At 53.2% G+C, this 135400-nt stretch overlaps 9 protein-coding genes and 1 long non-coding RNA gene across 30 annotated transcripts in view; 3 read left to right on the top strand and 7 right to left on the bottom strand.

Moving 5' to 3' along the window:
• The window catches only part of Clcn6 (chloride voltage-gated channel 6), a 31047-nt gene extending 23042 nt beyond the window's left edge, over nucleotides 1-8005 (bottom strand). Inside the window, exons 1-4 of one of the 2 annotated variants that reach the window (XR_002476845.2) lie at nucleotides 7771-8005; nucleotides 6988-7047; nucleotides 2342-2407; nucleotides 1778-1843 (exon numbers count right to left, since the gene is read on the bottom strand). Coding sequence is in view for 1 of the 2 variants with exons in the window: in XM_021649142.2 (XP_021504817.1) it covers nucleotides 1778-1843; nucleotides 2342-2407; nucleotides 6988-7047; nucleotides 7771-7857 (279 nt within the window). In the remaining variant the exon portion in view is untranslated. The remainder of the gene's footprint in view (nucleotides 1-1777; nucleotides 1844-2341; nucleotides 2408-6987; nucleotides 7048-7770) is intronic. The other variant, XM_021649142.2, reaches the window with a different exon arrangement.
• Nucleotides 8006-8076: 71 nt separating this feature from the next.
• Nucleotides 8077-25845, top strand: Mthfr (methylenetetrahydrofolate reductase). Of its 9 annotated transcripts, none has more exons than XM_021649151.2 (12): nucleotides 8077-8213; nucleotides 10839-11078; nucleotides 12646-12884; nucleotides 13658-13768; nucleotides 16875-17068; nucleotides 17835-18085; nucleotides 18288-18422; nucleotides 18523-18703; nucleotides 18932-19114; nucleotides 20016-20117; nucleotides 21434-21553; nucleotides 21762-25845. In XM_021649151.2, exons 2-12 carry the CDS (start codon nucleotides 10849-10851, stop codon nucleotides 21966-21968), a joined length of 1953 nt encoding a protein of 650 aa, XP_021504826.1. In that variant the 5' UTR covers nucleotides 8077-8213; nucleotides 10839-10848; the 3' UTR covers nucleotides 21969-25845. The 9 variants fall into 9 exon arrangements, with proteins under 9 accessions (XP_021504826.1, XP_021504824.1, XP_060235083.1 ...); XM_021649149.2 differs by having other exon boundaries at nucleotides 8082-8213; nucleotides 10836-11078; XM_060379100.1 differs by lacking the exon at nucleotides 8077-8213 and adding an exon at nucleotides 8292-8488.
• Nucleotides 25846-27498: 1653 nt separating this feature from the next.
• On the bottom strand, nucleotides 27499-39013 carry C3H1orf167 (chromosome 3 C1orf167 homolog). The gene is made up of 13 exons (XM_060378646.1): nucleotides 38944-39013; nucleotides 37077-37819; nucleotides 36538-36584; nucleotides 36318-36461; nucleotides 35875-36082; nucleotides 35299-35426; nucleotides 33895-34070; nucleotides 33230-33416; nucleotides 32051-32234; nucleotides 31842-31900; nucleotides 31031-31239; nucleotides 28501-28618; nucleotides 27499-27913 (listed from the first exon to the last, which is right to left on the bottom strand). The coding sequence occupies exons 1-13, from the start codon at nucleotides 39011-39013 to the stop codon at nucleotides 27499-27501; spliced, it is 2688 nt and encodes an 895-aa protein (XP_060234629.1).
• Nucleotides 39014-45113: 6100 nt separating this feature from the next.
• Nucleotides 45114-53967, bottom strand: Agtrap (angiotensin II receptor associated protein). Its single transcript, XM_021649136.2, has 5 exons — nucleotides 53819-53967; nucleotides 49401-49435; nucleotides 47705-47810; nucleotides 46843-47038; nucleotides 45114-45747 (listed from the first exon to the last, which is right to left on the bottom strand). Exons 1-5 carry the CDS (start codon nucleotides 53843-53845, stop codon nucleotides 45629-45631), a joined length of 483 nt encoding a protein of 160 aa, XP_021504811.1. The 5' UTR covers nucleotides 53846-53967; the 3' UTR covers nucleotides 45114-45628.
• A 6506-nt stretch (nucleotides 53968-60473) lies between these two features.
• Nucleotides 60474-89956, bottom strand: Draxin (dorsal inhibitory axon guidance protein). Its single transcript, XM_021649167.2, has 7 exons — nucleotides 89541-89956; nucleotides 75878-76307; nucleotides 73552-73745; nucleotides 70993-71104; nucleotides 70570-70659; nucleotides 68821-68910; nucleotides 60474-64414 (listed from the first exon to the last, which is right to left on the bottom strand). The coding sequence occupies exons 2-7, from the start codon at nucleotides 76296-76298 to the stop codon at nucleotides 64302-64304; spliced, it is 1020 nt and encodes a 339-aa protein (XP_021504842.1). The 5' UTR covers nucleotides 76299-76307; nucleotides 89541-89956; the 3' UTR covers nucleotides 60474-64301.
• Nucleotides 89957-95229: 5273 nt separating this feature from the next.
• Nucleotides 95230-98614, bottom strand: LOC132652939 (uncharacterized). The gene is made up of 2 exons (XR_009590487.1): nucleotides 98484-98614; nucleotides 95230-97352 (listed from the first exon to the last, which is right to left on the bottom strand). It is a non-coding gene; the product is annotated as an uncharacterized LOC132652939 (long non-coding RNA).
• On the top strand, nucleotides 98381-104353 carry Mad2l2 (mitotic arrest deficient 2 like 2). 3 transcript variants are annotated; one of them, XM_060379099.1, is made up of 9 exons: nucleotides 98381-98540; nucleotides 99228-99346; nucleotides 99426-99544; nucleotides 101673-101744; nucleotides 102157-102287; nucleotides 102929-103023; nucleotides 103308-103381; nucleotides 103734-103826; nucleotides 104012-104353. In XM_060379099.1, exons 2-9 carry the CDS (start codon nucleotides 99307-99309, stop codon nucleotides 104051-104053), a joined length of 666 nt encoding a protein of 221 aa, XP_060235082.1. In that variant the 5' UTR covers nucleotides 98381-98540; nucleotides 99228-99306; the 3' UTR covers nucleotides 104054-104353. The 3 variants fall into 3 exon arrangements, with proteins under 3 accessions (XP_060235082.1, XP_021504838.1, XP_060235081.1); XM_021649163.2 differs by lacking the exon at nucleotides 98381-98540 and having other exon boundaries at nucleotides 99012-99346; nucleotides 102187-102287; XM_060379098.1 differs by lacking the exon at nucleotides 98381-98540 and having other exon boundaries at nucleotides 99056-99346.
• Nucleotides 104354-104473: 120 nt separating this feature from the next.
• On the bottom strand, nucleotides 104474-111193 carry Fbxo6 (F-box protein 6). 8 transcript variants are annotated; one of them, XM_021649161.2, is made up of 6 exons: nucleotides 110910-111193; nucleotides 108561-108848; nucleotides 106550-106676; nucleotides 106053-106148; nucleotides 105023-105158; nucleotides 104474-104885 (listed from the first exon to the last, which is right to left on the bottom strand). In XM_021649161.2, the coding sequence occupies exons 2-6, from the start codon at nucleotides 108817-108819 to the stop codon at nucleotides 104646-104648; spliced, it is 858 nt and encodes a 285-aa protein (XP_021504836.1). In that variant the 5' UTR covers nucleotides 108820-108848; nucleotides 110910-111193; the 3' UTR covers nucleotides 104474-104645. The 8 variants fall into 8 exon arrangements, with proteins under 8 accessions (XP_021504836.1, XP_021504834.1, XP_021504835.1 ...); XM_021649159.2 differs by having other exon boundaries at nucleotides 111012-111192; XM_021649160.2 differs by having other exon boundaries at nucleotides 110902-111017.
• A 756-nt stretch (nucleotides 111194-111949) lies between these two features.
• Fbxo44 (F-box protein 44) lies at nucleotides 111950-120414 on the bottom strand. 3 transcript variants are annotated; one of them, XM_060379096.1, is made up of 7 exons: nucleotides 120174-120414; nucleotides 119288-119578; nucleotides 117210-117336; nucleotides 117024-117119; nucleotides 116780-116915; nucleotides 112643-112822; nucleotides 111950-112558 (listed from the first exon to the last, which is right to left on the bottom strand). In XM_060379096.1, exons 1-6 carry the CDS (start codon nucleotides 120292-120294, stop codon nucleotides 112679-112681), a joined length of 915 nt encoding a protein of 304 aa, XP_060235079.1. In that variant the 5' UTR covers nucleotides 120295-120414; the 3' UTR covers nucleotides 111950-112558; nucleotides 112643-112678. The 3 variants fall into 3 exon arrangements, with proteins under 3 accessions (XP_060235079.1, XP_060235078.1, XP_060235080.1); XM_060379095.1 differs by having other exon boundaries at nucleotides 111950-112822; XM_060379097.1 differs by lacking the exon at nucleotides 117024-117119 and having other exon boundaries at nucleotides 111950-112822; nucleotides 117239-117336; nucleotides 120174-120401.
• Nucleotides 120415-121047: 633 nt separating this feature from the next.
• Fbxo2 (F-box protein 2) lies at nucleotides 121048-126736 on the top strand. The gene is made up of 6 exons (XM_021636206.2): nucleotides 121048-121497; nucleotides 124394-124756; nucleotides 125008-125137; nucleotides 125204-125299; nucleotides 125937-126066; nucleotides 126251-126736. The coding sequence occupies exons 1-6, from the start codon at nucleotides 121476-121478 to the stop codon at nucleotides 126383-126385; spliced, it is 876 nt and encodes a 291-aa protein (XP_021491881.2). The 5' UTR covers nucleotides 121048-121475; the 3' UTR covers nucleotides 126386-126736.
• The last annotated feature ends 8664 nt before the right edge of the window (nucleotides 126737-135400 follow it).

The following is a 135400-nucleotide window of genomic DNA, read 5'->3' as shown; positions in this document are numbered from 1 at the left end:
TGGCACCAGCAGCAGCAGAGTGAACCTCTGCTAGTCACGATGGCTTTTGAGAGGTCCTGCTCCAGACTGACCCCACTGCCTCTCCAAAGAAAAGAAATACAGCAGAGTAAAGGAAGAAGGCACAGAAAAGATGGGAGAGTCTTATAGTTAGAAAGGGCAAGACTGAGCTGGGCGTGGTGGCCCATACCTGTAATACCAGCAGTCAGAGGGGCAGAGGCAGAGGAATCTTTGTGAGCGCAAGGCCAGCCTGGCCTACAGAGCAAGTCCAGGACAGCCAAGGCTACACAGAGAAACCCTGTCTTAAAAAAAAGAAGAAGAGGAGGAGGAAGAAGAAAAGAAACTGCAAGACTGAGTCATGTGAGAGTCACTCAGCAATTTCCAAAAGATTCAAGAGAATAGTGTTGCTAGTCGTGCCCAGCTGGACAAGCACGTGGCTTGGAATGCTGCTCTAAAGGACATTTACATGGACATAAGTAATCTCTGTGTTTGGTATTAGCCCTTTTTAATAACTGAGAACCATTCTATCAGTTGCTGGCTACCTGTGGCCACTGTTCCACTGCAGAGTTTAAGGGAGATCCAGGAGTCTAGAGTGGGGAGTGAGGATCAAAGGCGTCTTGCTCTAACTCTAGCCACTCTAGCCACTCTCTAGCTAGTGCCTAGAAGCCTTTTAACTAAAGCAGAAGGTAGAGACAGAGCAAAGAGTGAAAGAAGGGCAGCTACGTAACAGAGGAGGCTGCCTTCTCAGCACTGACAGGGATGAAGCTATTGATGAGGAAGGCAGTTAAAATGCTACAACACTCAAAGAAAAATTAACAATTATATGCAAATGACACTTCCTACAGGGAGGACCACAACCAGAAATATATATATATATATAGTACAGGTGCTTTTTCGTCCCCAGCCCCACCATGGACACTAAAATTATACAGAACACTTAAACCAACCCAATTTCATCCCTGTCCTGCTCTCCAAATATTAGCAAACAGGCCTCCTGACTGCCTTACTGCCACTATATTTTCCTTGTGAATTTACAATAGTAAGACTATCCTGAGTACAACATCAATGAAAACTGGCTGTCACTGAGGCTGTGTGACATGAAACATATATACACACTTCTAGATATGCCACAGAGTTAAGCCCAAGACTTGTGTCCAAGTTCTGAGAAAGGCGGTAAGAAGGCTAAGCCCCTCGTCTTTTGACAACAGGAATCAGACTTGGCATGTGTCTTCTGGCTGGGTGCTGACTTTTCCAGCCTCTCTTCTTTCGGTTTAGTGATGTTAAGTCCGTAGTTATGGCCCCAGACACAAACTGCTACCATAATCTTTGGTGATGTGTCCAGCTTTCCTTGTCTGCGATCCATCTGTGAACCAGCGGAATCCGGGAGCCCTGCTCATTCTGGCATACCCCTTCACCTTCCACTGCCAACTCAATGTGAGCAGCATAGTGTGACCTCAACATCCACTGGGCTCTAACCGCTGTGTGGTACCTGCCGCCAGAAACAAGGGCTGCCTCACGTATTAGAGTTCTGACCAAGCAAGCCTTGAGTGCTGGGAGAGGCCAGAGCCTATGATTCACTTTTGTGGAATAAAGCAAAAGCAAAAGTAATGTGAAAAACCAGGCCACAGAGAAGAAAAGAGGAAGGGCAGTCTTAACAGAGCAACAACTACCCCAGTGCTACAAATGTTCCAGCAACAAGTCACAAAGGTCATTCACCAGAAAGGCTTTCCCTCCTCCCGACCCATGCATGCACCGTGTCATCTCAGGTTCTCCTACTCACCAGCCCAGTGCAGACGCCAATGGCGAACACCACCATCCACTTCACCGCCTCGTATCTTCGCCCTTTCTGTTCACAGGGAAAGAATGTGTCCGTTTGTGACAGGGAAAGGATGCATCTTGGCTAACTGACCCTGGACTAGGTCTACAGGGACAGCAAGCACGGTGAGCAGGCACAGTCTCGGAGCCGAGCCCTACAGGGCTGAGCTGGGTCTACTGACTGGGGGTACAGTGGACGGCAGGAGGATGTCGGGCAATTTTGTGTGTTTGGGTGGAAGCTGCACATGCCAACATTGTGAGAGTGAGTGCATATGTGTGTGTGTGTGGACCAGAGAATAACTTTTGAAGTCAGGTCTCTCCCTTCCCCATCTGGGTCCTGGGGATCATATTCAGGTTGCCATGCCTGGCAGCAGGTTCCTTTTCCTGCTGAGACATCTCAGTAGCAGGGTCTAGGGATTTAAATGTCACTCTTTCACCAAAGTGTTTACAGAACAAAGAGAAAGGACATTTACTGAGTCACATGAAAATTAGTTGTTGAGACTTCTTCAGTCACGAGCTGTGGGCTCACCTTATTATCCATTGTCTCCAACACTTCCAGGTAAGGGTCATTGATGCAGCGGTCATAGTCCAGGCTCTGAAAGAACACAAGAGTGATAACGGCACACATGGAATCATGTCAAAACCTAACCCAAGGAAAGCTCATTTCCTCCTGTTCAGCAGGAGGTGGGCACTGGCAGTGCCAGGGAGGGCAAATGCAGACTCCAACCCTGTGGCTGTGGTTCTGAACCTGTGCATGGAACTCACCCGAGGGGAGTCACATATGCAGCGAGACCCAGCAGCACTGCTTCTGAGGAGCCTCACGCTCAGGACAAAGCTTTTAGTGACAAACTTTCAGGGTCTGAGAAGTGGTACTCAGTGGTAGGGTAGCATACCTGAGGCCCTGTGCCACCAGTCTTGCCCAACTTATTCCCTTACATGTGAGCAAACCTTCAATTAACCAGAACCAAGCTAACCCAGGTCAACTAATTGTAATTCTCTTTATAGGTGTCCCCTATGAAAATGAGAGTAGCTACAGACCCCAGGCTTCTTTCTAAAAAGCAACTTCTCATGTCTGTAGGAAGTGGCACAGAATGAGCCCAGTTCATCCAGTTTCTACGCCTCAGGCAGCATCCTTTCAGCCAGGCTGCAGAGGTCACAACCCCTCCAGGCTGTGTGCAGGTACACCGAAGACAGCTGCAGCACCAGCCAAAAGAAACCACTGAATTTCTACGTCTTGTGAGAGAAAGTCCGGTCTGTATTCTCCCCTCCCCATAACCAGCTCCACTGCCACATCAGCTAATAAGCAAGCTGGACATTGGCCTGTGGCCTTATTCTCAGGCACGAGTTTTAAGTCAGCCAAATATAGGTGTGATGTGTGACAATTTAATCCATCCATGACTGCTGGGAGCAAGTCCAAATTCCTTTTTCATAAGAGTCCTGGAGTAACAACAGCTGACTGGTAAATCAATTATCATATATCTCAACACAAGACTAGGTAGCAATCAAACCATTATAGCAAAGTCTTTATCACCAGATATGGAAAATGTTCAGCCTCATTAAGTGGTGGGGGTGGGGGGAGTGATTTAAAAAGGCAAGAAAGGTAGTAGGGGTAGAGATGGCTCAGCAGTTAAGAGCTCCAGCTGCTCTTGAAGAGGAGCTGAGTTCAACTCCCAGTGCCAGAATCGGGTAGCTCACAAGAGCCTCAAGCACTAGTAAATTCACTGTACACAAATCCATACTTAACAGACATACAGATACTTTTATGTAAAATTTTTTACATTTATTTTGTGTGTGTGTGTGTGTTCTGCTTGAATGAATGCATGTGTACCATGTGTGAACCTGGTGTCTGTGGACGTAAGAAGACTGTTTAATACCCCTGAACTCAAGTTTCAGATGGTTGTGAACCATCATGAGGGTGCTGACTAGAACTCATGTCCTCTGCAAGAGCAACAAGTGCTGTTAACCACTGAGCTATCTCTTCAGCTATGTAGCTCTGGATGGTCTAAAACTCACTACATAGACCAGAGGCTGGCCTCAAACTCAGAGATCTACCTGCCTCTGCCTCCCAAGTGCTGGGATTAAAGGCATGTGCCACCACCCCTGGCTTCCTTCCACTTTCAACAGTCAAGTGCACCCCTTGACTGTGGGATCTGCTGCTACCTCCAGAAAACCAGCCAGTGTCTGCTAGACAACTCCTTGGTGTGAGGGTAAGTAAGCCTCCCGTATGTGGTGTCAAAAACGGGGTACACGGTGGGGTGAATGTGACAGGAAGTGGTCAACCCTTTCTAACCTAAGGGCAAGATGTGCCCACAAGACAGACAAAGGCTGGGAATCCCTCTCCAGATCTCTTGTCAACAGAGGCAGACAATGGGAGATTGTATTAAGACAGCCAAACTGTCTCTGGCAACTGTCTGTTCTTTAAACTCATTTGTCTACCCCCCCAGAGTAAAATCCATGTAAAATCCAATAAAGCTGCCTCTATTTTTAAAATTTTATTTATTTATTGTGTATACAATATCTTCACGTATGCCTTCACATGAGAGGAGGGCACCAGATCTTATTAAAGATGGCTGTGAGCCACTCTGTGGTTGCTGGGAATTGAACTCAGGACCTCTGCAAGAGCAGACAGTGCTCTTAACCTCTGAGCCATCTCACCAGCCCCAAGATGCCTCTATTTTAAATGACAAATTTTTAAATTATAAAGCCAAGTACTCTCTTCCGAAGCTGCCTCTACCCACCTTCCCTCTCCCCGGAGAAGATGACCATCTTATCTATCTCTCCTGCTGTGCCTGCCTCACACTATGTACCTGTCCTTCTTCTCTTAATCCAACCATGGCTACTTTATTTCATTCTAGGGAGGAAAGGCAATGAATGGTCTTTGTCCCACACCAGAGCTCCACAAACAAGTTGATCTATATTGGCAGAAAAATAAAAGGCTGCTTAAGCTGGGTGTGGTGATAGTACAAATAGAATGCAGGGTTGAAGGCCATCTAGGGCTACTAAGAGTGACCCTGTCTTAAAAAAAAAAAAGCCGGCACAATGTCCCACACTTTTGATCCCAGTGCGCAGGGAGGCAGAGGCAGGTGTGTCGATGTGAACTTGAGGCTATCCGGATCTATAAATCAAGTCTAGGACAGCCAGGGCTACAGAGAGAAACCCTGTCTCGAAATAAAAACCAAAAAAAGAAAAAAAAGTTGACTAGATGGCTCAGTAAAGACACATGCCCACAACCTGAGCCCCATCCCCAGAATCAGAACTAACTCCACAAAGCTGTACTCTGACCTCCATATATGGACCTCAGAACACAACACCATGACCTCTCAATCATAAGAACAGATTTCATTTTTTATGTGTAGTGAGTATTTTGCCTACATGCATGTATTTGTGCCACATGTATGCCTATTTCCCACAGAAGCCAGAAGGGGGACATTGAATACCCTGGAACTAGAGTCACAGACGGTTGCGAGCCACCATGTTGGTGCTGGGAATTGAACCCAGGACCCCTAAAAAAGCAACCAGTGCTCTTAACTACTGATCTATTTCTCCACCCCCTAACAACTTTTTCTTTTAAAAAAAGTGTGATTCCTCCCCATCCCCAAATACATAAAAAACCTACTCAGAGGGCCAGACAGTGGTGGTACCTGCCTTGATGCCAGCACTTGGGAGATAGAGGCAGGCAGATCTCTGAGTCTGAGGCCAGCCTGGTCTACAGAGTTCTGGGACAGCCATGATTACATAGAAAAACCCTGTCTCAAAAATAAATAAATAAATAAATAAATAAATAAATAGGAGAGTCAGGAGCAGGAGGAATGATGCTCAGTGATTGTTACTGAGTATGGGTTTTCTGGAATGAAGAAATGTTCTAAAATTGACTGGCGATGGTGGTACACTTCTGTGGCTGCACTAAAAACCGGGTGGAATGATCTGCTTTAACTGGACGGACGGCACAGCCTGTGTCTTAACACCTCAGTCAGGCTGCGGAGGGAGGTTAGAGACACCAGCACCAGGGACCCTCATCTGGCACACATGTGCCAGGGAATCTACCACCTTGCCAGCCAGACGCTTTCTCTCTTCCAGTAGGACTGAGCCTTTATTTCTGCTATGTATGTTGTTCTTTGGTTTGGTGAAGGAGCCTCCAACCCTACCTTCACTGTTGAAATCTTTAGTATTTTAATTATTTTCATTCATGTATATAGTGTACATTAATGATATACATATTCACCCCTTATTATCTTCTCTTGTTCCCTCGCAAATTTTTCCAATAAGCTTTGAATAGGCGTCTTGCTGTTCATGGTTATGAATAAAAAGTCTGAGGCCAGACTGCGCTATATAAATCTGTCTCAAATTAAAAACAAAATTTTTTTTTCAACAGAGGTTTTTTTTTTTTTCCTTTTTCCTTTCTTTTCTGGGTTTATAGAACTGTGCCACCATATCCAACATTTCAACAGAAGAGTTTTCTAGTTGCTCCTTAGATACAAGCTGAGCAGACTTTCCTGATTAAGTGTCTGAGTGAATTTGCTTGTATGAACATAAACCAAACTACTCTCCACAAGCTCATGTGGAGACGGTTAAGTGGGAAATATTAAAGATTCCCATGGAAAACATTTCCCCTAAAGTTCACATGAACCTGCTAATCAGCCTATGGCAAGTGGGCTACAAAAAGGAATGACAGGGTTACTCAAAAGGTTGGGTGGGATTGATGGGGTTAGTTCCCAGAAGGAGTCTTCCCAGCTCAGCTTCCCAAGCCCAGTGCTGGATTAATGGGGCTCCACAACACATGGCCCCACACTCTTAAAGAGCCCCATACCTGAAACTGGGAACTATAAATCAAGACTGGGTCAGAGCGGAGAGAGCAGCAAGCCCCCTAGCAGCTCATGAGCATGACTCTGTTATGAGCACACACGATAAAGAACTTCAGCCCTGGGACTCTGTAGGTATAAAAGTTTAATGGCAAACGTGCTCTATATCCAGGCGGAAAAGTAATGCGTCAACACCGGACCTTGTGTGAGGAGATAAGGTGCGTAAAGGACTTGCCAGGCAGCATTTCCCAGGTCATTTATCTCTTTCCCCCTCACTCCCTGGGGCAGAAGGTCAAAGAGCATCTCTGGTTGAGGGTCTTAATCAGCCAGGCCTCTCACTACTTCAGTTACCAAAGACAGCATCCGAATTCCTCACCTCATAGTCTTTCCTTGGAAGGATCTCATCCTCCTCTTCCTGTGTCTCCCCAAGGATGGTCTAGAAAAAGATTCACAGAATAGACCTTTTCACTGGTTAAGAGTGGAAGGAGGGGAGTATTACTAAAATCTAAATCAGCTGGCGCCATTATGAAAGAGAAACACAATTTCAAAAACACGTTTGGGATGGGTATTTAGTCACCAGCTAAGCTCTCCATTTCTACTGACTGACACATTCTCCCAATCATAATGCTCACCTTCAGGACACCTGAAAGATGTCTGATGGCAGCTCAGTGAGGAGAAAAATTCTGGTTTCATTTGACAATAGACCGAATATGAAATAAGGGAACGTATCAACTCTGAGAACACAATTCAAGTTTTCCCAGGTTGCCTTGCAGGGGGAAGCTGGATCATCAGTGACCCAGAAAGAGTGAAGGATACAATAAAAGGCTGGAGAAACTAAACCAGCTGCACGAGCATCAAGCACTGCGAAAGGGCACATTCTAAAATGCTGGCTTCATTCAAAACTCCTTTCCGGCAGAAATAAAACACGGACGGCATGAATGCAAGCTGGCCGAGATCCACCCTCGGACTCCAGAGAGAGGTCATGAGAAAAGAACTCTGACTTGGGCACGCGAAGAAAGGTGGAGGCTTTCAGAGCCCAGGCAGCGGTCCCCGGGCCCCACCCGCAGCCACCTGCAGGCGCAGTTCGGCTCGGCCCCACCCCCGGCAACGCCTCTAGCCATCCCTTAGCAACTGCCCCCTCCCCAGCCCGGCCGCTCACCAGCTCCTCGGGGGTGCGGCTCTCGCGTTCACCGCAGCAGCAGCACCACCTGCAGCAGCAGCACATAGACCCCCTGCACCCCGCCATCTTCTTCCTTTCCTGGCACTCCGGACCCCCTAGGCCAACCCCCCTCCCACCCAGGATCCACGCCTCACGTGACTGGCCCCCGGAGGGTCACGTGGCCCTCTCGAGCGCCGGGTCCGCAGACAGGGAGTGGCTGCAGACGGGTGGGGCGAGAACCCGCGTCACATGACGCAGTACTTGGTTGGCTTCCCAAGAGACCTCCGGGCGCGGCCATGTTAGAGGCGGGACTTCCGGTACCCCTCTTTTGTGGCCTCCGCCTGCTGCTCCTTCTGTCTCCCTTAGCAACCGGCAGCTGCACCCCGCCTCCTCCGCAAGTGCTAGGGAGGTGGCACCGCAGCCGCCAGCATTCTGACAGCAGGGTGAGTAGCACGGAGGCTTGGGACGCCGCGGAGGGACTCGCCGAGTCCGGAGCACACACCGCAGGCGAGGCCTCCCTGTGGGCGGGCAGTTGGGGGCCGGCCCGCCCTCCGCAAGTGAAGGCTCGGCCCCCTCCTCGAGCCTTGCGGCTGTCACCCCAGCCCCACTACCTGCAAAAGTATCCTAAGGTTAAAGGAGTCCTGGATCTGGGGCAGATCCAGCCCCCGGAGCCGTGCGGGACCCGCATCCCCGCCCCGGCCTGTGACCCATTGACCAGGTGACCTGATTTCCATCCCTCAGGCCACACAGCTGCCAGCCATAGTCATAGTTGTCTGTCTTTCTAGCTCTCTCGCTTGCTCGCTCTGTATCCAGCAATCTGGGGTTTTATTTGCTTTGTCTTTCGAGACAGTTTTTCTTTGTATCCCTGGATGTTCCGGAACTCACTCTGTAGATCAGGCCTCGGAGCTCAGAGATCCACTTTCTCCCGAGAGCTGGAGTTAAATGTGTGTCCGATCACAACTAGCTGCCATGGTCTTTAAACCTGCCTCCCTGATAGCATCTGGAAAGGAAAGGTGGGCCGCTGGCCTTGTCGCCCAGGTGCCCACAGCGTCCTCCTGTGCACGTACGTTTATCACACCGCTTCTGGGAGTGGTGGGCCCAGTGTTTGTTACAGTCTAAGTAAGTGATCAGTGGATGGCAGAGGGGCATTTTGAGACCAGTGTGGAGGCACTGGCAGTTTGTGCCCAGTAAGTTCTCGCTGTTGCTACTCTGCCAGGCACAGGGGGTGCCACGAACAGGATCCCTGGTCCCAGTTACAGGAAGGGGACCCCACAGACGAAGGTTAAACGTTAGCCCACAGCCTCAACCTTGTGTGTTGTGGGAGCCCAACTAATAAGGGATAATTGGTGGGTGTTGGTTGAAATGTAGCACAAATTAGAAATGCTTAAACCAGGCTGGAGAGATGGCTCAGAAGTTAAGAGCACTGGTTGCTTTTCCAGAAGTCTTGAGTTCCATTCCCAGCCACCATATGGTGGCTCACAATCATCTATAATCAGATCTGGTGCTCTCTTCTGGCCTGCAGGCATACATCCTGACATAATACTGTACACATAATAAATAAATAAATAAATAAATAAATAAATAAATAAATCTTTTTAAAAAAAATTCTGTAAGAAATGCTTAAGCCTTAGAGTGGTTTGCCACACGTGAGTCAGCTCCTCAGGTTTTGTTTCAGCGGTGAAAATGAGGCATCTCCCTTGGATGGAAGAAGGTCTTGGCTGACATGCAAGGTTACTGTTTTTCTCAGCCTCCATGAGAACCTGTCAGCTTTAGGTCGGAACAAAACCGGCATAGATGGATTGAGAAGAGCGTTGTCACTAAGTAGGGACAGGGTTTTTAGTCTGGAATCTAAAAGAGGAAGGAGCAGAGGATTTCTTCCAACTCTTGAGGCTGAGACTCACAATGGCCCATTGACTTAGAGGTGGAAGTTTCTGGAAAGGAATGAACCTAACGAGGCTTGGCCGTTCCTCTGTTGCTCCACGTCACCACAGAGATATACACTACTGTGTGTTTGCTCATTACCGTGCAGTAGTAGTATTTGTTTTGCTTTCAGGTGTTTGTCATTTCCTGACCAGACTGCATTATGGGCCTATGCCCTGTTATCCAGGCTATGACCGCTGTGACCAGGACCGTGTATGTGGTATCGCTGTGGTCACTGATGCTTCCAACTTCATTGTTGTGTTTAGGGAGAACTGCCGGCAGGGCAGGCACAGATGGGACAGCCTTTGTTCAGAGTTGGACATAAATCCCTACCCTCAGTGACTTCAGCCCGCCTGCTTTTACAACCCAGCCCCTGCCAAATTCTAGCTTATAAAACAATGATGTTTTGGAGTAGTGTGATCTGGGGAAATAAGGCTGCCTAGCCCTGCTGCAGAAAACCTAGAATATGTTTAGAGGCTGAGGTGGGGGTGGGATAGCCGCAGTGAGCTGTTCTTTCTTTGGAGGGGAAAATTCAGTGAGCCTGAATGGCTGATAATCTAATCTCCACTAACCCCTGCAGTCCCTGCCTGCCCTCCCCCCCCCTTCCTTCGCCTTCTTTGACTTGCGCCTGAGCCCTGTCTTCAGTCTGGAAATCTTACTCCCGCCCCTTTGCGTGGCCCCAGCTTCTGCTCAGGGCTCTTTGTCACAGCTCCGCCCAGCTGGGCACACCCTCCAGGAAAGGTTCCCTCTGTTCTTTCCCCAATCACTCTGGGTCTAAGCTGACTGAGATGAGCCATCGAGAAGCCAGGGTCCTCCCAGCTGGGCACTGCTCCCCATCTCTGGGAATGTGGGCCTCAGAGGCTGGCTGCACGAGTCTTTCTGTGCCACCCTCTATCAGGTAGCTAGCGTCACCAAGGATCCCTGAGCTGAAGGATCTGTGTGCGACTCAGTGCTTAATGGGAGGTCGTCATACAAAGAGCCAGACGACAGCAGCAGGGCAAAGCTTGTGGAGCCTCTGGGCAGATGCTGCATGAGCCTCACCCTTGCTGGCTGCCTTTCTACCCGAAGCAGCGTCCACTCAGGTGTTGGGTGTGCATGGGGTTTGGCTACAGCCCTCTAATGCCCCCGGCCCCCACCCTGTACAGCAGGAATGCCGCCATGGTGAACGAGGCCAGAGGAAGTGGCAGCCCCAGCCCCCAATCCGAGGGCAGCAGCGGCAGTGAGAGCTCCAAGGACAGCTCAAGATGTTCCACCCCCACCCTGGACCCGGAGCGGCGCGAGAGACTCCGGGAGAAGATGAGGCGCAGGATGGACTCTGGTGACAAGTGGTTCTCTCTGGAGTTCTTCCCTCCTCGGACTGCTGAAGGAGCTGTTAACCTCATCGCGAGGTGAGTAGGGAGGTTAAGTAATGGGGGTCAGCAGAGGGGAACATGAGCTTCCCTTTAACCCGGCAGGAAAAGGCAATGGGGAGGGGAGGCAGGAAGAAGCAGAAGAGAGACAGGAGGGAGTTTGGCCTGCAGCTATCAACTGCTTGTCTGAAAGTCCCTCCGAAGCAGCATTAGCTATGTTTGGACGCACTCTTCAGTAAGCCAAAAATGTTCGTTCTCAGGCTGCATTCTTTGGCAGTGCTTAGGGCTGGCTCATGAGGAGCTTAGGAAGTCAACAAACCACAACTCAGGGAATGTGTTGCGCTAGCTGGATGTTAGGAGTGTCCTTTTCCAAATCAGGAACCGCTTGCTCTGGGATAGCACTTCTAAATTCCGTTCCTTTTCTTCAAGTCAGAGTACTTTTCTAGACCAAGAGAGCCCTGTGCATCACATAGAAAAGAGAAGGAAAGTCAGTCATAATTAAGGCCTTAAACCCAACACTCAGATACAGAAGCAGGAGGATGACTGGGAGTTCAAAGCCAGCAGGCTACCTAGAGTCTAGGCTAGCCAGCCAGGGTTACATAATGGCATCCTCTCTTTTAAAAAAAAGTGGCCGCGGAGATACAGCTAAGTAGATGGAGTGAATGTGTAGCTTCCAGGAAACCCTAAGTTTGATCCCTAGCACTACATAAACAGGATGTGGAAGCATGCCATTACCCCAGCACTCCGGAGGCAGAGCAAGCAGAGCCTGGTTGGGAGCCCTGCATGGTGGTGCACACTTTTATTCCCAGTGCCTGGGAGTCAGAGGCAGGCCAATCTCTGTGAGTTTGAAGCCAGCCTGGTCAACATAGCGAGTTCTAGGGCTACACAGTGAGACCCTATCTTGAAAACAAACAACAAACAAAAAACTATCCTCAGCCACATAGGGACTTTGAGGTCAGTCTGGGCTACAGAGACCCTGTCTCAGAAACAGCCACAAAAGTTGATGCCTGTTAATCTATACTTGTGAGGTGCTGGTCCCTAGGCCCTGAAATGTCAAAGCCCGGGTTGTTTAAACACAACGCTGCTGGTGCCACGAAGGCTTTTGAATCTAGTTCAGAAACTCAGCCTTGCTCTGTGGGACTGTTGACTGATGCAGGGAGGCCATGGTGGCAACTTGTGTCTGCCGATCTCTCTGCCTTTCCTGAAGTGAGGCTCTCTGTCCACCACTGCTGAGGTTCTCAAACTCTCACTGTGAAGACTCCAAACTCACCCCAAACCTGTGTGTTTGCACTCTGAGAAGCAGAACGCTGTTCACACACAATAGTGACATTGTTTGTGGCAGCATGATAATCATATCGGCACTCACTGAGCCCAGAGGCTCTGCTCTGAGGGCTGCGCAGGCACCTGACCCAGAATCTTGATGGATGTGGAGCAGGTGCTGTTATCTGCCATATCTCTGAGGCTCAGAAAGATGCTTAGGTAATGGGCCTGGCAGTAAACACACCAACCTGGGTTCTCTGCTGCTCCAGCTCACTCTGCCCCAGGGAGGATGAATGAGCATGCTGTTTCCCCCAGGAGCCGGAGATAAGAAAGAAATCCCCTACAGGTTTGACCGGATGGCAGCAGGGGGCCCCCTCTTCGTGGATGTTACCTGGCACCCAGCTGGAGACCCTGGCTCCGACAAGGAGACCTCGTCCATGATGATTGCCAGCACAGCGGTGAACTACTGTGGCTTGGAAACCATCCTGCACATGACCTGCTGCCAGCAGCGCCAGGAGGAGATTACAGGCCATCTGCACAGAGCCAAGCAGCTTGGCCTGAAGAACATAATGGCACTGAGGGGAGGTGTGGTGCCTGCACCCCTCCACTCGGGGGTTCTTGCTTTCCTGAAGGCTTCCCCTGTCCCTGGAAAAGTCCTTTCCTTTCCCTGGGTCTCACACTAAACGCATTCAGGGTCCCTTGCTGCAGGAGGATCAGTGAGCACTGTGGGTAATGAGTCCACGTGGACTTCACATAGGTGGTATGGCCTGTTCTACCTCTTGATGCAGTTCAGTTGGGACGGGGCTGATACCTGGTAACCCTCGACCCCAGCTATGCAGTGTGATCAGTCAGCACTGTCTGGGCTAGTCCTAGAGTGCTGTGCTGGCATTTCCCAGGAACACCCGGTGCTTGCTGTCCTCCGGCCACTCAAGAGTGGGAAGTGGGAGCCTGATAGGTGGGAGGGCTCTGTGGCCTCTGCCCCTCAGTACAGGATCCCTTCTCATGACGAGTAGAAGTTCCACCATGAATTTAGGAGCTTTGAGAGAGCAGAGGGGTGGGAGAGGGTTCCTGAGCACACCTAGGGCATCAGGCGAAGCCTTAATACTCCAGCCTCCGTGGAGAGCCATGCCTTTCCTGGTCCCACCACCAACATGGGCACCTGCGGAGTTAGCCTTAGTAGGCATTTGACAGCTGGCCACTGCCCTCACCTCCTGCTTGCCAGGTGTCGGGCTAGACTTGCCCAGTAGGAAGCCTCTGCCTTTGAGGAGCCCACAGCCAAGTAGAGGTAGCTAGAGGGAACAAGAAGACTGTGGAGGTCAGGGGACATCCAGTGACCGTGACCTCCAGCAACCCTGCAGACCCTGTAGGTGACCACTGGGAAGCGGCGGAAGGAGGCTTCAACTTTGCCACAGACCTGGTGAAACACATCCGGAGCGAGTTTGGCGACTACTTTGACATCTGTGTGGCAGGTGAGTGGCGACAGAAGGGACAGGGTGAGAGGATAGACAACCGGTTCAAGGCGTGTTGATCGGCTAGAAACAGAGTGGGGGACACATGTGAACTGAATGTCACCCTTCTTGTGCCCATCCTGCCATCTTCTGCCCCCAGGCCGAGAGAGACAGACAGATAGAGGTGGGGGGGAGACTCCAGGGACAGGGGTTTCATCGGGCCCTGAAAGGAGTCAAGAACTGAGGCCCTTGGTCATTCCCTCTGTGCGCACAGGGTCCCAGGGCTGGCTTTTCACTGTGCACCTGCTGTGTGAGAGGCCCTCGTGGACACAGTCACTCGCTGAGTTCCGCTTCTGAGTGTGCATAGTGTCAGCTCTGCAGCCCCCACAACAAGCATTCTCAGTGCTGGCTCTCAGCTCTAGGAAATGAGACTCCCGCTGCCTAGGTCCAATCCTTGCTGGAGATGATGGGGTGGGGAAGGGATGAGAGGCAGGTAGGGGAGGAGGACACAAGCCTGAACTTGTCTTAGACATCCAGAGCTGGAGCCAGGTGGTAGTGGTACACACCTTTAATCCAGCAGAGGCAGGCGAAGGTCTATGAGTTCGAGGCCAGCCTAGTCTACAGAGCTAGTTCCAGAACAGCCATGGCTACACAGAGAAACCCTGTCTTGAAAAAACAAAAAAGAAAGAAAAAAGAAATCCAGAGCTGGAGTTTGATGCCAGAACAAGGTCTCTAGCACTGAAAAAACATAAATGAATAAGTACCTATATTATGGAATATTTATTATATGTGTGAATATGCACATGACTGGAGATCAGAAGCCAGCTTTCCACCCTGTTAAGTCCTGGGATTCACACTCAGATGGTCAAGCTTGAAGCAAGCACCATTACCTACAGAGCCAACTCATGGACCCTCAAGTAATGTATTTTTTTAAAAAGTTTTCAGCTTCAAGAGAGTTGTCATGCGTGGCTCTGGGCTTTCTCTAGACCCCATGTCCACATTACTCCTCTCAGCAGGCTGCTCAACTGGCTAAGACTGGGAAACTGAAGGATTGGGGATGCTGGGGAGCAGGCATTGTCGGCTCTTCTGATTGTCACCACTCCTACTGACCCCCATGCATCAACTCGGGGGCTGTGCACACGTGCACCAGCTGTGGGTGTGAGGTGGAAATGTGGGAGACCTGTGCACACATGCACTAGCTCTTGGTGTGAGCTGCTAGTGAGGGGAACCTGTGCACATGTGTACTAGCTGTGGGTGTGAGGTGGAGATGTGGGGAACCTGTGCACATGTGTACTAGCTGTGGGTGTGAGGTGGTGGTGAGGGGTCTTGTGAGCTCACAGCTGTCAAGTGGTTCTGTGCTTTGCCTGTTGGAAAGTGAGTAGTTCAGTGGCTAAGAGTGCTTGCTGCTCCTGCAGAGAACCATTCAGCTCCTATACCATTCGGCTTACGAATCTGTCACCAGCTCCAGGGAATCTGATGCCCTGGCCTGATCTCCATGGGCACTTGTATACACATGGCCTACACACACACACAAAAGTAAACAAATAAAATGTTATAAAACTACTGAGCTGGTCACAACAGAAAAAAAATAGAGAAAAGTGAGCAAAGCCTGGCTGTGAGCCAGTATGGATTTGCCTGGCTGTGCTCAAACTACCTAGCTGTGTGGTTTCAGAGTTTCCCACTGGAAAGATAGTTTTGCTGTTCAAAGCTGAAGTTCTGGAGTCTGATTGCCAAACAATAGTTTTTATAGCTATCCTTGGTGACTGTGGTTTCTTAAGAGCCAAATGTCCTCCCAGTAAAGCAGCTTCCAGACAGCTCTGGCTTCAGGTCAGCTTTCTGCTGAGCTCTCTCCTGGTGGAGGTCAGGCAGAGGAAGCTCGCGCTCTCTCTCTCTCTCTCTTGTCCCCTCTGGCTCCGCCCCTTCCTCTTTCTCTTCCCCCAACTCTTCCTTTCCCCCCTCCCTCTCTCTTTCTCTCCCATCTCTTCTCTCCCCTTCCTACATCCGCCTCCTCAATATGCCTCAACGCTGTGTCTTTCTGCCTATGTAAATCTTCTAGTGAGTTTTGCTTATTGACAGGAGGAGTCATAGAGTTCACAAAGCTGCCAATGAGCTTATAGAGAGCCTCTGGTTCCATCTTCTGCATGCTCGGCTTATGATCACCCATTGTCCCATCCCTCATCCCCCTGGTGTAATCAGACTGCAGGGAAATGTTTTGCCTGCATGCATGTCTGTATGAAAATGTCAGATCCCCAGGAACTAGAGTTACAGAGTGTTGTGAGCTGCCATGTGGGTGCAGGGAATTTATCCCACATCCTCTGGAGAACATTCAGTGCTCTTAACCTCTGAGCCATCTCTCCAGCCCTTCTGTTGATTTCTTGAAGCGAAAGTTCACTTTCTATAACTATTCCCATAGTGTGATTTTTTTAACTATTGTGTTATATGTGTGTTTGTCCTGCCTGCATGTATGTCTGTGAACCATGTACATTCCTGGTGCCCACAGAGGCCAGAAGGGGGTTCTCTATAGGAGTAGTGAGTACAGCCAGGCGGTGGTGGTACACGCCTTTAATCCTAGCACTTGTGAGGCAGAGGCAGGGAGATCTCCAGTGAGTTTGAAGCCAGACATAGTTGTGGAACAGCCAAGGCTACACAGAGAAACCCTATCTCAAAAAACAACAACAACAAAGTAGTGAGTGCTTCTAACTCCTCTCTAGCTCTAACCTTTCAGGATCCTGGATTCAGAGGGATTTTAGTGTTATATGCACTTAAAATAAAAGTTAAAAAAAGACTGTTAGGGCTGGGTTGTGGCGTACACCTTCAACAACACCGTTTGGGATGCAGAGGCAGGCAGTCTCTTTTAATTGATGTCAGCTTGGTCTACAGAGTTCCAAGCCAATCAAGGGTACATAGCTATATTGTGAGACTCTGACACACACACACACACACACTTGCCTAACATGCATAAGATGTAGGGTTCAATCCTCAACCTAAAACCAAAACCAAAAAAGTGAACCAATTCTGACCCTCTAGAAACAGCCTAATTAGTGATGTCTTTACTCTTCGGCAGTTGTCTTCACACTGTGAGCAGGTAGGTTGGGGCCAGCCTTCCCACTGTCTTCTCTGCTGGTAGGATACCCCAGAGGCCACCCCGAGGCAGTGTGCTTTGAGGAGGACCTGAAGCACTTGAAGGAGAAGGTATCTGCAGGCGCTGACTTCATCATCACCCAGCTCTTCTTTGAGGCCAGTGCCTTCCTCAGTTTCGTGAAGGCCTGCACGGAGATAGGCATCTCCTGCCCTATCCTGCCTGGGATCTTCCCTATCCAGGTGAGGGCCTCAAAAGGCCTGATTCCCTCCGTCCTGCCGACTCTCCTGGGCCAGGGCTCTGGGCTCCAGGTCATGCTGAAGCTCTTCCTCAGTGGTACGCGATGCCCATCAGGTATTGTCCACGTGCTGCATTCATTTGGTTACCTCAGTTTTTACCCCTAAGAAAGCGATGGTGTCTGTGAAGAGCTTGTGCTTTGCCTGCTGACAGTCACTGAAAGTGATTATAACTCTCATCAGAAATTTTGGCTAAACTGAAATTGATGGCATGCACTTGTAATCCCAGCATTCCGGAGGCAGAGGGAGGAGGAACAGGCCAGCCTTAGCACCATGAGACCTTATCTCAAAAACAAATAAAAAGATTAACTTAGTGCTTTCCAGTCTTGACTCTCATCAGATATATTTGATAAGCTGGTGCCACAGTTGAGTCTCCAAACCCCATCTCTAGGCATTCTGACTTGACAACTTGAGTGGGATCTATAATCTAAACCTTAAGTTTGGCAGAGACTGGCCATTGAGGCTTGGGAACAGCTGAGTTAGGTGACTGCTGCATTGGGCTCAAGGGTGGGCATAAGCTGTTGGCAGGAATGAAGCAGGCAGCTCCCACACTCCACAAATGAGGGAGAAAGCAGGACAGGCCAAGCATTGCCCTGCAATACCACCTGGCTGCCCAGGTTTCTCTCCGTGAAACTAATTAGTCAGAAACGGGGAAGAGAGTAAAGGAGAGCATAGGCCAGAGATGACCCCAAGCTCCTTGTGTCTTGGACAGGGCTACACCTCCCTTCGGCAGCTTGTGAAACTGTCTAAGCTGGAGGTACCACAGAAGATCAAGGATGTAATTGAGCCAATTAAAGACAACGATGCTGCCATCCGCAACTATGGCATCGAGCTGGCTGTGAGCTTGTGCCGGGAGCTGCTGGACAGTGGCCTGGTGCCAGGCCTCCACTTCTACACCCTCAACCGTGAGGTGGCCACCATGGAGGTGCTGAAGCAACTGGGCATGTGGACTGAGGACCCCAGGTGAGAAATGGAAGCTGGGGGAGAATTGCGTGGGAGTCAGGGCAGCAAAGGCACAGTACCCACCCTGCACTGGTAAGGAGGCCCACCTCAGGAGAGCTTCCACATGCAGCGCAAGGTCGGGGTGCAGTCCCCGTGGCCAGGCTTGGTGACCCCCTCGAGCTTACTCCAGCTAAGCGCTTGGCTAACTCTTCCTTCTCACCAGGCGTCCCCTGCCCTGGGCTGTCAGTGCGCACCCCAAGCGCCGAGAGGAAGATGTGCGTCCCATCTTCTGGGCTTCCAGACCAAAAAGCTATATCTACCGCACACAGGGCTGGGATGAGTTTCCCAATGGCCGCTGGTGAGGACAGAAGTTGCTCCTTGTTGGGAATTGCTGGTGCCTGGAGGGAATTAGGGGCAGGATTCACAGGAAAGTGTTCTGACCCCTATACTCCTGCCAGGGGTAATTCCTCCTCACCGGCCTTTGGGGAGCTGAAGGACTACTACCTCTTCTACCTGAAAAGCAAGTCCCCCAGAGAGGAGCTGCTGAAGATGTGGGGCGAGGAGCTCACCAGCGAAGAGAGTGTCTTTGAAGTCTTTGAGCATTACCTCTCGGGAGAGCCAAACCGGCATGGCTACAGAGTGAGTGGGGTGGGATCGGGGGAGCCGCCCAGTCCTGGGCTCTGAGCCTTGCGCTGGACATGGGGCTGAGCTCTCTCCTCTCTTGTGGATGTGTACCTCAGTTAAGGGTAGGGGTAAGAAATCTCACAAGGAGCCCCTGGAGGCAGAGACAGACCAGGTCTCTACAGAGACTGTACAACCGGGAAACAACCCAGGCCCAAATAACGAGGCACCTCTCCTTGCCTGCAGGTAACATGCCTGCCCTGGAACGATGATCCCCTGGCAGCGGAGACCAGCCTGATGAAGGAGGAGCTGCTGCGCGTGAACAGGCTGGGCATCCTCACCGTCAACTCACAGCCCAACATCAATGGGAAGCCGTCCTCAGACCCTGTGGTGGGCTGGGGCCCCAGCGGGGGGTATGTCTTCCAGAAGGTATGCCAGGGTGCTTGAAGCCACTCACCCTGAGCGATGCTTGGGATACCCCCGACTGCAGTGGAGCCCTGGCCTGTCCTCCTGGGCCCTGCATATTGAATAACTATGGAGGAGAGCAAGTTAACAGGTCACTGGGCTCAGCAAGCACCAGTTTGTCCAGCAGAATGAGGGACGGGTTATTTTATGTTCTGGGCACAAAATATAATCAAGCGTATGAAGTGTCCTGTCTGGAGGAAGAACAAGGAAAGTCAGCTCTCAGGAGCTCCGGTAATGAGCTCGACTTTAATCGCAGGCCTGCTGGGGCTAAGTTGCACTCTGGAGCAAGGCCTTGAGCATAAACTCAAAAAGCCTGGATTAGGTGCCAGCTCTGCTGTTTCCCTTGGTGCAGCCCCAAACCTGGCTTCCTCTCTGGATAAATGTGCCCACCTTGCAGTATTCTGAACATTCTAGAAAATGAAGGTAAAGAGACCTTCTGCAGACGCAAGTGTCTCGCGCAACCTTGTTGGTGTCATTGTCATCCAGTAGCTGGGGAGGTTGTCCTGCACCAGGTTCCTCCCTTATCCTAAGCTTGTCAGAGTGGCACCTCTGTTCAGCTCCTAACAGGCTTTCCAGTGGCTGGGGGAGGTGGCTGACACCTCAGACACTCCAGAAGAAGAAGCCTCTTTCCTTCTTCATTCACCAGCTCCACAGTTCGTCCTCGTCCACAGCACCTCTAATCCCGAAGCCTCAGACCCCACACTTGTACTGATGGGGTCCTCTCCCTGGCTGGCTCAGGCGTCTGCCTGAGGGATGGAGTAGGCCAGTCTAGTCAGACATGGAGGTGGTCTGGAGCAGGGTAAGGAGAAAGGACAGGGAATCTGCCGAGGAATGGGGTCGACATGGTGGGCGTCTTCTTCCTCAGGCCTACCTAGAGTTCTTCACCTCCCGGGAGACAGTGAAAGCACTTCTGCAAGTGCTGAAGAAGTACGAGCTCCGAGTTAACTACCACATTGTGGATGTGAAGGTAGGCCAGCCCCCGGCTTAGACGGCAGCAAGGCTTAAGACACCCACATTTATTCTGACAGTCCCCAAATGGCCAGGCCAGGCCAGGCACGGCACATGGTACAAGACAGACCAGAGGGAGGCAGGTTCCCAGACTCTGAGGAATATATGCAATGACAAGTCTGTGTAAGGAGGAAAGGCAGATTCAGCGGAGGCTGCAGAGGAGCGAGGCCACGCTGCAGGGTTTCTAGAAGGACCCGTGCGGGCTGAATGTCTGCAAGGGCATACATGTGCGCATTCAAGTGCTCGCACCCGGAGGCCAAAGGCAGATGCCCGCTGTTCTGCTCTATCTCTGCTTCATTCCTTTGAGATAGCATCTCACTGGACCTGGAGCTATGCTGACAGCCAGCCTGTCTTGACAGTCCTTCTGTCTAACCCCCATACAGTGCTGGGGTGGCAAGAACCATGCCCAGCTTCTTAGGTGGGTGCTGGGATCCAAACTTGTGCAGCCAGGACTCTTAGCCATTGAGCCATTTCCCCAGACACTGTCCCAAATCTTTTTAAGGACAAAGACTAAAGGGCATTCTGGGGAAAGGGCAGAAGGGTAGGCTCTCCACTGTACTGCTACGGAGGAACTGCAAATAGGAGGACATGGTAGCATTGAACCAGGGCCAGGAGTCCTGATGTCCTGCCTGAGGCCTGGAGATACCTAGAAGCAAAGAGAGCCTTTTTCCTGTGGCAGAGTGCCTTGCCTCCATTTCTTCTTTCTTTTCTTTCTTTTTCTTTCTTTCTCTCTCTCTTTCTCTCTCTTTTTTCTTTTTTCTTTGTAGCCTTTGCTGTCCTGGAACTCACTCTGTAGACCAGGCTGGCCTTAAACTCAGAGATTCACCTGTTTCTGCCCCCCAAGTTCTAGCTGGGACTAAAGGTATGCACCACCACTGCCCAGAGCCTCCATTTCTTTTTACAGGATTCATAGCAGTTTACTGAGGGTGGCGAAGAGCAGGGAACCTAGTGGGGGCCCTTGTGGCCCAGGTAGAAAGCAGGGCTGCTACTGTAGGCCTGGATGATCAGCAGCAGAAGAGCCAAGTGTGGCAGGACACACGTGTAACCCCAGCACTTGGGCAGCTTTTTTTTTTTGCTGGAGGATCTGGAGTTCAAGGCCAGCCTGGATTATAAGGAAAAAAAAATGGTGTCTGGCAGAATAGAAGTCCAGTCAGGATGGACTCTGGTTCTCTGGTTCAAGTAGAGGGTAATGCTTTTTGTGATGGCAGGCCAGCTTGTGTACAGTGGGGTGAGGAATGCCAGCAGTGGGTTGCAGCTGCCCTGCCTCTGTTCCAGGGAGAGAACATCACTAATGCCCCTGAGCTGCAGCCCAACGCTGTCACGTGGGGCATCTTCCCTGGTCGAGAGATCATCCAGCCTACTGTGGTGGATCCCATAAGCTTCATGTTCTGGAAGGTAAGTGAGAGAAGGTGTGTGCCCTGGCTACCGTGAGAGCCCTGGGCATACAGTCGTCCCAAACACGAGGTTCAAAACGATAGCCCAGGCACTTCAGACTTGGCCTGGGAGGCTCCATGTTAGCACATGGTGCTTATTTCTGGGCTAGCGAGAGCTGGGGGAACTAGTCCTGTTGACCCTGCTCATGTGTGTCCTTGTCCACATGTAGGATGAGGCCTTTGCCCTGTGGATCGAGCAGTGGGGTAAGCTGTATGAGGAGGAATCCCCATCCCGCATGGTCATCCAGTACATCCATGACAACTACTTCCTGGTCAATCTGGTGGACAACGAGTTCCCGCTAGACAACTGCCTGTGGCAGGTGGTGGAAGAGACATTTGGGCTGCTCAACAGGGACACAGAGGCACAGGCCCCATAAGCTGGCATCTTCCTCTCCTGGAGCCCCTCTCACCCATCTCTCCACGTGATAATGGCAGCTAGACTGGCAGGAAGCATCCAGACTCTGGCTGGCTCTGAGATGCCCCATTTAGAAGGCTGGTACTGTCTGCTAAGCCAAGAGCCCGTGTTCTTGTGGCAAGCACCTCCATCCTCCAGGGGAGGAGCCTGGGGATTGCAGCCGAGCCATTGCACCAGGGCAGCCTCTGGGAGCCAGCTCGGGAACCTGGTGAACTGGTACCTGGGGTCTGTGTGAGGCAGGCCACAGGTACTTGTGGTACTAACGTGGGTAGGAAGAGATGTGGCAAAAGAGGGCACAGAAACCTCCTCCCTACTTAGCTGGCTATGCACCAGGTCCCTGGGACCCAACAATAAGCCTTTCTTGCCACTGAGGCCTGAGAGCAGAGCTGCTTTCTCTCCCTTCTGCTTCAGAGGGGTGTGTGTATACTGTGGCTCGGAAGAATGTGCTCCTTGAGGGTGAAAGGCAGCCCCAGTGGAGGCTTGCTCTTGGCCTTATTATACACCTGTCCTTTAACTGTCACAGAGCAAGACGAGATTCACCTGAGCAGGCCCAGCTCTGTCCTTAGTTCCTTATGACTGGCTGTCTTCTTGGTTCAGCCTAGGAGCTGCCCTTGGCGCTCCTCCCCCATCAGCCCTCAGGTCTGGCTGCCTGGGGCAGTGACTGGCAGGTACAGATGGCTGCTCCTGAGGTCTGGCTCCCAGCCTGCTGCTCTGAGGGATAGGGAGGAAGTCACCCAGAGAACAATTTAGGTAGATACAGGGATTCCTGTCCCCTTGCCTCCCAGGCCCAGGTGACCGCAGTGGAAAGCAGCCTTGGAGAGACTGAGCAGGAACAGCCAGGATGAGGTGGTCCTTTTATTGTCCCCCAGAGCTGACTCCTCCAGCCGTGGGCCTGTTCCTTCCCTCAGGAGGCTGGGCTTGTATGTATTGATTCCTCAGGAACGTTTCATAGCTGCTGCTGGGTCCTGCTCACCCCACGCCTGCTACATTTGGGCCACTGTTGGCTGTTTCCAGGGGCACAGGCTACTGCTAGTTCCTCTCGTGGGTTCCTGGATACCAGGCGCTGGTGCCACTTTTCAAAGGCCTGGAGGCAAGGGAGCAGGAAGAGGAAATGCCATTTGTCTCAGGCTCCCTCCAGGGCCTATAGTGGGCCTGTCAGACTGACACGTGAACCATGCTCTGCGTGTCTCCACCAGAGGCCCTTTCCTCTGTCCTGGCAGCCAACCACGCTGTCTCTGTCCAAATATCCAGGCTCAGAATAGACTGGACTTGTAACCTTGGAAGCTATTCCCAGTGACCTGCAAATGAGAAGCCTGTGTGTGATCCAGGCCCTACAGGGACCAGCACGGGTGGCCACTGCCACAAACAGCCTGGTTCTCAGACTGAGTAACAGTGGCTGGGCTTAAGGCCCCTCGTCCAGGCTGTGTGCTCTGTGACCAGTGACTAACTCACTGAGTGAGGAGACCTCAGGGTGGTAGTCAGGGACACCCCTCCCTCTCCCTGGCTCAGCCCAGAGGTGGGCTCTGGTTTTGGAAGGCTGGCTAGGTGAAGTAAGGTAGAGCTACCTGGGAAAGGACCCAGCTGTCTTCTTGCTGGTGTAGTCGCTGAGCCACCCGCAGCTGGAGGACCTTTTTCCGCCATGTCCTCCAGGCCTGCTCCAGGTGCCATTGTCTGAGCTACAGGGAGAGTTGACAGAAAAGACCCTTTGTCATCCTGCCAGCCCTGGCCCTTCTACTTCCACCACCCCAGGATGAAAGAGGTGTGACGATATCAAAGAAATTTTAGCAGATGAGGACCCTGTCCCTAAGGATTTGGACAGAGATCTCAATGGCATGCAGTTAGTTAGACAAGGGATGGGATGAAGATGAGAGAAGTCGTTCCCAGGGCGTCTGCAGGGTGAAGAGGAGTTAAGCCTGCCTACCAGACTCCGTGACAGCTGCTCCACCCAGTGAGCATCTACCCAGCGCTGCCATGCCCGTGCCAGACACCTAGCCTGCAGGGAAGCCTGGCCGTGCCCACACTGCAGATGCCTATTCCTGTGGGCCGAGAACATCATGACCTCTTCAAGGTGAAGAGCAAGAGCCAGGGCCATCCTGCCAGCAAGGGTAGCACAGTCAGAAGCTTGGGAGGACCACCCTCCCCATGTACTAGCACAGCCACCTTTGAGGGGCCTCTCCTTGGCCCTGGAGAGCCCTGGTCTCAGAGCCGCAGAGCTCAACTGTAGGGGGCTGACTGAGTGCCCATGCGGTCAGTGGCAGCCAGAACTGGAAGGTCCGGCAGAGGGGCCTCACTTTGTCACCTAGAGAGGAAAATTGAGTCAGGAAGACGGTAATGCCTTGGTTTGGGAGAGCTGTAGCCCAGCTCAGGTCTCCAGGCTGTGGCTGGCCCAAGGAGCTAATGGAAGTAGAAGGGAATTGTTCAAACAACTAGGACTCTTAAGAAAAGGAGGAAGGGGCTGGAGAAATGACTCAGAAGTTAAGAGCACTGTCTCAAAAGTCTGAGTTCAAGTCCCAGTGACCACAAGGTGACTCGTAACCATCTATAGTGAGATCTGGTGTCCTCTTCTGGTGTGCAAGCTCATGTGCAGGCAGAACACTGTAAATAATAAAACTTGAGAAGAGGAGGAGGTAGACAGGGGCAGTGTTTCACAGGGCTTGGCCTGTGGGCTGAGACCCACAGACCCAGCTCCTTACTTAAAGCCCAGGATGTGGTCCTCTGTGTGCCGCCTCCAAGCTGCCATGCCAGGCTGGGCAGCACATCCTCTGTGACAGGTGTCCAGCAGCCGTGGGTCTGAGGGGACAGCAGGGAAGCAAGGATTGAGCGCAGTGGCTGCTGACTGGGAGGGATTCCTGCCTGACCCCTGCCTGAGCAGGCTCCTACATATGTGTATAATAGGGTGCTTCACCTGTCACCCAGGAGTCCCAAGGACCCCCTCCCCCAGAGGAGGCAAGCCACCAGTACATGGGACTACTCCCATCTGGCGGAAGATACCTAAGCAGAGGCTGGCCCAATAATAGTGCCCCATGGTAGAGCTCAGACCAGCCCTGAGATCCAGGTCTCCTGACTTAAGCTTTAGGGCATTGCTGAGCCTTGCCTCTCAGATGTGGCCTGTCTCCAAAGCCTGACTTCCCAACCAACACAGCATACAGAGGTGACTCCCTGCCACCACCCCATGGCTCATGTGACCTGCACATGCTACCTGTGATAAAGAACAGGACCCTGAAGACCATTCTCAGTGTCTGCTTTGTTTCTAGAAACCTCAGTTTCTCCATCTGTGTTTGGGAGCCTTGCCTTCACTAACAAGAGCAGAATGAAAGTATATGTACTTTCATAGGGTGGTCCTGTACTCACAATATTTCGCTACTCATGAGGCTAAGGCAAGAGGACCGGAGGTTGCCTTATGAGCTTGAAGCAGCCTGAGCTATACAAGCTGGGTCTACAAAGCCCTGAAATATCCACAAGCAAAGCAGCAGGAAACCCCCATAATGTGCTGCCGCCCTAAGCCCATACATGGAATTCTGAAACCCTGCAACGCCAGTCATCTAAAAGGCAAAGCCGCTTGGGTGGTCTCCTTAGGCTCTCTAAAGTCAGTTCCGTTCTTTCTGGAAATCGGAAACAGGATTCTAGTCCTTAACTCTGCCTGACCTGTCAGGGTCGTGGGGCTGGGTCTTTCAGCTATACCTCCAGATTGCTAGGCCATCAGCCTCTCACTTTTTTTTTTTTTTTCAGAGAAAAGGACTTCTGGTCTGAAGGTAACATTTTGATACAAAAACAACAACAACAAAAAACTACTTTCTACTTTATTTTCATATTTCCAATAAAAATAAAATTGGCCTCCATGTATCGTTTTAAAGACTTAGCATGATTTATTTGTGTGTGTGCGCTCCTGAGTCATCTGATTCCCTGGAGCTGGAGCTTCACAGGGTTGTAAGCAGCTAGTGTGGGTGTTGGGAACCGAACTCGGGTCCTCTAGAAGAGCAGCCAGTTACCACGGAACCATCTCTCCAGCCCCCAGATTGTGCTATAACTGAATTTAAGATCCAGGGACATACTTAGTGGTGTGGTATCTGCCAAACATGCATAAGACCCCAAGTTCTCTGCATAGCTCGCCCCCACTCTCTCTTAAAAAGATTAGTGTGTGTGTTATGTGTGGGAAAGGGGCATACATGCTTTGGTACACATGGTGGAAGCCAGAGGACAGCTGTGTGGGGTTTACTCTCTCCTTCCACCTTTACATCAGTCCTGAGGGTCAAAACAAGTCACTGGGCTGGCATGACAAGCCCTTTCCCACCCCGCCACCCTGCGGGCCCACAAATAACTTGTGTGGTGGTGTTGAGACAGAGTTTCACTCTGCAGCCCTTTAGCTTCACACCCACAGGGATCTGTCTGCCTCTGCCTTCCTAGGGCTGGGATTAAAGGGAGCACGGTGCCCAGCCACAAACACTTTCTTTAAAAATGTGTCACTCTTCTTAGTAGACAAAGACCCTTTGTAACCAGACCTTCACAGACCTGCACTCAAGAGGCTTGCTGATGGCTCCTCCCTGTCTCTGTCACGTTCTCGGCCACCCAGAGCTAGGCCATGATGTCTGTGCATCCCTTTACCTCTAGAGAAGTATCTGGCCACAATTCCATCATGGGCAGAAAACAGCTGATTTTAGGACTGGGAAAGTGGCTCCTCCACCAACACACACACCTACACGCACCAACATACACACATCAACACACACACACACACACACACACACCACGCACAGCCTGGGCCCACCTTACCTGCATCCAAGGGTTTGGGGTGTCCAGCAGCAGCAGGAGGCGCCCTCTGCTGGCTAGCTGCCTGAAGTCCATGCCCAGCGCCTGGGTCTGCAGCTCCAGCCTCTGTTTTAACAGAGTTGACCACGACTGAGCCCATTGGATCCTAAGGAAACGCTGAAACCTCTGCCAGCACTGGATAATATCAGCTCGTTGGATATGAACCTGGACCGCTGATTGCATCCAGACCTCTGGGACCCTGGAGAAGAAGGAGCCCATTAGAACCAGGGTTCTCCTAAAGACACATGCTCAAGCCTGGGCCCTTACCATCTCTATCCTGGATAATCCACCAAAGGTGCTTAGAAAGTACCAGAAAGGGGTAGGATATCACACATCAGGGGCAAGCCTCCTGCTGAAAGGGACAGAAGGGCAGTCCTCACAGCTACATTCTGTTACCGTCCCCTGCCATACTGGCATATATATTGCCAAAAGTTCTTGTGTTGAGTGCATGCATACACTTGGCCAGGCTGCAAGGCAAGGCAGGTAAAATCAGGAGCTTTTCCAAGGATGGGTCACACGAGAAAGTGACTGAACGGGGATCCACCCCAAAGGTCAGGATGTCTCTGTATCCCCAATACCCAGATACTCAAGCAGGCACCACTGTGCCACCCTTACCAAAACCAAGTTCAAAACCTAGACTGGAAGCATGGTGTGAGGGTGTGGGGTTGCCCTCCAGCCTTGGGGACTCACTGAGCTGTCAGCTGCTGGGCAGCATGAGCTTGGTGGGCTTGGCCTATGTAGGCCCCGTGTGTCCACAGGATCCAACACAGGACCTCCTGGACTGGGGTCAGGACTTGAGCTCTCCTTCCTGCCTGTTGCCGGGCCTCACGGCACAGCCCCAGGGTGACTCGCAGCACCACAAAAGCCTGCTGGGCCTGGGCCCTCCTCAGCTGCCTGACAGCTCCACTCTGCTGAGGAAAGCTTCTCCAGGCCAGGACGGAGGCCTCAGGCCGGTCCCGTGCCAGAGTCTCTGCTCTGCAGACCTCATGCGAGTTAGCAATCACAGACCCCAGGTCTCCTCTCAGGCCATCCGGGAAGGCTTGGTGCCGGTCCTGGAACATTCGTGTGCCCCTCACACACTCACGCCAGGCCTGGAAATAGCTGCAAAAGAGAGAGGGTGTGGCACAGCTCAGCTCTCAGTTGGATAACATTCAGACATGCCTGTGATCCCTGTAAAGCAGGGGGATCTCTAGGGCTAGCCTGGGCTTGAAAACCCAGGGGCTGGGGATTGAGCTCAACTGGTAAAGTGCTTTCCTGATGTGCACAAAGCCTGGGGTTCAATCGCTAGGCATGGCAGCATGTGCCTGTAAGCCCAGCATTCCTGATACAGAGGCAGAAGGCTCAAGATTCCAAGTTATCCTTGGCTGTATAATGAGTCGGAGGCCTGCCTGGGCTATACCATTTCACCCTCTTCTGGCCACTGTAAGAAGATCTGAGGGTCTGGACCTCCTCAAGCTGAAGAAAACACCTGTTACCTTCACTAGCCTGTAAAGTCAGGGGCCTGGTTCTGTCAGTAAGTGGACCTTGAGGCTTGTCACTGCTGGCCACTGCCTCTGGTTCAGCTCTTCAGGTTCCCACCTCACCTAAGTCCCAGTGCTCCAGCTGGGATCCCAGAGCTTTTCATGCCCTGGGCTCCCTGCCTTTCCCAGGTGGTAAGGACAGACCCCCACTACCCCAGAGGCCCCCACCTTCGGAGGCACCTCCGTCGAGCTGCCGCCTGCTGCCATCCCTCGAACAGGGCCTTCTGCAGGACCTGGAGGTGGACTTGTCCCCACTTCTGGTACTGCTCGCAGAGGAACTGCTGTCCTAGGGCCAGAGAGACCAAGAACCACTGGGGACTCCCCACAGCCTCTCCCTTGCACCCTGCTCAGCCAGCCCTCTGCCCCGTTCTACCTGCTGGGCTAAACTGCTCTTGGTCACCGGGCACTGTATTCAGGTAGTTGAGGTACTTTTTGTTGTTCTTGTTTTGGATTTGCTTTGTTTTTCTTGGGGCTGGGGACTGAGCCCAGAATATCACCCAGGCTAAACACATCCTCCCCAGTGGATGCCATTCCCACCTAGGGATATCTCTGTCTCAAGAGTGCTTTGTTGCATGTGTGTGAAGGTCTGGGTTCAATCCCCAGTATTGTACAATCCAGGCATATAATCAGGACTATAATCTTAGCACTTGAAAGGTAGATGTAGGAGGATCAAGAGTTCAAGGTTATTCTCAGTCACCTCTATGGCAAATTGGAGGTAAATCGTAGTCATAAGAGGTCCTGTCTTCAAATCAACAATAATAAAATAAACTTGAAAATCTAGATTTCCGGGCTGGAGAGATGGCTCAGAGGTTAAGAACACTCACTGTTCTTCCATAGGTCCTGAGTTCAGTTCCCAGCAGCCACATGGTGGCTCACAACCATCTATAGTGAGATCTGGTGCGCAGGCAGGATGCCCTATAAATAATAAATAAATCTTAAAGAAAATCTCAATTTCCAGGAGCTGGAGCGATGGCTCAGCAGTAAAAGCATTTTACTTTTCCTGAGGCCTGAGTTCCACTCCCAGCACCTATATCAGGTGGCCCACGACTGCCTCTAACCCCAGCTTCAGGAGATGCCAGGCCTCTGGCCTCTGAGGCACCAGCATGCATGTGGCATACACTCCACAAACACCCATATGCACACATGAATGAAAATAAATATTTAAAAAAAAAATCTAGATTCCGGTTTCTCTTTAACATTCATTCCTGATAGACAAGTATTGAGCTGGAGAAGCAGCTGGCCCCAGTGGGCAGGGCACCAGCTTTCTAAGACAATCAAATCTTGCTTAACAGGCTTAACAGTTCGTTACTACAGCTGGTGAGCGCAGAGGACATTGAAAATGGCTGCCAACAGGCCAGCAAGATGAGCCAGTAAGTAAAAGCACTTGCTGCAGAGGCTGACTCCCTGAGTTCTGTCCCCAGGACCCATATGGTAGATGGTGAGAACCAACTCCCTCTGACCACACACTTGGGGCCGGGCCGGGACGACACAACTGCCGTTCCTGGGATTAGGGTGTAAACAGATGAGAGCTTCTGGCTGGGGCACACACCCTCACTGCCTCTTGGGTTGCTCACCTTGCCTGAGCAGGTTCTGCAGAGACTTACCCCACAAGGGAGCTCAGAAGTGGGTGCCTGGCCCCCACAGAGCTCTCAGAGGTAGCTGCAGCCCTGGGTGACCCCTCCCTGCAGCCCCGTGGGAGACAAGAAAGCAGAGGGGCACCTTAACCCATCGGACTCCCTCTTGCTTTCATGACACCGTGAGATGCTAAATGTCTGTGGCTTAGAACTACAAGCAAGGGACAAGCAAAATGTCTCAGTGGGTAAGGGCGTTTGCCACCGACCCTGACAACCTGCCTTTAGTCACTTGGATTCACAATACATGATGAAGAGAACTGACTCCTATATGCTCTTAGATGCCTTGCGCACAAGAACCGTGGCGCGCGAGCACACACACCCAGTTAATCAACTAACTAATTAAAACTGTATTAGAGGCTGGGAGTGTGGCTCAGTGGGACGCTGAAGCGCTTGCTCAGGGTGCCAAGACTGCGCCAGAACTGAAGTTAACTAGTTACATAAAATGTTCAAGTGTTGGGGATATTTGTTGCTCAGGAAGGGGTGGGAGCCTCCTAGGGATGTGACCATGGTTTGGCTGGGGTCAAACTAGGGACAAAGAGAAGGTCTTTTTGTGCTGAGCCAGGATCCTGGCATGCTAGGGAAGATTCATGCCCTTACTTCCCCACGCAGGCTCCTCTCCCAGGCTGCTTATTCAGCCAGTGCATTTCTTCTATCCCTGCTGCCTAACTAACAGCATGGCCCCGAGAGCCCCAGGACTGTCTTCCTCAACCTTAGAGCTCGGGCCAGCAACTTCTGGAGGCCAGGCAAGGCAAAGGTGACAGAGGCGGAGGGGGAGGTGCTAAGATTCTGGTCGGGAGTTTGCTGTGGACAGTCTCATAGGATCCCCACAGGCATCCTGTGAAGTGTGTGTGGCATTATCCCTGTCTCACAGAGACTCGAGAGCACTTATGTGGCTTGTTCAAGATCCACACAGCAGAAGATGGAAGAAGAGAGCAGAGACCCAGTCCCGGGCGCACCCTCCACGGTCCAACCCCTGGGCTCTGAGAAGGCTGTGGAACTCAGTGTCACCAGGGGACCCTGGCCTTTTCCCCTCCTAGGATGCCCCCACCCAGACCTTGGCTCACTCTGCCAGCAGGAGAGCCAGCGGCTCAGGGCCGTTCGCACCAGGCCCCGGCCCCGCTCCTGGACTCTCTTCTGCACTGCCTGGCACTGTGCCAGCCGCTGCCGCCATAGGCCCATCACAGCCCTGCAGTGCAGAGCCCAGGCCCAGTGAGCAGCTTGCTCTCTCCAGGCCCCTTGAGCTGCAGTCCAGTGGCTCCAGCTGAGGAGGACACTGGGAAGGAAGGGAAATAACCATTCTGAGCGCAGCCCCTGGGCTGGCCTCACACTCCTCTGTCCTCCATCCCACCTAAATAACAGGCATCGCCTGGGTGCTTCTTTCCCCAATTCTGATGAACGAGAGGATTGGTTGCTGGGATTAGAGGGGTCTGGGGCCCCTCCAAAAGAAACGATGACAGGTAATGGGACTAGAAAAGGGTCCTCAACCTCCAGTGCTCAGCGGTTGTCCTCATTTTAGAGATAGGGAAGCAGAAGCACAGAGAAGTCAGGTAACTTGCCCCAAGTCACACAGCCAGATGCAAAGAGCAAGGCTTAGGATGTAGGCAGTTCCCTTCTCAAGCCCTGCACTGTGAGAGCTTCTGGAGAGAAACAAAGGCACTACAGGGTGCCTAGTCTGACCACCGGACCCTCACAGCAGGGTAGAGCAGGAGATTGTGGGGATCATGGTCCCTGGGCAGTGAGCAGGGAGGCCCCTGAGATGCAGACTCCACAGGCTGCTGCTGGGAAGGCCGAGGATGGGTGAGAGGAGCAATCAGGAAGCAATGACTCCACGCACAGTGGACCACGGGGCTCCCGCTTCCGGGGAGGGGTTCCTACCGCCTCTGGAGACTACGCCAGTACAGCCTCGCTGCACCCGGAGTCTGCTGCACCCGCACCTGCCAGGGAGTAAGGCACAGTCCCTGCTCTGCTACCTGGCTGCCCTCAGGACACCCACCAGGCAGGTCTCCAGGAGGGTGGAGGCCCTGGGAAGCTGAGGAGAAGGGGTGAGTCCTGGGTCTCCCCACCTCCTCACCCCGGCCCCTCACCTTCTCCAGTGACCCTCCTGTTCTGCAGCCCAGCTGGGCCTCCCCACCTGGGCTGCTGCCCCAGGGCTCCAGGGCTAACGTGGTCTTCATGCTGCTTGGGAGAGGGTCCAGACCCCAGACCCTCAAATGCCACTGGCTCAGGATATCCCGCAGAGCTCGCTTCCGCGTGCCCTGAAAGAAGGAGCTAGGGGAGGGAGGCAGATGACTCTGTGGGACTCCCAGCACCATGGCTGGAGGAGCCTGACTGTGAGATAGCCCAGCCGGAAGGAAGGCTGTAGCCAGCTGAAACCAACGGAGCACTCGGAGCTTCCAGAAATAGAGATGTCACAGCTCAGCGGTGGACACTTAGTGTGGCTGAGTCTGAGAATTTGAGGCCCAGCTCCACAAAAGGCACAAGCAAGCCCCTCCAGTGACTGCCCAGCCTAGTGCCCTCTTGTGGAGGAACTCTGTTAAAACAAAATGTGTTTTGAAAACAAACCAAAGCAAGACCAGAAACAATCAAAACCATAAGCCAGGCATGGTAGCTCAAGATTGTAATCTCGCCACTCAGGAAACTGAGGCAAGAGGATTGCCAATAGTCTGTAGTCACCCTGAACTAGGTGCCACGATGCTTGCTAGAACAGACTTTTTAAAAATACATATTTATATATTTGAGTGCTCTATTTGCATGTATGCCTACATGACAGAAGAGGGCGCCAGATCCCATTATAGATGGTTGTGAACGGGGTGCTAGGAATTGAACTCAGTATCTCTGGAAGAGCAGTCAGTGCTCTTAACCACTGAGCCATCTCTCCAGCCCTAAAACAGGCTTCTTAACTCTGCAACTGCTGCCTTACTCTCCCAGAGAGCCTAGTTTAGAGGCTGACCCGTGATGACCTCAGCTTCCCTTCCCCACAGCCATCAATCCTCCTGGGTTCGGAATTCCGGGGGGCAGGGGGGAGGAGGTCACCTATCCTTGTAAAGGCAACTGGGACAAAGTGGCCCCAGAAGCTTTCTGCTTGGTCACTGTCTCAGGGCCCCATGGCCACTTCCCATGTTCTGATATCTGCTGGGCCATACAATATCATATCAGGCCTCCTGTCAAGGCCACGGGAAGGCTGGGGATGTTGACCAGACTCTGAGGACACGGACCAGCCATGCCTCAGGCTGACCCTGGGTCGTCAGCCTCTGGACACTTACATGGCTTGCTGGTGCTGGTAGAGTCGCATCCTCCAGAGCAGCAGGACACGGTGCAGGCCCAACTTTCGGCAGGCTTCCCACAGGGAGCACCAGTCTGGCCCCCTGGGCAGCGGCTGGGCCTGGGCCACTGTCGCAAGACAACAGGCCATGGCAGTTCGTGGGGCTAAGCTGCTGAGAACCTCCTTCCCTGGGAAGAAGGCGGGAAGTGGTTAAGTTCCTGGCCACAAACGTGCAGCTGCAGCCTCAGGCCTCCTGGGCCTCCCTTCATGGCACTGCCCTCCTGTGTCCTCCACACGCTCCCCACAAGGATGCCTCAAGACCTCATCTTCCCCAGCTGGGGAAAGAACTACATCTCCTGCCTCAGACTGGGGCTTCCTGGAGCGGGGGCCATGTGCTTACTGGACAGAATTCGGGATGACCTAGCACTAAGCCAAAATAGTCCCCTGGCCAGAACAGCTTACGTGGGGGCAGGGATGCAGCCCAGGCCAGACTTGTCTCCTCTGGGAATCCCTCCCTGACCTCTAGTACTGGCAAGCCCCACCCTCTGCAAAAAATGGGGGCCTAGCTCAACAAAGTCTTCTTCTTGTGTAGTACTTCCTGGGTTTCACTGGGTTAACGGGCTCTGGTTGGAGGGCTGGGCCTCCCTGTGTTTGCCACTGGCTCACCTGCCTTCTGCCGGCAGAGGGCCAGCTGAGTCACCTTTGCCACATCTGAGGCCTGGAGCTGCTTCATCTCCATCCATTGTCCCAGGCATGTCCTCAAGGTCCTCGCTCTTTGGTGGGCCAGCTGCCTCCTGTACCGGGCCCCTCTTTGCATGAACCGTTGCCAGGCCCTAAAGCATCTAGAGAGGGGAGGGAAGCAGTTCTCGGCAGCAGCTGCTGCCACCTGCCTCCCGCCACACACGCACTTCAAGGGGCCGGCCTTCTGAGCCTGTTTCTCATCTATAAAATGGAAGGCTGTGAGCAAGTGAGTATGACAGCTGCTCGGCCCACAGACACCATCCCCGAGTGCCTGGACCCATATCCTCCCGCCTGGCCTCCCACACCCACCCTTGCTTCACTCATTCTGCTGGTTCTGACTCAGTGATGTTTCTCTCATCTCGAGCCCAGTCCGCTTAAGTACCTGCCCAGCCTCCCTTTGCTCTAAAACTCAACCTCTCCTTGTGGCCCCCAAGGCTAGGTGGGGCCTGAACCCAAACACGTTTCCCACCCATCTCAGAACATCACAGGCCCCTGAGATGCTCATTATTGCTGCTTTTCTCCTCGATGTATTTGGTCTTCCTGTATTGCCTAAGATGACCTTGAATTCCTGGACTCAAGCAATCCCCCTGCCTCCGCCTCCTGAGTAGCTGGGACTATGAGCTTTTACTACTACTCTGGCCTTTGGAGTCTTTCCGCTCCTGTTAGGGCTTTTGCACACTGTTAACTTTGTGTGGTACCCAGGTCCTTTCATCCATCCACCAGTTACGTTCATCCTTCATGTCTAGGGCACTAGGTCACTTCCGATATTAAACACTCTTGCTTGGGGGTGGGGATCAACATGAAGGTATGGAATAAAAAAATAAAATAAAAAGGCCCACAGATTAAAAAGAAGTTATAGGGGCTGGAGAGATGGCTCAGTGGTTAATAGCTGTGGCTGCACTTATGGAGGACCTAGATTCAGTTCCCAGCACCTACATCTGCAGGCACACAAACCACCTGTAACTCCATTTCCAGGGGATCCACTGCCTTCTTCTGGCCTTTGTGGGAACCTACATACATGTGGTGTACATACAGCCATTCAAGCGCGCACACATACACACACACACAAGCATAAAACATAAATAAATAAATAAACAAACATTATATTGGCTGGTGACTCAACAGCTTACCACATGGTTAGGTGGTAAGTAGGCCCTCACTGTCCCTTTTTTATAATGATAAATGGTGTCCTGATTGGCATGTTTTTGCCCAAATCTTTGCCGCCCTCATCCTGGATCTCTGTGGGAAAAGTTGGCGGCCAAGGGTGGGGCAGAGGGCAGGCCACCAGCTGCCTAGGCCACATTGCCCAGTCTTGTCCTCCAAGCTCACCTGCATCTCCAGGCAAGGTCTGTGGCTGCTTTTCCTCCCAAGGAAGGGCTTCTCCTAGAAGCAAGGAACATTGGCGCAGCCTGGATGTGAGGTTGCTTCTGTTTCTGCTGCAAAGCAACACATCTCCACTGCAAAGACAATGGGCAAAAGGACGTTGTCTGGGGCCTGGAATGAAGCTCCCAAGAGAGCAACAGGGAGGGACAGTTGGGAGTGGGAGGGGCACTTGGGAGTCCCATCATCCTGTCAGATGACCAAGCTCTGGCCCTAACCATAAAGCCACCCCATTTCCTTGGGAATGAAGAATGGGTGGATGAATGAATCCCAAGAGACAGAGCTTTCCTTTGGAGGCAAACCTTCCACCCCGGCTCAGTACCCAAGGAGGAAGAACACCCAAACTCCCTCCCAAGCCAAGCTAGCAAATCACTAACAAAAGCAGGCAGACAAGGGCTGGAGAGATCAGCCATGAGCTGCTACCTGGGCCCAGCAGGCGGCTCCTCTCAGTAGAAATGGCTTCCTCTCAAATATGCCAGAGCCATGTCCTCCCCATTCCCGAGCCCCAGCCTAGAGAACCCAGACCTCTTGGAAGCTCCAGGCAAGCAGAGCCTTTGCATGCTGCCCCCATGCCGCTTCCAGCTGGGCCTCTCGGAGCCACAAGATCCAACGCAGTCCTCTGAGCCTCTCTCGAATCATCTGCCTGTGGCTCAGAGCCGTGGCCTTAGCCACTGCCTGGCGCCTCTGTGACAAGTGCCTCCAGGCTCTGAAACTTTTGGACAGCAGCTTCCGGCTAGGGACAGAGCAGAACGGAGCAGATGAGGGGGTTAGACACAACTCTTAGCTCCCCAGGGCACCATGCGACTTTTCCAGTGGCCATGAGTGCAGTGTCCCTTTCACAGCAGAAGTCCGCTACACACCCAAAGAACTCTTGCCGACGACCTGGTCTTCATGCCCTCTAAGCAACAGGCTCCTGGAGAGAGAGTTGCCTTACTACACGGATACCTATAACCCCCAAGGATCCAAACCCAGGGGCATAGGACATGGGCCCGTGGTTCTTTGGCCCTGGAGGTTCCTGATATTCCATGAGGGACAGTGTGAAGACAGTTCTGCCCCCTTGAAGTCCTGCCAAGGTTCTGCTGTTAGATGCTGATGCTAACTCGGTCAAGTCCCTATGATACAGGCAGCTGGGTCAGAAGCTGAAGTGGCCCCAACTCTAACCCACGTTCCCACACAGCAGGGCCTTACCAAGTCGCCTGGGGATCTGGGGTCACAATGCTTTGAGCCTTGTTCTGCTGAAACAAAATCCACGACAGTTCTCAGGCCAAAGAGTAGGAGTGACAACTGTAGCTAAGTCCATCTTCTGTGAGTGCCTCCCCCACCGTACACTCAGGGGTCTGTACCTGCACAGTACTCTGAGCTGGGTCTGTATTTGATGGACGGGAGGTCATCCTCTTCCCATCCCTGCCTGCTTTGGCCTGTAGGGCCTTTGCTCTTCCTTCCTGCCCAGGCAGGACACTGAAGACAGCTGGCGATTCAAGTTTGGTCTCTCTGATGCCTGTTTCTCGTGTGACACTGAAGTGTCCTCTGTTCCTCTTGTTATATAGGTGGCCTGGGGGACCAAGCTCTCTCGCCTCATGGTGCTGGGTAAAAAGAACCTCCTGGTCTGAGTCAGAGAAATCCCCAGCCAACCTTCCCAGAGTGAACTCACGTGACAGAGGCTTGCATACAGGGGACTCTGAGAGTCTAGCTTGGACCCCCAGAGTGTCCAGGAGGCTTATGCTTGCCCTGGGGTGGCTGGACCAAGGTTGAGCAGGGGTTGACTGGCTATCACGGGTGTGGGCCCCCCTCTGTTTAGGACTCGGGTACTCCTGGGATGCCTGGCTCCCTGAACGGGTGGCCTCAGGCTCTAGGTGTTGGATGGAATCCAGGAGCCAGTGGACAGTGCTGCAGGAGGAAGGGGGTGGAGCCTGAAACTGGCTGTGGGCAGGGATAGACAGGTCCTTCAAGGTGAGGGGCTTCCCCACAAGCCTGGGTACCCAGCTCCCTGAACTACCCCAGGGCCTGGGGTCAGTATATATGCACCCATCCAGATGTGCCAAATCCCCAGAGAGTCTCAAGTCCAGACAGGAGGTATCTGTGACCTGGAGTGTCTGCTTCCGGTGGGAGGACGGGCCAGTTGGTGGCAGGCAGCTGTTCTGCAGGCGGGGGCTAGGGGTCCCTCGGAAGCACAGGTTACTATGCTGTACAAAGGGTTCTCGGGTCCTCCTTCGAGACCTCCCTGCTGGCAGCTGTAGGTTACTCTGTTGCAAGAGCCCCGTGTCACCTACTCGGCCAGCTCTGTCCTTCAGGGCAAGGGCCAGGCGGGGTTGTGGGCTGGCCAGGTTACTTTGGACTTGGTAGGGCTTCTGGCAAAGCACGGAGCCTTGGGAGGGTGTGGTGGCCTGGCACATGAGCATCCTCCGGTCTCTTCCACTCCCCAGGCTGCTGTCCAGGCTGCTGTCCAGGTTTCTCCAGGGTCTCTTCAGCTCTATAAGGAACAGAGACAGCCACACCGTGGGGCAGGAACCAGGGGATGGCTTTTCAGGTAAGACAAGTGGGTATCCTGGCAGAAGGAATCAGGGCCTCAGCTCGACATCCCTGAGGGTGCCAATGTGCAGGCCCCAGGAGCCAGGGGGTGACATGGTTTGACATGAGGCCTGGCTAGATAGAGCATAAAAGGGGAGGGGACAGAGAGGGGAACCTGAGGGAAGCTTATCTGTGGCTGGGACCAGGGTGTGTAGAGGTCTGTGGAAATGGGGGCAACCAGATGAGATAAAGGGTAAAGGGAGAAAAGGAGAGAATGAAGGATAACCAACTTACAATTTACTCAAGGTTTCAGACCCCTCCCACCCCTTAGTAGCACCCCCAGCTGCCTTCCAGTGACCCCAACTGTTTCAGACATAAGAATCAGAATCCAGGGGCTGGAGAGATGGCTCAGAGTTTAAGAGCACTGACTGCTCTTCCAGAGGTCTTGAGTTCAATTCCCAGCAACCACATGGTGGCTCACAACTATCTATAATGATCTGGTGACACACAGGTGTACGTGCAGACAGAACATTGTAAACTTAATAAATAAATATTCAAAAAGAAAAGAAAGAAAGAAAAAAAAAAGAATCAGAGTCTGAATTTGTTCTTGGGCTGCTTGCATCCTCGGCTCTACCAGCTCTATAGCCTGAGAACCTCACCCTCACTCCCAGAACCTCACCCTCCAGAGACTCTGGCTCAGACACTTATATTGCTAAGGCCCTACCCTACACGAACTCCACCCTTCAGAGGTGGGTGCCTTCCCAAGACCCTTCCCTTTTGGATACCTCCCTCCTGAGGCCTCCCCTTTGACTGGGAACAACCCTCCCAGTTAGGTGAAAGGTGCAGTGGTGCATGCCTGTGATCCCAGCACTCTGGGAGGCAGAGGCAGGCGGATCTCTGCGAGTCTGAGGCCAGCCTGGTGTATAAAGTGAGTCCAGGACAGCCAAGGACTAGAAGAGAGAGAGAGAGAGAGAGAGAGAGAGCCCTCCCTGAGGGGGAAGAAATCCCCAGAGCTAGGAAGGCGCTTGGCAGGTCACTGGAGAGGACCCACTGCCACCACCTTACCAGGCCTAGTGAGCTCCTTACCTGGCCTCAGGACAGCCACAGGCTTTGGGGGTACGTTCTCCTTGTATCTGGTGGCAGGTCTCGGCTCCATGGGTTTGGGACAGCTGTGCATTCAATTAGATGGGCTGAGGGTGGAGCACTGGCCTGCCGTATATGAGGCCCTGGGTTAGACTCTCAGCATAGGGACCCGGAAAGGGACAGTCGGGCTCTGGGGAAAAGGAGCAAGAAGCGCTGGCCACAGGCCCTGTTCCCTGTGTTACCCCTGGGCCACATCCTCAGCTGTTCTGGCTGTGCTCCCTCTCTGCATAGTGTCCCACATAGCTTCTCTCCTTTCAGTTGTAATATTTTCTTCTTTTTTGATTTTTGGTTTGTTTTTTGAGGCAGGGTTTAACTGACCCTCACTGTCGTGAAATTCACTGTAGACCAGGCTGGCCTCGACCTCACAAAAGTTCACCTCCCTCTGCCTCCCAAGTGCTGAGATTAAAGGTGTGCTCCACCATGGCCATCTAAGGCTATCAGATCCTAGGAACTGAAGTTACAGATAGTTATGGATGTGGACGCTGGGACCCAAACCCGGTCCTCCGGAAAAGCAATGAGTGCTCTTAACCAGGGAACCATCTCTGCAGTCTTCTTCTGTTTTAAGAGTTTCTCCTGTAGATCAGGCTGGCCCCAAACTTGCCATGTCCAGCCAAGGACGACACTGAACGCCCCTTCCCAAGCGCTGGGACTACAAGCTTGTGCCAACACGCCTACTTTGTGCAGTGCTGGTGCTCGACCCGAAGGGTGTGCTGTGTGCTGGGCAGGCACGCTCCAAACATCACATCACCAGTCTGTTTCCTCCCTTCCCTCCCCCCTCGGGATTTAAGTCCTGCCTCAGACAGCACAGGGAGCTCTTCTAACATCCACCGCGCGTGCTGCCCACCCCCCTACTCCGTGTGCCCTGCGTGTACTCCTCCTGGCATGTACCATCACCACACGCAGCATACAGAACACCGTGGCCCATGGCTGGACCTTATGAACGTGTTAAGCGACTGAACCATGCCAAACGGCTGCTCAGCCATATTAGAAGCTTTCGGCACCGCAGTCGGGCCCAAGATTTAGTTTCCCGGTTCTAGAAATGAGGCTGCTGGGGCCTGGGAAGGCCAATACGCCCTATGCGCAGCCCTTCAGCTGGGCAGCTCTGATGAGAAGCCGCTTTGTAAGCATGGGTGCCCTCTCTTGACACTACGGGGTCTTGCCCTTCCGTCCCCACCTAAGGACGCTCAGACCTCCCTTTTCCCATCACAGGGGCCTGGGGCCAGTTTCCTGCCCTTCTGGACCTGCTCTCGTAGGCGTCAATCTTCCTTGGGACTTTTCCTTTGACCAATCAGGCTTGAACTGGGCGGGGCTCTCCGCAGGGGCTGCTAACGATCGCCGCAAGTGTGAGGAGGTAGAACTTCAAACACAAGGCACGCGCCTAGCCCCGCCCCTGCTTGGCGCGTTCCCAGAAAAAGGTGCAGACGCCTGCGCATGCGTAGTGCTCCGTGCTGAGGTTCTGCCCCAGAACCTGCGTTTCAGTTACAAGGCATATGGCTACAAGCAGGCTTCCCTCCAAATCGCGCAGTTTTTGACTCTTGAAGGCTGCTCCCTAGTGCACCCTGCAATATGTGCTTTCCTGTGAGGAAAGAACTTGGAAGTCAACAAGGCTTGTGCTGATGGGTGGCCTTACACAAATCCCAAACCTGTGACACCCCCACCCCATTTTTACGAAGTGGTGCTGGGGATTGAACCTCTACCTCTGCCCGCTAGGCGAGAGCTTTTCCACTGAGTTAGATCCCGGCCTTCTTCCTACCTCTTAAGTCTGTGTCCAGCCAGGTGTGTGGCAGCCCTCGGGGGCCAGGGGCAGGCAGATCCGCGTGAATTCCAGGCTGGCCAGCGCTACAGAAAGGGCCCTGTCTCAAAAGCAAGTAAGTTGTTTGTTGCTGTTGTTTTAACAAATAAGTTCTTAAAAATCTGTGTCAGATATCGTCCTAAACCTGATGGATGGAACCTTTTGGCCAACTTTCGCCCAACTTTGGCTTGTAAACCTCACTGAACCTCTTTCTTAAAAAAAAAAAAAAAAAAAGGTTTATTTATTCACTACTCTGCCTGCATGTTCACCTACACACCAGGAGAGGGCACCAGATCTCATTGTAGATGGTTGTGAGCCACCAAGTGGTTGCTGGGAATTGAACTCAGGACCTTTAGGAAGAACAGCCAGTGCTCTTACTCCGAGCCGTCTCTCCAGTCCTCTGAACCTCTTTCTATGTCGTTCCTTGGCTGCTTTTCGGAGGCTCCTAATCGGTCTTCCAGGCTGCCAGCCCTCAGGTCTGTCTGCTGCATTGAGTGTGTGCTGTCACCTGTAGAAGTGGCTGCCCTCTTTTTAAGCTCCCAGTCACCCCAGCTTCCATAAGGCACATGCAGACCCTGGGGTCAGCCCTACGGGTTGCCTTGTCCAAGGTTCCTCTAAGTCTGCATGTACCAGATCAGTTTCTCTTTTGGGAGCTGGGAACCCTGGGTTCCCTCGCAGCGGGGGGATTCGAGTGTGCTAACAGACTAGACTGGCTCTTTCACATTCTGGATCACAGGTCATTCTGTTATGTACAGAATTTAAAATGAAGTCCATTTTCAAGCGTTTGGGGTAGGAAAGCACTTAGCTCTCTCCAGGCTCGAATCTGGGAATCTGGGTTCCAGCCTCAGAGATGACACGCTGGAACCACTCATTGACTTTGCAGATGGTCTGGCCCTCACATGTGCTTCACAGAACAGAGCCTTGGAGGATCCTCCCAGCCTTCTGAAATCAGGTAAAGGCACCCCACAGGATTTACTCAGTTGGTAAATGATACTGTTTGGATGGGCAGACTGGCCACCCTCCCCTTGTGAGTAATCATTCACACAGCAACATGTTCAACAAGCTTTAACGTTTATTGAACATTAAGGTTAACGCTCTTCTCAACCATCACTAGTCTGAGTTGCGCATGACTCTTATCCTCACTTTATTTTAATTTCCATTTTTACTGTGTATACACACACACACACACACACACACGCATGTGCCCAGCTGTCATGGTCGTCACAGGGAGTGAGAAGACAGCTTTCAGGAGCAGCTTTCAGTAGTACCACGCAGGTTCTACGAATCAAACCCAGACCAACACACTTGGCAGCATGTACCCTTACCCACTGAGCTATGTCAACAGCCCATCTTTTTCTTAAAAAAGATTTATATGTACAATGTTCTGTCTGCATGTACACATGCAGGCCAAAAGAAGGCATTAGATCTCATTAAAGGTGGCTGTGAGCCACCACATGGTTGCTGGGAGTTGAACTCAGGACCTGTGGAAGAGCAGCCGGTGCTCTTAACCTCTGAGCCATCTCTCCAGCCCCACAGCCCATCTTATCCCCACTTTTCAAATCAGCAAACTGAGGCATGGTGAGATTGTCTCTTGTACAGAGGTCTGGGGTACCTTTAGGCTTTAATGACATTTGTGGAGGGAGTGTGTGCACAGTACAAACAGAGAGGTCAGAGGAGGACTTGCCGGAGTCTGTTCTCTCCCTTCACCTGGGACCCAGATTTGGTGGCAAAGAGCTTCCCCATGGGGCCACCTCACTGCTCTGCCTTTTGCAGTTTAAAGCCTGGTTCTCTAGCTACAGAGTGTGCTACAGGCAGGCTTTGGGAACTGGACTTGCTGGGCTCTTCCAGAGACCAATGGCAGCCCTGAGCGGGGCAAACCGGCAGTTTGGCAGAAAACATTAAGTGATGACCCCTGAGGCAGTTTCTCTGACTTCATCCTCTAAACACTCAACTTGATACAACCAATAGATGTGCAAACTGGACAAGAGACTCCAGCTCTGCAGACCACAAGTAAGAGAAGGCCCTAGGATGGCTGACTCTAGATTAAAATCTGGGGGCTGGCCTGTTTCCAAATCACCAAGAGGACTTGGGGCACAAAAGGCAGATGGTGGTGAGAGCAGCCAGCTGAAGAGCCCTATCCCACAAGCACAGCCCTTTTGGGCCTTGCTGGCCTGTGCTCCTCCCCTCCAGTCAGTAGCAACTCCAGCCCACGCCTGCTGTGAGTGAGTCCTGGCTTCTCTCTCCAGCGCACCTGCAGATCCTGCTGGCCCACAGGCGTCCAGGAGTTGACACTTTGTCACACCCCCACAGCTCACAAAGGCAAACTCTCCTTTTAGGGTGTATCAGCCAATCAAATTCAGATCTGGATTCCAACGCACACTCTTTGGCGCTGTCACTCAGTGAAAGCCAGTCCCCAGGGTGGCTCCTGACTTCCTCTGCTGCTGTCTGACCCTCAGCGCTCCAGCTGCACCTGCTTCCTGAGCACAAGCAGCCAGCGCTCCTACTCAGGCTTCCTGAGGGCAGGCCCTCTACTTGGACCCTTCTTGTCCACTGTTGCGTGTAGGGTATGTCTCTTCTCTTCCCTCATCTATCCCGGGCCAGATGTTCCCTTTGCATGGGGCTCCTCTGTAAGGTGGCCGCCAGCACTGGTACCCTCCATGCTTCCGCCTGCCTCAGGGCCTCCTCTCCATCAGCTGGAAACTTGTCACCCAGCGTGGTACAGCCCTTGACCAATGAGCAAGTCCGGCTCCCCTGCTCTAGTCTCACCGTGCTGTTGGGAGCTCTTCCAGAGACAGCCCTCCTCTACCCTTCCCTAAAGTCAGTCAGATTTGGGGGCCTGGAAGCAGGAGGAGAACGCAGGGTCTGTGACCCATCCTGGCTGCTTAGGCCAAGCTCCTTGCTCATTTTATCAGTCTCTGTAAGCCTGACCTATTCCAAGGGGCCCAGGCAGCGTCCCCAGGCCTTCGTTCTGCTAAGGAGCCTTACAGAAACATGAGGAGACAACATGCCTCTTCCTCCTCCTCCAAGGCCTAAGTATGAGTCCCAGAACATGCTTTCTTTCTGTTTGTTTGTTCTGAGACAAGGTTTCTCTGTGCAGCCTTGGCTGTCCTGAAACTCTCCATAAACCAGGCTAGCCTCGAGCTCAGAGATCCACCTACTCTGCCTCCAGAGTGCCGAGATTATTAAAAACACTGTCCAGCAAGAGGGATTTTAATAATAGAGGGTCATTTGTTTTTTTTTTACATTTATATAATTTTGGGGGGGGTGTGTAACCCCCCATGGCCAGAGTGTGGAAGTTGGAGGATAATTTCCAGGAGTGGGTTCCAGGGACCAAACGCAGATCTTGAGGCTCAGTAGTAGATGTCTTTTACTGGCTGAGCTGCTGAGTCATTTCTGGGTCCCAGCTCATGTTTCATGCTTCACACACACACACACACACACACACACACACACACACACACACGAGGCTAAGGATTGGTGAGAGGCTGAGTCACAGGTGCTGCCCTCTAGTGGTGCATGCTGCTCTTCACCCTGTTTGCTCACGCTGGGCTCAGGTCTGGGTTATCCGCTGATGACATGGGATGGTGTTCCACACAGCAGACTGACCACAGTGACCCCCCAACACAGCGGATGGACCACAAGTGACAGACACCCCAACACAGCGGATGGACCACAAGTGACAGACACTCCAACAGAGCCGATGGACCACAACCCCTCCCACCCGCACCCCAGGCTGTTTCACTTTTCACAATTGTGTCACTCAGCCTCCCTGTTTCTTTCAGGACCCTCGCCTCAGTCTGTGGCTCCCCATAAGTCTTCAACTGTTTGTCCCCAGAGATCTAGCATTTGAGCAAGAGTGGGAGTCCTGGCCCTGCCACCTCAGGAGGCAGTGGGCTGAGGTGAGACACAGGGACTAGAGGAAGCCACCCGTGCCTTGCCTCATGGTCCAGTCTCAGGGGCAGTGCAGCGGCCACTCAGGGCTTCCACACGCAGACCCTGATGACCACGTCTTTTCTGGAAGACATGGGAAGAGCTTCACACAGCTGCCAGGGCAGAGCAGAATCTGAACCAGTGCTGGGTCATCTGGGTCAGAGGACAGATGTCTGCATGCCACGCTGACCAGCACTGTCTCTGCCTCCCGAGTTTGGCTGGAGCCAGGCTCCTCCAGGCAGACCCATAGGGAAGCCCTTCCTTCCACCAGGCCCGATATAATGAGTGGCTTAGACCAAGTTTCACCTGCAACTGATTCAAAGGAGAAATCATCTCAAGAGGGCAAGACAGGCCCCACCCCAGCTGGGAGATCAACATGGCTCCAACAGTCCAGCCACAGAACCTCTGAATTTTAATGGCAGGCTCAGAGAGGGGCCTCTGCAGACCTACTGTGTCCAGGCCTGGGATCCCCAGGCACCAAGGCACGAGGCAGTGACAGGCACAGGGTCTTAGCTCCCAGGTAGGGCAGGCTGAGGACCAGAAGTTCCCAGAGCTTCTAGGAAGGGCTGAGCCATCTTGGGGCAGCCCAAGAGGCAGCAACCATAGCCTTTAAGGCCTGGCTGGCCCTGCAGCACTCTGCAGAGCTTGGCAGCAGTGTGTTGTTGTGGGGTAGGAGGTGAAGAAAGCAACCACAGGTCTAGCCCAGGGTTAGCAGGTCTTAAAGGGAGGAGCAGCCTGGAGAGTTAGGACTGGGCTCTTCTCAGCTGGGAAGCTAGGGGCTCTTGACCTCCAAGGGCATATGACTCAGGTCATCTCTGTGGTAGGGAATGGAGATGCTCCATTGTATGTCCAGGAAATGGAGGTGACAAGCATCCTGCTGGGCACCAGGAAGGCCAGGGAATAGCTTCAGTACCCCCGGGGAGCAGCTAGGCCTTTGTTCTCCAGGTTTGCCAAGGGGTCTGCAGGCGAGTCTGGTGAGTCAATTGTCTGGTAGGCACTATGCTCCTGAGAAGATCCGAAGAAATCTAGAGGACAGGGAACATGTGAAGAAAGAAAATGAGCCCATGGGGCCTTCCGCTAAGCACAGCCGGACACACCCGCAATGTGGCTAGTGTTCTGATACCAAAGACAATGGGCAGTAGCAGAGGCCTAGACACCAGCCTGTAGCATCCGATCCTTGGATCTGTATGGGGCACAGATTTGCAGATGAGGAATGTAAAGGTCAAAGAGACAGGCTGACTTGATATTATGCAGCTTGAAGCAGACGACAGTGGGTTCAAACCCAAGCAGCAGGTCCTGTGGTGGATGGCTACTGGCCGCTGTGCCACATCTGCCTCCAGCAGCACGTGCTCAGGGATCTGATGAGAGGGGGCCTAGTCCTGGGCCTACAGACTTCTCTCCTGCTCTCCGCCAGGCCCAAGGACCCATATATATCTCTGTCTCTAGAAGCTGCAGAGCCTGGTACAGTTGCTGTAATCAGAAGGCTGGGGCTGATGGTACAGGGCAGGATGGAAGGCATCCCACGTCGCTCATTCCTCCCTCATACATTTATCCTAGGACCATGAACAAGTCCCAAGGATGATGGACCTTCCTTCTCTCATCTGATCCCTTCAGACCTAGGTCTGAAGGGCAGACCTAGGGCAGGTCTAGGTAGCACTGAGACAAACCAGAGCAGGGCAGCCACAGGCCACTCTCGCTCTGGCTCAGTACTCTCTCATGGGATCCCCAGGTCACCTGGGGTTTCCATACCACCAAAGAGAAAACTTTGTTCTAAGCTAGACACTAGAAGGCTGGCACACAGGGCTCCCTGTCCTGCCTGCCCAGAAGGGGTACATCCGATAGGGCAGGAGGGCACAGCTCCAGAGCCAGGGCTATGTGGAAATGAAAGGAAGGAGCTGTCCCTACAGCCATCTGCAGGCCTGAACCAGAGGCTCCCTGCTGCCTCTGGGAGCTCAACACCTGCATGGCTTCATGTGCTCTGGGCTGAGGGACGGCCACCAAGTCTGCCCACAGTCTGACAACAGGCAAAGTCACACCAGATTGGTAGCAGGGCCAAGGCCTTTGAAACAGTGCCTAGGAGCTTCCCAGGGCAGGGGGAGCCGGAGCAGAGCAGGACTTACCCGGGCGGAGTGGGAGTTCACCCCCTCGTTCACGGTGCATGTGGTACACAAGGCAGCAAGAGAAGGGCTTGAGCAGCAAACTGAGGATGGCCATGCCGGCACTGAAGCGGCCAGTGTCCCCAATGGTGACACTGGAGTAGAAGATGCTGATGTAGATAATGTCCAGGAAGATGGTGACAACCAAGCCACCAAGAAACTGCAAGAAACACCATCACAGGGTCACAGGCACTGACGCCCCACCAGCCCGAAAGCTTCCCTCACGCTCACCGGCCTGGAATACGCCTTGAGACTGATACCTGCATGGCCTGGGAGCAGGAGTCTGACTCCAGCCTGTTGCCCCAGAACTCCCCAACCCCACCTCCTGCCACTGAGGTCATAATGGGGCCCAACACCTGGCTCCAAAATTTCTGAGAGGGACAGTCCCTTGGAGTCCAGAAAACTAGGAAAGTTCCCTTTACAATTCTCCTAAGGAGCCATGGCCTCAGTGTGAAGAACTAGGTACTTCCCACCTCAGGCCAGTATCCGCTCTGACTCCATAAAGCAGGGGTGCTCCCTTTTAGCCAGGCCTTCCAGTCACATCCTTTCTCCCCAAGAGACGACCCTGAAGCAGGTCAGACTGCTGGGAGGATAGCCAATCTTGGGGTTCTGTGATCTCTACCCTATGTCTGTCTTGGAGAAGACAACAGCAGAGGTGGGGAGCTTTGCTATCCCATCTAGAGGCTCTCCATCCTGGGAGGCTGTGTATAAGGCTTTAGAAGAGAAAAAGGTGGGACATGAGGAGGAGAAAATACTGGCACAGACAAGGGAGCACACGGATGGAGCCAGTTCCCTGCCCTCTCTCCTACCACCCCTCCCCACTCACCATGCCTATGGCATCAACAGAGTCCCGCTGGGCCACAGCCCACAAGCCCAGGGCCAGGATAGTGAAGTTGCTCCAGGCATAGGAGCCTGAGAACACCAAGCAGCCCCTGCATAGAGAGACACTATCAATCAGCCAGTGACCACCCTGAGCTGTCCTCCCCTCCTCCCACAGTTCCTTCCTCCTGCCCCAGGAGTCTGCCTTTTTGCGAACAGACCATCTGGCTTCCTGAACCTGGGCTCATCCATCCTCTCCCACAAGCATAGGGCCCACAGCTTCTCTGTACAGGTCTTGCTGTCACTCCTGCCCCCTGCAGGCAGTTCTTGAAATAGCAAGCAGTGTGTGAGTCAGATCACGTGACTCCACACCTACCTTTCAGTTTTCTGACATGTGTAGAATAAGAGACCTTCTAAGAATTGTAGTCTATAGGGGTTCTCATGAGCCCCATCCTTACCTCCTGGCTGCTGACCATCGAGGCTTCATTTTCCTTAACATACAGCCATGTCTTGTCATCTTAGAGCTCAAACGTTGCCTGAGGGGATCCACTCCCCTGTTGACTTGACCCAGTGCCCTCCCTGCTGTAGTTTTCAGGGTATCACCATAAACTGACATCACTTACTACTTCGCTTGCAGAGCGGAGCTTTCCACGGTTAACCCAGGGCACTTCCTGGGACCTGGCACTGTCCTACACACTCTAAATCCATCTTTCACAGCTGCTCTTGGGAGAGGTGGTACTAGGAGCCTCATTTTACAGACTCAGAGGCACAGGCCTAACAGGTGACTAACCAGGTCACACAGCTGCTTGGTGAATGAAGATGAGGACTGACTGCTCTGAGGCATGGCTGTGCAGATACGAGGGAGAGAACAGCCAGAGGCTGAACAGGCAGGGTCCAGACTGAACATAGCCAGCAGACTGAACCAGGACATGAGAGGAGAGGTGTAGGGGAGAGCAAGAGAGGAAGGGAAAGAGAGAGGAAAGAAGAGAAGAGAAAGGGCAAACAAAGTGAGATCCAGAAGAGGAGCCAAGAGCAGAACCAAGACGGCGTGTAGCCAAAACGACTGAGTTATATAGGATTCAGAAGCTGGGGAAAGGGAAGGGAGGGGAAGCCCAGACCCTGGGCTGGAAAGGTTTACGGGAGGTAGAGGGGTGGAGCCACAGGTTCTGAGTGAGACTTTCTGGGTTCCTTTGGGCCCTGACACTCAGCAAGCCTGGGACTGGATTGGCAATTAGGCCAAGAGGCCTGTTTTCCAGTCCTCCTATCTACTGTCTCGGGAAAGCAGGTGTGAGCGCTGCCCAGCCACCAGTGTGGAACCAAACCTCAGGGAAAGTGACCCCTGCTTCCGCTGTTGGTGTCACTCACAGCTGTTGGCATGCTCACTGCCCTTCAAAGCCTGCAAAACGCATGGTCTCAGTGGTTTTTTGACCTGTTTTTTGGACAGAAGTGACAGCGGAGACCAAGCCGCGTCCTGAAGCCCCACTTGGGGGCTTGGTTGGCAAGCACTGCCGCAGGAGCCAATCCTTATCCCACCGTAAAGAGGTGAAAGCCACCCAGCCCTCGGCAGAATGGACTGCTAATGTGGCAGGCTGAGACACTGCTGAATGCTAACTGACCCCAGGGAAGTGTGGACATAGACCGCAGGTGACACAGCAGACAGCCAGGAGACATGTGGATACAGCCAGATCCCCAGAGCCACTCACCAGGTCGTCAGCAGCCAGTGAACCAGGAGAATAACCTGTAACACAAGGACAGGCTTGGTAAGTCTGTGAATGCAATGTCACAGGCAGCGCAAGGCCTGTGGAGCCAGGACACATAGGAGGCCCTGCCTGGCACCTACAAGGCTCTCACAAACATCTTAAAAAAATCCCAGCAGCACTGAGGCATCTGTGGTAAAGAGGGAGACGCCTGGTGGAGACAGGCACCTCTGCCCCTTCCTGTTTCCAAGGGCTAGGAGCTTCTTACAGGGGCTGATAACAGGCTTGAGCCCTGGAATCAGAAGTCTGAATGGAGAGTGGGAGGGGCCTCCAACAAGGAGTTCTTAGGACCTGGAGCCAGAGCTATGGGCTCCAGAGGGGAAGGCAGCCACAGCAGCTGCAGGGGAGGAGCAAGGAGATGGGGCTAGGGCTCAGTGTCTGCCTAACATGCTTGAAGCCCAGAGTTCAATCCCCACATTGAATAAACTGCATCATAAGTTAGGCACAGTTATGCATGCCTGTAATCTCAGCACTTGGGAGGATCAGAAGTTCAGGATCATCCTCAGCAACATAATGAATTCAAGACTAACCTAGGCCTGTTTCAAAACAAACAGTAAGGGAAAAGGCAGGAGACAGTAGAGGAGGTGGTCCAAAAGCAGTGGCTGGCAGCTCAGATTTCAAGTTTAATGACCTGGGGAGCTTGACACTTCTCTGCAGGAGACACTGCAATTTGTCTCATTAAGGACAAAATCCCTCCCGCCAGCCTGGATTTCCACACTACCCTTTTACTGCTTTTGGTGTCCTTGAAATCATAGCCCTGGTCTTGGACTGGCCTCTTCTGGTAATCCAGACGGCACTGCCTGGAGCGCTAAAACAGGAGGGGCTGAGGCCATGAGAAGAACAGGGTACTGTCAGCTAGAGTGGGTTCCAGGCTTCCTGGCTGAGTGTTGAGGCTAAGCTAAGCATGCTCTCGGGCAGGCTGAGGCAGGGAGCCAGGACCAGCCCTCTGAGTGGGTGGAGGGCATGACCAAGGCAGAGGTGATAGTAGGGCAGAAAGTTCCTGGGACGCCAGGAGCTTTGCTGTGGCAGATGGCAGGGTTAGACTGAGGGCAAAGCTGTGTGCTCGACCAGGGCAGACAGGCAGGGAAAGGCCCAGGTGCTGTCACTCCTGCCTACAGGAAGGAACTTTACTGCAGGAGGATCCCTGAGCTCACTGACCAGCTAGTCTAGCCAAGTCAGTGAGCTCCATGTTCAGTGCGAGACGACATCTCAAGGGAATATGGCAGAGAGTGCAGAATACTCATGGAAAGCAAACCTATCAAGAGACTGAGTCTCAAGCTGGACATGGTGGCACACACCTTTGATCCTAGCACTTGGGAGGCAGAGGCAGGTGGACCTCTAAGTTTTAGGACAGCCTGGTCTATAAAGTGAGTTCCTGAATAGCCAGGGCTGTTACACAGAGAAACTTGCAAATGTAGACCTGTTTTCTGGACTGAGTTTTTTTTGTTTTTGTTTTTGGTGCTTCAAGACAGGGTTTCTCTGTGTAGCTCTGGCTGTCCTGGAACTCGCTTTACAGACCAGGCTGGCCTCAAACTCACGGGGATCTGCCTGCCTCTGTGTACACCATCACTGCCCTACATCTGGTCTGAGTTTTTAATCCCTCACACCCTAGAAGGCACAGCTTGTTTTGCACCTCTTTTTAGAATGAGCAAACTGATGCTCAGAGAGGCCAAGAAACCTCCTTAATGTCACACAGATAACTCAATGTCAATGCCTGGCCTTAAAGCCTGGCCCCAAAGCCTGTCCACTGTCAGGATCTGCAAGGAAGAAAACAGGGCAGAAGAGAGTGAAGTTTAACTTAGAAAAGGGTGGGTCAGCAGAAGCCAAGGGGCCACAATTATTAACCCTCTGTTTGGGGCTGTGGACTGTGGCTCAGTGATAGAGAACTCACCAACCATGAGAAGACAAAGTAAGCCTTTGTTTGCCACTCCCAAAGAAGGAGGGCATGGGGACCTCCCAGACCACAACTTAAATACATACATTCCAGTGTGTCCTGTTCGAACAATTGGTGGCCTGTTAGATAAGACAGTAGGATGCCCCAAGGACAGCTGAGTTCAAGGTCCTGCCCTGGTCATCTGGCAGACTTTGGAGTCAGACCCATGGAGCAGCTCCTAGCTCCACACACAGACTTGGGCAAGCCTCATACAACTGCCACCTGCTCTTCAGCCCTGCTCTGGAGGGCAGGGGGATGGAGGTGTGTGGCCTCCAACACAGCAGGCCTTATTACCCCTGTCAGATTCCCCACTGCTCCTTCTCCCAACACTTCAAAAGTCTAGTCCACCCTGAGCTGCTGCAGCTCGGCTCCCGCTTCTAGAGGAGCGTGGGTGAGGTCCAGGAAGGGACCAGCTTCTTACACAGAGCCTGGGGCAACTGCTTCTTTTCACCTGGCCACTCCAGCTGAGCTGGGCAGAGCAGGCAGGCCTTTAAAGGACAGAGGGCGGAGTCACGAGGGGCGACCACGGTGTCCCAGCTATCCTGCATAGGGTTACAGATCTAGCAGACAAAGCAACAGAACACTGAGCCTCACTCTGAATTTCAGATTATGGATAATTCAGTATGTCCCCAATACTGAGGCACACAGTAAGACTTCGTCACTGATGTGAAGCCCAAAAGTGACTGCATGTCCTTCCTATGCGTTACTTCACAACCTCTAGCGCTCACTTGCTTCTGACTGGCTCCTGCTAAGATCCATGGAGACAAAGGGCTTGTCAATCAGGTCAAGGGAGGGTCTTTACATCCTGGGCCCAAAAGCCCATCTACCTCACAGTTGTGCTAGATGCTCTGTCAGGCTCTAAAAGTTGACATAGGTCATTAAAACCAATGTTAGCCCTAAGCAACCAGATACCAGGAAATGGCAAGCAGTGGAGATGCACCTCTTATTTCTTGGGGTCCCTGGCAATTTACTTGCATGATCTAAACTGAAGTTTTCCCCTCTATAAAGGAATATAACGTCTCTGGCCAGCAATCGTGGTGCACGCCTTTAATCCCAGCACGCAGGAGGCAGGAACAAGCAGATATTTGTGAGTTCAAAGACAGCCTGCTTTACAAAGTGAGTTCCGGCCTGCCAGAGCTAGATAGCAAAAGCCTGTCTCAAAAGCTGGAGCACAGCTTCAGCTTTCTCACTGGAGGAGATTAATAAGCAACACAGGCTGTGAGATATGGCTTGGTTGGCAGAGTGTTTCCTTAGCGTGCAAGAAGCGCTGTGTTTCATGCCCGGTACTGCATTACAGGCCTGCAATCTCAGAACTGGAGAGGTGGAGGCAGCAGGGTCTGAAGTTTGGGGTCATCCTCAGCTATACATAAGTTCAAGGCTAGCCTGTACCACACAAGACCCTAAACAAATGAATAAAACATATCAGCCCATAAACACCAGCTCTTTCCTCACCTGTTGCTATATTTTGCCATTATTATTTCTATTATTTGCTTGTTTGTTTGTGGTACTGGGATCAAACCCCAGGCCTGGCGGTGGGCTACTCAAATGCCATACTGTTGCTACTCAAGCTGTCCTCTTAATTATTTGAGGGCAGGCTATCTACCAGCCCTGCGGCAGCCTGTAAACCCCTCCCCAGCTAAGGGATCCGCCCAAGCCTATTCCCTTGCTCCAATCATGTTTCCCTCCAGCTGCTGACCAGGAACTTAGGAATGGTGAAACCAGCTAGAGCAAGTCACAGCCCATCTCAACTCCCGAGTTGCACGGCCGGCCGCTCCAAAGCCACCTATCTCTTCCGTCCCTTTGGCCTCTAGACACCAACGCGTGCTAAATGCTCTAACACCCAGGAGTCTAAGGGTTTCAAGGCGCCTGCAACCAAGGCCCAAGATGGCCGGTTTAGTTCCAGGTCCACAACCCTCTGGCCGAGGCTAAGTGGCCAAACCCTCTTTTGCAAACCAGGAGGGCTGGGAGAGAAATGGAACTCAGGAAATGAAGACACTCGTAGGCAGCCGCGCTGCCTGGGGCCAGGCACAGGCTCTGGGGTTTTTGCTTTTATGAAACTTCTGCAGTTCCCGCTTCTTAATTATGAAATAAGGACGCTACAAGAGGGAATTAGGGAGAAGCAATTGTTTGGGGACACCGGATTTCTCCTAACCGGAGAAACACAGAGGGACCCACCGAGACTGCACTGGAGGGGTCTGACCTCTTAGGAGGAGAGGTGTCCCTATCCTGCTGCTGGGGGACACCAGGAGCGCAGGCCCGGGCAGTCGGGGACCCGTAGGTCTGTCCGGGAGGGGCGGCCCTGTCCGTCTCTGTCCCCAGGTGTCCCTCTCGGTGTCCGCTGCCTCCTCCCCTGGACTCCGCGCCTTCCCTTCCGCTCCGACTCCGTTTCCCCAGCTTCCTGGACTCCCGCCCGCCCCGGCCGCGCGGCCACCTTCAAGTTCACGGCGGGCAGCTCCATCCTGACCCCGGCGGAGGGCACCTGCGCGACGGCCGCGGGGACTCCTGGGCTCCGAACTCAGGAACAAACTTCCCGGCCCCGCCCGTCCCGTTGCGCTAGCTCCAACGGTAGCTCAGCCCTGAGCCACGTGAGGCCAACCCGCGCGGGCACGTGACCGCAGCTGGTTGCTAGGAGACAGCGTCTAGCCGCGGGCTCCTGCTGCAAGGCTCAGGCCCCTGCCACGGCCTAGGCCTCAAGCGGCGGCTGCTTTTGAAGCAGAAGGTCTGCATTTCTGGGCCCCAGGACCCAACGGGCTGCTTAAGTGGGATCCAGGTGAGGTGGTGGAACCATCTGCAACCTGGAGAGCCTGCAGGAGTCAGGCAGAAAGTGCTGACGTGGAAACAGCCCTTGTCTGCCGCACATCTCTCCCCTCCCTTCCTTCCCTTGTACAAAGGGTTAGTCCAGCCCCTACCTCAGCATCCTTGTGAGGGCCAGTGAATTATTCTCTGTAATGGAAAAGGCGAGGTCTGGAGAGCTGATTCCGTGGTTAAGAGCACTTGTTGCTCTTCCAGAAGACCTGGGTTTGATTCCCACGTGGCAGCTCACAAACCATGTACATGCGATCCAACCACCCTTTTCTGTCCTCTGAAGTAACCAGACATGCAGTGCACATACACACGTGCAGGCAAAACATGCATACACAAAAGATAAAATAAATCTGAAAAGAATACTGTGTTAAATGTCTCCTTCGAGCTTTTTGGACTTCAAAAGAATTTCATAAAATATATTGAAAAGAAAGAAAGAAAACATGAAAGCTGACATGGCGGGTCCCCTTGGGAGGCGGAGGCAGGAGGGACACCATGCAGCCAGCCGGGTGCGGGGCGCACGCCTTTATGCCCAGCACTAGGGAGGCACAGGCAGGTGGATCTCTATGAGTTCCAGGCCAGCCCGGTCTGTAGAGTGATTCCAGGACAGCCAAGGCTACACAGAGTAACCCTGTCTCGACAAACTGGGGGGACTGAATGCACGCCACATCATGAGTGTGAGGAGAGAGGACAACTTGGGGAGTTGATTCTCTCCTTCCATCCTGGGTTTTGAAGCCTGGGTAAGGAAAGGAAGACAGGAAAAGGACTTTAAAGCTGAGCACTGAATAGCCACAAGCACTAGGGAAGCAGAGGCAGGAGGACTCCTCGAGCCCAGTAGTTCAGAGCCAATGCCAACCTGAACAACAGAGTGAGAACTTGTCCAAAAAAGAAAGGGTCGGGATTCAGTGTTATCCCCAGCATGGACGAGGGATGATATCATGGGAGCCTAAGTAAAATGCTAAATGACCAGAGCTGTGTAAACAGCCGATGCACACAAGCTTTTGTACCATCAATATACAAGGAGCCAGCGTCTGCTCACTCTGCAGTACAGCAAAAGCTTGAGAACATTGCACCTAGACAGGTAGCAGAAGCTCCTCTGTGCCGAGCCTTCAGCCATGCTGGAGGACCCAGGAAGGAGCTGCCCTGAGTGAGGGTGTGGGTCCTCTCAGGGTACAACCACAGCTTGTTCTGGTCTCCACAGGGACAGGAGGCATATGGGAACCCATAAAACTACCTGAGTGGACACATGATGACACCTGGACCACAGGTGCCCAGAGAAGAAGGGTTTGTTTGTTTTTTTTCTAGGTTGTTGAGGGGAGTTTTTCCGGAATGAAATATAGTTTAACACCCCATGTGAAAACACAGCCCTCATCCCAGAAGGAAGGCCAGCTACAAGTCTGCCGTTGTAATGAACAGCCAATCTGTTTTTGGTTGTAGGCAGAGAATTTCTGTGTAGCCCAGGCTGGCCGTGAACTTGCCAGTACCCTGTTCTAGCCTCCTGAAGGCTGGGATCACAGGTGTGTGCCTTTACATCTGTCTAATTTTGGTTTCTTACATGTTTATTTAACTGATATAATAATTATACACATTAACAGGGCACCCTGCGATGTCTCCACACATGTATACATCCTGTAAAGTAGACATGCGTGTCACTCCCCTATGTGGAGATAAGAGAACCAACGTCCTTGAGTTGATCCTCACTTTTCTACCTTGTTTTTGAGGCAGGGTCTCTCTTGTTTCTGTCCATCTGAGTGCACCGGACTAGTATCTGGGTGATCCTCTATTCTCCATCTTCTACTTTCTTGGGATGCTGGGCTTGCAGATGCATAACACCACAGCTGGCTTTTTACATGGGTCCTGGGGAACCAATTTCAAGTCATCAGGCTTGTGTGGCAAGTGCCTTTAACCACATAGCCATCTCCCTGGCCTTTTAGCATAGGTTTTTTGAAATATTTATGTACTTAACTCTGTATGTACATGTGCGTGTGTGTACCCAAGTGTGTATATGTGCACGTGCATAAGCAGGAGCCTGTAGAGGTCAGAAGAGGGAGGCATTGATCGCCCTTGATCGCCCAGAACTGGAGTTGCAGACAGCTGTGAGCCGCCATGTGGATGCTGGGAACCAAACGCAGTTCCTCGGCAAGAGCAGTAGGTACACTTACCTGCTGAGGCTTCTCCTCTGTAGCCTGCCAGAAGAGGGCATCGTATCCCTTAGAGAGACATATTTTTATGTGTCTTTTATGTCTTTTAGATAAGAGAGTCTAGAATAGGGCAGTATAAAAAGCTGATAGTTGGCCAGTGATAGTAGCTCATTTCTTTAGTCCCAGCACTCGGGAGGCAGAGGCAGGCAGATCTCTGAGTTGGATGCCAACCTGGTCTACAGAGCCAGTTCCAGGACAGCCTGGATGACATAGAAAAACCCTGTCTCAAAAAAGCCAAATCAACCAACCAACCAACAACAACAGCAACAACAAAACACTGAGAGTGAGGAGCTAGAGAGTTGGTTTAGTGGCTGAAAAAGAGCACTTTCTGTTCTTGCAGAGGACCCGAGTTTGGTGCCCAGCACCCACAAGGTGGCTTACAGCCATCAGTCACTCTAGTTCCAGGGGATCCTTTTCTGACCACCCCGGGTACCAGGCGTGCATGCAGTGTACCTACGCACATGCAGGCAAACATGACCATACACATGAAAGAAGATAATATAGAGACTAAAACCTGACGACGAGATACCTGGGTTGCTTTGTGCTCTGAAGGGGAACGAGACAGATGGATGGGGTGTCCTGGAGTGACTTATGTGCCTTTGTGCAGAGGCAAGCACACAGGGAGCAGGCACAGGCATGAAGGTGGAGAGGCCGGGCGTTCATCCTGCTCTGTTTCCCGGTGGGTCCAGGTGCGGGGTCAGCGCAGTTCAGCGAAGGCAGCTTCAGATTGCCAAGGGTGAGGCTTACCCTGGTGGGGCTTCTCCAGTCACTTAGGGATCAGCTCCCTCCAGGGACTGAAGCTTTTAAGTCGGGCAGTGAGGGACACACCCAAAGGCCTGGTGGGAAGGGAAGATGGGGAAATTTCCTCTGCCCTCTGTATTCCAGGAAACCTGACAGAAGAAAGGCAGACACAGAGCCTGTTTCCTGGAAGGAGGCCTGCTTGCCAGTTCTCTGGTTCTGTGTTCTGTGCTGCTCCCTTTCATCAGCTGTGTGTGTGTGTGTGTGTGTGTGTGTGTGTGTGTGTGTGTGTGTGAATATATGGGTATGCTCAGATGTTCTGCTCTCTCTGTTTTATGCTGATCATTGTTTTTTTTTCCCCCCTTAATGCTGAATCTTATCTGATTACATTCCTGGCCTGTGCCAAGCCCTCCCTGAAGGCCTATTGCTTGTCCAACCTCCTATAGCCTGTCAAGCTTCTGCCCTAGCTTCAGGACCTCAGTCCCAGCCTTCCCTGGGTCTGGCCCCCCATCTTTCTGCATGGATGGATTGGAATTTCCATTTCTGAGAGCAGCTGAGGGCCCTATCTGCATATACACAAGAGTGACTGTGGTCCTGGCCCGGCCACCGAACGATGCCCATCAGTCACCAGTTTCTGTGGGTGTTTGCTTTCCTTGTATCTGATCCCATAGTCTCTAGGAGTTTCGCCTTCCTTGCACAGTGTGGTAAGATTTTGGAGTCTGAACCTGTACCCAGAGATAAGAGAGGAATGAGAAAGGGGGAAGGAGGCCTCCATATCCACCAGGTGGAAAGCCTCTTCCAGTGAATCCCCGCGATGCAGCCCATGGGGGAGGTGGGACTCCAGGTTCCTGGGGAAGGGTGTGTACTTGGCAGTGATCTGCTCTTAGCAGATGCTCAGTGAACTGGTGCCATGAGAGAATGCCAAGGGCCTCCAGGCCCACCACAGGCTAGCTTAGCACCACTCTGGCGAAGAGACCAGAGAGACCTGTATTTCTCCGCACCTTAATTTATCTCCTCTGTAAAGACACTCCAAGCACTTTCAGTTACTGGGAGCTTCCTCCAACAACCAGAAGCCGTGGCTGGGTTCACAAGAATCCTTCTCCTCTCCATATCAGGCACCACTACAAGGTTAAGGTCGAGGGCACAGGAAGGCAGCTCAGGACCACATGGACCAGGCTGCACCAACCAGTCACAAGAGCCCAAAGAACCCAGGCATCCTGCTTCCTGTATGCACATAAGAGTTTCAGGAGATGTGCAGGGGTAAGCTGAAGATAAAGATGAAAAAGGAACAAAATGTTTAGTCATTGTTTCTTCTTCTTCTTCTTCTTCTTCTTCTTCTTCTTCTTCTTCTTCTTCTTCTTCTTTTCTTTTTTGTGCTTTGTTTTGTCTAGACAGGGTTTCTCTTGTTTAGCTTTGGCTGTCCAGGCTGGCCTTGAACTCACAGAGATCTACCTGCCTCTGCCTCCCTGAGTGCTGGGATTACAGGCGTGTGCCACTGTACCCGGCTTGTTTAGTCATTTCCTACCCACTCACTCTGCCCTCTCCCCATCCCCTGACTGGGATTTCATGTCCTGGGCACTCCAGGCACAGAAGCCTACACAAATAATAGCACCAGCCACTGCCAAAGCTTGGGATACCCCACAGAACAAGGAATCCCAGAATCGCACCTCCTCTCAGAGAGGCTTTGCCCCATGTCCAGGTGTTGTGATGGGCTGGAGAGCCAAGCTTTAGGGCCTCTGCGGTGAGCAGGGTTTTTGTATTGAAGGCTTTAAAACCAAAAAAGGAGGCTTTGGAGAAGTCTGGCCTTAGGCAACACTAATTTCTGCCTCAGTTTCTGGCCTGCCAGCCTGTTCTACAGATTGTGGACTTGCCAGTACACACAGTCTAGACAGCCAAGTGCTCAAAATAAAATAAAGCTGTGTGTGTTGAAATGTACACACAGATACATATATGTACAATATATAAACACAGCTATTTAAAAGTATATGACTATAAATACCTGTTGGGTTTTTTTTTTCTCTGATTTTTGTTTTGTTTTGAGACAGGGTCATTATCGAGCAGAAGGTAACCTTGACCTTCTGATCCTCCTGCCTCCACCACCCACCTGCTGGGGTTGCAGGCATTGAGCCACCAGGCCCAGTTTTGGTTCTGTTTAGCAAGCCAACAGATCAGCCTCCAATGCAGCTGCCTGACTTCTGAGGCCTGTAGCCTGAGGCTGCTGACACTCTGGCTTTGGTCCTTTGTCTCAGGACCACTAATAGCTAGAAACAGATTTTTAAGTTGGATTTCCAAAACAACAGAAAGCGTGTTAGGAAGCCATAGGCCTTTCTGCAGCCACTGACTAGAGGTCCGAGATCAGTGAGTAATTTATAAACCAAATCTGGCCCATTGCTCTTTTATGGCGATAAAGTTTTATTGGCACACAGTATCTGCTTCCATGCCACCCAATGGCAATTGGAATAGAGAGGGCATGACTTTTCATGTCTGTAGGAATGGGGCATTCTGGGTTTGGTCTCCTAGAACCGCCCTCAGTTGGAGTATCTTGGCTCACTGGGCAGGGACACAGTAAGAGAGGCTTGGTGCAAGGCTCTGTAGTACTAAAACAAAACGGGCCAAGGTCTAGGAGCACTCTAGAGCCAGAGCCAGAGGCCCTGTGTCATCTTGAATGATGCTGGAGTCGGATGGAAGGGCCATGATTTAAAGCTAGTAGCCCCCCCCATTTCTGCCCAGCTGGGAGGGGAAGTCTTTCAGGGACACCAGGCTCTAAAAGCTGGGCTCAGGCTCAGCCTTGGGATATCAAAGTAATTGCCACTGGAGCCAGGACTGTGATCAGCCAGAACTGAGAGGACCTGGTGAGCAGACGGGTGGTACTGGCAGGAATGGCACCCAGATAAGAGATGTCTCCTCCGGTGCCAAGCAGGGCCACTGCAAGCAGCCCACGAGCTTTCCCAGGATGGCATCCGAGCCTCCCCAAGCCCTGCCAAGGGCGTAAGGTGAAATCTCAGGGTCGTTTTGATTTGCAGGACTGACAGTGCTTTGTTCCGCACCATGCCAACGCAGGTGGCTGCTGCTGGCCAGCCTGCTATGGCCAGTCCCTCAGTCCCTTTGGGAAGCCCAGCTGCTCCAACCCTGCAGACACGGATAGCCAACTAAAGGTCCTAAGTGATAGGTGAGGTCCAGGTCAGGGAGGGACCACATTTGCCTTGCTTGCTCACTCAGTCAAGTACGTGGAGTCAATGAATAGGAAATGACCACAGGAGAAACAGGGTGCCCTCTCAAGGCTCTGGCAATGCTCCTTGCCAGCCAGCCAGCCCATCTCCCTGAAGAACAGGGACAAGAAGTGGCTTAGCAACTGTCCCCTCTTTATTTACAGCTTGGAGAATACATGCAACATGGCATCATAAACCAAGGCACAGCACCCCTCCCTTGCTGCTCCCACATTTCGAGGAGGAGCTACAGTGCTCCCAGGAATTTTCCAAGAATCCCAAAGTTCAACAATGGAGGCTCCAGGCCTAGGAGCCCTACCTGGGGTCCTCCAAGCAGAGCCTGATGACAGCCCAGAGGGCAGGCCTTGGATCATAGAGTTTGTCCTTGTTGGTAAGTTGCTGGGAAGCAGACTTCAGAATCATCAAGCCATAGTGAATGCAGGAAGGCGGGATTGTGCAAGTGTCTCTCCACCCCCAAAAGCATCCATCTTCCGTCTGTATCCTGGACCTGTGATACCCACCACACCCAAGAGAATGGAGACTGTGTTAGAAGCCAGATGCCAGGGGTGGGGGCACTCCTGTGCTGTGGTTCAGTAGGTGTGGAGTGGGGCCCACTTTCCTGGCACCCAAGACTCCTTTCTGGTTCCTTACTTACTAAACATGCTTATTGCAGCTCATATAGAAGCTCCTTGTCGGCAGCCACAGAAGGAGCCCGGGGATGGCGGAAGGAAGCTGTGCTTCGCCAGACTCCCAGGCGATTGCTGGGCCTCAGCAACCAGAAGAGCTTGACCATGGATCTGTCCCAGATCCTGCTCTTCCTTGGGATTTGGAAACCTCACTCCTGGCAGTATAAAGCTCTTGTTCTGCACGCATCCGGCTCACCCTGACCACCCCTTTTCTGTGTGCACACAATCACTGTGGCCTGTAAACACACACTCACTATGGTCTGTGAGCGTGAAGGCTGTAATGGAAGGTTAATCTAGTCCAGCCCCAAGAACCCTCGAAGAGGAGCCTTCAGCTGTTGGCCTCTCAGAACCTCTTTCCTGGCACCCAGGGCTCCTGGTTCCTTAGTTTCTAGACCCCTTGTAGGTGACTTAGATGTTCATTGTCGGCAGCTGCAGAGGGAGCCTGGGAGCGGCTGAAGGAGGCTTGGGGAAGGTCTTGCCAGCCTGCAGCAGAACAGGTGTGCTTTTGGAATTTGAATTTCTCAAAGGGCAGGCAAGGGCCTTTGAAGGTTTCCTTTGAAGTTTGCATCTCAGGTCATTGGACCCTCAGCCCTTTTGCACCAGCCATGGGAACAGAACAACCTTTCCTATCACCAGACAAACACCCAGAAAAAATAGTCCCTGTCTGGAGACAGTGGGTATTTGTCAGAGTGTCCTTGAGGCTTCCGCTCAGGTGTCTGTCTGGGCAGCTATTAGCCTCCTCTTGCCCCTCCCCACTCAGCCCTCCACCCCGGGCCACCTTTACCCTCACAAACCTGTTGCCCAGCCACCAGCTCTTCTAGCTCTGCTTCAGCGTGGGAATCTGGATGCTTCCCCAGCGCCATGAATTGTCTTGTGGAGTGCACTTTGTTTTTTGTTGTTGTTGCTATTTATTTGTTGAGATGGGGTCTCTCTACGTAGTCCTGGCTGCCCTGGAACTCTCTATGTACACCAGACTGGTCTCAACCTCACAGAGATTCACCTGCTTCTGCCTCCCGAGTGCTGGCATTGGTGAAGTTCCCTTTGGAGCAACCAAAGAAAGCATCCTGAACTGGGTGTGGTGTGGCAACCCTTCAGTTCCAGCAGAGGCAGGCAGAGCTCTGTGAGTTCCAGGCCAAGCCAGTCTACAGCATGAGTTTCAGGCCAGCTAAGGCTTTATAGTGAGGCACCATTTTTTTTTTTTTTTTTTTTTTTGAGTAAGTGTTGGATCACTGTGGAAGAGAAGGACTGGACTGCTGAAATTGATTAACTGGCACTCTAGGTGTGTGTGCGTGTGTGTTATGGGCCAGGCACTGTTTTAAACACCTACTAAGAATCAGGCATTTGCATTTCGCAGATGAAAAGTCAAGGCACAGAGACCTTAAGTAACTTCCCTAAGGTCAGCAAAACGTGAGAGGAGAAGCAGGCTGTTTACAGCAGTTGGGAGGACAGGGGAGCAGGGTTCTCAGCCCTGGCTGCCATGGCAGCCCCCCTGGGGAGATCTGGAGATGAAGCCTGGACCAGTCAGCATGTAGCTCAGCAGCAGAGTGCTTGCCTGGAACGTGCAAGGTCCTGGTACTACAAAAAGGAAAATCAACCTGTATTAGGACTTGCTTTCCCACTGCTACTTTGATCCTGCCGGCTCCTGGCCCTGCCCCTGCCCCCTTTCCTTCCCAGGCCTATCAGACCCAGCTTGGGAAAGAAGAACAAGCATATTTGATTTCTTCTAGATCTGCCTGCTTTCCTTGGTGCCTGACCCCTGGACCAGACTGGTTACCCCAGAGCAGTAAACAGCCCTGACATCCCACGGATGTGGTCCAGGCTGAGGAGGGCTTGGGCAGGGGAGGCTTTTGTCCTTCGCAAAAGTTAACCAGGAGGTCGGGATGCCAGGTGCAGGGATCTAAAGGAGCCTGCGAAAGCTCCTCGGGCCAGATCTGCTGACACATGTTCTGGGCGGTGATGGTAATGGTGGGGTTGTCGTCAGGGTTCCAGCCTGTGGGGGTGCTTCACACTGTGCCCCAGTCTGAGGTGGCCCCACTTTCCAAGGGCATTGCTGCTGACACGGAGGGATGGAGTCCCAAGATGGCCTCAGGGAGCTTGGGAATCACTAAACAGTACGTCAGGGGGGCACGTGGTAGCGTATGGGCATGCCTTTCCAGGGGGTAGAAAGTCTGAGGACAGCTTATCAGGGCATACCCCAGTGTCCCCGGGCTGGATGGTCAGGGCCAGGGGTCCAAGAGAGGAAGCTACTGCTTCCCCAGTCCCTTCATGACTGTGATCGGCACCCGTCAGATGGAAGGATCCATCCACGGGGCCGTTCTTCACCTGAAGGCAGGTGCCCTGTGTAGGGGCTAAGGGGATGGAGGAGACAGAGTGGGGATCAGAGCCAGGGCCTGTGCAGCCTAGGCAACTGGCTTATTTTGTTTTGCTTGAGTCTCCTGTAGCCTGGCCTCCACTTGCTATGCAGCCAGAGATGACTTTTAGCTTCTGATCCTCCTGCCTCTGCCTGCCTTGGACACCATGCTTGGAGGTGGCAGCCCGGGCAGGGTTCACCAACTCAAGGCAAGCACGTTACAAACCTAGCCACATCCAAGCCCTAATGTTTCCTTTCTAAAGGACCTGCCAAATATGCTGACCCACGCCTATAATCCCAGTATTTGGAGGACTGAGGCAGGAGGATTGTCGGGGTTCCTGGCCTGGCCAAAGAGCGAGACTCTGTCTCTCAAGAAGACGATAAACCTTTGCTGGGAAAGGCTGAGGTCAGTCAAGTTTCTCTGCCGCCCAAACTGGATCGTGGCTGCTGTGCGACCCTGCACACGTCATGCAAATCAGGTGTGCTTCAGTGCTCTTTTACCACGGTCTCTGTGGAAATTCAGGAAAAAAGCACAGGTGCTTTGCCCGTGACAGCATTCCAGATCCACTCCAATCAGGTGTCCCCTGTCTTCCCAATCCTTTCAGGGACCGGAAACCTCCCTTTTCCCAAATGCTACAATGCTGGTGTCGAGCGGAAGAGGGCGCGCTCGCCACTGCCACCGCGTAGAGCAGGATCCGCGAGCTGTGTGGGTCTCAGCGCGGCCAGCGGTGGGCAGTGGGTGGCGGGCGCGGTGCACAGCGGCTCTCAGCCGAGCCGCCCTCCCGCTTGGGGGCAAGCGTACTGGGCCAGCTCCTGCAACAGCCATCGGTTCCCCTCCTCAGCCCCAAGCCGAGCTGTTACTAACAAGGTCCTGTTTGTCCACACCTCCCTGGCTCAGACCCCGGGCCGGTGGGGAGGCATGACGTGGGCGCTAGACGTTGATGAAGGATCCCTGGTCCCCGTTGGCTGTCTCAGGTTCCACACAGCGACCCTTCCTCCGAGTGACCCTGCGGTTTCGGTGGAATTTGGCATAGCAACGCAGCCCTGAGTGGAAGGAGGCAAGGGAGTCAGAGCTGAGGGTGACTGTCCTTCCCTTTTCTTCCCCTCCATCCTGCACAGGCCGTCCCTCAACTCCACTGAGTCTGAAAAGACGTTTAAAGAACTGGGCTGGTCACAGAGGCTTGTAATCCCAACATTCAGGAGGCTGAGGCAGCAGGTTTGAGTTTAGTTTTAGGCCGGCCAGAGCCACATAATCGACTCAAAGCAAAGCAAAACAAACAAACAAACAAACAAACAAAAAACCTAAATGTTGAATCCGGGGCTTGTGAATATTCAATACACTCTCACTGAACTACACACAACTTCATCTGTTTAAAAAAAAAAGTTGAGCATGGTGGCCCACCCTTTAATCCCAGCATTTGGGAGGCAGATCTCTGAGTTTGAGGCCAGCCTGGTCTACAGAACAAGTTCTAGGCCAGCCAAGGTTACATAGTGAGACCCTAACTCAAAAAAAAAAAAAAGAAAAATCAAAATAATAAATGAGCAAATGAAAGACTGAGGCTGCAGGTTAAGTGTAGAACGCATGAGGCCCAGGAAGCAAGAAAACAAATCTCTCACCCACTGGGGAGATATCCCAGAGGGTAAAGTGGTTGCTCAACAAACATTAGGACCCGTGTTCAGGTCCCCAGAACCCCTCTAAAGAGCTGGACTTGGCAGTGTCCCTGCAGGGGATTGCAGAACTTCTAAGACACAATGGGAGACTCCTGGGCAAGCTGGCACACACTGCAGCAAACGAGGGGGAAGGCAGAGACTGACACCTAGGGTTGTCCTCTGACCTCCACACAGGGGCCTGGCACACACAAGCACACTCACATATCATATACATATATAAATACAAACACTCACACGCACACACACACAGCCCATGGCTCTGTCTATTGGGGCTGTCTAGTCAACCTGAGATGTGACTAGATGTTTTTCATTTAAGGTCCTAGTAGGTCACATCCCCCTGATCACAAGGAAAGAGATATCCCTGTGGCCTAAGAGACCCCTGCATCTCAGGGTCAGAGTGACCACAGGGGGAAAGGATATCTCATGATCCACTTACGTCATCAGCTGGAGGGCAAAGGGGCTGCTAGGAAGTTTGTGATTGGAAGCCTAGAGTTTGTTAGGTCTCAAGTAACCTAAGCTGGCCTCACACTTGCTATGTAGCTAAGGATGACCTTGAACTCTTGATCCTCCTATCTCCAAGTACTGGGATAATAGGTGTGCACCACCAAGCCTAGTTTCATAGGGTCCGGGGTGGGGGACCCAAGGCTTTTAGCAGGTAGGCAAGCACTCTGCCAGCTAAGCAGGCCCTGGCTCCAAGGCTCAGCACTTGGCCACAGTAGTCAGGAGCAGGAACGTTTCAGTTACCACAGAAGCCCTTGGGAGCTTCCAACCCCCTGGCTGGCCTGCCCTGCTGAGTTCCAGCCTTGGTCCCTGGGTTTAATATTTCAGGAGAATCCGCAGAACTCCATCCCTTCTCTGTGAACTGGCCTATGCTCTGAACACAGGCAACAGCATCTTACAAGATGTCCTCACTCTTGTCAGTCTCTACCCTTTCTACCCTTCCAGCCTGTTCTCCGTCCTCAACTGTCCCCAGCCCTGCAATTAGAGATAACTTTCTCTTCGGCCACAGGGTCTCATGCATCCTAGACTGGCCAATTGAGAATAACCTTGAACTCTCGACCCCCCGGCCTTCACTTCCCAAGTGCTTAGATAGTGCCCTACCCAGTTTTGACTGGCACTAGACTAGAATCCAGGGCCTAGTGTGTGCTAGGCAAGCCAAGCTGAGCCTCACTGTCAGCCACAGACAGATCTTTTAAGTCCAGAGGACAGACCATTGACTCCTGTGCTTAAGGGTGGGCATTACTTCCAATCACTAACACAACAAAATCCAAACAAGGGCCACAAAGTCAGGGCAGTTCTTCTTGAAGTTTCATCTCCCTCGTAACCTTCTCCAGGGGTCACTATTTGCCATGCCAGACTGTTCCTGCCCAAGGTCCCTGCCCTTACCTTTTGCCTCCTATCAGAGCCCCTTGGGCCCATCTTTCTATCTCCATCACCCACTCTTTCCCTTCTTCCTAAGGACTCTATATAACACCCTGCAAGGCACCTACCAACCTCCCAGGCTTTCTTTACAGAACTTACGACTTTCCAGGACCTTTTCTTTCTCTTTTTTCCTTTTTGATGGGTGGGTGGGTGGAAGAAGGGTGTTTGGGATAGATACAAAGCCCTCTATAACCCAGGCTTCCCTGAATGGGACTCCATCTGTACCTGAGGATGACCTTGAACCCACGAGTCTCCTATCTCTCTACCTCTGGAGTGCTGAGAGTCACAGGCGTGTGGCATCAGGCCTGGCTCCAGAGCGAGCATATCTATGGCTTTGTTTCTGGTCTTCTCATCTCACTGGAATGTAACACAGGAATGGAGATGGCGGTGCAGGCTCTCCTGTTGCTGTGAACTAGACTTAGAGCGTGGCTCAGGTTCACAAAGCTGCTGGGAAAGATCCCATCCTCAGAGCCTGGAATGCAGGTTAAGTATCGGTTGACTTGTCAATTTAGACACCTTGTTTTTAAAAGCGTGCTTATCTCTCAGAGTTGCGTGCTGAAATGAATATTGCATAAATAAATAAAGATTATATCAAAACAAGGGAAGTGTGTGGAGGTGACAGGGCCACATGCTGGTCCTTATTGATGTTCAGTGATGGGAACCTGGTGCTTCAGAGGCCATGGCTACTTTAGTGTGGCTCTGAAAAATTCTCTGAAGACACAATTAAAATTATTTTTCTACTTTTCTCCTTCATCTAGCTTTTTAACTTTTTTTCTTTAAAGCTATGCCCAGTGGCACACACCTGTAATCCCCAGAGGCAGTTGTAAATCTGTGAGTTCAAGGCCAGCCTGGTCTACAGAGTGAGTTCCAGGATAGCCAAGTTTACCTGAGAAGACTTTGTCTCAAAAAAAAAAAAAAAAAAAAAGTTCTGAGGCAGAGCCAGTTGCAGAGGCTAGCCCCAAAAGCATGATCCTCCTGCCTTTCAAACAGCTAGAATCACAGGCTGATGGGATCATTGCTCTCTCCCTTTTTTCTCCCCTCCCCTCCCCTCCCCTCCCTCCCCTCCCCTCCCCTCCCCTCCCCTCTCCCTCCCCTCCCCTCTCCCTCCCCTCCCCTCCCCTCCCCTCTCCCTCCCCTCCCCTCTCCTCTTCTCACCTCTACTCTTCCCTCTCTCATTCTCTCCTCCCTAAATCCCTTTCCTCTTTTTTTGGTTTCTTCTATTTTATTATTTTGTTTACTGTATAAACAAATGTGCACACATGTTGGCAGTGCACGCATGTCACAGTGTGCAGGTGAAGGTCAAAAGGCAACTTTGGTTGGTTCTCTTCTTCCACCTTTACATGGGTTCCAGGAATGAACACAGGTCATCAGGCCTGCAGGTTAAGCCCTCTATATTACATACTGGTTTATTTTTTTTCCTAGCAAGGTGTTATGTGTACTCTAAGCTGGCCTCAAACTTACAATCCTCCCTGCCCCAACACACACCTCAGCCTCTCAAGGGCTGGGATTGTGCAAGTGTGTTCCACCATAGCCAATTATTTCTCTTCCTTTTCATTTCCTTCTCTTTTCCCTCTTTCCTCCTCTCCTCTTTTTCCCCTCTCTCCTCACTCCTTTCTGTGATAAAATAAAATACCACCCCCTCCAAAAACAAAGAAGGAAGCAGAAAGAGAGAGCCAGCGGCGTAGTGCTATAGACCCATAATTCCAGCTGCATGAGAAACTGAGGCAGGAGGATCATGAGTTTGAGGCCGGCCTATGTAACCCAGCACATCTCTGCCTCAGAACATTTCCAGGGAAGAAAGGACTCAGCACAGAGCCAGCACCAATGGACACGTGTGCGCACAGGACATACCCTTCCATCTGAGGTGGATGCCAGGGGTTAAACAGTAAACCCTTCCCTGTGAGTGCCAGGAAACCCACCCAGCTCCCGCTCCTCACCATCTCACTGCTATCTAGAGTTCTGCTGAGAAGCGGCTGCCTTCTCAGGTTGGATTTTCTTTAAAGAGATATACGCTCTTGTCTCCTCCCTTCTCCCAGTCCTGATCCCGAGTGATCACACCAGCTTGTATTTCGAGAGTCGAGAAATACAAATCTGAGAGATGATGCCAGGAGACGCATCGAGCTGGCAGATTGGAAGGCCCCAGCAAAGCTGTTCCCACTGGTGCCTTCAGCTCCCAGGGGCTTCTTCTGCCCACTCCCTCTTCCCAGGCCCCTCCACCCACATCCACCCTCTGCCAGGAAACCTCATGCCCCTCTCATTGCAGAGCTGGCTGGACAACAAAGGCTTCATGGTTCCAGGAGCTCTGTGTGTGTGTCGGGGCTGGGGGCACCTGTCCCCCTTCCAGAGTCCAGACTGACCTTCCATGCACATACAGTCATCAAAACATTTGTTGTTGAGGCCGCGGTTGTGGGGCGTGCAGACATGTTCCCGGAGGTCACAGCAAGTTCCTGGCAACACAGCAAGCCACATGTGGTCAGCCAAGCTGAGCGGCTCCTCCCTGCCGCCCTGCGGAGTCCCACCGGACAGGAGATCCATCAAATGTGTGGCAGGCCATGCCCTACCAGGCCATCTGGTGTGCAAGGCTCTGGGCCGGGACTGCTGCTGGATGTCACGGACAAAGCCCCCAGAGGCAAGTGGCAGAGAACTGAGCCTCCCCAGATGGGCCACTTGATTGATCATGTGAGGATCAAAGGTGGGGTGGGGTTCACCTCCCAGGGTGGGGTTGTAGTAGCTGGGGGGTACCAGAGGTGGAGTCGGCTGAGAGTTGTGAAGGACCTCAGGGATCATGGACTCCAACATCCCCTTGGACAGATGGAGAAACCGAAGCTTGGGTGGCTTGGCTAGCCTATGCAGGCCTGAGGCATCTCTGGCCACTACAGAGCTAGCTTCCAAGTTCCATCCTGTCAGCCCTGACTCTAGCCTTTTCTTCACAGTGATGTAGGAAAAGATAGCCTGTCTGGGCTGGTGTCTGTCTTCTACAATGCCAACTGGCTACTATTTTGCAGAATATGCTGCTAATATGGTGCCATAGAGACGGCTGCTTGCGTCTCTCTGTCCCCATTTCCCAAAACACTCATTATTTAGTGGCAAGAAGAGACATCACTGGTCTCCTGCTGAGGGCAGTTTCAGGGGCCACCTTGGCCCATGTTCCAACTACCACTTCCTCAGCAGCTCCAGACCAGGCCAGCATAGCAGAAACCAGGGCCAGCACTCTGTCCATCAGGGGGCTTCCCTGGCAGGCAAGGCTTTTCTCCACAGCTCCCTTTCAGCCAGCACGACATCAGACCCAAGGTTTCTCTGTCAACTTGTTTTCTCTCTTGCCTTTAATAACTGTTACCTACCACCAATGCCTCAGAGAGTAACCCCTCAAGACAGGGTCTGGCCTGGCACTCCCATGTATGACCAGGATGACCTTGAACTTCTGATCCTCATGCCTCCACCTCCCAAGTGCTTGGTGAAAGGTGTTATTCCACCACAGCTTCTAATGCCACCTCCGAGTCTACTCTGGGGAGTCCACTGGATCCCACAGGGCCAGCAGTTTAGACTCCAGCCAAACATCAGCCTCTTGTATTTATCCTGCTGAGATGATGGGTAGAGCAGTTGAACAGGTGAGGGTGTCATGGAACTCATCCCCAGAAAGCCAGGTGGTGCGACGAGAGGGGACTAAATTAAGCCCTGTGGGTGTTAATTCAAAGACAAGGTCAGGAGTGGGTCATCTGACTCAGGGCAGGATGGGCTTCTGGTAAGAAGCTGAGGAACCAAGTTGGCCCAGACTGTGTGATCTTGGAAAGGGCCCTTTGCCTCTCTGGGGCTTAATTGCCTCTCTTTGCCTGAAAGCTAAGTCAGTCAGGCCTGCCCGCTCTCCTTCTCTCCCAAGCTCTCTGCAATGCTGTTCTGTGAGTTAGTGTATAGTAGTCTCTCAGGAAATTGGTGGCTGATGATAACGGCCCTCAGGAAGCTAGTGGTTGCTGTAGCTGCTACGTATTGTGCACAAAGGGTTATGACCCTCAGGCTTGCTCCCATGCTGGAAGCCCTGCCTCAGTTGCCTTGCTGGTATTCCCTCCAAGCCTGGTGCCTCAGGGGTGGGTATTGGGGTACCAGGGTACCTGGCAGGCAATCCTGGTGATGATCACATGGTTCCCCCTCAGCTGGTGAGGTCTCATTGCCGTCACTGGTAAAGTGACTCCAGTGTTTCTCTGGGGACAAGGAAATTAGTGGTCAGATTAAGCACAAGACTTATGTGTCACAGGCCCAGACGGCCACTCCCACACTGTGACTTGGACAAGACCCTCTCTGCTTCCCTTTCTTCCCTGAAGCGGAGCCCACAGTGTATACCCCATAGCCCATCTCCCTGTAAGGGACATGGGACCTGACTAGTGGACAGTAAGCACAGATACTGTTTGCTGCAGTGAGTGTCAGGTCCAGCTTGCAGTGATGCACTTTTGCACACCGGTAGGTGGTAGGTCTTCCCCTCATAGATGCTGGAGAGAGGAGTCGGAGCACGGGGTGGGGTGGCAAGCCGGACATACCTTTCTTCTTTGCAGAGGGCCAGACCTCTGGCTTTAGGTCCTCATAATCTGTCCAGTCAAATAAGGCCATGTCTAGCGTGGGCATCACTTCTCCATCAGACCTGGGCTGTATCTGCAGAAGACGAGGAGGAGACCTAGAGCTTTCCACCTGAAGGCAGTGGGAACAGGGGCTCTCAAGGCCAGAGGCCAAAGGATGAGGGCACCTTGTTTTGCACTTGGATCCCAGAATCCATGCTGAAGATGTCACGGAATCAGCTAGGGAGACTGAGTCTATCTGCTCAGCGTTTCTAAAGGCATCAGGGAGGGGGCAGAAGTGGCCCCATTGTTGGTCTCTGTGTTCCCGCTGTGGAGACACATGCAGGCCTTGATTCCACTCACAGCCCTGACCAATATCCTGGATTCTACAGAGGACCAGATTCTATGGCTGCGTCCTCACGTGCAAGACCACTAGGGTTCAGACCATAACTACTGGTCATGGCCACAGCTTTCGCCAAACTCTCAGGACCAAGAGATGAAGAAAGAGGACTCAGAAAACCTACAGCTGTCTCCTGGAGCTCAGGAGATGAGGTCCAACCTGCCAGTGATGCCTGGTAGAGCTAAACCCTGTATGGATGTCTCTCTCTCTCTCTCTCTCTCTCTCACACACACACACACACACACACACACACGTGTGTGTGCAAAGGAGACACTATCAAGGCTGGATAGCTGCCTCAGCAATTAAGAGTGCTCACTGCTCTCGCACGGGACCGGAGTTCAGTCCCCAGGGTACACTTCAGGTGGTTCACAAACGCCTGTAACTCCAGCTCTGAGGGCTCTGCTGCCCCTGGCCTCCAAAGGCGTCTCCACCATGTACACGTACCACCTTCCCCACATACACACAATTAAAATGAAAAAAAAAAAAAAATTCCGTTTAAACAAGGCACAGCAGGAGATGAACAAGAGCTCACCAAACAGCAGCACAGCAGTGGGCTGCCTCTTTTCTACCGCTCTCTCCATTTCTTTTTTCCTTCCTTTCTAAAACAGGATATCAAGTAGCCCAGGCTTCCCGGAAACTCAGTGTGGAGCCAAGGACAATCTCAAACTCCTGATCCTCAGACTCCGCCTCCTGAATGCTGGGCTAACTGGCCTGCACCATCACGTCCGTTTTACGCAGCGCTGGGAATCAGTCCTAGGGCTTCGTGTGTGCTGGGAAGCATTTTACCAACAGAGCTGCACACTGTGTTCTATGTTCTCAGTAAAGAATATGTATTATTGATGCATTTCAATGGTGTCACTTCATTTTGAAAACAGAACAGTGCTTTTCAGGGAGCTGGAGAGGTGGCTCAGTGGTTAAGAGCACCGGCTGCTCTTCCAGAGGAAGTTCAATTCCCAGCACCCACATGGCAGCTCACACCTGTCTGTAACTCCATTTCCAGGGGATCTGATACCCTCTCACCAGTGCACAAAAAAAAAAAAAAAATGAAATAAATTATTAAAACAACAACAATTTTAAAAAACAAGTGCTTTGTTTTGAGACAGGGTCTCACTTTGTAGCCCAGGTTGGCCTAGAATTCACGGTGTAGCCCAGGCTGGCCTCAATCCTGTGGTGATGTTATGCCTCTGTCTCCCAAGTGTTGAGATTGTAGACGTGAGCCACAACATCTGTGCTACATGACTTTACTCTTGAAAAAGAGAACTTTTCTAAGTCACAGGAGAGGATGAGCTGGCGACCTCCTGACCCCTTCTTCAAGAGCCACCTGCAGTCATACACGTGTGAGCTCCCCTCTTCACTTTCCATTTACCTTTTCAGTGCTGGGGAGCAGACAAGTCCCTGCCCGGCCTATGCCATTCTAGGTCATGGGTTTTTAAATCGCTGCGGCTGCTTTCCGAACTCTCCCTAACTTTAAAGTTTCCCCACAAAAATCCCACCTCTGTGTGTGCAGAGATCAGCATGCTGAGGTGGCACTGGCTTCCTGGCTGTCCCCAGCCCGAACCCCAAGGCCGTGTTCTCCAGGTGTTGATAGCCCTTTTTCAGCCAGAAGACCAGGTGGGGTCAAAGCTTAATGACTTCCACTACCACCCTCCTGCTGTGCCTTGGCTACCAAAGCAGAACGGGTGAATCAGCTAAAACCCGAGCTGCTGGGCTCACCTCTGAGGAATTTTTCCTGACTGGATGTCTGAGGTGAGAAGACCCACCCTAAATCTGGGCGACACCATCTTCTGGCAGCCTACTGAAGGGACATGGAAGAAGAAAGCTTTTGCTTGTTGCCTGCTTGCCCTTACCCTTGCTGGCCAGTTCATCTACTCTGCTGCTGAGGCCTTCCTTTGCTGGTGTTAGAACCTCCTTCTTCAGGATTACAACACAGACCAAAGGCCCACTGAGATATCCAGCCTTGGATTCTTGCCTTTCCGTCGGGAGACAGCTGCTGTTGGACTAGCAGGACCATGGCCTGTAAAGCCACTGAAATAAATTCCCTTTTGATGTATACATTCATTCCATCAGTTCTGTTCCTCTAGAGAACCCTGCCAGGCGGTTAGGGGAGAGTCGAGTTCAGATTCATGGCCACATGGGGCCCCTACCTGGGGCCATGGGGAGGTGACAGGCAGGATCCGGGACTCTTCCGTGCTAGGACTGACAGCATCCACCGTGGTTAGGAAGAGCATGCTGGGGGCCAGGCTGGTGGAAGACTCCTCGGTGACAGCCTCCAGCATCAGGTCTTCAGAGCGGTCCGCCTTCTTCATCAGGGAGCTGGGGCCTCGAATGGCGGCTCGGCCTGAGACAAGGCAAGCACGGGTGACCCGCCTGCTGCTGCTCACGTCTACCTACACCTACAGGGCACTATGTTTTTTCTGCTGCAAGCCAAGGGCTGCTGGGCAGCATGAGCCCTTGGTCTAGCCAACGTCCTTGCTGTCTACCTAGCTAGAGACCTGGAAACGAGGCAGGTAGAGCCTGAATAGAGGTTCCCTGTAGGTAACCAGGGACAAAAAACCCATAGAAGGAGGAGGTGAGGTTTATGGAGGTTTATGCTTGCAGAGAAGCCTTTGAGATAGTTGGCAGGACAGCTACTGCTTGCACACACACAGTTACGATGAGCAGCCATCAACATCTTTCTTTCTTTCTTTCTTTCTTTCTTTCTTTCTTTCTTTCTTTCTTTCTTTCTTTGTGTAGCCTTGGCTGTCCTGGACTCGCTTTGTAGGCCAGGCTGGCCTCGAACTCACAGAGATCTGCCTGCCTCTGCTTCCCTAAGTGCTAGGATTACAGGAGTGTGCCACTGACCAGCCAACGTACTTCTTTATCACACCTGATATGCTGGGTTCCCAGTGAGCTACTCCATGGTAATTACTTCATCTAACTACTACAGGAACACTGAGAAGTGGTTGCTGCTCAGCTACTGGGGAGGAGCCCAAGCCAGAGAGGTTAGGCAATTTCACCCAGGACACACAGTTCATGCATGGCAGAGCGTAGATTTGAACCTCGGTCCTGAGTCCAAAGCCAATGTTTTTAACTCCTGGGGCCACCTTCAAAGACACTTGGGTGTGGGACGGTGAGAGGGGGAGGGAACTGTACAGGGTCAGGACAGGGTCACAAACAATGAGACCAGGACAGAAGCACAGGGCCAAAGGAGGCTCAGCCTGGGTGACCATAGGAATTCTGGGAATGGAGGCACAGAGTGTGTTAAGGAAAGTGAACACAGAGGCAGGCATGGGAGGGTGACATCTCTCTTGAGACACTGCAGGTTACATTTTTGGTGTCCTGGGAGGACCCAGGGCGTGGTCTTGAGGCTGGAGAGATGATTTAGCAGTGAAGAGCATGTACTGCTCTTGCAGAGGACCTGAGTTCGATTCCCAGCACCAATGTCAGGCAGCTCACACCCTCCTTTAACTACAGATCTTGGGGATCTGATGCCTCCGGCCTCAGAAGGCACCTGCACACGTATGCACACATCTACACACACACCCGAATAATTAGAAAAAAAATTAAAAAACAACAACAACAAACAAACAGATTCTCCAGCCAATGGCTCTACTTGGAAGCAGCCAGGCTTCTGGGAGGTGTGGCCTAGTGGAAGAAAGTTGAGTCAAACTGGAGGTGCCTCTGAGGGGGATGTGGGGACCCAGGTGTTCCCTTGCTGTCTCTCCTTTTCTCCCGCTTCCGTTTCTCATCCCTCCTCTCTCTGTCTGTCTGCCTCTCTCTCTTCCTCCTCCTTTTCTTCTTGGCCACCGGCTACCATGAGGCCATCATTTCCATGCTTCTCCCACGATGCTTTGCCCCACAACCCAGCAGCCACAGGCTGATTGCTCTGAATCCTCCATCCCAGAGTTTCCCCAGATCTCACCCTGACTGACAGCTGACCACCACACGGGGTCACTGGTGTTCAGGGTTGGAGGAGGCTGGCTCGAGAGCTGTGGGTTCAGTGGCAACTGCTCGTGCGCCTGAGCCTAAGCTCTAAGGCAAGGTTGGGCATCATCTTTGCAGAGAGACAAACCGAGGCTTAGGAAGCTCGGCTCTGTTCCAGAGCTCATTAAAGGATGTACGGGGGAAGAAGTGTCCCAGCGGCTCCGTTCGCAGGGCTTACAGCCGCGTAGATTTGGGTCAGATGTGAGGTAGGGCTTCCCCGGCTTAGGAGGGAGATTGATGCCTAAGGAGGCAGAGCGTCTATGCTCAGGGCCTCTTCTCCGCCTCCGTCCCCACGTCCCCACCCCTGCTTCTCCCGGCCCCTCTCTGTGCCAGAACACTGGCTTTAATAAGACGCCTCCCCTCTTCAGGGCGCCCACTTCGATCCCTTGGGGGCCTCTGAATGGTCTCTCCGGGGCCTTAAAACACCGATCCTCGGCCCACTTCCTTCCCTGGCACTGAACTAGAGCCTTCTCCCCGGTGCGGGGGCCCCCAGGAATCTGCAGATACCTCGGTGCGGCCGCAGCCGGTCCCTGCGTCTCTTGTGTTCTCTGCCACGTTTCTTCGCCCTCTCCCACCCGGGAGGTCGGGGCTCCTTCTCTGGGTAGGGCAATGCCAGCCCCAGAAGCTGCTCCTTGTCCTGAAGAAGGCCGGCAGGGTGCTGTCCAAGTGTCATCCGGGAAGCCTGCCTGGGGGTGGTGACCACAGACCCCTCCTGGGCCCGGCCGGGCATGCCTGAGCCCCTGTCCTTCCTACCCAGGCCCCGTCGGATATGAGGCACCCACCGGGCAGAGCTGGGGAGGTGAGGTTGAGGTTCGGGCAGGTTCCGGGCAGAGGGTCCAGATGCAAGGGTGCCCGCCACGTGGAGCTCCGGAAATAGCAGGAGGAACAGGACCAGCATGGGGAACTTGGGGACCGAGCACCCTGCCATTGGCTCTCCCTAAAAGAAAAATGGCAGCATCAGGGCAGAACCCATCAGCACCCCATTATCCAAACTGCTTTTCCCACAGGGGTGGAGGAGGCTCTGCTCCCTGGGGACATTTTTGTTTTTTAACTTGTTTGTTTGTGTGTTTATCGAGACAGGGTTTCTCTGTGTAGCCCTGGCTGTCCTGGAACTTACTCTGTAGACCAGGCTGGCCTCAGACTCACAGAGATCCTCCTGCCTCTGCCTCTGCCTCTGGAGTGCTGGGCATGTGCCATCACCGCCCAGCTTGTTTTTTAACTTTTAAAATGTTTTTGGGTTGTTGTTGTTTAGGTTTTGTTTTGTTTCTGAGACAGTGTCACATAGCCCAGTGCACACTTGACTGATCCTCCTGTCTCCATCCCTCAAGCATTAGGACAGCAGGCACAAACTACTATGCCCAGCTTTCCCTTTTGGGGAGGATTTAAAATTTCATTTACTTACATACATTTATCTATATGTTTATCTATCTATCTATCTATCTATCTATCTATCTATCTATCTATCTATCTATCTATCTATCGGGTGTATGTGTGCATGCCATGGTGCATGTGGGGGTTAGAAGACAAGGTACAGGAGTCAGTTCTCTCCTTTTACCCATGGCTCAAGTATCAAACTCACACCATCCAGCTTCAATGAACTATCTTGCCTGTCCTTCCCCTTACCCTTGTTGAAATAGTTAAACGGGTGTGTGTGTGTGTGTGTGTGTGTGTGTGTGTGTGTCACATGAATGCAATGTCTGGAGAGGCCAGAGGAGGGCACTGGATCCCCCCGGAGTTGGGTTGTGAGCTGCTAAATGTGGGTACTAGGAACTGAACTCAGGTCTTCTGCAAGGATGAGCAACAAGCACTCTTAACCTAATGGAATCTTCCTTCTAGCTTTTGTTTTTCCCCTTGAGACAGGGTTTTGCTGTGTGGCTGGCCTGGAACTTGTTATGTAGCCCAGGCTGACCTCAGACTTGCAGAATCCACCTGCCTCTGCCTCATGAGAGCTGGGATTGAAGGAATACACCACCACATCTGGCTTGCTTTCTTTTCCCTTTTAAATGAAATTATCATCATCATCATCATCAATCATCATTATTATTATTGAGACAGGATCATGTTATGTATCTCAGGCTGGCCTGGAACTCATGGTGCTCCATCTGCCTCAGCCTTCTGCATGCTGGGATTATAGGCAGAAATCACCACTTGCGTCTGGAGTCATTTTCACATGTCAATACTGGGAGATGCTAATGGTTTCTGATGGAGGAGGCCAAGAGAGCAGGTGAACACACCACAATGTAGAGTTTGGTTCCCCAACAAAGGATCTTCCTTGTGGGGCTAGAAAGATGGCTCAGCAGTTAGGGGCACTTGGTTTCCAGCACCCACATGGTGGCTCACAACCATCTATAACTCCAATCCTGGAGGATCCAACACCCTCTTCTGGCCTCCACAGGTACTGCATGCACACAATGCACAGACACACATGCGGGCAAAACGCTCACCGAAATAAATAAAATGAAAATTAAAACGAATCACCCGAGGCTGAGGATCTTTGGCTTAAATTCTTCCAGACTAGTTTAGAAGTCCCTTCTCTGCCTCTGCTCTTGGCCACGTCTTCTGAGACACAGCTGTGCTTCTCAGAACCCAGAACACATGCAGAAACCGGAGTACCCTGTCCTCTCAGAAGCTCTCTATTGCGATTCCTGTCATTTCCTACCCTTTTCTGAGGTGGGACATGGCTTGTAGGATGGTTAAGTCACATCCTGTGAATAAGTGTTCTGGGCCTTTTGGGGCTGTCCAGGGTGGCCTAGCTCTGCCCTTGACCCTATTGTCTGCCCCCCACCTCCTCTTTGATAGAGGAGCCCTCTTTGATGGGCTCTCATGGAGCCCAGGTAGGCCTGGAACTCATTCTAATTCCTTTTTTGAATTCCTGATTCTCTTGCCTCCTTGCTTCTACTTCCCTGGTGCTAGGATGACAGGGGATCTTTGAGGTCCCCAATGGTTCTGGCACTGTCCCTGGTGCCCAGGGCTTTGGGAATGGCTGTGCAAAGGACTCTGACAACCCCACTCTGCCACACACACACGAGGCAGAACACGCCAACCTGCTCCAGCATCCCTCCAGGCCGCAGTGGAGATTCAGCGCCCAAGGAGGAAGCTGACCCCAGTCAGTTCAGAGGACTGCTTCAGAAGTCCTGAACAGGGCGGGTTGACGGGAGATGCCTGTCAGACTCTGAGGATCCTCTTGCCTGTAGCATCCTTATCCACCCCAGCCTCACTGCCTTGGCCAGGCTCCTGCCAGGTCAGCTGGCTGATTGAATTTTTATGGCACAGGATTCCATTAGGGTCTCCAAGGTGCTGACGCCACCATTTCTATGTGATTTGTGGCTTTATAATTGCCCCGGGCAAGGAAAAGTTGTCAGGTCTGGAAGATTCCCTGGGTCCCAGCATCCCTCGCTCTAGCTGGCTCAGCTTTGAAGTCCTCAGGCCCACCCCAGTCAGGCTCTCCTTCAATAAGGTCAGAGTCGGGGCTGCCTTGCCCAACCTTGGAGTCACCGCTAGGCTGACTCCCCCAAGGCTAAGAAAGAAACACGCCTGCACCTTGCCCCTCTTCACTCTGGGGCCCTGAGCATTTCCCAGAGCTCCTGGCCGAATGTCAGGAGGTCTCATTGCTTTCCTTTTTGTCTGCTTTCTTGGGATCAAAACCTAAGGGGCCTCGAAGCCAGCTTGCTATCCCTGTGGAGTCCAAAGTGAGTTACCCTTACAACTTCCCGACCAGCCTGGGTGAGGTCTTGGAGAACGGCTCCTCCCCTGCTGAGCCATGCCCTGGCATCCAGGCTGGGAACATTGTTTGGTAGAGGAATTCGCTTAGCATGTATGAGACCCCGTGTTTGCTTCTCAGCACTACATAAACTGGTATGTAGCGGTGCACACGTGTTCTCTCTCTCACACACAAACACTAGATAAACAAACTACCAAAAATTAAAACCAAAATGGGGCTGGAGAGGGGGCGCAGGGTTAAGAGCATCTGTTGCTCCTGCAGAGGATCTAGGTTCGGTTCCCAACACCCACAGGGCAGCTCGTAAGAACAGTTCCAGGGAGTAGAATGCCTTTCTATGATCTCCGTGGGCAGCTGCATACACAGGTGTATGTGTGTGCATGAAGGTAAACACAGGGAATAAAAATGAAGCTTACAAGACAAACCCAAATCCACCCATTGCTGGCTCCAGACCAGCCCCTCCTGCCGTGCCCCGTGGGGTTGAGGGCTCATCTGTTGCATGTAGGAACCCCAACTCAGCAGCACCCTTGTTCTCGCCCACCCTTTTGTCCCAGGTTGGCAGAAGGCAGGAATCCAATGAGCCCACATGGTCCCACCCTCTTCCCAGACCCTAGCAGTGCCAGCCTGCCTCAGCCCCTCAGCAGCTGCCAGGCTCTCCCACCATGGCTTTCAACTGCTCAAAGTTGCCCCTGGCTCCCTCGTCTTCCTGTTTAACCAGACTCCTTACTTTTGCATTCAAAAAACCTGTGTAACACGGGCCCAGCCTGGCCTTGGCACCTGCTTTCTCCCCTTTGAAGCCAGTGGGGACACTTCAGACACACTCTGTAGCCTGGGGCAATGTCTCCCTTCTACACCACCTTTCCTTGACAAATCCCATCCATTCCAAATGCCCCTTCCTTTAGGAGGCCTCCCCATTCAGCCGCACCTCGAAACATTCTCCCTTGGTACTGGGTATGGTGCTCCCCCTCCATGCTGGTGCTCCTCCTCCATTCCAATGCTTCCCCTTCATGATGATGCTACCCCACCTGTGACAATACTCCTCCTCGATGCTCATGTCTCACCAAGGCCTTGGGATCTCATGGGCCGTTATTGGTTTGGAATTAGCTATTTTTATGGAAGTGCCTGACCACCCAGGCAGCAGTGAGAGGGAAGACGGTGTGCCCTAGCCACCCGCTGTACTGGCACACACCTAGGATTCTGTGTGACCAGGGCCGCGGATGGAGGCGAATCCCTGGTTTGTGTGCGCGCACGCACGTGCACATGAGCTCACAGGAGCTGGCAGACTGCATAGAGCCCCTCTTCAGACTCTGGGGATTTGTAAGATCTTGGCACAGCCCAGCAGTCAGGATGCCAGCCTGGCAGAGAGCCACTCAGGAAACATGGGCCACCACAGAAGCTGTGCCAAGGATCCCTAGTGAAGATGGGCTCCAATCCATTTCTGTCACTCTGAAAGCCAGGTGGAGGCTGTGTCACAAAGCATTGAGCATTTGGGCACAAAGCAAGGCAGATGCCCTCACCCCCTTCAGCCCTGTGGGTTCTGCCTGTGGCTTGTTCCCAAGTCCTCACACTCCGGATGGTCCCCAAGGATGGCCCAGTCTCCACTGAGGCCCAGCAGTGAATCATCAGGACCAAACAACAGGACCTGTCTGAATGTGAGTGGGACAGCCACACTCTGTGGTGTTTAACTCCCTCAACTGCTTGGTGCCGTTTTTATGTTTAAAAAGTGAGGATGCTTAGCTGAGCGTGGTGGCTCACACCTGTCACCCCAGAATGTGGGAGACTGAGGCAGGAGGATTACAATTCACTTGAGGCCAGCCTAGGCTAGATAGTGAAACTGGGCAGCCTGAGTTAAAGGGCGAGATACTCTGTCTCAAAACAACAGCAACAAAGATAAGCATAGAGGAAATGAAGGCTCAGTGTGACACAGTTCTAGGCCCAGGTTCTCTGCCACCCTGTGCACAGGGGACATAGTGCTTATCTCCATGGCCGGTGTTCAGTGCCGGGAACCATCTGCTTGACCCCATCCTTGCTGAGTGCCGTCAGAGCCAGAAACCAGCAAGAAAAAAGGAACCTGAGGAAGGAGGGGGAAGGGAAGAGCTTGAATTCAGGCTCCATCTTGCCTGGCACAGTAGGGAGAGAGTTGTCTAGTTGGCTGTCTCCATGCAGGAGGCAGCAGGAGGCAGCGTCATATGCAAATGAGGCATCCATCCAGCTGAAGCAAGCTTTAATTCCTGAGACCCCTCCCCACAAACAGTCCTGCATGGGGCAGGGCACACCACTGGTGAGGGAGGGGCTGCTGAATACCCGCCTGGCAGCCAACTGTGGAGTCTGACCACCTGGCCTCCTACATCAGCTGCAGGGCCCGCATTCCTGCCTTGATCACTGGCTTGGCCCACCGGTTGCTCGTGGGCTGGGGCAGATGCTGAAGCATCCTGTGGGAAGGCTGCTCTGCTGGTGCCTAAGGGTTGTGCAGCTTCACCCAAGTGCACTCAGAGACCTTGGGCCCATCCGCCGGGTCCTGACCCCTGCCTCCTCCTGTGAGAAATCTGAGCCACAGTATTTGGTGGAAATACTTTTGAAGGCTTGGGAGCATTTGAGTCTAATTAGGTGTGGGTTTTGTTTGTTGGTCCGCTTTGTTTGCTTATTTGAAGTGTGGGGGGTTGGCATAGGGTCTCATTATGTGGGCTTGGTTTCCCTGAAACTCATAGGCCAGGCTGGCCTTGGACTCAGAGATTCGCCTGCCTCTGCCTCCCAAGTGCTGGAATTAGAGATGTGCGCCACCACATCCAAACAACCGGGTTTAAAAATCTGGTGTAGGAGAATAGTACTGGAGATGTAGTTCAGTGGTAGAGCTCTGGCCTCCCTCCCTCCCGTGAACAAGGCGCTGGGTTCCATCCCCAGCACTGCACAGATGTATATGTTTAATTTTTAAAAATGAACTTATTTTTAAAACAAGTAAAAGTGACAAATGTGTTCACATGTGATCTCTGCTCTCTGTGTGTGAGTACACAGAGTGTGTGAGCTCTACTGTGTGTGGGGGTGGGAAGGGAGAGACAGAGACTTCCCATATAGCCCTTGGCCTGGAACTTTTTTGTTGTGTTTTGTTTGTTTTTGTTTTCAAGACAGGGTTTCTCTGTGTGGCCTTGGCTGTCCTGGAACTCTCTCTGTAGACCAGGCTGGCCTCAAACTCAGAGATCCACCTGCCTCTGCCTCCCGAGTGCTAGGATTAAAGGAGTGTGCCACCACCACCCCGCCAAGACAGGGTCTAATGTTTAATGTGGTCCAGGTTGGCCTCTGACTTGACTTATAGCCAAGGAGAGCCATGAACTTTTGATCCTCTTGTCTCCATCCCCCACAGAAAGTGCTTGGACTGCTGGGGTACACCAGATACTTGGTTTCCTGTGGTGTTGGGGCTAGAACCAGGACCTCCTGCATTGCCAGGCACTGTGCCTACTGAGCCATGTCCCCAGGCGCTTTTCCCAGTTTAAACACAAGGGAAGCTCACCGTGACCTGGGTACCCATGGAAAACTCTGCCATTAGCTCCAGAACTTTCTGGCATGGAGGACAGGAGGACGAAGCAAAGCCAGACTGTGTTCCTGCCTGGCGTGCTGGCTAATTTTACGTTAACTTGACACAGGCTAGCATCATCTGAGAGGAGGGAACCTGAGTTCAGAAAATGTGCCTCCGGAAGGTGCTGTAGGCAAGCCTGTAGGGCATTGTCTTAATTATTGATTAATGTGGGAGGGCTCTGGGTTCTATAGGAAAGGAGGCCGAGGCTGGTGAGCAGTGGTGGCACACGCTTTAATCCCAGCACTTGGGAGTCTGAGGCCAGCAGATCTCTGAGTCTGAGGCTAGTCTGGTCTATATAGTGAGTTGTGAGTTCCAGAACAGCCAAGGCTACACAGAGAAACCCTGTTTAAAAAAAGAAGAAGAAGAAGAAGAAGAAGAAGAAGAAGAAGAAGAAGAAGAAGAAGAAGAAGAAGAGGAAGAAGAAGAAGAAAGGAGGAGGAGGAGGAGAAAAGAAGAAAAGAGGCTGAGCAAGGCAGGAAACAGCACCCCTCCATGGCCTCTGCATCAGCCCCTGCGCCTAGGTTCCTCCCTGGTTGATTTCCCATCCTGGCTTCTTTCAATGAAGAACAGTGTGAACCAAACAAGCCGTTTCCTCCCCAGGCTGTTTTCGTCACGGTGTTTCATCACAGCAGTAGTAACTCTAACCGGGACACCTGACATCCACCCTCTGACTTGAAAACTGTCAGAAGAGGCGGTGGACAGCCCTTCCCCTCTCTGAGTCACCTGATGTAGAGATTCAAAAGCTGTCGGAGTGACAGCAGCACAGGCGCGGCTCAGCGAGCCTGAAGCCTTCCTGCTAAAAGCTGTGGTTGCCTAAGTCAGGGTTGGCCATCTTCTGGGGAACTGAGTTGCTGGTGTGGACAGGTGCCATACTGCTCATAAAACGCCACCGTTGTTGGTTTTCTGCACATTATTGGGGCCGTGGGTTAAATTTCAAAGATTTACAGCACTCCAAAGGTGTTGGGGCCAGGCATGTGGTGTCTTTAATGTCAGCACTCGGGAAACGGGCAGAAGGCTCTCTCCCTGAGTTGGAGGGCAGCCTGGTTTACACAGTGAGTTCCAGAGAGTGAGACTGTGTCTTAAAAAAAAAAAAAAAAAAAAAAAAAAAAAAAAAAAAAAAAAAATTGGAGGGGAGAGAACCAATTCCATAAAAGAGTCTTTTGAACTCTGCGGGCGCACTATGGCATGTGTCCCCATTCCTGCTGGGTCTGGGGTTTGTAGCTCAGTGGTAGAATGCTCGCTTAACATGTGCTAGGAGCTCCTGGCTTTCATCCCCAGGACATCAGTACAAAAAGAGCTTTGGAGAATGTGGTCCCCCAAGTCCTGTACCGAGGGGGCCTGGGAACTCATGGTCCACAGAGAAGTGTATCCTCCATCTGTCTGTCCTGACTGCAGGCCCCCAGGGGGAGAGGTAAAAGAGACATTTCCCTGGGATGTTGGGGGAGACAACAGGCACTGGGGACACACCAGCATGGGTTCAAAGAATAACTGTGAAGACTAAAAGTAAAGACCCAGAACTCCAGTTCCAACAGCCTGTGCCTGCCGCCCCCTCCCTCCAGGTCTCCGAGGAGCCCTGCTTTGCCCATGTTCTCAGTGGTGGCGTCTGAGCTTTGGCACATGTGAGACATTTATGGACTTGAATACTAGGATGGCACTCCAAGACCAGACTAGGGCCTTGTTAGGGCCGCTTGCTGCTCCTGCCAGGGGGTCTTCAGAATGGAGTTTAGGCTATTGGAGGAGAGTAGCAGGGCACGGAGTGTCCTGACGCTGGCAGTTCCTCTGGGACACTCTGCATCTGTGGAAACGCCCCCATGGAAACACAAGCCTTCCTACTCGGATGAAGCTTGAGGTGGTTCACCCAGTTAAAGGTGGCCACGAAAGCCCGGCATGGTGGCACACGCCTTTGATCCCAGTACTCAGGAGGCACAGGCAGACTGATCTCCTTTGTTCTACAAAGTGAGTTCTAGGGCAGCCAGGGCTGTTACACAGAGAAACCCTGTCTTGAAACAAACAAACACCCCTAAAGTGGCCAAGAAGGGCCTTTAGATGCCCCAGAAACCAAGAAGAGTCTCTTAGGAGAACTTGCTTTGGAAATGCACGTCTGCTTTCCTTCTAGAGAATAGCTCAGGCTAGTCTCAAACTCCCTATATAGCTAAGGATGGCTCTGAGATTCTGACCCTCTTCTGCCTCCACCTCCAGAGTTCTGGGATCACAGGTGTAGTTACCTGGCTTGTGTGGGATCACGCCCATTGTTTCATCATGATGGACAAGTATTTCACCACTGAGCTACACCGGAGCCCTGCAAGTGCCCATCAGAACCCAGTCCAGATGCTGTCTCTTTTGGGACTACCAGGTCGGCAGTCTTGGATCCATGTGACGATTTTTCTTACTTACTGGACCTGGGTCAGTGGTTCAAGCCCATAGCACATGGCAGGTCATCCCACAGGTTCTCCTTTGGGGAGACCAAAAACTGAACTAGGTCCTCAAATTGACAGCCGAAGACAAGATGGGCCTCTGTGCAGAGGTATTCCACTACCTGCTCTTCAGCCAGCCCTCAACTTCTGCTAAAGAGGTCTCTATTTAAGCACAGGTGCTCTCTGGCAGCCAAACAGTTCCCAGAGCCATCTTTGTCAGGCAGACGATGTTGCTGAGTTTTGTTTCTGTTCTGAGACAAGGTCTTACAACGCAGCTCTGACTAGTCTGGAACTTGCTATGTAAACCAGGCTATCCCTGAACTCACGGAGATCTGCCTGCCTCTGCCTTCCCAGTGCTGGAATTAAAGACCTGTGTTACCACACCCAGACAGAGAATGTTTCTTGTGGAAAAAATTCCCAACAGGGTGTTTCTGTACTTCAGCAAAGAGCCTGAGGATGAGTTAACTTGGGGTTGAGTTGCCTGACCCTGCTCCCCACCCTTGTCTCCTTTTCACAGGAAATGGAGCACACTGGCACTGCATCTCCAAGCCCCTGCTTGCAGCTACATAGCAAGCTTGAGGGCAGCCGTGGAGAGGAGTCTTGCCTCAAAGACAAAAATAAGTTAAACATACAACACACACATGTACGCACGCATGCACGCACGCATGAACACACCCTGCTCACACCTCAGAAACCGGCAATGAAGTGGGGGTGTTTCTTAGAGCCCTCACTCAGCTTCATGCTCCTTCACTCACCTCTCAGCCTAGGTCTTAGCCCTTCATAACCACAGGCACTCAGCAACCCTTCCTGTCCCAAATCTCTCAACCCCTAGATTCCACAAACTTCACTGTCTTGGTACCTAGACTACTGAACATGATCTGCTAATTGCTCACATCCACATTTGATCTTCAAGTGGCAACACACAGGCTGTTGGGCTCTGGCAGAGACTTGAGTGCTGCAGAAAGACACCTAGAGTTGAACAGCGTTGGCAGAGAGTCTTGGCTCCAGCTTCAAATAGCTATGTGACCCTGAGCATGTCAATGGATCTTTCTGGATGTTGATAACACATCTGAACAATGAACGTGTGTTTATTGGAGGGTTTTTTCTGTTGTTTTTTGTTTGTTTGTTTGTTGTTTTGTTTATTGAGACAGGGTTTCTTGGTGCAGCCCTGGCTGTCCTGGAACTCACTATGTAGACCAGGCTGGCCTTGAACACAAGATTTGCATGCCTCTGTGTCCTGAGTGCTGGGATTAAAGGCGTGGGACACCACCACTCAGCCTGTGTTAATGTTTTGCTTGCATGTATGTTTGTGTACCCTGCGTATGCCTGGTGCCCACTGAAGTCAGAAGAGGGCATCCAGTTCTCTGGGATTGGAGTTGACAGCTGTGAGTTGCAATGTGGGTGATGAGAATCAAACATGGGTCCTCCACAAGAGCAGCAGATCCTCTTAACTGCTGAACCATTTCACCAGCCCCTCCTCAAGCTACCGTTCTTAACTAGTCCCAGTACAGCTGCTGTGATTATCAGGGACTGGGGACATGTACCAGGGTCCTAATTCAGTACTCAGTATGGAGATAACATCTAAAAGGTCCTCCTCATCCACTCCCCCTGCTCTGAGCTCCAGCAGGGCACTCATCTAATCTCAATCCTCCTACCCCTCACTCTAACGAGGAAGTATACCAGATGGCGAATGCCCGGCCATGATGTGGGAAGGGTTGTCAAAGATGGACCCAGGAAGCTTGTCCCCTAGCAGCAGGCATTTGGCTACACTCCAGTCGCCATGCAGAGAAAGCCAGCTGTCCCTTGGCCATAGCTGTAGAGGAAGGACTGGGACGGAACCAGCAAAGGAGGCCAGAGACAGAGGCAGATCCTGGCCCAATGGGCCCAGAACAGGGAGGCTAGGATGACCTGTTGCCAGAGACCATGCCCAGGGCTACTGCCTCAGCTCTTCCCAAGAGAAAAGGAGGCCTGGGTACAGAGCCTCACCCACTTCCCCTGCCCTCTGCCACATTCCTCCAGCTGACACAGCAGCTGGCCAGTTAGGATGCAAAGGCAAGCTGCATGGTTTTTCCTGTGATGATCAGGTACAAAGGAGGTCAGGTTTATCTTCCAGAGCCCAGCAGAGCCCCAGAAACATGGGGATTTCTCAGTGGCCTATTCTGTATCCAACCAAAGTCCTTGCCCTGGGGCCTGCTCTGCCTCTAGTCAAGCCAGCAGGACTCAGCAGGCCTGCAGGCCTGTAGTTTCCCATTAATTCCTTCCCCCTTGACCAAGGATGGTGTGTGTGTGTGTGTGTGTGTGTGTGTGTGTGTGTGTGTGTAGCACACCTAGTACTAGTAGGTGTCAGGCTTTGAGGCCACACTGAAAGAAGACCCAGCTCCCATGTAGGGAATGAAGACACTCCTTCACCAATCCTGGTGAAGGACACATCTGATCTTAGCCTGCAAAGACAGGCAGGCTCAGCCTGCACACGGGGTCCAGAGGCAGCATAGATGGAGGGATGGGTCTCAGAGGAAGTCAGGGGACAGAGACGCGTCTTCCGTTGCTATTGAAACCTAGGATGCCTAAGGGAATGTGGTGAAAGGCAGCTGGGAGGCTGGGCAGACAGAGGTTTCTGTAGTTAATTTAGTGGCCACACTGGAGCCAGGAAGACAGAAGAGGTGGCGTCATTTTCATTTAGTGAGGCAAGGAGGGTCTGAGTAAGCTTCCCAGGGTTACAGGAACTGCTGAGCTGGCTTCCTGCATACGGCTGTGACCAGAGGATGCAGAACCAGACATGGTGGGGAGGCCAGAACAGTTAAAGCAGGGCTCCTGTGCCAGGCAGGAGAGGAACATGGATGGGGCAGGGCAGGGGAAGGCCCCCTTCTCCATTCTTGCCTCACGGCAAGAAAACACAGGCACAGCTCAAACAAAAACAGCCTGGGAGTCTCCACCCTTCTTACTGAGGGAAGGTTGCATCTTGGCCATATCACACTGTTTGGCCCCTGGGCCAGCCTAGCACCTGTTCTGACCGCATAGGTGCTAATGAGGGAGGGCTGAAGGGCTAAAAAAGCAGGTCCAGGACCTGCAAGTCAATCTACCACAAGACCAGGGAATGCCTTGGCTCGTAGCTGGCACCATGGAACAAGGCTTGGGGCAAAATAGAGGCTCAGAGCTTGGAAGAGTGTGCCACAGGCACCTCCAAAGCACTGTGGGTGTTGGCAACACCGAGAGTCATGTTTATACAGAGGTTGCTGTAACTGTGGCAGGTTGTATGGGCAGGCAGGGGAGTGTGACAGGATGTGTCAGGGAGAGTGCAGAGAACTGGGTTTCAGATGGTGACAAGGTCTCTAACCCTGGACTTTGTGACCGGCTGTGCCCCCCCATCCTTATCCCATCCAGGAATTGTAGAATCCCTCTCCCGTCCCCACCAGCACCATGTAGGTACATAAGAGGCTTCTCTCATGTGCCGAGCACACATTCCTTCAGGTAGATCTATTGTCCCCGTTTTTATGATGGAGACACTGAGGCTCAGACTCGCACTCCTTTGTCCAAGACTGCTTACTTTCAGAACCCATGCCCACCCAAGCCCAGAGTGACCGCAACGAATCATTTGAGAACACCTTGTTTGCTACCTGACTGAGGGACAGGCACCCTAGAGAGACAACCAGCAGCAGCAGGGACCACCACCTGAAAGAGTGAAGACCAAGAGAGTACCCAGCCGAGATGGCCAAACAAACTTGTGTGGGAATCCCGGGCACACTCACACCTTAAACGTAAGCCCTGGCTCCAGACCGCAGCTGAGCCTTCTGGTCTGCTGGAGCAAGCCCCGCGGTAGGAAAAGCCAGGGACCAAGCCAGCCCAGAAAAAAGAGCTGGGTGCCCTCGAGGTAAGTAAAAGCACAACACCAGCCCAGTCCCGGGTGGGAAACTGTGAGGCCGGGCTATGCCAGCTTTGGGTGAGCCCCAAACACACCCAGCCTCGGGGCGTCGTTGAAAGGGACAGAGGCACCCTGTCCCGGTTTGCGTTCCCCACCCTCGCACAGGGAATCTCTGGAGACTTCTTCCAACACTGATGGACGAGTCTCCCAGCTGAGGGACCACCCAGAGACAGAGACAAAAAGACACCGGTTCCCAAAGGGAGAAGGCTAGTGCGGAGAACAGCGCGCGGGAGCTGGGACCCCGAGAGGGCGGCAAGGGCGCACGAGGCAGAGTGCCACAGAGCTCGGAAAAGTGAGTGTCCGGTGTGAAGCCAGGGGGCGGACCAGGTGGCGGGAAACAGGGCCGGAAGCCAAGGAGACACGAGGCGCGAAGTGGAGACAAGAGACAGGCGGCCAGACGGAGAGATCAAGGCGCGGGTCTCAAGGCGCGGGTCCAAGGGCAGGGAGGAAGGCAGCGTCCTCCCTCCGCGCAGGGCGCGGACCTCGGTCGGGGCGCTCCGCTAGGTGAGCGGAGGGCGGGGCCGGGGGCGGGCCGAGCCGGGCCTTACCTGTCGGGCGGGCAGGGAGGGGACCGAGGGCGCAGGGCCGAGCGCCTGCGGGAGCCGAGCGCAGCCGAGGGCGGAGCGGGACGGTGCCGAGAGGTGCTCGGGCGGCGGGAGGCTGCGCGGGGCTGCGAGGGTGGGAGGGAGGGAGGGAGGGGAGCGCGAGGGGCGGGGACGGCGCGCTGGGAGGGGACGTAGGAGGGGCCGCGGGGCTCCGCGACCCCCCGCCGAGGGCCACCCCCACCCCCGGCCGGGCAGAGCCTGGTGCTCTGCGGGCGCCGCGCTCCAGCCAGCTGCGCTCGCCGCTCGCCGCCCGCTCCCCGGAGGCTTTGGCGCCGCCGCCAGGGCGCGGGGCAGACAAAGGAGGCAGACAAAGGCGGGCGCAGCCCCGCGGCCGTGTGGGCACCGGGTGAGGCGGGCCCGCTCCTCCCGGTGCGTAAGAGCCACCTCGGCGCGGCCCCGGGGCGCGTGGGACGGGAGGGGCGCCGGGCAGCGGTGGCGCATCTGGAGCGGCCCCGCGAGGGAGCCGGCGACAAAGGGCAGCGGCGGGGCGTCCCTGGCGGGCCCCCTCCCCCCAACAATAGGTCCGGGCTGCGCGCTCAGCTGCGGCCGCGTCTGGCGGGGCCGGAGACGGTGGGGTCCCCAAAAGGATTATTCCGCCTAGGCCGTCAAATGGGACGGAAGAAACGCCCGCGGCGGGAAAGGCGGGACCGACAGCGGCGCGGCCTTTGTAGCCTGAGAAAGTGCGCGGAGTGGGGGAGGTTCTCGGAGAAGTCCCTGTACCGAGAGGGTGTGCACGAGGGCTTCAAAGGACTTCACCTGGGGGCCGATGGCTCGCTTAAGCCCCCTCTCCTGTAGGGAAAGGGGTCCACCCCCCTCCTAACACACACACACACACACACACACACACACACACACTCAGCTTCTCCCCACTCTGGTGTCCCTGGCTACTCAGCCCAATCCGGACAAAGCCAGCCCTCCGGGCGGCTCATCCATCACCGCGCGGGGCGCCGTGTCCCGCCGACCCCGGGAGTCCGGGAATGCTGGGTTACGGCTCCCACGGCCCCCATAACTCACAACGGGGTCAACGGGGCAGCCGACCTTCCGAGATCAAAGAGGATTGGGGCGGACCCGGCACGTGGGGAGAGGGGGAGGCTTCCATTTCCAGGGTGACACATTGTGGCTTGCAGGGTTAGGAGCGCCGCTCCACACCAGGCAAGGTCCCTCCTCTGGTGCCAAATCACAACCTCGGGCAAGTTATCGAACTTCGAGCGGGTCGTTGTGGGGAACTCGGGTCCTGAGGCTCGGTGGCGGCGGTTTGTGTAAGAAAAGCGTTCTGAACCTCCCAGCCCACAGGAGAGGCTCCAGGAAAACGAACCCGGTGCTGTTGGGGGGCTAGTACACGGCCACGCCGGGCGAGAAGACGGGTGCTTACTAACTGGGAGGTCACACCACTGCTCCTGTGCCTGCTGGACACCGCTTCACTGTGACTCAGGAGCTTGAAACAGACCGCAAGGGAGAGAAAGCAAAGGCACTTTAGGTTCTAGCACCCACAGGCCAGCCATAACCACCCCTAACTCCAGTTCCAGAGGGTCTGATGCCCTCTTTTGGCTTCCTTCTTTAGGCACGCAAGCGGCGCCCAGACAGGCATGCAGGCAAATATACACACAGAAACAAATAAATCTTAAAAATAAAGAACAAAAGCGACAGGTTTATGGCACGTGCCTTCATCCTGCTGCTCAGAATGCACAGGAGACAGAAATGGCAGTGAGTTCAAGGCCAGCCTCGTCTATATAGTAAGTTCCAAGACTTGAGAGCTCTTCTCACAAACAAACAAAAATAAAAAAAAAAACAGGGAGAGCAGTTAGAAACTGTAGCAGAGAAGAGACTGGACTTAAGGGAGGAAAGAGTGAGCAGGGGTAGAATTCTCTTTAAGGAATCAGGCGGTGGCCTGGTACCCATGGGCAGTGGATGCCCCTTGGAGGCTGTTTGAAATGTTTCTCTGCCTGTTGCCCAGGTTCTTCCAGAGTGACTCAGTTAGAGGACTAGGCTCCTACCTCATCCAGACTATGGTCACTTGTGGCCTCTGTAAAATGGGGCAGTTGATTGACTAAAGCAGATCCAAATATCCACCAGCGAAGGAAAGGACAAACACGCTGTAGTCCATCAGTAGAAGGGGATGTTCGTTGCTCCTAGAAAGGACTGAGGGAGCCGAGAAGAGGCCCAACATGGCAAAAATGCTTGCTGCCAAGCCTGACAGTCCGAGTTTGAATCCCAAGGCCCATGTGGAAGGAGGGAAGGGATTCCCTCAAACTGTCCTATTGTTCTTTGACCTTACACAGGTACAACAGTGCATACCTCCCAATAAATATAATTAATCGGCTGATTAGTTAGTTAATTAGAGGGACTGAGTAGGGAGCGCTCTCAGTAGTAGAGCTCTTGCCTAAGAAACACAAGGACCAGGGTTCAATTCCCCAAAAATAAGAAGCAAAACCCAGCAATAACAATCAACAGAAAAGAAGAAATGTATATATGAATATACAAACCTTGTGATAAATCTCGTAATCATTAAGCTAAGTCAAGGAAGCCAGACGTAAGATGCCACAGAGGTCCAATTGCATTTTGGTATGGCTTGGTTTATTTCTTTTTGTTTGTTTGTTTTCGAGACAGGGTTTCCCTCTGCAGCCTTGTCTGTCCTGGAATCACTTTGTTGACCAGGCTGGCCTCGAACTCACAGAACTCCATCTTCCTCTATCACCGAAGTAGGATATTAAAGGAGTGTGCCCCCACTGCCCTGCTTGTTTTGCTTTTTGAGGCAGGGTTTCTCTGTTTAGACCTGATTGTCCTGGAGCTCAGTTTACAGATGGGCTGGCCTTGAATGAAGGTATCCACTTGCCTCTGCTTCCTGAGTGCTGGGATTAAAGGCTTGCACTACCACCCCTGGTGTAAATTTCTTTGTAAATGAGTGTGTTGCCTGCATGTATGTTTGTGCGCCATGTGAATGTAGTACCCACAGAGGCCAGAGAGGATCTTGGGTCCCCTGGAACTAGAGTCACAGATGGTCTAGATAGGTCCAAGCACATGTGGGTGCTTGAAACTAATTCGGGTTGTTTTTTTTCTTTTGCAAGAACAAGTGTTCTTAACTGCTGAGCCATCTCTGCAGCCCCTGTTTTAAAAACATTGTTATAATTATCATCATCATTATTATTATTTGTGTGTGTGTATTCAATGCATGTATATGTGTGTCACCATGCATGTGTTAGAAGTCACAAAACAGCTTTCTGGATTTGATTTTCTCTTTCCCAGGGATCCTGCTCAGGTTTTCAGGTTTGGTAGCATCTTTACATACTGAGACAGCTTGTTGGCCTGACTTTTTTTTTCTCAGATAGGATTTCTCTGTGTAGTCTTGGCTGTCCTGGACTCACTTTGTAGATCAGGCTGGCCTTGAAGTGACAGCAATCTGCCTGCCTGAGTGCTGAGATTAAAGGCATGCACCACCACACTTGGCTTTTCTTATTGTTTAAATTGATGAGAATGTTCTGAAATTAGGCAGTGATGTTCAACTCTGTAACTGTCTAAAAATCCGCTGAAGCACATACAGAAAAAAATGCCAATGTTATGATTTATAAATTATTTTTCAGTGAAGAAGTTACTGATTAAAAAGTGTCAGCTAAGCCTGGCAGTGGTAGCACATAATTTTAGTCCTGGCACTTGGGAGGCATAAGGCAGGAGGATCTCTGTGAGTTCGAGGCCAGCCTGGTCTACAGAGTGAGTTCTAGGATAGCCAAGGCTACACAGAGAAACTCTGTCTTGAAAAACAACCAACCAAACAAACCAAACAAACAAAAACAAACAAACAAAAAAGTGGCAGCTGAGCTGGCCTAGGATGGTGGCCTCAGAGGGTACATAGGACATACATAGGGTACATTGTGTGAGTGGAAGTCAAAGTTGACACAATAAACATTTCTCATCATTGTGACAAGATAACTGAAAGAAATAACTTGAGGGAAGAATCATTTATTTTGGCTCATGTTTTCAGAGGGTTCAGAACATCATGGTGGGAGGACAGAACTCTGACAGAACAGAGGTGAACAGTTCACATGACAGCAGTCAAGAAGCAGAGAAAAGGACCACCCTTTCCAGGTCCCTGCCCTCCTGCCTCAATTAATGCTCTCCAGAAATAACCTCCGTCATGCAGGTACTTCAAAGCTGGCCCCACAGCTTTGAAGTACCTGCATGACTTGGTGGTGTGTGTTGGCCCCTGTGGCCAGCCAGGCCAGTACACCCACGGAGGGAATGGCATGGGTAGGCTGTGTTCTAAGGGAAGGGTTGAAGCTGTCCAGTGCCGTGGTCCTGAAGTGGACACTTTGGTGTAGGGTGGAGGTCAGCCGTGGACCGGAGGATCTGGGGCAGTTTGTAGGCCAGACCCTGCTACAGAAAGCCAAGGGAGGCTGGAAGGCTTGTGTGCTGCTCACTGCTTTCATGCATCTCATGCCATGAGGATACGTGTTCCTCTCCCCACAGAGCACCCAGGGGGTCTGTCTGTTGCCTGAAGAAATGGAAATGAGGAAGGGGATGGGAGATGCTAAGGATACATAAGACAGCCTTTGCTTGTTTGAGTCAGGGTTTGTAGATCTGAGGCTGGCCTTGGACTCACGGAGCTGAAGATAACCTTGTACTTCTGACCCTCTGCCTCCACCTGTTGAGTGCTGAGGTTACAGGTGTGTTCTGCCACCACGCCTAGATTATAAGATGCTGGAGAGCAAACTGAGAGCTTCATGCACATTAGGCATGCCTTCTACCAACTTCAGCCCAGCCTCATGATGTCATTTTGAAAATCAAGACGTTTGTCCAGCACGGTCCTTCTGAGGGCTTAAATCATCTGTGGAGGGCTACTTGTTCATTTTTGAGACAGAGTTTCACTGCATTGCTTTGGCTGGCCTGGAACTCTATGTAGTAGACCAGGCTGGCCTCAGATTCACAGAGCTCTTCCTGCCTGTGCCTCACCAGCGCTGTGATTTAAGGTCTGTGCCACCATGCCTGACGGTCTGTGTAGAACTTTGTTTTTGTTTTTGTTTGTTTTTTCAAGATAGGGCTTCTCTGTGTAACAGAGCCCTTGGCTGTCCTGGACTCCCTTTGTAGATCAGGCTGGCCTTGAATTCACAATGATCCACCTGCTTTTGCCTCCCAAGTTCTGGGACCAAAGGCATGTGCCACCATGCTTGACTCTTTTCTATTTTTAAAAGTATCTTTATTTTTATATATTTATTTGTTTGTTTATGTGTGTAGATCAGAGGACAACTGGGAGGGAGTGGATTTTTTTCTTTCATCTGGGTCCTGGGGGTTGAATTCATGATGTCAGGCTCATTAGTTCTGTGTAGATCTTATGGCCATGGATTGACCATTTATGTTCTATGTATTTATAAATATTTTACTTATTCAATTTTATAGAATTTTTTTTTTTTATTTTGCCTGGAGAGATGGCTCAGTGGTTTAGAGCCTCGTGGCTCTTGTAGAAGTCCTAAGTTCGATTCCAAGCACCCATATGATGGCCCACAACAACCTATAACTAAAGTTCCAGGCAATCCGATACCCTCTTCTGACCCTACAGGCACCAGGCACATGTGTGATACACTTACATACATACAGGCAGGCAAAACATTCATACACACAAGATAAAATGATTAAATAAATCTGAAACAGAATTTCATCTTACTTTATTTTGGAGAAAGACTCCTCACTGTGTAACTCTGGCTAACCTAAAATTTGCACCCGCCTCTGCCTCCTGAGGGCTAGGGTCAAAGTGTGTATCACCATGTGACCCTTTGGGGTGGGATCTATAATTTCTCATCTCACAGATGAGCAAGCTGAGGCTGAAAGAAGAAAACGGGTCTCCTGGCTGGATGAGCATCAGGGTGGCAAAAAGAAGGAGCAGGTGGACGCCTGAGTGGGCTGTGGGTGTGGGGGCTCTGGGAGGCCCAGCCCACACTCTGGCTCTGCTTACAGCCCGAGTGCTGCTGTCAGAGTTCTTAGCTTATTCTTTCTAAGCAAACTGGGTTGCAGATCAAGCCGCTGGCCAGGAGCCCCTGCCGTCATGTCCTCTTTCCACCTTCCTTTCATCATTCACTGGCCAGGCATTGAGTGGGGTGTTAAAACCAAAAAAAAAAAAAAAAAAAAAAAAAAAAAGGACAATCCAGACAGAACAGGTTCCTCCTCAGGAAGCAGGCCAAGGGGCTGGGTGGAGCTTCAGGGCTGTCCTGAGATCCCCAGGCTTCCTGTGGTTGGCTTCCTTTCTCTCTCCCTGTACCTATGTGTTTGTTGCCTGGGAACATGAGAAAGATGGGAAAGGCGCTGACTCTTTATTAGTTAATTAAATTTATTTTTTTTACATCTATCTATCTATCATCTATCTACTATCTATCATCTATCTACTATCTATCATCTATTTATCTGCCTATATATCTATCACCTATCTATCATCTATCTATGAGAGAGTTGGAGTACGTGTGTACTTGCAGGAGCCGGTGTTCTCCTTCCACCACGGGGGTCCTGGGGATTGAACTCAGGTTGTCAGGCTTGGCGGTGAGGCCCTTTACCCGCTGAGCCATCTTGCCTGCCCAGATGATCCTTTTGTGATCTCCTCTGTGGACTAGGAATTGGCTATAGAAGCACCTTGCAAGTCTGTACACTTTGTTGACAAGCATTTTACCTAGTTTACTCATGATGGGTTTGTTCACCCCCCCCCAACTCTCCCCACCCCCAGAACCCTTTGGCACATCGATGGAGGCTTAGTCTTTCCTGGGCTGGTACTTACACTTTTTGTATTTTGCCTTCTCTGTTTTCACTTCAGTATCTTTTGGGAATGATTTTCCCTCTGTCCCTATTGCTGGCCCCCAGGGACCTGCTCTAATTGTCAAACACATACACGCTTTCTTTCTTCCCTAACATGCAGCTTCTTTCCCAGCCCTGCATTACATATTGTCTTTGTGGTGAAATAACATTGCAAACCAGTCCCCCATCAAATGGGGATTCATAAACAATAACTCACCCCATAATGCAATCTCAGTCTTCCAGCCATCCATCATGCTGATATAAGTAGCATGAGAACCCAGGCACTATAGGCCGAAGGCAGACCCCAGCTGGTCCTATGTTACCTCAGCCCCCTGTCCATGTCCTTGTTTCATCCCCAAGGGATCCCCCTACCCCCAGCTCCCACCTCCACCCCGCATCAGTAATGAAAATGCTGCTTCGGAAGCTGGGGGTGGGGTGGGTAAAGGACTCTGGCGTTTCCCAATCCGCCAGGATGAAATGTGGCTGCACTCAGGTCTACAAGGCAGCGAGTTGCTCAGCCAGGTCTGGGGATAAAGGAATCACGGTGTGATGAAGGCAGGGTTCCCGAGTCTTGAGAACGGTTTCCGTGCCCACGGACAGGTGTATCAGCTCCTGAAGCCAAGCCAGCATCGTACTGGGTTAGGCACTGATGTGTTACAGAATGCGGGCAAACTCCACTGGCAGTTCCCACATTTTCTTAGGCATACCAAGTTCCCTGGGGAGCTTGTTAAGGAGCAGAGCCCCGCTGCGAACCTGCCCTGGTCAGGGCAGCAGGGCAGCCGGACAGCCAGGGTTTAATAGGGTCCTTGGGGGCTGACAGGAGACTTCCTAGGTCCGCATCTTGAGATCTGCTCTGCTCACATTTCAGTTTAATCCTTCCTCTGGCCTGCTTTTTATCCTTTCCCATGAGAAGGATGTAAATATGAGATTGACAGTTTCTGGGAAGGGCGCAGGAGTGTCCAGGGATGAACTTTAAAGCTTCATTCCCTACAGAGACAGAAAACCAAAACAATTCTTACATCCCTGGAGGGCAGAGTCCAAGTCAGTGGTTCTCAATGCTCCTAATGCTGTGACCCTACAATACAGTTCCTCATGCTGTGGTGACCCCAACCATAACATTATTTTAATTGCTACCTCATAACTCTGATTTTGCTACTGTTATGAGTCATAACATAAATATACAATATGCAGGATATCTGATATGCTATCCCTGAGAAAGAGCCATTTGACCCTAAAGGGCTGGGACCCACAGGCTGAGATAAGTTCCTCTAAATTTTCTTGGCTTCTACACCTGTCTTGTCACCCCTAATTCCAGGCCCCTTCTCACCTCAGATATTCTTTCTTTTTATTTTTTTCTGAGACAGGGTTTCTTTATGTAGCCTTGGCTGTCCTGGACTCGCTTTGTAGGTCAGGCTGGCCTTGAACTCACTGAGATTCACCTGCCTCTGGCTCCCTAGTGCTGGGATTAAAGGTGTGCACCACCACTCCGCTTCACCTCAGATTTTTCTATCTGAGGGCTGTGAGTTCAGCTGAATTCTATCCGTGTGGCTTGGTAAATAAAGAAACATTCCTGGGCCTATAGTGCATCTATCGAGTGGGGCTGTGAAGGCAATACTTAGCTCCTAGGGCTAATGAAGGAATTAATATAAATCAGAGTTTGGGAGGTGGAGAGATGGTTTAGCAGTTAAGACTACTTGCTGCTCTGTTGGGTGTTGAGGAGGTGGGGTTTCATTCTGCAGCACCTATATTTCAGTTCGCAACCACCTATAGCTCTAGTTCCAGGGGATCTGACGCCCTCTTTTGGCCTTCACTTGGACCAAGCAGTAGTACCCAGACGTACTTGCAGACAAAACACCCACGCACATAAAAGAAATAAATAGAAATCAGGGTTTGTTACATAAAGTGATTCCATATAATGGATGCAATTTTCGTATTGTTAAAATGATCACGAGGCCCTTTTGGATCCTCAGGAATTGAGTCCAGGCCTCTGCAGGATGGACCTTGGAGCAGCTCTACTGCCCGCCCCCTCCGCTGGCTGCGTGACACAGACAAATCTTCATTAGACTCATTGTCAGGAAAAAAGCTAGCCAGGAACCCACACGCATTCTGAGGATTTACCGAGTCAACCCACAGACACCCAGCCCAGTGTCCAGCTTTCGGGTGCAGCTTCCACAGGTCAGCTATTGTGGAGAGAGCATGGGACGCTTAATTCTTCAGGGAGGTCAAGCCCCGCGGCACTTGGGTTCCGGGTGGGGGTGGAGCGTTTCGGGTGCGTCTCGACCTCCCCTGTCCCCGCCCCCAAGCCTGCGGATTCGCTTTCGGTTGGGCAAGCCGTGGGTCCGGGGACGCCGACTCTGGACCAGCAGCAGATGTCGCTGCCCTCCCCTGGTACCCCGCTGCGCTTGCAGCTGGTTCTCACTTGCAACTACTAAGGAGAAATGGCCGGGACGGGGAAACACATGACCCGGTGCACAGGCAGCGAAATCTCTTCACCGCTCCCACCTGAAGTTCGAAGGCGGCTTAGCTCCCTCTCCTGACAACCTGTCGCTCAGGCGGGTCTCCGCCCCTAAGCCCACCCCCGAGGCTGCCCCGCCCCTCCGGCAGGGCGAGGCCCGGATTGGACAGCTCCGGGGGTGGGCGTGACCGACGGGAGCGCTGGGACCTCAGGAGCACCGCGGTGGTCTCGGAGGCCAGAGGATACAGGGGGACGTGCGAGGGGTCCCAGCAGGCGGTTCCCGTCGCCGCATTTGCGATTCGAACCTGAGGCCGAACCCGGAGCCCTCCACCGGGGAGGAGCGCGGAGAGGGCGGGATTTCCGCCGGGAGGGATCCGGCCGCTCAGGGGGTGGGGCTTCCCCGACAGGGCTGCGTTTCCCGCGTGCGGGGCCGGGTGCCGTGGGTCCCTGCAGGCGGCCTCCGCGCCCTCCCCCGGACGGCCAAGGATGACCACGCTCACGCGCCAAGACCTCAACTTTGGCCAAGGTAGGGATCTGGGCCTGCGAGGCGGTGGGGGTGCGGACCCGGCTGGAGTCGTGCCCAGCAGCGGTGTCCTCCTCCTCAGTGGTGGCCGACGTGCTCTCCGAGTTCCTGGAAGTGGCCGTGCACCTGATCCTCTATGTGCGCGAGGTCTACCCGGTGGGCATCTTCCAGAAGCGCAAGAAGTACAACGTGCCGGTTCAGGTGAGCCCCGGTGCCCGGCCGGACTCAAGAACCCTTATTCTCCCTACAAGCTTCTTCCCTCAGCAGAGGCTGATAGCGGACAGCCTCCTGCCTCTCACCGCCCGATCCCTGCCCTCCCTGACCTCAGATGCGGTCCTCTGGTTAGGGACCCAGGATGAGAGCTATTCCAAGCTTGCGCTTTAAAGGGGTTTCTAAGGCTGGGAACCTTGCCCTGGGCACAGCGTTCCCACAGTGTCCAGCACCTCCCTTCTCCTCTCCTCATTTGCCCTAAGCTCTAAAGATTTTTTTTTTCGAGATAGGGTTTCTCTGTGTAATAACCCTGGGTGCCCGGGACTCGCTTAGTAGACCAGCCTGGCCTTGGACACAGAGACATCCACCTGCCTCTGTCTCCCGAGTGCTAGGATTAAAGGCGTGTGCCACCATGTCCAGTAACTCTAAAGATTCTTTTAAAAATTATTTATTATTATTTGAGATAGGATCTCACTGTTTAATCTTGGCTGGTGTGGCTTTCCCATTATGTAGACCAGACTGGCCTCAAGCTCACAGGAATCCTCCTGCCTCTGCTGGGAACAAAGATGTGAGCCGCCATACCTGGCTTTTTGTTTTTTAAGATTGATATTAATTATGTGTCTGTGTGCATGTGTCAGTGCCTGTGTTTGTGGATGGGATGTCCACTGAGGCTGGAAGAGGGCATGGGAACCCTTGGCATTTGTAAGATGCCTAAGATGGGTGGTAAGGATCTGACCCTTGCGGTTGAATGGCAAGTGCTCTTAACTGCTGAGCTATCTCTCCAGCCCCAGTTTATTTTTGTACTTAAAAAAAAAAAAATCCTTGGGGGGCTGGAGACATGGCTCAGAGATTAAGAGCACTGGCTGCTCTTCCAGAGGTCTTGAGTTCAATTCCCAGCAACCACATGGTGGCTCACAACCATCTATAATAAGATCTGGTGTCCTCTTCTGGCATGCAGGGAGAGCACTGTATACAAATAAATAAATCTTTAAAACTGCTTTAAAAAAAAAAAATCCAGACCTCATGGAGCCTGGCCTGGGCTTGGTGTTGTTAGGAAGCTGAGGCTGACCTTGAACTCCTTATCCTCCTGCATCCACATCCCCAAGCTTCCTGCTTTTCCTTTTGTTTTCCAAGACAGGGTTTCTCAGTATGGCCCTGGTGTTTCCCTCCCAGGTCCCCACAAGCATCTTTCTCACTGTAGTCCTTCTCACCATGAGAATTATTGACCTCTAAATACCGGGAGATGGTGACACTTAAAGGCTAAGTAAGAAGAAAACGAACAAACAAAAATAAGCTGGGAGTGGTGGTATAATCCCAGCACTCAGGGAGGCAGAGGAAGGCAGATTGATGTGAGTTTGAGGTCAGCCTGGTCTATAAAGTGAGTCCAGGACAACTGAGGCTACATAGTGAAACCCTGCCTTGGAAAAAAAAAAAAAAAAGAAAACAGCTACTAAGCACCTCTGTCCATTAACAGTTTCTTAATTAATTTCACCTTTATTAGATCTTCCCAGATGACATCATTAAGCTCAGAATGTTAAGTCATTTGCTTATGGCTATACAGCTTTTTCCCTCCCACCCCCTGCCAAGACAGGGTTTCTCTGTATAGCCCTTGTTTCCTAGACCAGGCTGGCCCTAACTCAGAGATCTGCCTGCTTCTGCCTCCCTAGTGCTGGGGTTAAAGGCATGTGCCACCATGCTTGGTCTTAGAGCTTGGTGTTAATGCCCAAGTGCTAGTGCTCAGATGGAAAGCCTGTCTTTGAGTATCTCTCCAGGGGTAAATTCATCCATAGTTTTGTTTTTTGTTTTTCAAGACAGGGTTTCTCTGTATAGCCTTGGCTGTCCTGGACTCACTTTATAGACCAGGCTGGCCCCAAACTCAGATCCACCTGCCTCTGCTTCCCTAGTGCTGGGATTAAAGGCACATGCCACCATGTCTGGCTCATCTACAGTTCTTAGCACAATGATGATGAGTTGGGACATCTCATCAATGGGGGGACATCTCATGTCCCCCAGGCAGGGACATCTGGGGAATGGCTGTTCTTGGTCCAAAGACCAGCAGGTGTATGTGTGGGATTGTTGGTGTTTCCCCCATTCACCAGCCCTGTGGGGTTGTATGCAGATGTCCTGTCACCCGGAGCTGAACCAGTATATCCAGGACACACTTCACTGCGTCAAACCACTCCTGGAGAAGGTGAGGGGTCCCCTGCTCCCAGATACTCAACACCTAATCTGTTCCTCCTTGCTTCTGGGCTGACTCTGGGAAGTGCTCGCTGCTTTCAACAGCCAGAAGCCTCACTCTGAAGACCACCCCCAGCTAGCAACAGGGCCCAGGGCATGTACATCACACTGGGTTTCCATAGCTGGGCCAGATCTGGGTGGGGCCTGCCCTGGAAGTTCTGGGTTTTTCTTATGTCCCCGTCCTTGCTTGGGTTTTTTTCTCTTCTATCTTGTCCTGGTCCGAGACTTACTGGAGAACCTCCATGGGAGCCAGGCATCTCCTCCTGGCCTGGACGGTTCACGTCTGAGGAGCCTGGCACACGCCTGGGGAGCCTGGCAGCTTCAGCCAGCGCCCTGCCCCACCTCTCCCTGGGCCTTGTGCGCAGCTCTGGATTGGGCGTTTCCTGTGCCTACAGAATGATGTGGAGAAGGTGGTGGTGGTGATTCTGGATAAGGAACACCGCCCAGTGGAGAAGTTTGTCTTTGAGATCACTCAGCCACCCTTGCTGTCCATCAGGTGAGCTGCCACCTTCCCTCGGCTGGCTGCTGCAGTCTTTCAGAGATCCCTCTACCAACTCCACAGTACCTCAGTAAGGACCCTGAAGTGGCAATACATGCCATCAGCATCTAAGACACACTGGTCCCAGAACTTTGTAAATCTTACAAAGGTGACAGGGTCACCCTCCTGTGTCACCCCTGGGACATCCCAGGAAGTGGTGAATGCTAGTCCCTAGCTTTACAGGGTAGGTGGAGAAACCAAGGTCCAGAGAAGTGACCTGAGTGGTATCACCCAGTGGTACAGAGCCCAGGACTCTGTCACCAAGTTGACTGGTTACCATGGCTACTCAGCTACTTCCTCTTTATGTTTCCATAAGGGCCCTGGACTCAGGAACCAGCCTGTCCCCTGGCTAGGTGGCCTCAAACAAGCCACTTCTCCTCCTGTCCTGGAGGCATGCAGACTTGAGCTATGTCTTGGGTGTCCTAACTAGCTGAGTATCAGAGGTGCTGAAAGGGACCCCTGCACTCTGCCTCCATTCTCTTGGGACTGTCTCTCTCAAGCACCAAAGCAGTTTGGCCCAGACTGCTTCCAGAGTGCACTGTGGGTTTGGGGTGGTGGAGGAGCACGATGGAATGGGAGACCTCCCTTCCTATTTCCAGTTCAGACTCCCTCCTGTCTCACGTGGAGCAGCTGCTGCGAGCCTTCATCCTGAAGATCAGTGTATGTGACGCTGTCCTGGACCACAACCCGCCAGGTGTGATGCCCATCCCCTGCTGTTTCCTTGGTTACCTCAGCATGCCAGTCTTCCTCCCAGTTGGCTGCTCTGAGCCATCCTCCTCCTCTCCGCCCTTCATCATCTCTCCAAGACTGACTGTTAACACCTCAGGCTTCCATTTGTCTTTACTTGTAATTGGCTACACTTCCCATCCTGTGGGTGGCGCTACCCAGCCAGTGAGGGAGGAGAGAAGAATCCTGGTCCAGTGAGATCCTGAGGCTCCTTAGCTTTGACCTTGACCAGTTGTTCCATTCTCTCCGCAGGCTGCACGTTTACAGTCCTTGTGCACACAAGAGAAGCTGCCACTCGAAACATGGAGAAGATACAGGTCATCAAGGTGCGTGTGTAGGCACAGTCTCAGGGAGGATGCTGCCTGTGGCTGGCACTGTTGTTTATCGCAGTTCCTGGCACCAAGTGGCCTCCCCAGTGCAACATCACCTGACCACATCCGTGTGTACATGGGTGTTGAGCAGCTGGCTTACCCTGGCTCCTCCGGATGGGGTTCTCCAGAGAGCAACCTTACCTTTTGGTTTCAGAATCATTTTAGAACCACCCTGGGCCTATAAAATGCTTGGGTTCCAGCCCCCCACCGCACCCCAGTAGAGTGTGGGCCCTGGATGGGAGGGTTAGCAGAGCGAGAACAGACTGAGCCGTGACCTCGTCTAACCCTCGCCTGACCCCATCCCTAGGACTTCCCATGGATCCTGGCAGACGAACAGGATGTGCACATGCATGACCCCCGGCTGATTCCCCTAAAAACCATGACGTCAGACATTTTAAAGGTAAGTCTTCAGGGATCACGGGATGGAGAAAGCCTTGTTTAGGAGAGGCAGGGCCTAGAGTTAGTTCTAGGCTGGAGTTTGCTGCCCAGGGTTTGGGGGTAAGGGTGGCCCTCTAGCTTCCCCTTCCTCTGAGTCTTCCCAGCAGGCACCTCACGGTCTGACCAAAGCCACTTCTCTACTACCAGATGCAGCTCTATGTGGAAGAGCGAGCTCATAAAAACAGCTGAGGGAGCGCCTACCCCATGATGTCCAGCTGTTCCACTCTGGGGCCCCTGCCCAGGGAGGTGCTGCAGGGCCCCGACTCCAAGTGCTCTTACTGCCTTGACATGTGGCCGCCCCTCTGGTCGGGCTCCTCAGCCCTGCTTGCCTTCATGAGGCAGCCTTCCCAGGAGGCTTGGGAAGGATGCCAGGACAGATGTCACTTCTCAGCAGCCTCCTGGGGCTCAGCTGGCTAACACTGTCCATCTGAAATCCCGTGTCTTGAGTTATTGTTAATAAAGGGCCCCCAAGGGCTGACTGAATTGTCACTAACCAAAAAAACGGGAGGAGCGGGCAGAGCCAGTGCAGCAAAGCTGCCCTGGGGTGGGAGAGGGGAGAGTTCTCTCTGAGAGTGCCAGCAACCCCACCTGTAAGCCCTGAACCGGATAGATTTACTGAAAACATTTATTACAACAAAATGTCAGAGCTTTGTGACTGCACGTCACCACTGAGCTGATGGGCAGGTGCTCATGGGACTGGGGGCCTCACTGCCCACTAAGGGTTTAGTGCTTGCCAGGAGGGACCGATTGGCGGCCCGCAGCAGAGGCAGAAAGATGGCTGTTAGAAGTCTTCCATCATGGCTTCCGGGGCCAAAGCTGGGTGTCTTCCCCCCATTACTACACTATCTTCTGGCAGAGTTCTGGCAGGGGCGGGGTTCTTGGCTGTCCTGTGGCTGATAATGATGCTGCTGTTGGTGACTCGAGGTCCGTACCAGCCTTTCCAGAACTGGGTGTCCTGGCCCCCGTGTTGGAAAAGGATGTGGCGGACGCCGGGAGGGTAATCAGAGAAGGTGTGGGAGACCTGAGGAAGAGAGGGGAAGTGACCATTGAGACTGGCCGTGGGGAGGACAGCCTAGCACTGCAAAACAACTGCAGCTTCTTCCTTAGTAGCCTGGCCCCTGGAAAAGTGAGTGGCAGGCCAGGCAGGCAGGGTCTCACCTCCTTCCACGTGGCATCATTCCACTGTTCGATGGTCACAGGTGGAGGCTCAAAGGAGGCCAAGACGATATAGTCAGCAGAGGCCAGCTGTACGCGGAGGTGATAGGTGCAGCCACAGTCCGCTCTGGGCGCGAACCTAGGGAGCCAGAGTGGAAGGTGGGCGCCCAGGCCTCTGAAGGCCAGCTCTGGGGACAGCTCCTGTCAGTCAGCACCCCCCCTCTGTCCATGGGCTAGCAGGCTCTGCGATCCTTATGTCTCTGTGTTCCAGGGAAGCATCTATCTACATATGGCCTCAGTTTTCCCATCCAAGAAAAGGGTGTGAGCTTGAGAACCAAAGTGACTTTCTACAAAGACTTTGTTCTGTCCAAGCCTGTCACCATATGGTAAAATGGATGGGAACATGTGCCAGTAATTGTGTGCACAGAGGGTTGACTTAGGAAAGGGCCTTAGGGAGGGGTTGAGGCTGGAGCATAGCAGAGTGTATGCTTACCCTCACATGGGCCCCAGCCTCCATCTACTACCAAAAAAAATAAAATAAAATAAATTCAAGAGGTAAAGTGGGTGCAGTGGTGTACCCCTGTAATCCCAGCACTCTGGGAGGCAGAGGCAGGTGGATCTCTGAGTTTGAGGCCAGCCTGGTCTACAAAGTGAGTCTACGACAGCCAAGGCTACACAGAGAAACCCTGTCTCAAAAATAAAATATAATCAGAGAAGGTGTGGGAGTTACTAGATTGAGGGTGGATGAGTTTCCACAAAGTTCAGGGAGGGCTGGAGTCCTCTGGTCCCAGGGCAGCTAGCCATTGGAGGGCCTCAGTGCCCATCAACAAACATGGCTGAAGTTCTGTGTCCACTGTCAGGAAGGGGGGATCCTTGGAGTGAGGGCTGTCGGGGGAAGGAGTGCTGTTACAAGCTGGAGGGGAATGGGCCTGGCCTGTGGCTCTTAGGGCACTGCAGGGCAGAGGGAGCCCTTCCTGTGGGTTCTCTCTTAGCAGCAGGGAAGACAGGGAGGGTGGGGACACAGGCCACTCACCAGTCCTTAACCACAATGTCTGGCCGAAAGGTGTCCAGCAGCTCTTCCCAGTAGCCCTCGGCTTTGAGGTTCACCACCTGGGACTTGAGGCACATGCTGAGGGCAGAGGACAAGGCTTGCTTTGCCAGCGTGCTAAACAGGGCCCTTCCTTGCCAGGCAGATGGCTCAAGGGACCCAGGTGACCCCCAGGACAGGCCCTGGCGGGAGCTTCTCAGGTCTATCTGAGGGAAATGGGGGAGTTAGATTTGATTTTCCCTAGGTAATATTTGGTCCCATGGGACATCGTGGAGTGTGGCTTACTGCTGCCCTTGACTTCATGTTCAGTGAGCTAGCTCCTTGTCACCTGAAGCCCATCTCCCCCAATTGCCAGTGACCCGCCACCAGGTTCACTGCTTCTATACACTCCTGTTTAGGAACCCTCCCTGAGCTTGTAGAGGCCCCCACTTGTCCTGCCCATTGGCACAGTCTCCTGACTCTCCGCCCCCACCATTGCTTACCCATAAGAGGTGACAAAGTACTTCTTGACTGTGGGGTCAGGGAAGTTTGTGCCGTGGTCCCCAGGGAGGCTCTCCACTTTCCACTCATCCCCATCGTTGGAGTCTATCCGCCACGATCTCATGTTCTCTGGGGAAAACGGAGTGGAGGTGAGATCCCCATGCCCTCCGCCAGCAGCTGCAGCTGCAGCTGCAGCTGTAGCCCTGAGGCTACATTTGAAACTTTGAGGCCTTTTCTGGTCCTGGGAGACTTCAGGGGTGGTGAGATTTGTGGCTAGGGCTTCTTTGGGCTCAGGTTTCCAGGGTTGTGGACACCAAGGGATTAATCAGTTGCTTCTGGAGTGTATTGGGCACCCAGAATTAGGACCCTACCAGTCCAAGGTCATAATCTGTGCCGTGGTATCCCCATATTGCCATGGAGCCCCCACAACCATGTGTCAATCCTTAGAGAATATGATCATAAAGACCCATGGAGGGACCTTAGGCCACTGTCTTTTCCAGGTTTAGGAGGGAGAGGCCCTCCTTAACTGTGTGACCCAGATTCTAGGGGCGAAAGGAACCCACTGTTCTGACATGAGCCGATGCCCTTTTCCTGAGCAAATGCCAAGAGGGCACATTGGTGTCCCCTGGGCTGGTGGCTTCAGGAATCCCGTGGTGTGAGAGACCTACCACACAGGGGTCAGATCCAGGGATTCGCCCCCTCCAGATTGAGCAGAGCTGGGAGAGTGTTACCATAAGTAAAGTTTCCAAACAACCATCCCTAGGTGAGCTCAGCCAGTCCACTCACCATTCTGCCGCAAGAGCCCGCACTGTTTCCATGTGTCCTAGGGGACTCCCCAGTAGAGAACCAAAGGAATAAGAGAATTCCAGGATCTGGGCTGGCATGGGTTGAAGCCAAGGGAGATTTGAGCAAGGCTGGGATGGCCACAGTCAGACATGGGGTGGCATAAGCGAAGCTGCAGTGGCTGTGACAGACATGCCCTGAGCTGCGCTGGCAGCCTGCCTGGGCAGCTTCTGGGTAGAATCTAGGGCAGGTAGGGAGATCAGGTATCTGAGGTGCTACCTGTGGGTCCTCTGTCTAGCCTGAGCCTTGGCAAGACAGTCCTCAGTGGATGACCATTCTGAGTGTTAAACCAAGTTGGTCCTCAGGACCCAAAGTACTCTGCGATTCAGACAGCCATGCTCACCATTTGTCTACCTTCTAGAATCCCATCGAGGACAGGGAAGAGATGGCAGTCATTTGAAGACAAGCCCCCCCCTTTCCCCTTTGAGACAGGGTTTCTCTGTGTAGCCCTGGCTGTCCTGGACTCACTTTGTAGACCAGGCTGGCCTGGAACTCACAGAGATTTGCCTGCCTCTGCCTCCCGAGTGCTGGGATTAAAGGTGTGTGCTGCTATGCAGGGCTCAGATAAGGTCTCTTGGTGGCCTCTGTGGCCTAAGAAGCAAAGTGGACAGAGCATAGATACTCTGAACTATACTCAGTGAGGAAAACCTCAAAGGCTTCAGGCCAAGACCCCGCTCTTTAACAGGGGGAGGGTCCCTGGACAGACAGCAGGAAGCCTGGATAGAGCTACAGGCGGCAGTGTGCCACACAGGGTCCATTAGAGCTTGACCCTGTGGCAGAGGACAAAGCCATTTACGGCAGACTGCAGGCTCTGAGAAGGTGTAACAGGGCCACGCAGAGATGGTGACTCTGGGGAGACCTTATGTTTAGATGAGGTGTCAACCCGGGGGGTGAAGATGGCCAGGCAGGTAAGGGTGCTTGCTGCCAAGCCTGACAAACCTAAGCTGGATCCCCAGGACCCACATGGTAGGAGAGACCCAGCTCTGACAAGTTATTCTCTGACCTCCACATGCACACCCTCAGGCCCCAACCATTCACACAACCAAAGTGTGGTAAGCGTTAGGGACATGGGCCCGGTGCAGGCAGAGTGGAAGAGCAAGCATGAAGGCCTGAGGTTTAGCAAAGTAGAGAACCGCCTCCCACCGCAGCCCGGCCTCACTCCCAACCCACCTTCAGCACATGGGTTCCGAAGGAGGTTCCTCTGCAGGCTGCACAGGAAGTAGAAGATCTTCCAGTCTTCCACCGGCTCGTCCCAGTCCTTGGTGATGAAGCCGTCCCGAAGGCTCTTGCGCTTCCAGAGGGTCACCAGGTCGATGAGGTCTCGCCAGAGGCTGCAGACCAGGCGGCAGTTACACACCAGCTGGCGGGCGGGGATGTGGGTGAACAGCTCCAGCAGGATGTTCTCGGGCAGCTCGTTGATGTTGGCCATGGTGGCAAAGGGGAGCTCTGCTCCCAGGCCTGCGTAGGGACAGCAGGGCTAAGCCCCGAGCGGGAGCGGAAGAGCTGACTCCTCCCCTCCCACCAGGTTCTGGAGTGTGGCAGGCAGGTCTACCCCTGACCGGAAAACCCGGTCAGGAAGCATTTACAGGGTGGGGGTAGAGTGCGGTCCTTGAGCGCAGAGACCGTGCCGTGTGCATTTGGAAAAGAGTAATTCAAATCACGCGGCAGACGTTGGCAGCTCTTGCGCCAGGTGCTAAGGAGACCAGGCAGGCGGATGGCTTGGCCTGCTGACTCCTCTAGGTCAGGTCAGCCGGCTTGGTTTTTAAAAGCCACCTCAAGAACAAAAATTAAGCTTTTAGGAATTCTTCGCAGTGCGAGGGAACCTAAAACGTCATGTATGCTGGGCAAGCACTCTGCTGCTAAACTCTGGGCCAGGCCTTTAAACCCTAAAGCCCTTAGGGTAGCAGAGGGTGCCGAGGCCAGTGGCTGAAGCCTCAGAAAGCCTAGGGTGGAGACTTGCTTGAGCCTAGCTGTTCTTTCTAGGCCAGTGTGGGCAGCAGAGCAAGACCCTCCCCCCCACTCCCCTCCCCCCCAAAAAGAGGAAAACAACAAAAAAAGAACAAACACAAAAAGACAAGAATTTTAAAGGAGTCTTCCCCCACCCCCACTGAAAAATAATTCTTTAGGAGCTGGGTGTGGTGGCACATGCTTGTAATTCCAGCACTTTGAGAGGTCAGGGAAAAGAGGATCTAGTTTTCTAAGTCTACAGGAAACTCTGTCTCAAGATCCACCCCTCACCCTGAACTGCTTTGTTTTGGAGCCAGTTGGCCCTGTGACCTGGAAAGGGCCAGGGCCACTGCGCCGTCTCTAAGTTCTCCGTGGCTGGCCTGGCTCTAACGTCAACTCACTGCTGTAAAACCACTTTTGTAAGGTTCACTTCCCTGGGCCCTGCCTTTGCCTTGGGCGCCAGGCCAGGCTGGGAGTGTCTGGCTGTCACACCGGGGACCTGCCCCAGGTGTGGGGGTGGGCTGAGTGACCACACCTGCCTAAGCCTGGGGGAAATTTACTTGGGGCTTTTCCTGGATTTTTAGAGTCTTCCTTGCAAGTCTTGTTGGGGGTCCTGTCCTGGAACAGAGGAGGGTGGATACCGGGGCGGTGGTGGTGGTGCACGCCTTTAATCCCAGCACTACAGAGGCAAAGGCAGGATCTCTTGAGTTCCCTGCCAGCCTCTACAGAGTGAGTTCCAAGACAGCCAAGGCTATACAGAGAAACCCCCTCCCCCCGTCTCGTAAAACCAAAAGCAAAACAGAAAGCTTAGCTAGAGAGGGGAGGGTACATGCAGATGGTGTGACAGAGTCTTCTAAACTTTTAAATGTCTGTGAAAAATGCATCAATTAAAAATGATAATAATAAAAAAGATCCGCGTGGAGGCACCTCCCCTCATTATTCCAGACAGAGGTACGGGAAGTTTGAAATTGTCAGCCCAGCCTGGTCCACCTAAACCTTGTCTCAAAGTACAGAAAGTAAATAGCGCTGGGCCTCTGACTCATTTGGCAGGATGCTTGCCTATCAGGGGAAGACCACAAATGTCTCCTCCTCAAAGGGAGGGCTGCCGGCTGGTAGCATGCTTATCTATCACTTGGGAGGCCCTGGGTTCCATCCTCACGGAGAAAACAAAACAAAAACCAAGTAAACTCTGAGGCTTAAAAGATGTGGGTAACTCCTGAAGGCCGAGATGGTATTCCACGCCAGCGACACTTTTCACCCACAGTCAAGCCACCTTGCAAGGAAGATCGCGGTGCCCCTGCCGTGCCTTGGTGGAAAAATCCACTCCCGGCTGTGGCCCGTTCACGCGCCGGCGTCCTATCCTAGTGCCTTAAGCCCTCTGTCCCCAGGAGAAGCCGGCGTCGCCACCGTCCCGGACCCTCGCGTACGCACGCACAGCAGGCCCGGCGTCCCCGCGCGGGACTCGGAGCACCGGCCGCGCCTGGCCTGAGCCTCCCCATGGGCGCGTGACCGCCGCCCCCTCCCGGCCCCGCCCGCCGCCCCCGCCGCCCCACTCGGCGGCGACCTGGGTACCGGGCGGCCGCAGCGCTGCCGGGCCTTGGGCCTGGACCTAGGCGACTCGGTCGTCTGCCGCCTCGCCCCGCCCCGGCCCGGCCTCCCCCTCGCGTCACGCACCGACCAGCGGCCGTCCGCGTCAGGGCGAAGACGAGCTCGGGGTCCTAGGGTGCTCCCCCCGGCACGCTGCCGCCGTCAGGGCTCCAGCGGGGTTCCTGGGCCTCCGTCTCCCCCTCCAGGCGACATGCGGCCGAGCAGCCGGCTCCCGGTAGGCCTGGCTTCCTCCTCCTGCGAAGGAAGCGTCACCTAGAATCTAGTCCCTGACACACACCTCCGCCTGCCCCCACCTCCACCACCAGGAGGGCCGGAGTTCTACTTTGTGAGTTTTCTTGTTTTTTGAGAAGGGCTCTTTCTACCAAGCCCTGGCCGTCCGGGAACTCTCTCTCTCTGTAGACTGGGATGGCTTTGAACGCCTAGATATCTACCTGCCCCTGCCTCCCGAGTGCCAGGATTAAATGGCAGTGTCACCACCTGTGTCCAGCTTCTTCCTGGGTTTTGAGGGACTCTAAGGTCCTAGTCAAAATTGATTAATTGACTCAGACATTTATCAGTTGCCTATCCGAGGGAATCTTCAGGGGTTGTGCAAGCTGACTATAGTTCAAGAGGAGTTCACTGATTCTAGTCCAGGTAGGTGGCTGTGAACTCTGGCCCTCCTATTTATTGTTGAGTGAGATAATTAACTTTGACAAGCATTGAGCACCAACTATGTGCTGGGCTCAATCGAAATTGAAGGCTCTGGGCAAGGGGACAGCAGTAGGTGGACACGCCTGGCACAACCTGCTTGGGCTGCACAGGGGAACCCACCATGATTTCCTGGAGGGCAGGAGGCCTGTTACACCAAGAGCTCTGCCCCTTGGGCTGGGGGCCACGATGGCCGCACTTCTGAGATGGTCAGCCCTTCTCCATGGCATAGGCAGCAGCCACACCCCTGCCTTCTTAGGGCCAGGCAGGGTTGTCCTCGAACCCACCCTTCCCTCCAAAGCCACGGGGCACAAGGAGGCTGGGAAACATTTTATTTGGCTGTGCAGTAAGAGGGAAGTTGTGGTGCTGGGGTCATGGGGTGGTGTGTGATGGAAGCTCGTACAGGGCTCAGACACCTCCAAGCCACAGAGAACAGCCTTCTCCTGTTTCCCCATCCCAGCTCTCAGAAGCTGGGGCTCATCCTCTGTGGAGCCCTGCACTCTTTGGTACCCACCCGTCCTGCCTTTCGGGGTTTTGCCGATGACAAGGACAATCTGGTCCGACCTGCCTATCTGGTACCAGGCCTGACTTGTAGGCCAAAGCAGAGAGAGCATACAACAGCTGACACGCGGGCTGAGTAAGGACTGGCCAGCAGAGCCTTCTATCCCAGATCTGCAGTCCTGTCAGATACCTTGTCTGTTCCTGCTCTAAGACCCTGAAGGAGAACAAGGAGGAAGGTGGTGGGGTCGGGGGTAGAGACGGGTCTGGGCAAGCATCCGAGCTTGGGTCCTCTCTCTGATAAGTATGGAAACGTCTTGTATCCACCTAGCCTTAGGCGCTGTACCTCTTCGTGGGCCGAGCTTGCTGGAGGCGTCTGGAGAGAGCAGGGTGGCCCAGACCCTAGAGGCTCCACACAGAGGAGGCAGCTGGGGGGCAAGAGCTGACAGTGAGGTCTGGGAGGGCCTGACTTCCGCCTCCCCTTCCCAAGCCTGGCCTTTCTGACTGTTTACCAAATCAGGGCTCCGAGGATAGGGGCTCAGGGGGCATCAGGGCAGCGGGGGCCCGATGACAATGCTGCTGTTGGTGACTCTTGGACCGTACCAGCCGGCCCAGTAGTGAGTGTCCACGCCTCCGTGCTGAAACCAGATGTAGCGGACGCCGGGAGGGTAATTGGAGAACGTGTGTGAAACCTGGAGGCGAAGGCAGAAAGGAGCTGTCAGGGACACTGCCTAAGACCTGTCTCGATAAACAAAGCCGGGGTGGGGGACTAGAGAGATGACTCTGTGCTGAAGAGCATTGACTGCTCTCGAAGAGGACCAGGGTTCCATTCCCAGCACCTACATGGCAGCTCACAAACACCTGTAACTCCAGGTCCAGGAGGTCTGACCTCTTCTGGCCTTCTAGGCACATAGGCAAACACTTATACACATAAAATAAAAACAAATCTTTAAAGAACTGCAGCAACAGAGCTGGGGGGGGGGGTGCAGATTCAGACTGAGTGCTTGTGCAGCACGCTGGAGGCTTAGGTTTCACCCCAGCACCGTGATGGTGCATGCCTTTAATTCTAGCACTCAGGAGGTGAAGGCCAGAGGATCAGAAGTTCAAGGCCATCTCTGGCTCCATATTACCTTAGAGGGCCCCTGTCAGAAAATAACAAAAGAGCTGTAGTTCAGCAAAGTGCTTGCTCTATAGAGTAAAATGCACAAAGCCCTGAGTTCAATCCTCAGAACCACATAATTCAGGCATGGTGGGGAACACCCATAGTTGGGGGCGGGGGTAAAGGCAGGAGGAGCCTGAGCTCAAGATGTCCTCTGCTCTGCTATGTAGCAAGTCGGAGACCAGCTTGGGCTACATGAGACCCTGTGTCAGAAAAATCAAAACAGAAAGAAATATAAAATTAGAAAAAATAAAGAACCACAAGTTACTGGCCTAGGAAGGCCTGGGTTTTACTCCAGGTTCACCTCACCCTGGGGCAGCTGGCTGAGGACTTGTTTATACCAGGGCCTGCCTGACCTTCTGATGCTTTTGTTAATAGTTTTATTGGAACAGGGAACAGGAACCAGTCAGAAGACAAGTTGTTAGAGTCGGCTCTCTCTTTCCACCCTGTGGGTCCCAGAATCTAAACTTAGGTCCCCAGGCTGGACGCGAGTGTCTTTTCCTCTAGAGCTGTTTATCTGGAAGACCACTGTCTGGCTTGTTGTTGCTGGTGTACTTATTTATTTATCTATCTATTTATTTAATATGTATCCCTGGCTGGCTAGAACTTGCTGTGTAGACAGGGCTAAACTTGACCTCAGAGATCTACCTGCCTCTGCCTCCCCACACTCACCGTGCCCAGATGTTTTATTTGTTTGCTTGTTTATGTATTTATTTATTTTTATCTTTTTTTTTTTTTCCAGAGCTGAGGACCGAACCCAGGGCGTATTTATTTATTTTTAACACCAGGTCTCTGTGGCCTAAGTGGCCTGGGATTAACTATGAAACTCAAACTGGCCAGGCAAAGGCAGGAGGAACTCTGTGAGTTCTGGGACAGCCTGATCTACATATTGGGTTCCACAACAGCCAGGACTATACAGAGACACCTTGTGTCAAAACAACAACAACAAAACCTCAAACTGTAGGGTATGGTGGTGCATGCCTTTAATTCCAGCAGTCTGGAAGGCAGAGGCAGGTGGATCACTGTGAGTTCAAGGCCAGCCTGGTCTACAAAGTGAGTCCAGGATAGCCAAGACTACACAGGGAAACCTGTCTCAAAAAACAACAGCAACAACAACAACAACAAACCTCAAACAAAACAACAATAACAAAAACCCAAAAACAGAAACTTCAAACTGTTGCTGGGCACTGGTGGTGCCTTTAATCCAGCACCCCTTCAATGTAGGGACCAGAGGCAGGCAGATTTCTGGAGTCCAAGGCCAGCCTGATCTACAAGGTGAGTTCTAGGACAGTTAAGGCTACACAGAGAAACTCTGTCTTGGAAGACTCAAAGCAAAACAAAAGCATCACCACCAACAAAACAGACAAACAAACAAAAAACGCTCAAACTGGTTTGCAATGTACAATGATGCCCCTGCTCAGACTCTGAAGTACTGGTAGCACAGGCTTGAGTCACCACACTGGGCTTTGTATCTGGCCTCAGTGGTAAAACACTTGCCACATGTGTGAGGTTTTAGGCTCTGTATCCAATCCCACCAGATAAATAAAGGAAAGAAAGACAAGTGTGACCATGGTGTAGATAATACAGCTGCTTCTCCAGACAGACCTACCATATGCTGAATCCAGCTACACTGAAGATTTGATAAACCCATCACCCATTGGAAAAAAATATTCTGCCAGTGGGAGAGCCGCACGCCTTTAGTCCCAGCGCTAGGGAGGCCGAGGTAGACCAATCTCTGAGTTCTGAGTTCAAGGCCAGCTTGGTCTACAGAGTGAGTCCCAGGACAGCTAAAACTACACAGAGAAAGCCTGCCTTGAACCAATCCCCCTCCCACCGAAAGAAAGAAAGAAAGAAAGAAAGAAAGAAAGAAAGAAAGAAAGGAAAATTTTCTGAGTAGAATGCTGGTAAGTCCAGATGGTCCTACACTTACATAAAGTAAGGTTTAGGTAAGGGGGAAGCCGTGGCGTGATGGCTCTGTGGTTTAGAGCACTAGCTGCTCTTTCAGAGGATCAAGGTTTAATTCGAAGCACCTGCATGGCAACGCACAACTTTCTGTAACTCCAGTTCCATGGGCTCTGGCTCCCTCTTCTGGTCTCTTCAGGCACTGCATGCATGTGTTCCACATACATTCAGGCAAACCACCCATACACATAAAATACAAATAAATAAATCATAAAAATAAGTTGGGGACTCTGTAGAAATGATAGGTATTAATATTGGGAGCAGTCACACCTGCTGAATATTTTCTTTTTCTTCTTTCTTTCCTCCTTAGACAGGGTTTGATACCTGTTGTTCTAGAAATTCCTATATATGGCCTTCTAATCCTCTTGTGTCCACTTCTCAAGTGTTGGGATTACAGGCATGAGCCATCATAGCCGGCTCTGATCATTTAATTTATTTCCCAGTGTTTTTTGAGACAGGGTTTCTCTGTGTAGCCCTGGCTGTTCTGAAACTCACTCTGTTGACCAGGCTGGCCTTGAACTCAGAGAGATCCACCTGCCTCTGCCTCCTGAGTGTTGAGAATAACAGCATGTGCTACCAGCGCCCAGCTGTCCCAGCACATTCTTATTTTATTTTTCTGTGATACTGGAAGTTGAGCCAGCACATGCTAGGTAGGCACACCAGCTCTCTTCAGCCCTCTTTTTCATGGTTGCTAATTTTGAGACAGGGTCTCCCTAAATTGCCAGGCTAGCCTTTACCCATTGCTGCCTCAGTTTCCTAGCACTGAGCATTTCTGCTTACACAATATCTATCTATCTATCTATCTATCTATCTATCTATCTATCTATCTATCAGGTTTTTCAAGACAGGGTGTCTCTGTGTAGCCCTGGCTGTCCTGGAACTCGCTCTGTAGACTAGGTATCCTCAACCTCATAAGAGACCAAGCTGCCTCTGCCTCCCAAGTGTTGGGACTAAAGACAAGGGCCACCACTGCCTTTCTATATATGTTAGAACAGTAGTTTCATTTTCTTTTATGTATATCAGTGTTTTGCCAGTGTGTATGTATATGAACTATGCATGTGCCTGGCACCTGCAAAGGACTTAAGAGGGGATTGAATCCCCTGGAACCAGAGCTACAGACGGTTTGCACCACCATGTGGATGCAAGGATTTGAACCTGTGTCCTCTGCAAGAGCAAAAACATAGTGAACTACTGAGGGCATGTCTTCAAGCCCAGTTATTTACTTATTACAGAGAAATAAAAAGTTCTTTATTTACTTCTCGGTTCTGGAGATGGGGCACAGGGTTTTCTGTGTGCCAGGCAATCAGTCTACCAGTCTTTCTGGATTTTTTTTTTTTTTTTTTTTTGCATATGGTGGGTCTGTCTGGAAAAGCAGCTGTGTTAGCTCCATGTTTCCATCCCTGACGTCTGAGCTGGAGGCTCAGTCCTGTTCTACTACAGCGAGTAAGGCTGAGCAGCGGAAACCCAGGTGAGAGATGGCAGAGTTTGGGCCTGAGTGCAGGTCTCTGTGGGGTTCCTGCCCACATACCTCCCTCCACTTGGCATCGCTCTTCTGCTGGATCGTCACTGGGTCTGGCTGGAAGGTTCCCAGTGGTGCGTGGGCTGACGACAGGAGCTGGACACACAGCTGGTACTTGGACCCGCAGTCTGGCCTGGCTGCGAACCTGCAGACAGGAGAAGAATGGCCCATGAGGACCTGGGGGGTGGGGGGCAGGGCAGGGGTGGGGCGCCTGGGCGGCAGACCCCCCCCAGACCCTCGCCCCAGCACTCACCAGTCCTTGACCTCGATGTCTGGCCGGGTGGTGTCCATCAGCTCCTCCCAATACCCTTCAGCCTTGAGGTCCACCACCTGGGACTTGAGGCAGGTGCTGGGGGAGGGGGGAGGAGGGGCTGGAGTTCAGCACTGAACCCTGAGGTTAGGACGTGGGCCCCCCCACCCAGAGGGCCCTAGATCTTACTAATAGGAAGTCACGAAGTATTTCTTGACCTGGTCATTGGGGAATTCCTTCCGCTGGTCTTTGGAGAGATCCTCCACCTTCCATTCATCACCTCCGTTCACATCCAGGCTCCAGAACTCAAAGCCCTCTGTGGGGAGAGCACAGAGCAGCATGCAGGAGCCTCCTCAGGGCAACTTCTCCATGCACCCCTCCTCCCTCTCAGAGCTGGGACCTCCAAGCTGCCCTCCAGCCCCGTGCTTTGTCATTGTAGGTAGCTCATCGGGTGCTTCCTGTGTGCCTTGGCTGTAGGAAAGGGACTTCTGTTGAGGGTCCTGGATGACCAGACCCCTTCTCTGATGGAGAATGGCCTGGCAGACAGACTTGAATCTTATTCAGCCCCAGCAGTAATGGGCTGTGTGGCCACAGACACATTACTTTCCTTCTTTGAGCCTTGGTCCTCTTGCTAGCTAGAGTCAAGCATAGAGGCTAATTTGTGGTGGCATCCACCTGCCAAGGCAGGAGGATTGCTGTGAGCTGAAGGCCAGTCTAAGGCCACACAACGAGTGCCAGGTCAGACAGGGCTACATAACAAGATAGCAAGACCCTGTCTCAAAAAAGCAAAAACAGGGTCAGCAAAGGCCTCATCAAGTAAAAGCACTCCGCCAAGCCTGATGACCTGAGGTGGGCGTCTTGGGATCCCACATGGTGGAAGGAGAAACTGGACCCTCACAAGTTATCCTCTGACTTCTACGTATGTGCAGTAGGGTGCACAGCTCCCCACCACACATACCTAATACATATATAAATAAATGTCAGAAGAAAAAGCCGGGAAACTTTCTGTGGAGTACCATATCTGAGGTTTTCAGCCATAAACATAGTTTTTTGTTTCTATTTTTATAATTCTTTAAAAACATTCCCTCCCAGTCCCCTCCTCAGTGGTGCATGCTGGTAATCCCAGCACTCAGGGAGGCAGAGGCAGGTGGATCTCTGTGAGTTTGAGGCCAGCCTGGTCTACAAAAGGAGTCCAAGACATCCAATGCTACACTGAGAAACCCTGTCTTGGACAAACAAACAACAACAAAACAAACCCAAACAAACAAAAATAACCAAAAAACCAGAAACATAAAACCCAGCTGGGTGTGGTAGTATGTGCCTTTAATCTCAGCACTTGGGAGGCAGAGACATGTGGATCTCTAGGAGTTCAAGGTCAGCTTGGTGTTCATACTGAGTTCCAGGACAGCCACAGCTACCTGTGTTGTAAAGCAAGCCAAACTGAACTGAACCATAAAACTCTTCTCAACCTATTGTCTGGGTTTGGGCTGTGGTCTGCCCAGCGCTGGCGAGCATCATGCCTATGGGGAGTCAAAGGGCACAGGCAGGCAGCTGGAGGCTCTGGGCAGCCTGGACTCACCTCCTCACCACTTGTCCTGAGGTTTGACCATGCAACAGAAAACAAGTTCCTTCCTCCGTTGCAGCATTGCCTGGACTGGAAGGGTTGAGGCGACTAGAAGCCTTGTGTTTGAGCTGCTCTTGAGCGCAAAGGGGATTTCACACCCCCAACCCCAACCATCCACAGGCAAGACCCATTCCGGGACATTCCCTGTAGGCCTAACCTGGGGGTTCTGTAAGTGAAGACAATTGAATGTGGCTTCAACTAGCGTCTTTGATACAATCTGTTCCAGCTGGCCGCCATTCCTAGGAGAGGCTAGCCTCAAACTCATGATCCTCCTGCCTCAGTCTTTCGAGTGCTGGGAAGTAACTGGTTTGCTCTGAGACAGTCTTTATGTAGCCCAGACTGGCCTCTAACGGCTGACCTTGAACTTATCTTCCTGTGTCTGCTTCCAAGTGCTGTGAGTACAGGTGTGTGCCCTCTACCCAGATGGAGAAATAATCTATACTAAAAAATACCCTTGACCTCAGTCCACACATGGAAAAGAGAGTGTGTTGACAGTACCTACTTCTAAGAATTACTGTGAGGGGAGTAAAGGCCGCACTGTACCTAACGGGCCCACAGCTGGTGTTTGGGACCTGTGAGCTGGCCACCTTACAGAGCGTGCGTGGGTCCTGGGGGGGGGGGGGCGGATTCCCTCTGCACCCACCTTCAGCACAGGGGTTGTGAAGGAGGTTCCTTCGGAGGCTGCGCAGGAAGTAGAAGATCTTCCAGTCAGCCACAGGCTGGTCCCAGTCCTTGGTGATGAAGCCTTCCCGAAGGCACTTGCGCTTCCAGAGGGTCACCAGGTCGATGAGGTCTCGCCAGAGGCTGCAGACGAGGCGGCAGCGCAGCAGCAGCTGGCGGGCGGGGATGTGGGTGAACAGCTCCAGCAGGATGTTCTCGGGCAGCTCGTTGATGTTGGCCACGGTCATGGCGGCGGCTCGCGCGCGGCCCGCTCCTGTGGAGGCCGGACACAGGAGAGCCGCGCTGGACACGGGAGCCGCGCCGGACACCCCGCCTTCTCCCGGGCACCGGGCAGCTCCAGCACCGCGGAGAGCGGGATTCCTGGCTCAGCGGCCCACTGATTCTCTCCAGCCGCGGAGCTGCCCTGACCTTCAGTTTCCTCCTGGTAAACAGGGCCCGGGACAGTACTTCCCTCCGGGGTCAACGGCAACTCAGGTGCTTGGGCTAGGGAGTTGCTTAATAAATGATGAGATCTGATTTCCCCCAACCCCCAGCACCCAAGGACAGCCTCGAAGGAGGCCTAAGGCGCCTCCCAAGGTCACGCGGACAGGAGAGGCGCGGGAGGCTGCCCTGGCCCTCACTGAGTGTAGAGCCAGCCATTTTTCAGCAGGCCAGCAGTCTTTTAAGAGGAGGCTAACAATGGGAAGCCTTGTGAGCACTCCAGCCCGCAACCCTTCGTCTCTCCCATCCCCCACACAGGGAAAGGGGAGAGATGATGAAGGGCGCTTATCACTGTCTCTCAGGACCGGTCACGGAATACAAAAGGCTCAGTGACGTTCTCAAGATCTCAGAGAATATGACCTGCTTACCTGAGGCCGGGGAAAGGTGTGTGTGAGTGGAGAGGAGCCTCCCCGTCTCCCTCCCGCACCCGGTGGCTGGGCTCCAGCCCGAGGCTGCCCGCCACTGCCCAGGGCCTTTGCAGTTTCCCATTCGTTATGCGTGGCCCTAAAACAGGCTCAAGACGAGATTCAGACCTCTGAGCGCCGATGGCGTCCCCAGCCCAGGTCCTCTAGGCCTCACAGTACAGTGGGGGCAGGCCTCGAGGCCTGGGCTTCAAAGGTGCTGGGCCCCCAGGATCGCAGAGGCCCTCCTCCCCCAGCCCCCAGGCCCCGCTAGACCCGCTGCCCACTGCGTCTCCGTCCCTGCGCTGTGCATTCCCCCCCCCCGCCTCCGCAGTCACCTGCGATCTGCCGAGCTGAGCAATCCTGCCAGGCTACTGGGCTGTACGGCGCGAGCCTACGTGCCCGGGGATGCAGACCTGCCCATTACTCGCCGATCCTTTCCCCGCCAGGGCGCTCACTGTCCCCTTCCTGCTGTCACCTGCTCTTGGCCGTGTTGCCGGATCGGCCCTGGCCATAGAACAGAGCCCAGAACTCGGCCCCACCTACCGGTCGCCAGACCCCGCCCCAACCCCGTCCTACAACATTGGCTCCTCCCCCTCCCCGTTCTCCTCGTACCCCCACGTTTGACCGTGCTGCGCCATACCCTCAGCTGTTGGGGCTGCGCCATCCGGGCCAACGGAGGATCGGGGTGCGACCCTCCCACTGTTTGTCAGACCACGCCCCCGCCCCACCTCATTTTCTCTATCACCTGCGTTTTGTCTGGCTGCCCTTCGAACTGCGCCTTTCTGCCCGAGTTGGCCCAGGATGCGGCCCCGCCCACTGCCCTCCAGGCCCCTCCCACCATCCCCCAGGCCCCGCCTCCCACGCTCGCTTTCGGGACGCGCTCCCACCGCAGCGTAGGAGAATTAGCGGTGGGGGCGGGAGGGCGCCGATACCCCTGACTCCGCTTGGCCCGGTGCCCACACCCTCTGCCCCCCAGATGCCCGATCCCTGCTATCCTCCTGCAGTCATCTTGTCATCTTTTGGGCGCACGGGGAGCCCACCCATCCCGTCGCATCCCCCGGCCTTCTCCAGTCCCCGGCTCCTCCCGGAAGCCGCACCTCTTGCTCCGGGGGCGCGGGGCTCGTGGCCCCAAGCTCAGGGCTAGAGGCGGGGCGGGGCGCACGGGGCCTTTAAGAGGCGCGGCAGCTCGGACCCGGCTGACGCGGGCAGCTCCAGGACTCGCCATCCTCCGCGCACCGGTTCCTTTCTGTCGACCGCACCGCAGCGATGGATGGAGATGGTGATCCAGGTATCAGCTGCTTGGACCTGCTCGATCCGGCCCGGGGAGGCAGGGCCGACGAGCGCCTCAGACGGTGCTCAAACTTTTGCGCCCGCAAAACCCTGGAGACGGTCTAGGGAGCAGGTTTCTGCTTGGCGTCCTGATGTGGAGGGAGGTAGATGCCTGGGTCTCCAAAATGAAGCGGGAGGACCCTGGCGTGTCAGGCTCCAGACTTCCTGGGGTCTGAGAGCCGGCTTCTTGCAAGCTTTTGCTTCCATCAACTTCTTGCTAGCTCTGCCCTCCCTGCTTCACGAGTCTCCGCGGGTCCTCTCGGGGTCCTAGGGCTTACACGTCTCGCCCTGCATTTATCCTAGCTTCCTGAGGGACTCCCTCCTTTGGAGGGCCGCCTTGTGTCGGGGTAGCCGGCTGCTCCATGGGGAGCAGGCTAAGGGTGAGGAAGGCTGCTTTTGGCAGATGTTCTGGGTCCTCAAGGACTGCCCAGTCATCTTTTTTGGCACCAAAGACCCCACCCCTTCTCCGCTCCAGCTAGCTCCCTAATGGGCCTGTAGGAGGTTGCTTGCTGAGTCAGGCTGGGGAGCAGACTTGCCTGCCGTGACCCTCGCCCCTTCCAAGCTGACCGCCTTGGAGTGGTCACTCTCTGGGGGAGGCAAGGGAGCAGATGCCTCCTAAGGCGGGCCAGGCTTCCCTCTGTCTCTGTCCCCCCAACTCCTGTAGCCCCACTCTCAGTCAGTGACCCCAATCGACGTCATCCACAAGGCTCTAGAATAGGCTGCTGTTTTCTCCCAGGGCCCAGGAAGTCCCTGGACTCAGGGGCCCAGTCCAGGTGAGTGTGAGTCAGCGTGGGGTCAGCGTCCAGGCCTAGATAACTTTCCTACAGCAACAATGTGGCAAGTTGTGTGCGAGGGAGCAGGGTTGGGGGGGCTGTAATCGGATACGCGGCCTCAATGCCAGGCCTAGGGGCCAGGAGAGAGGGCTGGGTGAAGAGCCGCGTTCTGAGGAGCATCAGGTATCCGCTGGGGCCAAGGTAGGGCTGGGGTGGTGAGGACATTGGGCCCTGCTCTCTAGAGAGCTGTGGGAAGCAGGACGAACAATTATTTTTCTCCCTGCTTGATGATGGCCTGTGGTGGACCTGGGAGAAGTGTTAGGTCTTTCCCTGAGGCCCAATTTCCTCATCGCCAATGGAGGAGTAAACCCCTACATAGGAAAATGTGACCCAAACATGTTAGAAATGCAGGGAAAGCTGTGTGTGAGTGTGTGTGTGTGTGTGTGTGTGTGTGTGTGTGTAGGAGTCACCATGGCTGATGGGGACTCACCAATGGGAAATTCACTGTGTGCTCTAAAGAAAGAGGGGGAAATCCTAATTCGGCTTTCCAGTGCCTGATAGTGTCTGTGATGCTGGTGGCATCGCAAGAGAGGCCACCTGTCCCCTCCCCTGACACACGCCTGCTCTCTTATTGCCTTGGCTCTTCAGGGTCCACTCGTCAGGAACTCTGAGAGAAGTGGCCTCCATTACCCAGGGTGGCCGGGTCCCCTCCCCACTGGCTCTCTTTCCTTTAGCGATACCGGGCACTCAGTGTCTGCTTACTCGAGGCTTCCATGGCCCAGATGAGGCGGGCCGAGATCCAAGTGATAACCCAGCTGCCCACACCGTCCCTGGCATTCAGTGGACGGGCCTCAAGAACCCAGCCTGGGAAACTGCTTCCTTCCTGGTGCCTAGCCCCCACCATGGGGTCACGAGTTTCCCTGACAGCGAGAGTGGCTGTCCCTATTGCCTTGCTCCTCTGTTGGGAGGGGATGAGTATCAGTATAAATCTGATGCAACGCTGGCCCCGTTTCACAGATGAGGAGACTGAGGGTGAGGGATAGGAAAGGAGGGAGGAAAGACTCTTCTCAATACCCAGTACCTCTCTCTCTATTGGTTTCCCATCCCCACCTTATACAACACTGGCTGGCTGGGGACGGCCTGATCCCCACCCCATTCTCCCCACCCTGATCCTTGGGTCCCCTATCCTAATACTGCTAGTGGACCTACACCAAGTCCCTTTATGTCACGGCTGAGCATTTTCATCCACAATAGCAAAACCAAGACCAGACTCATAATTCAACAGATGCTTTTGGTACCGCTGTGGCTGGTAAAGCGGCTTCTGGGCTGGACTGAATGAGTTCAAACACAGGCTCGAACTACTTATAAGCTGTGTGTTCCTGATCTTGTCACCTCGCTGTCCCAGCCTGGAGGGCATGGCTTGGCAAAACACAGTAGCTCCTGGCGCTGCGCTGGGGCAAGGCAGCAGGGGGGAAGTGGTGTCACCCAGGCTGGATTCTCCAGGTCGGGCCACTGCACACAGAGGCGTTTATCAAACAGCCAGATCAGAAACACAAGCTAGGGAGCCCCTGAATGCCTTTGAGCCGGGAGAGGGTATGCTAAAGCTATGTCCAGGAAGGCTCCCCAGGGGAGGGGAGAGACCCAGGGGTCTGGGAGGGTGCTTAGGAGAAATGACCCATCAGCACAAGACCTGTCAGTAACCCCAGCTTCCTCTGAGTGCCTAGTAGCCCTGCGGGGGAAGCAGAGGTTGAAGCAATTCTTTTGGTTTAGGAGGAGTGTCTGTGGGTGTGTATCCTGGGGTGGGTGGTCTTCCTCCCTGGGCACAGCTTAGGGCCACAGAACTGTATGAGAGACAGAGACAGAGAGGCAGAGAGAAACAGTTTTATTGTGTAGTCTTTCTGGAACTCAGTATGGCATCCTGGCCTCACACTCACAGAGATGGGCCTGTCTCTGCCTCCCAAGTGCTGGGATTATAGGCGAGCGCCAGCAAGTACCGGTTAAGACCGTCCGGCCCCCCGCTGTGGTTCACTCAGCGGGTCTTGGAGGGGGACGGTTTGGGAGTCACAGCTTTCCCTTCCTCAGAGAGTGTGAGCCCCCCCGAAGAGGAGACCCCCGAGGAGCAGCCGGAGGAGGTGGGCGCGGAGGAGGAGCAGGCGCGGGAGGAGGAGGACGAGGGGGAGGCCACGGAGTACCTGGCGGAGCTGCCCGAGCCGCTGCTGCTGCGCGTGCTGGCCGAGCTGCCCGCCTCCGAGCTGGTGCAGGCGTGCCGCCTGGTGTGCCTGCGCTGGAAGGAGCTGGTGGACGGCGCCCCGCTGTGGCTCCTCAAGTGCCAGCAGGAGGGGCTGGTGCCCGAGGGCAGCGCCGACGACGAGCGGGACCACTGGCAGCAGTTCTACTTTCTGAGCAAGAGGAGGCGCAACCTGCTGCGCAACCCGTGCGGGGAAGGTGAGGCCACACGCCGGCCGCCCGCGGGTCCCCTTTAGGAACCGGCCCTCGGCGCCAGCCCGCCCGCCTCAGGGCTAAAGGAGATGCGGGGCTCGGCGCCACGTCCCGCCCAGGGCGTCCCTGTTCCCCGAGGCGCCCACCCTCCGTGACCCGGGGCGGGGCGGGCTGGGGTCGCCCCGGCGAGAGCCAGCCCCGCGGCGGCCTCGACCCTGGGGCTGCGTGACCGGGGTGGGGCTGCCGTGTCCCCACAGAGGACTTGGAGGGCTGGTGCGACGTGGAGCACGGTGGGGACGGCTGGAGGGTGGAGGAGCTGCCCGGAGACAGCGGGGTGGAATTTACCCAAGATGCCGACGTCAAGAAGTACTTCGCCTCCTCCTTCGAGTAAGGAGCAGGGCCCGGGGGGAGGGGGAGGCGGGGCCCCCCGGATCCTGACGCCTGTCCCTCCAGGTGGTGTCGCAAAGCGCAGGTCATTGATCTGCAGGCTGCGGGCTACTGGGAGGAGCTGCTGGACACCACCCAGCCCGCCATCGTGGTGAAGGACTGGTGAGCAGCGGGGTCTATGCGTGTGTTTGTGCGTGTGTGTGTGCGCGTGTGTGTTTGTGTGTGTGTGCATGTGTGTGTGTGTGTGCGTGTGTGTGCATGTGTGTATGTGTTTGTGTGTGCGCGTGTGTACGTGTGTTTGTGTGTGTGTGTGTGTGTGTGTGTGTGTGTGTGGTTGTCAGGACTGGAGGGGAAGCGGAAATGGCGCTGGCGGCGAGGCTAAGCCGTTTGCCATCAGTGTGGTGGCCACGTGGGACGCGGGCCTGCAAGGGCTGGCGACGAAAGCTATTTCCAGCCTTTAACACGTTCTCGAATGCGCGCGTGCCCGCGCCTAGGCGAGGCAAGGGTCCTACTAATGAATTACGGCCTGCTTACCCCCTCCGTGTATACACGTAGCCCTGTGTCCCCATTTGTGTGCGCGTGACACACAGTGTGTGGCCCCTCGGCTGGCCTGGGTTCCAAGGCTGAGTCTGGTGCCTTTGAAATTGCCTCCGGGGCCCAGCAGCTCTGCGGCCGCGGCTTGGGCACACCGGGCCGGGGGCGGGGGCCGGGGGTGGAACATTGGCGAGGATGCCGGGGGCTGCCGGGGATGGGCAGCGCGGGGCCCGGCAGGTGAGGCCCGCGCCCGGACCCCCTGCAGGTACTCGGGCCGCACGGACGCCGGCTGCCTGTACGAGCTCACGGTGAGGCTGCTGTCGGAGCACGAGGACGTGCTGGCGGAGTTCGACAGTGGACAGGTGGCGGCGCCGGAGGACGGCAGCTGGATGGAGGTGACCCCGCGGGGCTGGCCGGCGGGGGGCGCCCTGGGCGGAGCTCGTGCGGGCCCCGGCTGGTGGAGGCCGCGCCACGCTCGGCCCACGGTCCGAGCTGGGGGTGGGTGGGTGCTGCGCCCGGGGGGGATGGCGGGGCCAGCCCTAGACCCCTGAGGCCGACGCAATACCCTCTCACCCCCAGATCTCCCACACCTTCACCGACTACGGGCCGGGCGTCCGCTTCGTCCGCTTCGAGCACGGAGGGCAGGACTCGGTCTACTGGAAGGGCTGGTTCGGGGCCCGGGTGACCAACAGTAGCGTGTGGGTGGAACCCTGAGAGACCTCCCCTCCCCCCACCAGCCACCCTCTAGGGCAGAAGCCTGGGGTAAAAAAAGCCTTAATTTAGCTGGTAGCATCCTCACCTGCCTCATCCACGCCTTGCACCTGCCTCTCTCCCGCCCCTTCCTCCAGCCTGGTCCCCTAGGGGAGGGAAGGATGTTTGTTGCTGTACTGTGGGAAGGCTTCCATTGGCAGCTCCACAGCGGTCGCTTCTAGAATGTACGATCCCGAGGGGGTTACGGGGCTGCTGCTGGATCCCACGCACCTAGCATTGTGCCTGCCTCAAAGTCGGCACTCAATAAATATTTGTTCAAAGAAGGAAATACTGAAAAATGCAGATGGGTAGACATTTCCCCATCGCCATCTCTCTGTCTCCCGAGGCCCCTGGCCCGGCCTGGAAAAGTACTTGGTGGCAGTCCAGCTGCTCGGGTTTCCAGGGGCTCCTGGGTTGGTATGGGGCCAGCTGGACCTGGGCAGGGCTGCGGACAAAGGCTAGGATTGTGAGACTAAGGAGGGGCTGGCTGAGCCTGGCGCCTGAGGACATCCAAGCTGCCCAGAATCCACAACAGGGCTTGGTAAGGGAGGTGAGGTGCCTGCCCTGCAGGCCCAAGAGTTAGGCTATGTCTCGCTGCCTCGTTCCCACCCCTCTCTGGAGCAGTGGCCCCCAAGGGCTAGACACACATTGTCTTGGGCCTAGAGAGGAAGGCAGTGGTGTGTGTGTGTTAGCACTGGGAGGAAGAATCTTGGCTACTCTTTTCATTCATCCCTTCTTCATACTAACCTTCCTGGCCAGACGGATTGGTTTTGTCCAGAAGCTGGCTCCTGGCCCCATGCTTGGGGGTAGGCAAGTGGAAAGTAAGTGTGTGTTAGCCGTATATTTAGGCTACTTACTTTCCGACACCTCAGCCCCTTCCCGGAATGCTCTAAAGCTGACTGCGGTGAAGAAGGGTCTTGTCACTCTTGTCATAGCTGCTGTGAGCCCCATCTGTGGTTTCATTCTGAGATTTGGTGCTACCTGCTGGTGAGGTGGGGGCAGCTGTCTGAGCTGGGGCTTGCCTGCCCTGGACACCTCTTCCTTGGAAATTCCAGGGCTGCAACCCGGAGCCCTGTGGGCCCTGAAGCGACGACATTCTGTCTAATTGCTGCAAAGTCTCTGGCCTGGGGCTTTGTCAGTCAGGACCTCCCCGTCTACAGGTGCCTGTTTGCCATGTCTGTGCTGGTGCCACAGAAGAAGGCACCAGAAAGCCTGGAGCTGGAATTACAGGTGGTTGTGAGCCGCCTGGTGTGGGTGCTGGGACCTGAACATGGGATGAACAGCGAGTAATCTTTTTTTAATTAAGTTTATTTCATTTTATGTGCATCAGTGTGAAGGTGCCAGATCCCTTGGAGTTGGGGTTGCAGACAGTTGTGAGCTGCTGTGTGGATGCTGGGAATTGAACCTGGTCTATTTGGAAGAGCAGACAGTGCTCTTAACCGCTGAGCCATCTCTCCAGTCCTACCCCAGTCTCTCTAGTTCCCCCATTTGCCCCAGTCCTTTCTAAGGGAATCTTGAGTCTGTGGGGAAGGCAAGGTCCACACGCACTCTAGTTGCTAATCATAAAGGAAGCAGTTGGGGGCCTCGGGCCCAGCATAATGGAAGGAGGCATGACCTCATGAGCTCCTGTGCTGAAACGAATAACAGGTAAAATGGAGCTTTAAGGGCAAAGGACTGGTGTGTGTGTGTGTGTGTGTGTGTGTGTACACAAATGCACAGCCACCTGACCGGGAGGTGGCGCCAAACCTCAGACTGAAAGCAGAGCTGGGGTCACAGCGGCTCAGAGGAGAGAGCCCAAAGCATTGAGGTTGGATTTTCTGCCTCCAGGCCAAAATGGCTTCTCAAGAGGCAGGAAGCCACAGAAGAGATCTAGGAGTTGGGTGAAGGGTGAGCCAGGCTGGAGTGATCGTTGAATTCAATAGTTCAGAGACCAGCTGGCTGACTGTGGGGGCCAGAGGTCGGTGTTGCTGGGGGAGGTGGCGTGCCTGGGTCATGGGGCACACTCAGAGAGGAGCAGGGACTGTCACCACCCCTCCTAACATGAAATAGTTAATGTGGCCAGTGACACCCAGAATCAACATAGAAATACAGTACCTATTGGTCAACTGTAATCCAAGTTCTTTTGCCGTGAACTCGCTTGTAGACCAGGCTGCTCTCGAACTCACAGAGATCCACCTGCCTCTGCCTCCCAGAGTGCTGGGATTACAGGTGTGTGTCACTAGGCTCCGCTTCCAAGTTCATTGTTAACCCTCAGTAGGGCTGGGCCCACCCTGGAGAGCAGAGGGGAGCCTCTTGGGGGAACTGAGGCCAGCGTCCCTCAAGGAAAATTCCACAGTCAGCCAGCAGGTGGCACCCAAGGGCTCTTGGTAGCAGAGCCTGGGAGTTCCCTCAGTCTCTTCTAAGAGGTTGGTATTTATTGAGTTCCTACTAGGTGTCAGGCCAAGATCAGACTGTCAGCCTCTGCTGGAATACACACCGTAGAGGGAGAAACAGGGCTGCAAACCAGAGTGAAGCCAGCACGAAATGGCGCTCTCCCTACGCCCCAGGCACCCCGTGAGAGCTGCATGTGCCAGAACAGCTGCAGCAGGCGGACAGTTACTCTCTTTAATGTCTGGGCATGACAAATATGTTTTTAATCCCAGCACTCCGGAGGCAGAGGCAGGTGGACTCTGTGAGTTTGAGACCGACGAGATCTTATACAGTGAGTTCCAGGCCAGCTGGAGCTCTACAGCGAGACCCTGTCTCAAAACAAAACAAAACAAAACAAAACAAAACAAAACAAAACAAAACAGGACAGGACAGAACAAACCCGCAAGCCCCAAATCAGAAACAATAACAAAAAATATTAAAAAATTATTCTGAAGACTGATTTTGTTTTCCTTATGTGCATGTATGCGTGTGTCTCTGTGTGTAAGTAAGCCACGTGTGTGGGTACTAAGGGGTGTGCCGGATCCTCTGGAGCAGAAATTACCAGTAGGTGTGAGCCTCCTGATGTGGGGTCTGGAAACTGAACTTGGGTCTTCTGGAAGAACCGCAAGTGCTCTTAATTGCCAACCTGTCTCTCCAGCTCCTTCCTTCCTTCCTTCCTTCCTTCCTTCCTTCCTTCCTTCCTCTCTCTCTTTCTCTCTCTCTCTTTCAGAGTGAGACAATTCCAGCACAGATAAATCAGGCACCTTCGCTGAGGTCACCCAGCCCTCTAGCCGGTCCTTCATAGAAATAGACTTCTGTTCAGCCACTCGGGCACTTTGTCCCCACCAACAGTAGAGGGCTGAGGATGGCACTGTGACTTGGCTAGGGAGATCAGGAAGCTCTCTGAGGAGAGACCTTTGAAGAGGATGAAGAGGCCTGGTCATCAGAGGTCTGGGGGGAGAAGACAGGAGTGGCAAATGCAGAGGCCCTGGGGTTGGGAATGAACTTACCTACACATTAGAAAAGCAGCCAGCATGCCTGGAGCAGGGGGCACACAAATGGACATGAGCTTAGAGGTGTAGGTGGGGACGCAGAGAATCTCCCGAGGACACGCTGCACTGTGCTATGTGGTTGAATATTTCAGGAAGAAGGGGTACCAGGGCTTCCTGTGGGGACAGGAAGTTGCTGGGCATCGGGGAGCAGACACCAGCAGTTTGCAGTCTTGCCTATGACATCACACTTCCAGGGAGTCCTGGATGACAGAACGTAATAATGACAGTGCTGTTGTCACCTGCAGTGCCTACAGTGACAACAGGCGTCTGCCGAGGACCCCCGTGCCAGCCTTCCTGTGAGGAGCTCACGTTCACCCCACCTGCTCACCGGCCCCTTCTGGGAGACACCCTTGCAGCTCGTGTATCAGCTACTGTTCTGTTGCTATGAGGACCCCCCCCCCACCAAGGCAGCTCAAGGAAAGGAAGGGCTTGTTCAGGCTCATAGTGTGAGGACACGGTCTACCAAGGCATGGAGCAACCAGCACGGGGGCTAGAGGCTGGAGGCTGGAGGCTGGAGGCAGGAATGTGAGGCAGCTGGTAGAACCGCATCCCCAGTCAGGAAGCAGAGCAAGGCAGATGCTGGCACCCTGCTTGCTTTCTCCATTTTACCCCGTCAGGAGCCGCAGGCCCTGGGATGGGGCTGCCTGAATTCAGCGAGCAGCTTCCGGTCTCGTTTAACCCAGTCTAGAAACCCCCTCACGGACAAGCTCTGAGACTTGTCTCCCACGTGATATAGGGGCTGACGGCTGGCGGTGGTAACCTTGTCATAGGCGGGAGAGCTGGGCTCAGACGTGCTGCTTGCTCCTGAGGATAGGGGAAGGGTCCTGCTCTCAGCTCGGGGATGGTCTAAGTCACCACAGTGCAGGGTCAGACACGCGCTCCCACAGGAGGTAGAGCAGGGAGGAGCTGGGGGCGAAGTGGACATGGCAGGGGTGGTGACTTAGGGTTCTGGCATGGAATAACCTCAGGCAGCTTGAATGAGCATCGGGGGTTCTGAGGCCTTTGATTAAGGGGTAATAGGATGTAAATGGATTTCCTTGTAGATTTCTGATGACCATCTCTGTTTGGAAACTTTGTTATTAATTAATGAAGTAATTAATTAGATGTGATTGGGTGTTCTGCCTGCATGTATGTCCATATATATCCAAGAGGACCTGAAGGGGACATTGGATGCCCTGGAATTGGAGTTAGAGATGGTTGTGAGCTGCTGTGTGGGTGCTGAGAGCTGAACCCAGATCCTCTGGAAGAGCAGCCAGTGCTCTTAACCGCTGAGCTGTCTCTCCAGATTCTCTTCCCTTTTTAAATTCTTTTTCTGATTTGCCTTGTAAACATGGATTTCATTGAGAGGAGGAAAGGGCAATTCCTCTTACCACCACCAGATGGCAGCATCATCAAGGCAGTCCTCAGCCTGACAACATCAGATAGATTTGAATCCAAAACCCAGCTGGGCTTTTTGCCGAGGTCTTTGAGTTCCCATCCTCAGGGGCTGTGCTTTGCAGAGGCTCAACCCATGGGTCTCTCCATGCAACTTTTTTTTTGTTTGTTTGTTTCGAGAGAGACAGGCTTTCCAGCTCCCAGGGTGGGCCCGAGGCTGGCCTTGCAGGACTGCTTCTCTGGGTTCTGGGATTGCAGGCGTGTGCCACCCTGGCCGGTTTAGGTAGGATCAAAGTCAAGCCTGAGTCCTACAGGGCTTATAGGACCCAGAAAGCTTGGGGGTGGCCTTTGGGAGCGCCTGTGTTTCTGCACCCCAGCAGAGCCCTGGGCCTTTGTCGAAGCCCCTCCCCTAGGGAGCACAGGGTGCCCAGACAGATCAGATCTAATCTAGTGAGTAATGACTCCACTGTTCCCCCTTCCCCCAAATTAAACCTAATCTTGTGTTGACTCTGCTGAACAGGGAGAATAATGCAGAAGATTAAGACGAGATGGTATTCATTCTCCTCCAACAAAAGCCAATTAATTGCTGGTAGGATTATCTCCATGAGTTAAAGCTGCTGTCAGCCCGGCAGACAACTAGGGTGCTTCAGCTTAGGTCTGTGCTGACACAGCAGGGAAGATGGGGGAGATATGAGGAAGAACTGCCTGGATGAGGAAGGGGGTGTAGAGGGTAGAACCAGCCACGTGGTGAGGCCGGCAGAGCCGAGCTCTGTGGGGTTCCCCCCTCCCATTTCCGAATGTACATCCCACATTCGCTTTCTGAGTTACGTAGCAATCCATCCCTGGCCACCTGGGACCCTTCCCTGCCATTTTGGGTCACCTTCAATCGGTGAGTGTAGGGATGAAGCCTCCTCCTCTCCCCAATTTCTCCTCTCCCAGGAGTCAGGGAGGCCATGTGTCCTGTGACAGGAGCACGCATTTGGCATAGGCCAGTAATCCTAGCTCCTGGGAAGGCTGAGACAGAAGGATAACAAGTTCAAGGCCAGCCTGGGCTACATAGTGAGTTGGTTGGTAGCCTGGGCTAACAGAATGAGTTCATGGCCAGCCTGGGCAATTAGGAAAACTTAGTCTCAAGATTAAAAAGCGAAAAGAGGGCTGTGGAGGAGGCTCTGGGTTCCTCCCCAGCCTAGAGGGAAAAAGAGTGGGGCTTTGCAGACAGGCACACCATGGCGTCCTCTGGATTTCCTCTTCTTTATAAAGACGCAATCCGGGATCCCCAGGGTCCTGCCCTAATGTTCCCGGCCGAGCTGGGGGGGGATACACTGGCTCATAGGGGAACCAATTAGCACACAAGCATCTATTATGTAGTCACTGTTCTGCTCACATTTATACCTGAATCAGATCTCACTATGGATGGCTGGGAGCCACCATGTGGTTGCTGGGAATTGAACTCAGCACCTCTGGAAGAACAGCCAGTGCTCTTAACCTCTGAGCCATCTCTCCAGCACACACAAGCATTTGCTAAGCCCCTCTGTGGGCCAGACACTTTGTTATGCTCCCAGGAGACAACAATGAGCCAAAGGGTCTTTGTCCCTGGAATTGCAGACTGATGTGGAAGACAGGCAGATTTTTGTTGTTGTTCTTGTTTTTTTTTTGTTTTGTTTGTTTGTTCTGCTGTCATTGTTGTTTTTTAGACAGGGTTTCTCTGTGTAGCCATGCTGTTCTGGAGCTCCTTCTGTAGACCAGGCTGGCCTTGAACTCACAGAGATTCACTTGCCTCTGCCTCTTGAGTGCTGGGCCCAGTTATTTTTTTTTTTTTATGGGAATTACCTACCCTGTGGCTCATCTCCTCTGTCAAGTAGGGTTGTAAAAACCCCCAAGGAGTTCCTTTTTTGGCGTGTGCTTACTTGGAGGTGCACAGGAAAGAGCAGAGCACAGATCTGTAAATTAGACAGTGATCATCTTTAGTTGGGATGGTCAGTCAGGGAGGGCTTCCTGGAGGAGAAGGTGAGTGGGCACTTTGGCAGGGACAAAGACCCTCCTCGTTGGGGATCGTGGCTGCCTGGCCCTTTCCTGGCCACTACAGGGTGGTCCTGACCTATCAGTGTTCTGTGGTGGGACAGGGACCCTTGTGGGGTTTTCTGCCCTTCAATGGTGATTGAATGTGGAAGGAGCTGTCTGCAGGCAGTGGGCAATGTGTGAGGGGGGAAACCTTGTCCAGAGACCCTCAAAGCATCTTAAAAACAGCTATTTCAGGGGTCGGAGAAAAGAAAGAAAGAAAAAAAAGGAAAACAAGGAAGAGGGAATCGGGAGGGGGGAAAATGATTTTCTCAGCTGGCGTTTCCAGGGGAATTAAATCCTCTTTCTCGTCACCACCGAGTGGAATAATCCAATCTATGAGGCAGAAGCCCCTTCCTATTTATTGCTGCGCCTTTGACCTAACAGTGTCGGCTGCGTTTGAAATCAGACCATCCCGGGGAGGGAGCGCGGGAGGGAGGGAGCGCCAGCCCCCGGACCAATTACTCTGCTCGCCGACACCAGAAAAATGAATTATTCCCCGAAAGCAGCCTCCTCAGCTGATGAATTCTGCACTGCAGAGCTGCGGAGTTCTCCCAAATTGAATCGAAGCTCTGAGAGATGTTTAAAACCAGGTGGAGCGTGTGTTGGTGGAGAGGGGTCCGGCAGCCCTTGGGGGAGGGCTCTGCTGCTGCTGGCGGGGGTCCTGGGAGGGAGGGAGGGAGGGAGGGAGGGAGGGAGGGAGGGAGGGAGGGAGGGGGCCTAGCCCGCTTTCCCGCTCCAGAGGTCCCCGGTGCTCAGCTGGGGCGAAAGGCTTTGTTCCCAGCCCGGGGCTCAGAGAGGCCGGGCTGTCTGTCTGAGGCCACACAGTGAGCAGGTAACCATGGCAACCTGGTGCCTTTCCGTCCCTGTCCTTTGGGCCTTTGGAGAAACGCCTCCTCATCCGTCTCCCCTCCCCTGGAAGCCCAGATTGAACACGTCGGCTCTGAGCGAGCGCTTCCCTCCCTGAATCATTGAATCTAGAGCTGTGTGACCTAGGGCACCGGGCTCCATCTCTCTGGGCCTCAGCTTCTTGACCCTGCTCTCATTGACGCTAAATAAAATCCTCGATTGCCACCCTGGCAGCTACAAATGACAGAAACATTTGTCACTGCAAGTGGCCGAGTAAAGCAAACTTGGCATATTAGCCAGTCTCCTACAGGCACAGAACTGATAGGACTGGCTTCCACAGTCACAGGCGATGGACGGGGCTGCTCTGTAAGCTGTGCTCTGGGCAGTCCTGGTGAGGCAAACACCAGGAATCGGGAATCCCGTCGCCGGCTGTCTCAGCAGTCCGGACCTGGCGTCGGACGCCTGGAGACCTGCAGATCAGTATTCTCCACTGAAGCCTGGAATCTATACCCATGAAGGAATACCTCAGCCACAGGATAGATGAACTCGCCAGCGAAGAGTGAGGGCAAGGAGGCCAAAATCAGAGCCCTCCCACGTTCTTAATGATGGCTGCTACATGAAGGCACGGCCCGGATTTACGCTTCAAATAATTGGATTAAGAACATCCCCTCATGGGCTGGAGAGATGGCTCAGAGATGGCTTAAGAGCACTGGCTGCTCTTCCAGAGGTCCTGAGTTCAATTCCCAGCCATCACGTGGTGGCTCACAACCATCTATTCTGGGATCTGATGCCCTCTTCTGGCGTGCAGGTGTACATGTAGATAGAGCCCTCAAATACATAAAATAAATAAATAAATCTTTAAAAAGGAAAAAAGAAAATCCCCCACATGAGTGCCCAGAAGCTCTGGTTCTAGTTGGTTCCAGTTGTAGTCGGCCATCACACTTGATTCACACAAGGAGGGGTGTATTTGAGTGTGCGTGTGTGAGGGTGTGTCCATGTGGAGGTGAGAGGACCGTTAGCAGTGAGTGAGTCTCCTGCCACTCTGTGGGTACCGGGGAGTGAACCCGGGTTGGTAGGTTTGGTGGCAAGCACCCTCCTCTGCTGAGCCAGGCTGTGAGCCTGTGCCAGCGTTTGGAGGGCTTGGATTTTCCCTGTCTCGGTTGTCTGTGGCTTCATCGCAGATACGCTCACTTGGCATCTGGGAACTGTGTAACGGATAGGGCTGAAGAGGAGGATC

This window comes from Meriones unguiculatus, chromosome 3, assembly GCF_030254825.1.
Source record: "Meriones unguiculatus strain TT.TT164.6M chromosome 3, Bangor_MerUng_6.1, whole genome shotgun sequence".
NCBI classification, from domain to species: Eukaryota; Metazoa; Chordata; class Mammalia; order Rodentia; family Muridae; genus Meriones; species Meriones unguiculatus.
The sequence above is the reverse complement of the archived record's forward strand: the minus strand, read 5'-3'. Positions and strand labels throughout refer to the sequence as shown.

Coding starts and splice junctions, on each gene's coding strand:
- Mthfr (XM_021649146.2), top strand. CDS start 10,714: ATGCTGCATGAGCCTCACCCTTGCTGGCTGCCTTTCTACCCGAAGCAG. Junction 18,704..18,931: donor CAAACCGGCATGGCTACAGA/GTGAGTGGGGTG, acceptor CCTTGCCTGCAG/GTAACATGCCTGCCCTGGAA. Junction 19,115..20,015: donor GGGGGTATGTCTTCCAGAAG/GTATGCCAGGGT, acceptor CTTCTTCCTCAG/GCCTACCTAGAGTTCTTCAC.
- C3H1orf167 (XM_060378646.1), bottom strand. CDS start 39,013: ATGGAGCCGAGACCTGCCACCAGATACAAGGAGAACGTACCCCCAAAG. Junction 34,071..35,298: donor GACCTTGCCTGGAGATGCAG/GTGAGCTTGGAG, acceptor TCCCCTCTCTAG/ATGCTTTAGGGCCTGGCAAC. Junction 33,417..33,894: donor CCTCTGCCGGCAGAAGGCAG/GTGAGCCAGTGG, acceptor CCTTCTTCCCAG/GGAAGGAGGTTCTCAGCAGC.
- Agtrap (XM_021649136.2), bottom strand. CDS start 53,845: ATGGAGCTGCCCGCCGTGAACTTGAAG. Junction 47,039..47,704: donor CTGTTGATGCCATAGGCATG/GTGAGTGGGGAG, acceptor TGTTTCTTGCAG/TTTCTTGGTGGCTTGGTTGT. Junction 45,748..46,842: donor TGAACTCCCACTCCGCCCGG/GTAAGTCCTGCT, acceptor CCTGTCCTCTAG/ATTTCTTCGGATCTTCTCAG.
- Draxin (XM_021649167.2), bottom strand. CDS start 76,298: ATGGCAGGGTGCTCGGTCCCCAAGTTCCCCATGCTGGTCCTGTTCCTC. Junction 73,746..75,877: donor CCGGCTGCGGCCGCACCGAG/GTATCTGCAGAT, acceptor GCCTTGTCTCAG/GCCGAGCCGCCATTCGAGGC. Junction 64,415..68,820: donor TGACTGTATGTGCATGGAAG/GTCAGTCTGGAC, acceptor CCTTCCACTCAG/GGCTGCGTTGCTATGCCAAA.
- Mad2l2 (XM_060379099.1), top strand. CDS start 99,307: ATGACCACGCTCACGCGCCAAGACCTCAACTTTGGCCAAG. Junction 102,288..102,928: donor CCACCCTTGCTGTCCATCAG/GTGAGCTGCCAC, acceptor TCCTATTTCCAG/TTCAGACTCCCTCCTGTCTC. Junction 103,024..103,307: donor CCTGGACCACAACCCGCCAG/GTGTGATGCCCA, acceptor TTCTCTCCGCAG/GCTGCACGTTTACAGTCCTT.
- Fbxo6 (XM_021649161.2), bottom strand. CDS start 108,819: ATGGCCAACATCAACGAGCTGCCCGAGAACATCCTGCTGGAGCTGTTC. Junction 106,677..108,560: donor TCGGAACCCATGTGCTGAAG/GTGGGTTGGGAG, acceptor CGTTTTCCCCAG/AGAACATGAGATCGTGGCGG. Junction 104,886..105,022: donor ATGATGCCACGTGGAAGGAG/GTGAGACCCTGC, acceptor TCTCTTCCTCAG/GTCTCCCACACCTTCTCTGA.
- Fbxo44 (XM_060379095.1), bottom strand. CDS start 120,294: ATGGGAAACTGCAAAGGCCCTGGGCAGTGGCGGGCAGCCTCGGGCTGG. Junction 119,579..120,173: donor ACACCTTTCCCCGGCCTCAG/GTAAGCAGGTCA, acceptor CGGCCTCCACAG/GAGCGGGCCGCGCGCGAGCC. Junction 117,337..119,287: donor TCACAACCCCTGTGCTGAAG/GTGGGTGCAGAG, acceptor CTCTCCCCACAG/AGGGCTTTGAGTTCTGGAGC.
- Fbxo2 (XM_021636206.2), top strand. CDS start 121,476: ATGGATGGAGATGGTGATCCAG. Junction 124,757..125,007: donor GCGCAACCCGTGCGGGGAAG/GTGAGGCCACAC, acceptor GTGTCCCCACAG/AGGACTTGGAGGGCTGGTGC. Junction 126,067..126,250: donor AGGACGGCAGCTGGATGGAG/GTGACCCCGCGG, acceptor TCTCACCCCCAG/ATCTCCCACACCTTCACCGA.